Source organism: Dermacentor andersoni, chromosome 7, assembly GCF_023375885.2.
Source record: "Dermacentor andersoni chromosome 7, qqDerAnde1_hic_scaffold, whole genome shotgun sequence".
Lineage (NCBI taxonomy): Eukaryota > Metazoa > Arthropoda > Arachnida > Ixodida > Ixodidae > Dermacentor > Dermacentor andersoni.
The window spans coordinates 69,767,155-69,897,452 of record NC_092820.1 but is presented as its reverse complement, the minus strand read 5'-3'; the positions used below and the strand labels follow the sequence as shown (position 1 = coordinate 69,897,452).

General features: G+C 44.0%; 3 protein-coding genes and 1 long non-coding RNA gene across 4 annotated transcripts; 1 reads left to right on the top strand and 3 right to left on the bottom strand.

The window, feature by feature from the left end:
• Nucleotides 1-14,258: 14,258 nt before the first annotated feature.
• Nucleotides 14,259-16,451, bottom strand: LOC126534835 (thrombin inhibitor hemalin-like). The gene is made up of 3 exons (XM_055072123.1): nt 16,388-16,451; nt 15,519-15,707; nt 14,259-14,671 (listed from the first exon to the last, which is right to left on the bottom strand). The coding sequence occupies exons 1-3, from the start codon at nt 16,428-16,430 to the stop codon at nt 14,472-14,474; spliced, it is 432 nt and encodes a 143-aa protein (XP_054928098.1). The 5' UTR covers nt 16,431-16,451; the 3' UTR covers nt 14,259-14,471.
• Nucleotides 16,452-46,086: 29,635 nt separating this feature from the next.
• On the bottom strand, nt 46,087-94,355 carry LOC126534331 (actinia tenebrosa protease inhibitors-like). The gene is made up of 8 exons (XM_050181611.3): nt 94,269-94,355; nt 93,194-93,382; nt 91,235-91,297; nt 89,266-89,471; nt 62,871-62,928; nt 49,703-49,891; nt 48,331-48,393; nt 46,087-46,565 (listed from the first exon to the last, which is right to left on the bottom strand). The coding sequence occupies exons 1-8, from the start codon at nt 94,309-94,311 to the stop codon at nt 46,354-46,356; spliced, it is 1,023 nt and encodes a 340-aa protein (XP_050037568.2). The 5' UTR covers nt 94,312-94,355; the 3' UTR covers nt 46,087-46,353.
• Nucleotides 51,041-55,868, bottom strand: LOC140219421 (uncharacterized). The gene is made up of 2 exons (XR_011895706.1): nt 55,604-55,868; nt 51,041-53,850 (listed from the first exon to the last, which is right to left on the bottom strand). It is a non-coding gene; the product is annotated as an uncharacterized lncRNA (long non-coding RNA).
• Nucleotides 94,356-111,623: 17,268 nt separating the features above from the next.
• Nucleotides 111,624-116,834, top strand: LOC126534836 (thrombin inhibitor hemalin-like). Its single transcript, XM_055073019.2, has 4 exons — nt 111,624-111,680; nt 113,424-113,612; nt 114,611-114,673; nt 116,374-116,834. Exons 1-4 carry the CDS (start codon nt 111,638-111,640, stop codon nt 116,583-116,585), a joined length of 507 nt encoding a protein of 168 aa, XP_054928994.2. The 5' UTR covers nt 111,624-111,637; the 3' UTR covers nt 116,586-116,834.
• Nucleotides 116,835-130,298: the final 13,464 nt, after the last annotated feature.

Genomic DNA, 130,298 nt, shown 5'->3' with positions numbered 1-130,298 from the left:
TGGGAACCACGGCTGCGGGCCGCAGACAAATGGGCACCCAGTGGAAAAAGACAACAGGAATTCTTGTCGCAAGTACAGACATTTCTGTCGCGACTACAATAATTTCTCTTGTACGACAGAGGTTCCTGATGTTTCTGTAGTTGCGACAGACATTTCGCACGTTACGACAGAAATTCGGATGTCGCAACAGAAACATTCTGTCGCGAACACCAAGACTTCTGAAGTCGCAACAGAAACGTTCTGTCGCGTCAACAAGAGTTCTGAAGTCGTTACAACAGCTTTCTATCGTGACAGCGATTCTGACGTTACGACAGAAATTCTGTCGACGCAATAGAAAGATTCTGTCGCGACGACGAAGAGTTCTGAAGTCGCAACAGAAACTTTCGGTCACGACAACAAGAGTTCTGTAGTTACAGCAGCTTTCTATCGTTACAGCGATTTTGATGTTACGACAGAAATTCTGTCGTCGCAACGGAATTATTCTGTCGTGATGACGAAGAGTTCTGCAGTCGCAGCAGAAACGTTGTGTCGTGACAAGAATTCTGCAGTCACAACAACAGCTGACGTCGGAACAGAATTCTGACGTCGCAACAGAAACACTCGGTCGCGACGGCCAAGAGTTCTGTAGTCGCAAAACAAACATTCTATCACGACCACAATAGTGTGTGAAGTCGCAACAACAACTTTTTATCGCAAGAGCGATTCTGACGTCGCCACAGGAACTCTCTGTCGGGACTACACGGAAATGAGCTACTTTCTGTCGCAGCGACATAAGTTCTGACGCCTCGACAGAAGCGCTTTCCGTCACGACGCTTTAAACTTGTATATCCGTTTCGCATTGGTGGTGTACACTGTACTTTTCTGTGGCACGGCATTCAATCGTGCTTCTCTGAAGCCGGCAATTCTGATAGCACCGACACCGGCATAAAAGTCGACGTGGCCAATTGTTATAATTGTGCCTTACCACGAGGCACTAGCAACGCCACAACGGCCTCATCAAAATCATACCATCTGCGGGAATGGCTGCGTATCCGTTTTACTTTATTTGGTAAGATGTGGCACACAGGCCTGTGGACTTACATGTGCAGTTACACTGACGCATTAGTTAATTTCCCAGAAATATTGCATAAGCTTTTGCGAAGAGAAATGGAAGTCTTGGGTTGTTCCTCAAAGTTTCGTTAAAAGCTGTCTCGCTCTGGTCTCATTATTCTGGTACAGCGCTGGCGTGAGAAACCAGTATGCTGTCAGAAAGAACACTCATCCACGAATGTTTATGTAGCCATTTTGCATTGAACACACGAATTATATGCGCGCTCAAAAGCGTAAAGAGCCAGAGACAACTGTCGAAATTAGTAGTAACAACCCTAACAGTCACCGGTGTCTATTTCTGAATTTCTTATTTAATATGGATATCGTACATCAAAATCGATGTTCTAGCACTCCACGATGTAGCTGTCGATATTAACAACACTTTCGCTTTTCTAGAGATGCGGCAGTTGACGCGGTGGAGTGAATAGCGGATCTTGGCTCTTAAAATGCAAGTGTAAGCATCAGCGCATGTACACTCGAAAGACATGTGAGGGGTGGTGTACGGAGCGAGACAGCGAAAGAAGAAGACGGTGTTCCGAACGGTCGCTTTTTTCAAGTTCTCCGCTCCAAAGGATTTATCGGCCCCTGGCCGAGGTGCTGCTCCGGCTTCAGCCAGCAGCAATGACTACCGTGTTGTGCTACCTCATCTTCCTACCGGTAAGCTGGTTGTGGACTCCGTTTTCCTGCATACTGACTTAAGTGGCCGACCGTACAGAGCCGAAGACTTCAGAGACGCCTTTCGGAACGTTATTGACCTGAAGGAAATAAGTTCCATCGGTCAATTTCATATGTCGCACGTGTGGATGGTGACGTGCAAATCATTATTTATAATATCAAAGCTAGTCACGTGCGGAGAATTATCCGTAAAAGGTAGACGCTGCCTCGTTATTGACACTGACCCCACGGAAGTAAAAACAAGCTTTTATGGCTTCCTGAGCGTTTGGAAGACGATTACATTCGAGATGCGCTCCAGGCTTACGGGAAAGCGAAGTCTATATCAGCAGAAAGCGGGAGATTATCGGAAATGGAGCAAATGTTTGCCCTAAATCGTGACGTGGTATTAACTGTTGCCGATGGAGTCGGCGTGGGCGTCGCTCCACATCTGCTACACGTTTGTGGAGTGCAGAGCCTTGTATTGATTCCAGGCCTGCAACCACTTTGTCTCCACTGTAACAAGGTTGGGCACATTCGTCGAAACTGCAGAACCCCACGTTGTGAAGCCTGCCGACGCTTTGGCCACACAGATGAAGAATGTGTTGTGACATATACGCCGACAAGTTACGACACAGGACAAGGCCTCCGGATGAAAGCTTGCAGGATCACATAATGGATGTTACTGAGGTTCTCGAGGCAACGGGAGACGTTCCCTCTTCCGCGGATACGAGCTGTGCCAGAAGGCCCCTATACATGTTAAAGACAATGGCATCGCAGAACTGCCCGTGGAAAAGGAAAGTAGCGAAGAGGAAGAAGCGCCCACTACCACGCAGCCAGTTGCCGGCCAGCCAGCGAATGAGACAGCCGCTGATGACTCATCTGCTGCACCGAAGCATCTCAACACGTGCGCTATGCTGGCAGAGGACAGACGAAGTAGCGCGGATACGTCAATTCCGAAGCGCCGTGCGACTAACAGATCAGAATCAAGCACGGACAGCGAGACAGCCAGTACCACAAGAAAAGCACGTCGCCGCCAAACATCGATACATTCAGGAAAGTGCCGACGATCACGGTCCAGAAGGCCTGTTGAGGGTTCGGAGGGAGCCTCACCGTTACCCTCTAGGTCCGATCGCATAGAGAATTAAGTCTAAATAGTGGGTAGTCACCATGGCCCTGTCCCAGCAACTTCTCTTTGCGACTTTGAACGTGGGAGGCCTTAGGACTTCGCAGAAACAGGCGCAGCTTCGCCGGCTTTTGCCCAGGAAGCGCTTCGACTTCGTCGCCGTGCAGGAGACGAAGATTGAGAGTGATGACGAGACAGAAAGGGCTTTGCGTCCTTTTCTGTCTGAATATACTGTCTGCGTTTCACACACTCTTGGTTTATCCGCGGGCTGTTTCCTGTTTCTGAAGAAGAGCCTACTTTCTACAGCATTTAGTTACCATGTAGACAATGAAGGTCGATATATTTGTTGTGATGTTGTGTTGCAGGGTGTGCCATGGCGATTAGTCAACGTCAATGCATTTAATGACGCTGCAAAGCGAATTGTATTACTTGATGCTGTGCGTAGTTTAATGGACTGTTATCGTTGCAATGTGTTAATAGGAGATTTCAATTGTGTATGTGATCTGTGCGATCGAAGCGGCATTAACACTCAGCGGGACAGGAGTGGTGAAGTTTTATCTAACCTAACAGAAAATGCAGGGCTCATTGATATAGGAGTGTCGGGACAGGGAGCTCGCTCTTACACACGAATTCAAGGTTGCTCTTACGCCCCCCTTGATCGGATTTATGTTTCTTCATCACTCCTCTCCCGGGAACTGTCCTGCACTACTGTCCCAGTTTAGTTCTCTGATCATTGCATGGTTATCGCAAAGATTGGTGAGAAATGTGTAACCAATTTCCGACCATAGTGGGCACTCTGGAAGCTTAACTGTGAGCTCCTAAATGATCAGGAATTTATTAATTGCGTGCGCATGACCCTACGAAATTCTATTTCTAGTGACTTGCCGTTATTTGCAGCTTGGTAACTCTTTAAACAAGAGGTTCGTACAGTGGCTATAGAAATTGAATTCGCAGAAAGCATTCTATAGAAAGAATGAAGAAACAATACTTCTTAAGAGCCTACACAACCTTTATCAGACGGAATGCGAAAGGCCAGGCACTTACATTGTTGACATAGAAAATCTTAAATGTGAGTTGCAAAAGTATGATGCACTGCGTTACAGAGGTGCGCGAGTTCGATCTCGAAATAGGCGTGCTCTGCAGTCTGAGCAACCAACGCGTCAAGCTTTACATGACGAGCGACGTCACGCTGTTTCCAAAGTAATTCCGGAAATATACTCCGCAGGTAGTCTTCTGACAAATACGAATGACATAATTTCTAAGTTCGAAACTTATTACAATCTGTCGTTTAGTGGCCGGCCCGATGATCACGGTGCAAAGTTTTAGAGAGTTTTGTGTCTCTTGTAAAACCTTTACAGGATGATGACTGTGCATTCATTAGTGATACCCTTACGATTTAAGAAATTGAGCTAGCTATTGATCAGCCGCCTCTACCGAAAACACCCGGCCCTGATGGACTTTCCTGTGAATATTACAAAGCTTTCAAATCAATTATCAGTCCCATATTATTGGACATTTTTATTACAAGTTTAGAGGTAGACGCCCTTCCGCAATCTTTTTGCGAAACCCACGCAGTTTTAATTCTAAAAAGTTCAGATAAAGAGAAACTGCGTTCTGTTGAAAGCTACCGACCAATCACATTGTCAATCGTGGATTATAAAATTTTTGCAAAAGTTTTATCGAATAGATTGCAATTTCCGATGTCAGTTCTCATTGGTTCCCATCAGACGTGTGGAATTAGGGGCCGATCCATTCAAACCAACATACACATCGCCCGTACACTCCTTCAATACTGTTACGGTTCCACTGATTAGCTTGCAATGCTCCAGGTAGACCTTGCTAAAGCTTTTGATCGTGTCAGTCAGTCCTATTTATTTACTCTCCTGGAGCATGCCAATGTTGGCTCCGTTGTGCTTAAAGGCGTTAAGCTGTGCTATACGTGTTGTACTACTCGTTTAGTTATTAATGGTCAACTCTCTAAACCCGTTTCCATTTGCTCTTCGGTAAAACAAGGATGCCCTATGTCCCCATTACTATTCGCACTTTATCTGGAACCGCTATGCTTAAGCGTAATAAAGTCGACTTACATGTATGGCTTCAATATACTGGGTAATGAAGTAAATGTCTTAGCTTGTGCAGATGATTTAGCGTTCTTCTGCGCGGATAAGTCCAGTGTTGCAAAGGTAGTATCAACAATAGAGAAATTCGGCAGTGTATCAGGAGCACGAATGAACTGCGCAAGAAGCTTAGGCTTATGGTTTGGCTCATGGTGCTATACACCAAAACAGTTTGCAGGCGTTAATTGGACCGGTGTGCCGCCAAAGTATATCGGCGTGCCGCTAGACGCATATAAATTAGTCGCACACTATTGGAAAGAACGGGTTTCGGCCATGCAAAGTTACGCCCAGACATTCGTTCCACACCGACTTTCTATTTTCGGAAAAGCCAAGGCCTGCAATAAGTTCTTGGCAACAAAAATTTACTATGTATTGCAAGTTATACATTGTGCCAGGCTCCACGTCCAACGCTTTCACCGAATCTTTGCAACCTTCGTATGGTCTTCAACTTTTGAGCCCATGAGGCGAGAAAACATTTTCAGGGCCATTAGTGAAGGTGGGCTGGGTTTCGTACATCTTTATGTGCGGCAAATAGTGTCTCCTTTCTTCTTTTTTCGCGATACATCGCATCCTCTAATTCGGTCATTCATGGAAGTCATACTTGTTAATGCGTTACCTGATTTAATCGTTTCTTCCAATTTTTCTTCGCGTTTATGCTTGTGGGGTTTCATGCAAGAAGTTTACTTGGCGGTTCGTTTCCTGACAGTGGTTTTCCACTTAATATTCGTACTCTGTGTCGCGTAAAACGTTATACAAAGATTTATTTTCCATGATTTTCTGCCTCCATTTTACCGATCACTATACATTCAATGGCAAGGTCACGATGTACTAAAGCGAGTTCGTAAAATGTATATATCCCCTTGCTGCAAAACATTCTTTTATAAACTTCATAGTGAAACCCTACCGGTTAAAACATGGCTACAGAAAAAGGGTATCTTTGTCTCTTCCGTTAACTATCGCCTTTGTGACGTGCCAGAGACAATTGAACATTGTTTTATTATCTGCACCGACGCCATACTATTTTGGAAGGCCCTCCAACGGAGTTTAAAAAAATACTTTGACTTTAACGCTCATACTGTGCGATGCCTGCTGCCGACCTCTGATAATAGTGCACCTTTCGATATGTTTTCTCTCATCGGAATGCACAGTTTGTGGAAAACGCGAATGATGGACCGAAACGCCGAAACGGTTGTACCTACAAGGGTGCATTTCATCCAAATGACCCTACACGTAAAGCAGCTTCATGATGGACTTGATACCCAACTGGACTGGTACCCCATTTTGGTGAGGTGCCTATCCTTACCACCCTTCTAAAGTGGAGCCACATTTCTACCCAGAGTATGAAAGACGCGTTTTCTCTGAGTGACTATCATTGTGCTCTCCATTCTCTGATTATGCACAACTGGAGAATATCGGGTTGTTGCTGCTATAATCAATACCATGAAAGAAAATAAAAAACACGTAAGGAGTGGTGCAGTGGTAAGATGCCGGGCTCGGAATCGAAAGGTCGGAAGTTGGAATCCTCGGCGGGAACCTTTCATTCTTAATTTTTTTTTACTTCTGTATTTTTCTTTTTTGTACTTACAAATTTACATAGCCTTAAGGAGGTCTCGGTCAATTTTTAATTACATCAAGAACTACAGAACTGTCTACTACAGGACGTCACACTACAGACAACAGAACTACAGAGACAACGTCCCAAAATACGACAGTCAAATTTCCTGTTGTGTTTTTCAACTGGGCAACAATAGCTTATGGCTAAGGGCCACGGGTCATCAATGTAGGCTGATTACTACGCGGCTAAATTTGAGGGGATATAGAACTGACCTTGCTTGCGACAATTTTCTCTTGCACGTCGGGACGCAGGTAATGCATGAGGTGCCACAACCGATCATCTTCCGTCATAAGCGGATAGACACTGATGCACAGATGTAGAACTTTGCAAATATTGATCCGGAGATTCTGATGGCCGCTGGGCCCAATTAGGTAGCCGGAAAAGGTCTATTCAGAGTCGTTGCAGACTTTAAAGACGTTTTTATTAGTGTTGTGCCCTTTTCCCTCGAATTAGGGGCACCCGTTGATATTTAGGTGGTGTATCACTTTTCTGCATCCCCGTCCAATGCCAGATACAAATATTTATCATTTGTCGCTTGATTGCAGTTGTTAGGTGAGCCTACATATTTGTAGGAAAGCAGCCACTCGGAGATTTCTTTTACTGGCATGCCTCTAAAGACTCGCGGCAAGCCAAAATGTATAGTTTGAGTGATGGTAGCGACTACTGCAGAGGGTTCGCTCATAGTGGAGCTGTCAGAAGAAGGTTCCAGAGTTTTTTTACCACGGCTCATTATGTTAGAGCAGGGTCTTCGCTAACGAGTACGTTGCACCGCATTGTAGAGAAGTAGCGCAACAGTTTGCATTTAGATGCATCAACTCACAAGGGAGACGACGATGAAAGGGGATGAGCTCCTGCAAAGGCAAGTGCAGATCGACAGGTATGCCGAAGATGAAGAGCAGCATTTTGCAAATTATGTTTATTGAAGTAGATAATACTTTAAAGCAACACTCTACACTGCTAAAGGAAACACCATGCAGATCAATGTTATGCCAGTCGTCGGCGGCCTGCCTGAGCGGCTTTGACTGGCCTGGCCTCGTCGCCCAAGGGGAACTGTCGATTTTTGTCTCCTTGCTTTCCACAAGAAGAATGGCATCGCTTCCTTAAACGTTTTTTCAGCATCCAATCAAAACATGGCCTTGTGGATACGAAGGCCCCTTCGCCAATCGCCAACTCAGAAAAATCAGGCATGCCGACGTGGTTGACTATCGGCGAGAGTTTAGGCGACCAAACAAGGTCTCTAAACACTACGTAGAGGACAACAGTAAGCATAACTGACGCATAGCCAGTGTAAGGTATCGCGCGATGTGTCGTGAAAGCACGCCGAGCGAAACTACATTGCAAAGTATGTGTGTCTTTGATGCTAGCCCGTGGACAGAGCCCCCTCTCCAAGGCGGTCAACTTGTCACCCCGCGAAATCTTTTTTACGAAATGGCGTGCCTTTCTGTTTGAAGTCAACATGGTCGCTGCAGAAATGTGTAAGGTGCCAACTACAATAGAAGGAGACTTTCGGTTTTATTCAATGATGTAGCTAACCTGTGTACGGCAAATTGTGATAGGTCCTCAAGGGCTAAACTAAAGTCGGCAACGCAAACGCCTATTTGAGGTGGCACATTGGAGTTTCATTGCCATTAGCAAAAACGTGTGACTACATTGCCACCTCTTGTGTAAATAAATACCTTAATGCGCTGCTTAATGTTCACTGGTGCGGGCTAGGCGCTTTCCTCGTGATCTTTCTTTCCCCGAATGACTGGAGCTTTTATCTTTCTGATTCGTCCACGGTATTTCACTGTAAAGGATGTCTCATAACTTTCTCATTTAACCTATCACGTTCCTGTCCTGTTCTCATCTAACCTATCACGTTCCTGCTAACCATCTTTATAGCGTACACAGGCCCCTGTATACGGAGGCCGCATGATGACAACTTCGCGGTGTCTATGAGACGACCATTGTGAAATTATTACGATTGTATAACAACGAGGGCGTGATGACGGTGGAATAAGGTCATTGGGATTACTACGAATGTGTGATAAAGATGGCATGACGACGTCTCTATGAAATCGATTATATGAAAATGATGTGAGATGACACGAGGACTGCTGCATGACGATGCTACAACAGCGACAGCGTAACGAGGGCATGAGAACAATGGGATGATGACCATAGCGTTACAGCGACGGCACGACGAAAACTGAGCAACGTGGCCTCGCGTGCTATACTCTCCCACCTGTCTTCCTCACCACTGTCACTGCGGACATGACCATGACGCAAAACTAAGCAAGAAGCTGAAAAAACGCTAGCGTTTTCGAGCGCTTCAACAAGAATTTCGTGGAGCTACAAGGGAAAATATGTGCTTATAAGCACAAAGGTCAAAAGGAGGCTGTTTGTAGACGATCTAAAGAAAGTGCACAATCCCTTGTTAACCCATAATTCCTGGTAGTAGACGAGAAGCATGAGGCCCTTACCAGCGGGATGAAATAGGCCGTTGCCTAAAATTCGGTCTCTGGTGATCCCACGATAGCACAAATATTACACAGCTTTAGTTCGGCGTCGACAACCACCAACGTAAGCAAAGCCATCGAAGCGACTACGCACAAAGCAGCTTTAGTTAGACAAACGCCAAAGTTGAGAAGGGGACTGCCGACTTGGACGCGCTGGAGCAGGTAGCGTGCTTCTCAGCGCAACCATATGCGAGATTTTCGAACTATGTAGCCAATATCTGCCGCCACGAAGTCAAACCACAAGCCGCATTCATTCTTATTTCGGATTCATGAAAAAAACATTGTGCTCTCGTGCACAATCGAGAACACACGAAAGCATCCCACAAAGCCGGCAGAGCCCGCCGTGGATGCTACACAGCTTGTGAAAAGCAGCGGGCACACTCAATATACCTTGCGTGCTCCTGCGTATTGCGCATGCGTGCTGGGTCCTCCGCGGGTTCCCTGCGTGCGCATAGCTGTTGCGGACGCCCAACTAAAAGTGTAGATAAACGCGATAGCGTTCTGTGGCCCGCGACGCTTGTTTATAAAAAAGTTTATTTCAACAAAAGACAACAAGAGCATTAAGTCTCCATGACGGCACAATTTCATTAGGGCGATAAAATGTACAAAGTACGAATTATTTTATACACGGCACGTATTTAATGAAGGGCGCGAGTTTACGCTTCCTAGCATATAAGCACATAGACATACGAAAACCACAGTTATACAATAGCTAAATGTAACATTATAAAAATGATGTTCAGTATAACGGTGTACAGAAAGTTTATGTAAAATGGTGATGTGAAAGAGGCACTTTGCACAGTTTTGTAGTTACGCTATGGGATGTGTGTACACAAAAATGATCATGCATACGAAAGCACGCACACAGAGAAATTTTTGGCACATACGTATTATGCACTGTGCTCAGCGATTGAAACGGCATACTCAGACAGCATGGTGGCCGTCAGTTCTTTTGCGCCACCGTTGGACGCTGAAAACATTGAGCTGATGCACTAATGCCTATATGAAAACGAGAGTCATTTCAATGCATCTTAATGCAATTGGACCACGTAAACAATCACCCCGCACACACCGATGGCGCAGGAACCAGCGACCGCCATAGTGTCCGAGTGCTACGTTTCAATCGCTGAGCACTGTGCATTTAATTAATACATTTGATGGCCTGACTACAAGAACCGCGCTGGTCGAAAATTAAGCCGTACGCGTCTATCAGCCACCGACAAAAGCCAACTTTCGTTCTGTGTGCCTGTAAATAGGTATATTCGCTTGTATCTCCAAGACATACTTATTGAAGCACTCCAGAGCACCAGGTCTGCTTAGCTCATTGCTCCGTTTCGCGCCATGGGCACCGTCCGCACTGAACGTGGTGAGCCAGATGGTTGGGAGAGAATCGCACGCTCCGTCAACGTTCTCAGGTTCTCGTGGTTGACTCTGTTGGCCTTGTTCGCAGGTGCAGAGCTTCGCAGCGAGCCAGAAGTTACTTCCATTGGTTGGAACGCTTGAGATGACGTGCCCGCTTCTACCAATGAAACGTTAAGTTCGTCAGGGTGAGCAAGCTTTTCGCTTGCTTCACTTGTTTACTGAAACACCTCCAGAAGGTGTTCCGCTCCGCGCATCACTGCTGGAGATACCTACCGTTTCCACACGTCGTTCCTCCCCCAACCCCATTCCTGCTTCGTGGTTTGATCGCAATCATGCTGCCATAAGTTAATCGAGAATATGGCGCAGATTTTATGCCATCGTCGTCCACAGGTTGCCGGTATTTGTTGCCATGGGGTTGAAATGTTGTCGCGGTCCTTTCATCGTTACTATTCCTGCTTCGTCATCCCATTCTCTTCATGCCGTCATCGTCACACCAACATCATCCCATTCGCTTTCATCCTATTGTAATCATGCCGTTGTTACGCTGTCACCATAGCGAGCATCGTCATACAGCAGTCGCCATGCCACGTCACCACATCGTTGTCATATAGTCGGGGTCATACAGACGACGTCACGCCATTTTGTCATATAGGCGTAGTTATCTCATTAACCTCATGCCATCGTAATTACGCTCTCGTTCCGATACCAACGTAATAATTTCCCAATATCCTCTCATAGACGCCTGGATGGTGTCGTCATACGGCCTGTCCTTGCAGAGGCACCACCCCTGTGTATGACTTCAGAGTCGGTGAGCACTCAAGCAGGGAAGAGGCACGTAATACGGTAAATTAGAAACTTGCAAAACACCATTTACACTGCAATGCCATTGACGCATCAGGAACTTCATATACCCAAGCGATTCGGCTAGCTCGAGATCAGCAGGAAACCCCTTGACCGCGCCACAGAGAATTAAGCAACGCATGAAGGTAATTCTTGACATAAGAACTGGCAGTGTAGTCATATGTGTTTGTTAATGGCAAGGTAACTGCAATGCGACAAAGAGAATAAGCGTTTGCGTTCCCAATGTTAGTTTAACTTTTGAGGGCTTATCACAAAGATGTCATCCATCAGGTAATCGATCAACCGGCAGAGTACAATCAGCCTCGCTATATCGCTTTCATAGATTACCAAAAGGCCTTTTATTCTGTAGAGATACCAACAATCAGAGAGGAATTACGTTATCAAAGTGGATATTATGCTTACGTAAATATCTTTGAAAATATCTAGACAGATTCCCCTGCTACCTTACTTATTAAAAAGAATAGGAAGATGCCTTTAATAAAGGGGTCAGACAACGAGGCACAATATCTCCATTGTTATTCACTGAGCCATTGGTAGAAGTATTCAAGCTATTGAACTAGGGAGGCTTAGTTGTGAGAGATCAACAGCAATATCTCAGCAACCTTAGATTTGCAGGTGACATTGGCCTCTTCAGCAACACTGTAGACCAGTTTTGTCAAGTGATTGAAGACCTTAACAGAGAAAGTGTAAGAGCTGCGTTGAAGATTAACATGCAGAAGACAAAGAAAATGATCAATAGGCAGGTAAGAGAACAAGCGTCCAGGATCACCAGTCAACCCCCCAAGTCGATTCCCTAGGTCAATAACTCACAAGCGACCGTGACCATGAGAAGAATTAGCATGGATTGTAGAGTATACGGCAGGCATTGTCAGATCCTGAATGGAACAATACCATTATCATTGAAAAAAAAGCGTACAATCAGTTCATTTTACCGGTATATATTTAAGGGGTAGAAACTTGAGGACATGTTAAGGACCGCGCAAAATAGGGATGGAACGGAGAACGTTATTCGTATAGTTAAGAGAAAGGAAGAGAGCTGTGTGGATCAGAGAGCAAACGGGTATAGCCGATATTCTAATTGACATTAACAGAAAGAAATGGAGCTTGGCAGGTCATGTAAAGTGTAGCTTAGATAACCAGTGAACCATTAGGGTTACCGAATGGGTGCCAAGAGAAGGGAAACGCAGTTGGCGACGGCAAAAGATTTGGTGTGGTGACGAAATTAAGAAATTCGCAAGCGGTAGTTGTAATCGGTTGGCACAGGACATGGGTAATTGCAGATCGCAGGCAGATGCCTTCGTCCTGCAGTGGTTATAATAATATAGGGTAATGATAATGATGAAAAAAATTCAAACATTCACGGCCAGCGACAACATAGTTTGACATCGCTGCCATTTACGATTGTGGCAACAATTCCTTTTTTTTTAATGTTTTCCCTCAGTTAGTTCTTCCCGCGATAAAGAGATGGCGACGGTTGCAACGAGCCGCAATTTTTTTTGCATGTGGGCTCCTACGGAAACTTGGCTACCTGTTTACATATGCCTTGGATACGTCGGCGCTTTACCGCTGTGAAGTACTTTGGGCGGAGCGTGACTCTCTCTTTATCTTGAACTTCACTGGGAGCTAGAAGGACCAAGATGATACGTAAACGTCATCTTGAACGCGGGGAATCTGCCAATCCCGCGCTCATCGTTAAACGCCAAGCCCGGGCCAAACGTACTTCGAAACAGATTCCGGACAGACGTGCCCAGGAGACCGGCGAAGTGCTAGCAGCTCGACCAGCCACCAGGCGAACTTCGCGTCCGGTTCAGTACCATGCCCTAGTAAACGCGGAGTTGGCGAGGCAACGAGAACAAACAATTAGATAAACAATACGAAAACATTCACTAAAGCAGTGACGGAAGCAGTGAGAGAGGGTATGCTCATGAAATACCACTTCAGTTCATTGAACAGTGCTAGATTCTTTCTTTGCCCAATGCAGAAAAGATGTTATGCCTTTGTCGTACTACGTCCCCCCGCGCTGTCCTAGGTCTTATAACGCTGTATTCGAAGGAAATGGTATAATACGGTATTATAAGTTTAATATAGTTTAATGTTCACGTAACATAAATTATATTGTTGCACTATATTTTGTTCCACTGTGTATTACTACATATTTCCTGTCTCGAAATGTCTGCGACAAGTTTTGATAATAATTAACGCTTTTACTTCAGGATTTTATATATTTGTTGCCTCAAAAGATGCATTCCTTCTTATTAAGGGAGTGTACAAAAGCAGGACCCTATTTTTACTTGTATATGGCCAGGATAGCACCTGCAGCTTACGAACGTGAAAACGAGAAATAAACCAAATTAAAAAGAAAAAGAAACATACTTCAAGGCAAAATGTCGCGCTGGTGTACAACAGCGTTTTCAATGTATATCAACGACCCAATCTTAATATACTTATCGGTCCTCACAGTGCTCAACTTGAAGAAAGCACTGCAGAAGCTGTGATCCGGGATAAGCAGCGGGAGCGGACGACATCCAACCGTCATTTTAAGTGGATTTGTTGGTCTGATATTAGAGTTCTCTTTGCTTACGCAAATAGAGCCAACACAAAAGCATGAAATAATGTCGTACGTTAGACATCATGGTCATAATGAATGATCCAGATTACGGCAGCTCACTATACCTAATATTATTTACCAAACTTTGAAACGAAGCACTTGGCGATATTGAAAAATTGTGGCCATAATTCAATAATTTGACAGGAACATGTATTCCATACCTCCTTATTTCTTCAACATGCAAATTATGCTAGTCATCCTATAGATAACGAATGTGGAAATTTGTTTGAATATCATAACCGCATTTTGCACATTTCTTCTCACCCGCCTGACTTTGGTTGTATTTGAAATGCTTGGTATTTATTTCTTCGAACAAATATTGAGGGAGCCATTATTCAATGAGCTTGGGAACATTTATTGAGTCCAGGATCACGTCGATCAGAAGTAAACAATCGAATATGATACATAATAAACACCTGACAACGCCTTTTTCAATGTCCCTTGCTGATTTTCTTTGATAATTTCTCTACCATTCATTTCTGGTCTGGTTCTATGCCCTGACCCTTAATGGAGCAATATTATTAGGGAACTGATTTCTAATACACTATGCGACTCGCAGCATGGGCTCTCCAGGCTTCTTGTACCCGCAGGATTGCATGCAGTCCACGGGTGACTCGAAATTGTTGCCGTTGCTGTTGCATCCTCCATAAACGAAGGGACGGCAAGAGTTGGTCTCCTGGTCGTAGTAGAACCGATGGAAGGAGCCCAGGCAAGGACCAGGATACGGTGGTTTTCGGCACACGGCTGTAAAAATAACCACATTGTGCAAAATCTTTGCAGAGCATAGCAGCAGACTGCAGTAATAAGAATGAAGTAGACTAAAATAGTTTAGATCATCGCAGTGCAAAACACGTTTCGACTAAACGAAGTCCTGTGCTTCAGGAATTGCTGTAAGTATATACAATGACGAGGTGCAAGATATAGTTGGCTTATGTTGTTTAAAAAATGAAAGTTAAAACGTGCAGCGATGTAATCTTACTGAAAGTAGTATCATTCTGCACTCACCCAATACCCGATCAGTGCTAGCTATATTATTACAAGAGCGAAGTAGCTGTACGCTTACAGATATGTTTGGAAAGTAAGCCTTTTGTTTGGAAGTCAAGTATTGTGTTCCTACAATCCTTTCTCCCTCATTTCGCTATATTCAGATATTTCATCGCGTGATTAATTGAGTACTTCGGAGAAAAAAAGCAGTAGGGGACAAAGAGAACAAAAGCTGCCTGAATTTGCCAACCTTGAGTTCATCCGTGTTACCAAAGTAGGCGTCATCAGCAACGCGGAACTTTTGGGTGGCTAGGGGGCAAATTAAATGGAAAGAAACTTCTTTTTAATGCATGCCAAAATCTACTACCTTGTGGTGGCAGTGGTGAACATACCCCTAAATACACTAATTACCGCGAAGCCTATGAAGAAATTTGACAACTATGGTACATCATATCTCCTCTGAAGGAGTCATGCTAAAGCACCTTGCCTATTTCAAAGCATAACTTTGACGTGTGCGCCTTAAAACTGCACAACATTCATTAGTGCCGATTTGATTAACAGAGATATAATCAGTCAACTCATTTACGAAAATAAAACGGTGGCTCACGTTCGCCTGTTAAGCATGCCTCTTCGCACTTCTCTTGCGTCAGGTATTGGTTCTCATTATCGGCGCTGCCTCCGTAATAGAACCTTTCGCATTTTCCAGTCTCCTTGTTGAACCACCACCACGGCGTCCCAGCTTTGATAGTTGTGGCCACGGGCTTCTGCCCGCATTGCTTCTCAAAGTTTGTCGCCGCTGCAGAAAAAACAATAGTTCTGTTGTTCAGCTACTCGGCGCGTCGAGGTGATTTATTTCACACACTTTCCAGGACTGAGCATTCAGAACGCATTGTTAAGCGCAGACCATCTACGGCTCATCAAGGTACCTCCAGGTCATCTGTGTATCATTTTAATGACACGTGAAGCAAATATGCATTATCTCTACTACTATAATAAAATATTTGATGCGCACTGTTTTGGCTAATTTATATTAAGCTACTTGGGCTCGCAATCTGTCATACACATTAGAAAGGCTGACTCCATATACGCGCCCTTTCAGGAAATTAACTAGGAAGTGTAGTGAAGTAGAAGCTCTGCCTGATTTTGTTGAGGATTTTGGCATATCATGAAAATATAATAGTATCATGCTCCTTTACAGATCTTGTTATGCACAATATTGCGTAAGTAATATTATATCAACGTATATATTGTTCTAACATTTTTCTCTATTGAATTGGTCTGTACCAATACGCCTACTGCTGTGTACATGAGTGTCTTTGCTGTCCTCAACGCAAACACAAAATGGAAGGTTTTAGTTCCAGAGTTGTCTGCTTAACATAACACATGACACATGGGAACGGTCACACACTTGTCCATATTGCAGCAAACTTAAACAGTAAATGCCCCAGAGATATACGGGGCTTGTCGTAAACTTACCAAGTGCTGTGCAAAGGAGCGCTAGGAAAACGTACAGCTTCATTTTGAGCAAGGCCGTCTTCGTTGTGATGATAATTTGCGGACTGGATCTCGCTTATATGCAACGCCGAACAATGGGACGCGACGGTTGTTCTAGAATAATTTTATCTGTCATTCCGAGACGGACATGATAACGAATACACCTCCTTCGTGCCTTTGCGATCGGCAGGAATGAATAGAGATAATAAGCGAGAACAATGGTGTTTGGTAAAGTCACTGATTTTTCAATTACATCGTTTTGTTCATGGAATCACATGTGTTGCACCTGGTTATAAAAAAAAGAGAGTGCTCTTTTTAACTCACAACGTTGGGAACGCAAGCATTAAGCATGTGGACTAAGACACCACAGTCGCATGTCAAACCTTCCACCCTTTACAAATTTCGGTTCTTTGCTCATAGGGTCCCGGTCACCATAACTACAACGCACCACAACAATCATAAGGTGCCTCAAGGCGGACGAGGCCTACATGTATATTGTATCCGCTCAATGTATGACAGCTTAGACAACTTTGAACTGAATAGCGGTGTGGGTATCAAGCAGCGTGGGTATCAAAACACACCTAGCTGTAGAGAAATTAAGAAAGTCATCAGGTCGCATGTATATGAATTATCCATCCGACAACAACTGAACGCGAATGAGAGGCCTCTGAAATAGATACACATTCCACGGAGATGTGCAGTTACGTTGACTCCGTCCAAAACTTACACGAGCGGAAGGTCAACTCAGCAAAATCCTTTCCTTAGTCCTGCGTTGATTTATTTCATGTGCTAGGCATTCGCCGAATATCTCCTGTACATGATAGGGGAGGCGTTATTCCAATAGTGCGAGCCAAAGATCGTCTAGGTATGCCTACTAGCTCATTTCTATTACACCAATCACTGTGCTTGCTCACCATGACGTCACTCCGCTCCGCACGGCCCACCCCCCTTACTCCATCCTTGAAGAGTGGGTTAATGCATATGCGGATTAACGATAAGTTTTGTTACCTTGTTCTTATCTACTAGGGCGTATGGCCTGATTGCGCACTATGTTAACTAAGAATTTAGAATCCTGAGTCATACCTCGAGTTCAGTGCTTATATACTGTCTAATATGTGAACTTTCTGATGGAGCTCGTGAAATCAATTTTTCGCCACTCTGAATCCCACTTCCCTCTCCCCAGTGCAGGGTAGCAACCGGGTGCCACCTCGTGTGACGTCGTTTCTTTCCTGTTTTCTTTTTCTCTGTCTCCGGCAATAACGCAGCAATAACGGCACTCGTCGGTGCGCGTTTCGCTAGATGAAGTTTTGATAGGAACAAACAACTCCTCCATGCGAGCTATCAGCATGGTAGTGAGAGAGAGAGACAGAGAGAGAGAGAGAGAATGAAACCTTTATTTGAAGCAGTGACTTGTCAGTCGAGGTGGGAGGGTCCCTTATTCCAGGAACCCTCTGTCTTGGATCGCCCTCCGGGCCCGGGCGACGGGTTCGCGCTGGTCGACCAGGTCAAGCTTGGAGATGGCAGCCTCCCAAGTTTCAGCGAGGATGTTTTGGTCTGCGTCTTCTGGGGCTACTTGTCGTGCCGCTGTGATGGTTTCTCGGGTTTTCTTGCATTGCAGTAGGAGGTGCGCCAGGCTGTCTGGCACGTTGCAGTGTGGACAGGTGTAGCTGTATAGCGTCGGGTGGAAATGATGCAGTAAGCTTCCATGGTTAAGGTAATGCTCTGGAGTCGCCTGTATTCAGTGCCTTCGTTTCTCGTTAGTTTTGGATGTGGTGGAGGGTATACCCTGCGTCCAAGGCGATAGTGCTGCAGTAGTGCTTGATAAGTTAGCGGTATTGTTTCTGTTTCCTCCGCTGATTTGGGTGGGTGGGACATGCCTAGAATCTCGTGCGTAGTGAGAGAAAAAAATTCACCAACGAATACGACACTCTCTAATGCGAATTTTGAGTGCAAATGATTCGTCAACCCCCTCAATAAGGTGTTTATAGCCATGAATATTGCTAGTAAATGCATAAAACAATAAAATATAGCCCCTCGCTTCGCTTGGGCAACAATTCTGGTGTATTACATAAGAGCACGTGCAGCCTACAAATGTATGATTCAGAACGCGAAACTCATGGCGATGTTTCTTAAGGCAAAATTTGTATTTTCCTGTATATCCTGGCTGAAGGGTGCTGTCCAGTCAATTACAACATCGGGGGATATATTTGTGCATCTATTTGTGAAGGATACAGGAACTACTAGGCAAGTGCCTTATACAAACCTTGTACAGGCGTCTCTTAACACGCCGATCTTACGTGCATGGTTAAATATATTTACGGATTAATTGATTTCCGTTATTTTCTTTCATTTTGCCACTCAGTATTTGATATTCCGTATGTGCACATTCTTGAACAATGCTCCCTAATGGGCATGATAACGCTGGAGTTCCTACTAAACCTGAACATTCAGTATGGACTCGGAGATGTACCTAAAACAAAGATTTGTTAATGCAATGGTGGCGCATGTTTCACGGATTCTTCGATATTTTTATTTAGGCATTAGGTATCTGCCACTGACGGTGTGCCCATTCTTGACAATGCTTTCAATATGGGTATGACCCACTGCGACACAAGAAGTACAGCAACACTGGATATTCCTTGATAAGTGTCGTACTTTTTCTTGCCCACAGCTGTGATCAATATCCTTGCCTCGACAAGCATCACACATCGCGTTCGTCCTTGTGGCACCGCTGCGTAGACTTCTCAAACTGCGCATCTGCCTGGATCAGAGTTAGTGTGGCAGCATAGCTTAATAACGAAGTTGTGCATGAGCAAAAAATTAGATGACATTAAAGTTGAGACCACAGTGGTAGATACACATAATTATTTCAGGAGATTGGGCGGTGCGTAGGATAGCAGTGCACAGAATTGCACGCTCAGAGTAATGGAAAAATATTTGTTTCACCGCATTACTAAAGCTTCGCCTTGCCTAACGTACTCAAAGCACGTTGGTTTTGCATTTCTTTTTGCTGGTTTGTAGCACAAGTACCGAGAAAAATTGATTTAGTAAAGCTGTGAGTACATTTCCGTTCCTGCGAAAATAAAAAAGACATACCAAACTGCATATGTTTTCTGACAAACAGCACGAACAGAGCTTGTACTTAAGTTTTCACAAACAAGTGCTATGCAGGCTTAGTAGGCTGAAATGGTGCCGTAACCTTTTTTTTTTTCTTCAAGTGGTGTTACACCATGGCGTCATTACTCAGCATGCATTGTACGGTTGTCACAAGGAGAATTGACGACGCACGAATAGACGGAGCAACTATTTATTTGGCAAACTTGTGTCATGTGCTCAAGAACAAGCTCGATGCCGGTGTTGGTGCAAGCAAAGTCAAAATCATTGACTCGAAATCGCTCGGCTCTGCGCAGGCTGGCATTTCGTAGAGTCCACTCAGGCCAAATAGAACTTTCGAAGTGTGTTTAGAATGTTCACACAGAAAGAAATATAAGGCACATTGCGAGCGCAGAAAATAAGACAACACGTTGCAAGCCTACGCTCCAAGAACATAAAAGAGAGGATCGCTGTGGATAACCGTTCGTACTTCTTAGACAAAAAAACTGCCAGTGGACAATAGCAGGTGCACGACACAGAAAGATACAAGACTTCGAGCGCTACGCATCCTGTTGTGAATATCAGAAATGCCACTGAACGGAGACAAAAGCCTTGATTCAGAGCGGAAACGCAACGTGGCTTTATCACGTGAATAGCATGCAATAGCCGTTTATGAAGACTGGGCTACTAGAGGATGTATCGCTGAGACACACCGACAGGATACTGGGAATGTAGATAATGTCGTCCATTCTTATTCTGTGCATTATTATATGAATATACAAAGCATCGTAACATAAGTATGCTGCTCTGTATTTCAGAGCGAGATAAAGAGTAAAAAAGCGCGAAAGCCACACCATCGCCGATCGTTTCATTGTGCATGGTTGCTGACCGAATGTGATGTTACGGTGGAAATGGTTCCATATTAGTAAAATAAGAAACCCGTCGGCGTTACACAACAGCTCAAAATATTACCATCTATGTAATTGCGATGAAGGGCTGTCAATAGCATTCTTGGTGATAATACGTAGGCGAATAAATATCCTGAGCAATCGCGAAGTGCGAAAAAAGAAACACGTTTAGACAGAGAAACTGAAATCTGCTCGAGCCTAATTAGCTAATGGCCAGGAACTGGACTGCAGTCTTATGCTTTCTTGAGCGGGACTTAGAGCATTTTTCACAGGACTGTTGGATCACTGGAAAGAAATCAATTTCTTGGTGGTGCAGCTAAAAAATAGATAACATTATTTTCTTGAAGGTGCCATACAACTGAACATCACTTTGTTAATTTCACGGCGTTCACTGCTAATTATTTTCGAACTTTTCTGCCAGTAGATGCGTGTTCTTTTTTCTTTCCTTTGTGTTTTGTCGTCCTTTGCTATCTTGTCAAAAACAAGCGTGTAGTCATAGGGCAAGGCATGCTCACCTAACCTTTCCACCTATCAACAAAAATTGTCTCACCAGGGGGTATATGTTCTGACTTTTGGTTGACAAAAAATTTCGGGAGCACTCATCTCATGACGGTAGTTGACGGATCATCCCATCCCACCCCATATTCTGTCCTTGATTCCCAACCTGTTTTTTTTAATTAGCGCAATGCACTGCTTAACGTTCTGTGGTGTGGGCTAGACACTTTCCTCCTGATCTCGAGTTCCCCTAATGGCTGGGGGTTTCATCTTCCTGATTCGTTCCTTTCACGTTCGTGAGTGCTGACTGGCTTTCTAGGCGTACATAGGCAAGGCGCCTCTGCATGCACAGGCTGCATGATGGCAATATCGCGGCGTCTATGAGAGGACCATTGTGAAATTATTACGATAGTATAACAACGAGAGCGTCATGACGGCGGCACGAGGTCTCTGGTATGACTACAAATGTATGACAAAGTTAGCGTGACGACGTCTGCATGACTCCGACGATATGACAATGATGTGAGATGGCACGAGGACTGCTGTATGACGATGCTACAACGGTGAGAGCGTAACGACGGCATGAGAACAATGGGATGACAGCGAGTGCATGATGACGATAGTGTTACGACGGCATAACGAGAACTGAGCAATGTGGCATCGCGTGCGATTCTCTCCCACCTGTCTTCCTCACCACTCTCACTGCGGACAGTGCCCATGGCGCCAAACTGAGCAAGGAGCTGAAAAAAAATCTAGCGCTTTGAAGCGCTTCAACGAGAATTTCATGGAGCTACAAGAGAAAATACTTGTTTATAAGCACAAAAATCAAAAATAGGCGTTAAATTGACGTTCTAAAGGAAGTGCTAAATTTCTTATCAACCCAAAATTTATGGTGAGACGCATGAGAAGCAATGAGGCCCATACAATCGGGACGAAATAGACAGTTGCCTATAATACGGTCTCTGGTGATGATACGATGACATGAATATTACACAGTTTTATTTGGCTGCCCTCAACCAAAAAGGTAAGCGAAGGTAGCGGAGCGCCCACGCACAATACGGCTATAGTTGACTCAACTCAAAGTCCAGAAGGGGACTGCCGGCTTGGACGCGCAAGAGCCGGTAGTGTGCTACTCAGCGCCGTCATGTGCCAGCTTGTAGAACTGTGTAGCCAATACAAGCCGGATTCATCTATTTGGCTGGAGACAAAACAAGCTCTCTTGCGGACACACGATAATACAAGAAAACGTCCCGCAAAGCCGGCAGAGCCCGGAGTGGATGCTACGCAGCTTCTGAATAGCAGCGGGCGCACGCAAGCTACTTTGCGAGCTCCTGCGTATTGCGCATGCGCACTGTCTCGTCCGTGGGTTCCCTGCGTACGCAGACCTGTTGCGCATGCCCAGCTATAGTGTACATTAACACGATAGTGCTAAAGTGACCGTGACGAGTGTTAAAAAATCATTTCAACAAAAGATGACACGAGCACTAAGTCACTATGACCGCACAACTCCAACAGGACGATAACATGTACAAAGTACGAAGTATATTATAGACAGCGCGTTTTGGAAGTGTGAGATTCCACATTCTCTACCATATAACCACGAAGACCCTAGGAAACCACAGCAACACATAAGTTAATTGACAGATTATATCAAATGATGTTGAATATAAACGGTGTACATAATGGTTATGTAAAATATTGATGTGACAGAGGGACTTTGCACAATTTCGTTGTGATGGTATGGGATGTTTATAGCCAAACATTATCATGCATATGAGAGCACGCACACAGAAATCATGGGTACATACGTACAATGTACAGTGCTCAGCGATTGCAAGTGAATACTCCAACAGCATGGCGGCCAGCACTTTTCTTCTGCCACCGTTGGACGCTGGGGACATTGAATTGACGAACTGATGCGTACATTAAAACGAGAGTCGTTTCGATACATCGTGATGCAATCGGACCCCCTAAACAACCACCCAGCACTCACCGGTTGCGCAGGAATCAACGGCCGCCATACTGTCCGAGTGTGGCATTTCAATCGCTAAGCACTGTGCATTCAATGAATACTACTGAAGGCCTTACTGCAAGGCCTTACTACCCAATGATAAATACTCTTTTGAGAACTGCAAATTTTTCTCACTAAGGGCAACAGATAACTTGGTTATGCATTTGTTTCGTTTGTGATCAATGAATATTGCTTCTGGAACTCCTCCGGTGTTGCGGTATAGAGCAGAAAGAACGATTCTTTCATCACAAAGACCAGAACACAAGAGGACTTTGGAAGCATTATTTATTAATCACGAAGAAAAATTCATAAGCAAGATTTCTGTGACTCTTAGTGGGAAAGCGTTGCTGCAGTACTTCTCGTTAATATCACTTACAGGACAAACCTTTCAGTTTTCATGTTTTTGTTAGCTTTTGACGCACATGTTTATTCTGCAGGACGTCTTTCGGTCCTTCTTTGTTGTGCCGGACTGTTTGTGCTGCGCATCCATGGCTTTTCTTTGTGAAGTTGGCCAGTGTGTCTAAAATCTTTGTCTTCACGAATAAACTTCTACTTGAGTCAGCGTTCATGTGTGCTCCTACCTTAATTCATCCTTCTCGTCTCTGTTTGAGTGATTGTCAAATATAAATGTACACTGAATTGGCGAAGTGTCCATAGAATTGATACATGAATTTATTTGCGCTGTTTATTTCAGGAAGAACGCTATAGGGTCTTATCTTCTCTTTGTTTTTAACACTGATGTACATTTTTATAGTTCAACTTCAAGGAGTCCTCTGAGGAAGCCAATAAGAGTGATGGTAACTTCCTTTGTGTCGAAGATTTATGCATTTCATCCATTCAAGACATGACATGTCACATGCCTGTTTGTAGGAGTGCAAGCATTCGTAGTTTTGAAAATACTAAGCTCTACTTTTTGGTTCTCATGACGCTGCTTTGTACTGTACTGCATTCTCCAGGCGCAGGAACCTTTCTTATGCGGTAAGTGCATGTGTTAGTTTTGTATATATTGGAGAAAAAATTGTTGTGAGCCTAAATATGCATGTATATCTCTTGTAATTTTTTTTCAACACGGGTGCTGTGTCTCCCTCCGTCTTTGCTAGTGGTTTGTCCCAATTTTTGTGCAACTTTTATATATATTATGCAATAAAATTTTGGTAGCATTTTAATAACATTTTACCTGCGCAATTGAGGTCATTGGTGTTTCGTATACGCATTTATTTGCGTTTTTCACTGTCTCACCAATCTGGCTGTCCAGTCATTGGAACCTTTTCTCATCCTTTATGATTATTTCTGGGGTACTTGATACTGCAAGTGCAGGTGACCATTTATTTGGCTGTTTGGAATTGTGTTGGCTGTGTGTTATTGCCAATTTTCTGTGCTAAATATTTTTTCTGTTATCGTTCAAGGTATTAGCCTTGCCTTATCTTTTTATTGACTGAGGTACCACTTAGTTGCTGGGTATAGCGAAAAAGGCCCCAAAAAGTGCTCTAATTATATTTGTGCAAGTCCAGAAAAATTACTTGAAAATGAGCTGAATTAAATTGATGAAATGCCACCAACAAACTCTTCTGTACCCCAAATTAACTTAATCAAATACTGTACTATTCGTTCTTGACTTGTGCCAGGGAGATAAGCTGCATTCATTACACAAAAGTTTTACAAGTTTATTTCTGACGAAAGCAAACCTGGCTCTTCAGAAACATGATTCTCGTGTTCACCATGCCCGACAACTTTCTAAATGATGTCTCGTCAATTATTAGCTAAGTTGAGTGATGTTATATTATGAAATAATTGAGCAACATGAAATTATATACATCTCGCAGACAAAAAGCTCGGGCAAGTCTACTTTGGTACTTCATTAAATTTTAATCGCGGTGAAAGACGTGTAATAAAGCTTGTATATACTTACGTGAAGTCATTTGTTTCAAGTCTCTTATTTTGCCTTCTCACAGTCAGCCGTAGCCCTTCCTGTAATGTGTTAGTGTGCGAAACATTTTAATGTAACATATTCACATGTCTTTTGTGTATTCACACGAAAGCAGCTTCAAGTGTTCATGTGTTCAAAGGTGGTTGTTACAAGGGTATGCTTAAGCCCTGCCTTTTGAGTCGCTTTGCCTTCTAGTCATAAACTTAAGTCGTAAGTGAAGACCACAATCATCGTTTTGATTGGATTCGTATGTGTAGGTTCTTTCAGATGTATTTGCGCTGCTAAGAGTGCTGTAGGTACCAGCCTATGTCTCCATGTTCGATGTAGTGGTGCCTTATGTACTGTAATAATGTTTCATGTACACGCATCTTTAGTGTGAATAAAGGTACTTCAAATTGATCAGTCTCTCCTTTGCTTTTGTTTGTGTTTGGGAAAGTTATGAGCAGGCACCGGGGCATGCAAGTGTGAACCGCAAAGCAATTTCAATACATGAATAAACGTCCACTAGCCCAACGAAACGTCAATTTTATTTATTTATTTAGTTATTTATTTATTTTCAAACACTGCAGCCCTATTCAGGGCTGTTGCAGGAGTGGAGTACAGTAAACATAAGAAACAGAAACAAAGGCAGCTGAACATAATAGATAATAGAAAAAAGAACAACAAGGAGAAGCAATCTTATCGCACTAGTGCTTCTATATAATCACGTAGTGTCAATTCACGAACAGAACCGGGTAATTCATTCCAGCACTTGACAACTCTCGGGAAATAACTGTGTTGGAACATATTAGTACGTGCAAAGAAAGGCTTTATGTTGAGGGTGTGGCAACGTCTGGTTGGAAGAGCACTGGCATATCTGATGTAATCATCACCAGATAGTTGACAGCATGAGTGAATAATTGAATGTAACAGCTTCATGGAATCTATATGTCGCCTTGTGCATGGAAGAGATATATTCAAGGAATTCATTGCAGATGAGGGCGAAAAATTACAATCATAGCGATGACAAATGAAGCGAACAGCCTTCCTTTGTACCGATTCGACTTTGTTGATGTCGCACACTTTATACGGGTTCCAGACGCATGAAGCGTACTCTAATACAGGACGAATGAGCCTTTTATACATTAGCAATTTGGTGTCTTTTGGCGATTTAGATAATGTTCGTCTCAAGTAGCCTAATTTTCTTAGTGCTGTAGATGTGATGTGATCAATATGCTGGGACCACTGCATGTTGTAAGAGAGCTGACATAAGAAAGTATAATATGGATAGAATTGAACAAGCTCTCAGGAACGGAGCAAGCCTAAAAGCAGTGAAAAGGAAACTAGGAATTGGCAAGAATCAGATGTATGCGTTAAGAGACAAAGCCGGCAATGTCATTACTAATATGGATGAGATAGTTCATGTGGCTGAGGAGTTCCATAGAGATTTATACAGCACGAGTGGCACCCACGATGATAATGGAAGAGAGAATAGTCTAGAGGAATTCGAAATCCCACAAGTAACGCCGGAAGAAGTAAGGAAAGCCTTGGGAGCTATGCAAAGGGGGAAGGCAGCTGGGGAGGATCAGGTAACAGCAGATTTGTTGAAGGATGGTGGGCAGATCGTTCCAGAAAAACTGGCCACCCTGTATACACAATGCCTCATGACCTCGAGCGAAGTGGAATCTTGGAAGAACGCTAACATAGTCCTAATCCATAAGAAAGGGGACGCCAATGACTTGAAAAATTATAGACCGATCAGCTTACTGTCCGTTGCCTACAAAGTATTTACTAAGGTAATTGCAAATAGAATCAGGAACACCTTAGACTTCCGTCAACCAAAGAACCAGGCAGGATTCCGTAAAGGCTACTCAACAATAGATCATATTCACACTATCAATCAGGTGATAAAGAAATGTGCGGAATATAACCAACCGTTATATATAGCTTTCATTGATTACGAGAAAGCGTTTGATTCAGTCGAAACCTCAGCAGTCATGGAGACATTGCGGAATCAGGGTGCAGACGAGCCGTATGTAAAAATACTGAAAGATATTTATAGCGGCTCCACAGCTACTGTAGTCCTCCATAAAGAAAGAAACAAAATCCCAATAAAGAAAGGCGTCAGGCAGAGAGATATGATCTCTCCAATGCTATTCACCGCGTGTTTACAGGAGGTATTCAGAGACCTGGATTGGGAAGTTTTGGGGATAAGAGTAAATGGAGAATACCTTAGAAACTTGCGCTTCGCTGATGAAATTGCCTTGCTTAGTAACTCAGGGGACCAACTGCAATGCATGCTCACTGACCTGGAGAGGCAGAGCAGAAGGGTGGGACTAAAAATTAATCTGCAGAAAACTAAACTAATGTTTAACAGTCTCGGAAGGGAACAGCAGCTTACGATAGGTAGCGAGGCACTGGAAGTGGTAAGGGAATACATCTACTTAGGACAGGTAGTGACTGCTGATCCTTATCATGAGAGTGAAATAATCAGAAGAATAAAAATGGGATGGGCTGCGTTTGGCCGGCATTCGCAGATCATGAACAGCAGGTTGCCATTATCCCTCAAGAGAAAATTGTATAACAGCTGTGTCTTACCAGTACTCACGTACGGGGCAGAAACCTGGAGGCTTACGAAAAGGGTTCTACTTAAATTGAGGACGACGCAACGAGTTATGGAAAGAAGAATGATAGGTGTAACGTTAAGGGATAAGAAAAGAGCAGATTGGGTGAGGGAACAAACGCGCGTTAATGACATCTTAGTTGAAATCAAGAAAAAGAAATGGGCATGGGCAGGACATGTAATGAGGAGGGAAAATAAACCGATGGTTATTAAGGGTTACGGAGTGGATTCCGAGGGAAGGGAAGCGTAGCAGGGGGCGACAGAAAGTTAGGTGGGCAGATGAGATTAGGAAGTTTGGAGGGTCAACATGGCCACAATTAGTACATGACTGGGGTAGTTGGAGAAGTATGGGCGAGGCCGTTGCCCTGCAGTGGGCGTAACCAGGCTGATGATGATGATGATGATGACTGCATGTTGTGCGTGAAAATAACCCCAAAGTATTTGTACACCCGAGCCCGTGGAACTATTTTGTTATTGAAAGCGTACACATGCTGTGATCGAAAATGGCTGTTTGTGAATGACACTACTACGGTTTTTTGAAAGTGATGCGCATCCGCCAGTCCGTACACCAGGTGCAAAATCTGTTGAAGGAATTTCGAAGTAAGGCGTGATCACTCGGAGAAGAAATTACCTAGTATAGGGCACAGTCGTCGGCATAAAGACGAATTTTTGACTTAATATTGTTCGGAAGGTCATCTATGAAGATTAAAAATAACAAAGGTCCCAGAACAGAGCCTTGTGGAACACCTGATGTTACATATACAGTGGAGGACGAAGTGGAATTAAATCAAACGAATTAAGAGCGAGAGTTAAGAAAGCTAGCTATCCAGTCGATCGATCGAGGATTACTTAAAATTCGGTTTAGTTTACTTAGTAGCTTGTTGTGTATTACCGGGTCAAAAGCTTTGGAAAAATCTACAAATAACGCATCAATTTGATTGCCAATATTAAGATTTCTAGTAATGTCATGTGAAAATTCCACCAGTTGTGTTGTGCTGAAACCACGACGAAATCCATGTTTTATGTTAGAGAGAATTTTATTCGATTCAAGGTGTTCTGTTATATGCTTGTGTATGATATGTTCTAGTAGCTTTCTGGAATTGGAGGTAAGCGATATTGGTCTATAGTTAAAAAATATTGCTTTTCACCAGATTTATGGAGAGGAAGGACTTTGGCTAGCTTTCAAGAATGGGGGACGATGCCTGAATTCAAGGATTTGTGAAAGATAACCGCCAAATAACGGGAACACCAGAGAGAGTATCTTGCTAAAAAGCTGTTTGGAATGTTATCAGGACCAGTGCACTTCTTTGTGTTTAAATTGAGAAATCAAGTTTAGGATGCCGTTCTCACTGATTACCACATCACCGATAGAAAGCTCAGGATTAGTATTTGTGAACGGTGGGAGAGAGTTGTTGTCATGCGTGAACACTGATTGGAAATAGACATTAAAAGCATTAGCTATATCGGAGGGGTCCGAAATAGCCGTGCCTTCTAATATAAAGGAAACTGCAGCAGTTTTAGTTGGTATGATGGAAGTCCAGAATTTGCGTGGTTTAGAGTGAAATAATCCTGGCAGTTCAACTTGAAAATAAAAGTTTTAGCTGTTTTCATTTTGATACGTAGCTCTTCCTTAGCGGTTTTAAAGCGAATTATACTGTCAAGATTACATGACTTTTTCAGTCTGCGCAGACGACGAACACGACGTGATATATGCAGTATGCTGCTATTCATCGATAGAATTTTAGGATTTCTCCTTGTAGTCTTGAGAGGAACAAAATTGTAAAGGCGTAGTTTTACGATGCACTCAAATGCATCAACTAATGTGAGGACGTAATCACGTAGACCAAGTGCTTGGAAGGAATCAAAGTTAGAAGCTAAAGTGTCTGTTATTCATGTATCATCAGCATGAGTGAAGTCGAAAAACTGTGTAATATTAGACTGAAGTCTAGGGTTTGACGAAAACTCGTCTGGCGAGAAAATAACATGGCTGAATAAACTTACACTCGCCAACTGAAAAAATTCAAAACACGGATTGACGTTTCGGCGCCCAATATGGCTGCCTTGTTCACAATGAGCGAATGCATGGTGGTCTTTATTTTCAAGTTTGTGCGTTTGGACGTTTTCAAGTTTGTGCCTCCCGAAAAGAAGCATCTGTATAACCAGCTGCTGTGCCACAACGGCCCAGCTCCTGCAATATACGGCCTGCCTAAGGTTCACAAACCTAATGTCCCGCTGCGGCCTATAGTAGACTACACTCGCTCTCCGTTGCACCGTCTCTTGTGCTCCGACCCCTCGTTGGACGAACGCCGACATACGTAAAGGACTCCGCTGATTTTGTCGACAAGGTCAGGAACGTGACTTTAGGGAGCGAAGAGGTCATGGTTTCCTTTGACGTCAAGTCTATGTTCACACGCATACCTGTGGATTATGCTGTTGACTGCTGCCGAACAGCATTACAAAACGACACACCTCTGCCTTTGCGCACCCCATTCGAAGTCGACGACGTGTGCCGCCTTTTGGATTTTTGCTTACGCAACACATATTTTTCATTTAATGGATCATTCTACAGGCAGTGTCATGTGCCAACATTGCTTTGGAAGCCGTCGAAGATAAAGCCCTCACGACGTTTCAGCCCACCCCAAAATTGTTCCTGCGGTATGTCGACAACTGTTTTTCTATTATCCGCCGCGAAGACGTCGTACCTTTCCTGCAGCACCTGAACTCTTTCCGAAGCACAATAGAATTCACCGTTGAAGAAGAAGTTAATGGTCGCTTGGCCTTCCTTGACGTTGAAGTTATGCGCACTGCATCCGGCCTTTCCACGAGTGTTTACCGAAAGCCTACACACACAGGGAAATATCTCCACTTTGATTCGGCCCACCCCCTTGGACAAAAACGATCTGTTGCCTCCACATTGTTCACCCGTGCATTCCGATTATGCTCGACTACTGACGCACGCCGAGCTGAGTTGAAGAGAGTGACGCAGGATTTGGTCAGCAATGGCTACCCCGGCCAGTTTATAAAGACTGAAGAAAAGCGTGCAGCTGAACCCCCTGTAAGGCCGATGAGAACAAGAAAACGGGCGTCTCTCCCTTATGCACGAGGCGTGAGCGAGTCATTATCAAGAATTTTCAAAGATTATGATGTACAAATCTGACACGTCCCTTCAAGCAAGCTAAAACAACAACTCGTCCGAGTGAAAGACCGCCTCGAAAAAGGAAAATTTCCGGGCGTCATCTACAAAATTCCTTGCCAGGACTGCTATGCGTGCTACGTAGGCGAGACGGGGAACTTTAAACGAAGGCTACAGCAGCATTGTAATGATGTAGCCAAAGGACACATGGTCTCCAGCGTCCTGGCAGAGCACCACGAAAAGACTGGTCACAGTTTTAACTGGAATTCAGCTTCTATCATCGAAAGAGAGAAAAAATTATCATCTCGATTGCTCCTTGAATCGTTCTGCATACAATCTACTACTAACACGATAAACCGGACACGGGGACCCCTCCCTGAGTTGTACGCAAGCGCATCACGTCTTCCGACGCATATATAATAAAGACCACCGTGCATTCGCTCATTGTGAACAAGGCACCCGTATTGGGCGCCGAAACGTCAATCCGTGTTTTGAATTTTTTCAGTTGGCGAGTGTACGTTTATTCAGCCCGTATTATTAGACTGAAGCTTAATAAGCTTCAGTCTAATATAAGACTAAGATAAGAAGCTCAGAAATGCCACTGATCACATCGCACTGAAAGCCAGTTTGAACGAGCTGAGAACTGAGAAAAAGTAAGTCCAAGAGAGAATTATGGCGGGTTGGAGCTTGTACGATTTGAGTAAGACCAAGGGATAATGAAAGAGAAAGAAGTTCCTTAGAAATCGAAAGGTCACGACCTGTGCAACTCAGGGTTTGCCTCAACAACAATTATATTTCAATGGTGACTTCTGAAATCTCAATGCCATCTCAACTGGGCCACAATGTACTTTTCAGTGCTGTGGCAATAATACCTCAACAACAGGTCAACAGAACTATCACGTCAGTTCAATGTAGAATCAATGGTAACCCAACAACCATTCAACAAAACGAACAGAACGGGCCGTCTAAGCACAATGAACTTTCAATGGTAACTTAACAATTGTTCAACATTGAGATACAAATTGGTGTTTCAATTAAATTTCAGTGGCCAGTGTTCGAGAGCTCTCAACACTCAACCCAACAATTCTCCAACAAAGTCTCAATAATTCCTCAATAAAAAACTCAACTTTGATCAATGATATTTCAATGCCTTCTCAATAATTTTTTGCAAGGGTGGGCCAATCAGGATTTGGGAATGATATTGGGGTGGGCCAACCTAAATTTGGGGGTGAAATGGGGACGGGCTAACCTAACCATGGGCGTGATGTGCGGCTGGGCCAAGCTGAACTGGGGGGGGGTGATATATCGGTGGACTAACCTTAATTCAGGGGTGATTTGCGGTAGGCCATCCTAAATTTGATGTGATCGAGGGGTGGGCCAGCATTAGTTTACGGCTGATATGGGGCTGGGCCAACCTAGATTTGCAGGTGGTATTAGGGTGCGCCAATCTAAATTTGGTGGTTTGTGGAGGCGGGAGAATCCGTATTTGGGGGTGATATGGAGTTGGTCCTGCCTAAATGTGGGGGCAATCTCGGGGTCGGCCAATCTGAATTTGGAGGTGATATGGGGGTGGGCCAACCTAAATTGTGGGGTGCGTCGACTCGAAATTTAGGGGCAATTTATCGAAATTCGTGGGTTGACCAACTTCAAAATTAGGGGTGACCCAATTGAAATTTGGGATTGTTCCAACTTGAAGTTTAGGGTTGGGTGAAATGAAAATCGGGCGTGGCTGACTTTAAATTTGGGGGTCGGCTAATTTAAATTTGAGGATGTGCCAACTTGAAATTTGGGGATGGGCCTAATTAATGTTTCGGGTTGGGCTAATTGAAATTTGGGGGCCTGTTTACGAATAGTTAGACAATACCAGTGGTGTTTCTGCATCCTTTTCATAATCGCAAAGTACATATATTATTAATTGTTAGCCAATACCCCTCAAGGTGAGCTACCACTCGAGCCTTCCCAGCCCACTGGGCTAATAATGTCGCAGGAGTGCTCTCATCTTGACGACTGCGACGTTCAATGTGGAGATCCACAAGAACTTTCGCAGACCGAGCTAACCATTTTCACACCAATGTCATCGCTAACACTACTCGCTCGTGCTAGACGCAACACAAGCTTACAACAATCATAATTCAACTTTCAATCGCACGCTAGTCGACATGCTCTCAGTGCACAATTTCGCCAATCATCTGCATAGGAACCTTGCTGGATGTTTTACTGTTATGTTGCGTCGTTTTTTCACAAAGGCTTCTTGCGCAAAGAGAAAACATCTTTGAGATTGACTAGGCAAGCTAGTATATAAATCATACGAAGCAAATGTATAAACGGTTATAGTGATTTTTCAAAGAGATATATATAAGTACAATCAAGTACCATGTGTCTTGACCCTTTCCTGGAGGACGTACCACGACACAATTCAGCATACCCGGGCCTGCACTTCGGCCAAGTCATCTTACCTGGCCCACCGGAGATACTGCTGCGCCTGCGCCTAGCATACACCAGGAGTACACAAGGAACCACGACGACAGCGGGTGCTCATTCTGGCAGCGGTTGCGACAGCAAGCACGCGCAATAACCAAGCTACTTTGCATCTGCAGGATAGCAGCATCGGCCACCCCTCTGGTTTCCTGCACTCCCGGTTTCGTGCAATCAAGTACCACGTGTCTTGACCCTTTCCTGGAGGACGTACCAAGACAGAAGTCAGCATACCCGGGCCTGCACTTCGGCCAAGTCATCTTACCTGGCCCACCGGAGATACTGCTGCGCCTGCGCCTAGCATACACCAGGAGTACATAAGGAACCACGACGATAGCGGGTGCTCATTCTGGCAGCGGTTGCGACAGCAAGCACGCGCTATAACCAAGCTACTTTGCATCTGCAGGTTTGTCATAAGCTCATTATCTCTTAGTACTATTGCCTGTATCACCGCAGCTGCTGCCAGAATTCTGCGGATCGTATTTATCTGCGCAAGAACCCATTCAGTTTAGTTGTATTATTTACTCCAACTTTTTTCTTGTGGCGCCTAAACCTTGGTCTGTTGTCCCGAACGCAATATCCTCAAACGCAGAACTCGCAAAACGAGTGGAGCAACTTGAATCCAAGCTTGAAAATTTGAGTTTCAAGTTTCTTCATGACGTGTATGGTAAATTATTACTAAAAATGAGCACTTCGGGATTGGACGTTGTTGAAATGAAAAAACAAATGGATAATTTGGTGGGCAGTGTGGAATTCCTCAACAATCTGGTAGAGGAAATGAAGGATGAAAAGGCTACTTTGGTAGCTGAAAATAACACTCTAAAAGCTAGCAACAGTATGCTCACAAAAAAAGTAAGCCATCTAGAACAGCACTCGAGGGTAAACAACGTCGAGGTAAAAGGTGTTCCTTGTACACAAGAAGAAGACTGCCTGGCGGTAATGCAAAGCATTGGCGACAAAATTGGTTGCCCAGTATCGCCAGATGATCTCGACGTGGTTCACCGTGTGCCTACCAAATCTAACAACAACAAAAGCATCATTGCCCGTTTTATCTCGCGAACGAAAAAGTTCGACTTCGTGACAAAAGCAAAGAAAGCGCGGCTAACTCTAGGTGACACTGGCTTATCGGCAAGCAAGGAAACGCCGCTGTATGTAAATGACCACCTAACACCTGAAAATAAGGCCCTCTTTTCTAAGGCCTTAACCCTAAAGAGATCTAAGAAATGGCAATTCCTATGGACTGACAACTGCCAAATAAAGGCTCGCAAAACAACTGGCAGCCGCGTTTTTCGGATCGTCACGGAGGCAGACCTTCGTGTGATCACTTAGCTACCTTCGCCTTTGACAAATCGCATCACCACACAAATTCACAATGTCATCATATTTTACAACTAACGAGCTAACTAATTATATGTCCAATAATCAAAAATCCATCATTCATTTTAACGCACGAAGCATACGCAGACACTATAATGACTTTTCAAATCTGATTGCAACACTTCAATTCTCATGCTCAATAATTGGAATCTCGGAAACTTGGCTAAGTGACCACGACAAGAACCTGTTTTGCTTTCCTAACTATGAAGCAGAATACTGAAATCGTCCGTATAGCTGTCATGGCGGTGCCGCTCTCTATATTTTAAGTACTGTTACGTACAAAAGAAGGCACGACCTTCTTCTCGGCTTACGTGACTGTGAATCAGTGTGGGTCGAACTTAAAAGTGACTTTATTAATGCGGACAACAAAAATCTAATAATAGCTTGTGTATATCGCTCGCCTTCATCGTCTATGAATGATTTCTGCGCCGCGCTTCATGACGTGCTAAATATCCTTGCAGACGAGAATAAAAACGTTATAATTATAGGCGATATTAACATTAACCTCGCAGACAGCTCGTCTGCATACGCCTTACAATATTCAAATTGTTTCAATAGCTTCGGTTACGAATGCTTAATAAAAGTAGCTACGCGGTGCACTTACTATACAGATGGTACAATAATCGATCATGCGCTTTCCAATTTGCTGTCTCCACCAGACGCAGGCGTTCTATCACAATATCTAACTGATCACTACCCGATATTTTACGCTTTCAGAATAATGAAGACTCTGTCAAAGTCACTTGCACAAAGATGATACTTAACAAAGAAGATTTCATTGATTCACTAAGCCAAGCTGATTGGTCTTCTATAACAGATATGAAAGATCCACAAACGGCCTTCTCGTTCTTTATATCGGTACTAAAATCCTATTTTGACTGCCACACCCACAAAGTGAAATACAAAAAGAAGTTTGCGTCACCACAGAATCCTTGGCTGTCAGATAAGCTTCTAGCCTTGATGCGGAAAAAAGACAAACTGTACAAGAAAGCAACATTACGGCCATTTAACAGCAATTTGACCAAGATGTACAAAAAATTTTCCAACTTTCTTGCTATCGAACTAAAAAAAAGCTAAAAGCTTTATTACCAGAAAAGATTATTAGGATGCGGAAGCGACAGTAGTAAGAAATGGAAGATAGTAAATGATTTTTTAAATAGGCGAAACAATCGCGACGATTTCAAGGAAATTATTCATAACGACACAGCTTACACCTCCTCACAAGATATTGCTGATGCTTTTGCAGAATTTTTCTTTAGCAGCGATTCGCATACACCAACGCAATATAACAATTTATTGCGACGCCTAGCAAACACTATAAGAAATGTAAAAATGTAATGTATAGCAAACACTATAAGAAATGTAAAAACAAGTGCAGGTCTTGATAATATGCATTCAAATCACATCAAGCTAATTGCCCACCTAATCTCAGATGTTCTCGCAAGTATTATTAACCTATTATTTAAGACTGGAACCTTCCCACAAGAACTAAAACAAGGTAGAATTACTCCTGTATTCCAAAAGGGTGACCGTGCCTTGATTACTAATTATAGGCCCATTTGCATTCTACCATTGTTTAGCAAAGTTATTGAACGGCTGGTAGAAAAGCGCCTAACTAATTACATATCTAAATTTAGTATTCTTTCACCACTCCAATTCGGCTTCCGCAAGGGCTATTCAACCGAACTTGCCCTTATCGCCCTAACTGAACAATTAAAGATGGCAATCGACAAGGGCATGTATGCTGGATCAGTGTTCGTGGATCTAACTAAAGCATTTGATAAAAATTCACCACCACATTTTATCCTTTAAACTTGAATCTAGCGGAATAACAGGTCCTGCATTAACTTTGATACAAGATTACTTAAAAGATAGAACACAGAAGGTTAGAGTTAATGGTGTTCTTTCTAAATCAATGACAACAAACATGGGTGTACCTCAGGGATCCATACTTGGCCCACTTTTGTTTTAATATATGTTAACGACCTGCCTAATTGCCTGCTTTCTTCTAACTGCATTCTTTATACAGACGACACAAATATCATTAACTCTGACATTTGTGTACGGAACCTAGTTTCTAAACTTAATACCGACTTAAACAACGTGTTAAATTGGTGCAATATTAACCAGCTCAATATGAACTCGTCTAAAACTAAATTTGTTTTATTCACGTCCCACCAACGCTCATCCGCATTCATTCCTTCGCTCTACCTTGGTAATAATCTTATCCCACGTAGTACTTCCTGTAACTACTTGGGTGTAGAACTTGATTCTAACCTTAAATTTCATCAACACATAGCCAACGTTAGGCGGAGGGCAACATATGAAATAAGGACACTTTTAAAAGCTCGGTATGTGTTTAACCAGGAAACACTACTCTCTTTATACTACTTATTTATCCATTCACATATAAAATATTGCATTGCATGCTGGGGCAATACGTATCGTACCCACTTACAATCATTACAAGTACTACAAAACCAGGCTGTTAGAATAATTACATTTAGTCCTAACCATTTCAATTCCAAATACTTATTACACAACTATAATATTCTTACTGTGGACCAGCTTATTAACTTTAGTCTTGGTACGTTTTTATATCGACAACTAAATAACGCTTACCGCAACAGTCTGATACCTCAGTCTTGTCTAATGAATACTAATCTCACGCGATTTGCACTAAACAATAACTTTATTCTTCCCATAGTTCGCACAAATTATCGTAGGCAGAGTGTCCATTTTTTGTCCGTTTCCTTCTGGAACACACTACCTCCTACTATCAAGTCATGCAAATCATATCAATTTAAACAACTAAAAGACCACATTTTATCATCTGCAACCACTTAGATAAGTATATTTTCCGCTCCAAATGTCCAATTGGCTACGCAACACAAATTAAAGTTCATTTGGTTAGGTCTTATTATCCATTTGCTTTCAAAATGATGTTATAGTTCTGTAATTAGTCTAATGTAACAATTATTATACTTTTTTGCTAGCATGTCTGCTGCTGATTTGTTTAGTACTGCCAAACCTAAAGCAATATTAAGTTTGTTATCTTTTGAATATTTTACGCTATTTGTTGCAACTGTTGTTGTTTACATTCCTACTTATACGCTGTACAGGAGGTCCCATTACAGTCTTTGACCTCGGGACCTCCTCCTGTATAAGACTGCCTTGTACTATATCTTGTCTATTAATAATAAAACCTCATTCAAAAAAACCTCATTCATTCAAATAAGACTTCAGATGGTATTGTTTCGACTGGGCATAACAACGATTTCTTCCCGCCTGTCACAGTGCTTTGACCGAAAACCTAATCATTTTGCTCAAATGTGTTGCCCCAATACTACATGGGCTAAATGTACAAAGGTGCGGTGCGTGGTCACAGCTTCAAAGCCAGTCTATTTTGTGTACTGTTGTAGATATTTTAGTAATGTGGAGTTTTCCTCTTCATAAGAGCACGCAAAGAAAAATATTACAGTTGGTAGCTAAGCGCGAAGTACATTGGAAGATCTGAAACCAGCGATTTTTTTTAATTAGTGGGTTGGTCTTCTCGGCTGGTCGATTGCTGTCCGATCACTTCAACGAATTTTGTTTGTGTGCAATTGCAGCAAAAACGTCGATACTACCGTTTCATTACCAGGACCTTTATGCCCTCCACACACACAAAAAGTACGCCAGGTAATTGGCACACAAACTTTTATAAACTGATATTGTTTTGCTAATTTCAGTGTAGCGAGGTGTCTGCGAACGGAGCATTTTCTTAGTATCAGTCCAGTGTTAGCATTGAGAAGCAGTTCGGTTGACCATACCAATGAGGGCATACTAGCCATTGTAGCACTTTACTGTACGACAAGTGAAGTGCTAAAAACTTGGTGTGCCTTGCCCTTTCCGCAGGTCGTCCATCCATTCTGTTATGGTGACGATAAACGTTGTGTCCATCAGGCCTCCTCCTCATCTTTAGCTTCACCATCGCGAGAGCGGACAGAGAAAGGAAGCTTTCTTCACAATCAGCCCCAGAGGGATTCCACCACTCGTAACTGCTGCAATTTGCATTCAGTGGCTGGGCATGCTAATCACATCCTTAGTTTTACAATCGCTAGAGCGCGCAGAAAAAGGAGAGCTTTGGTCGCTCTCACTACCACGAACCCACGTCAATGCAGATATAAGTACGTGCAGGGGCCGAGCATGCTAACTTCTGCGCTCCCACCTGCCGCCGCCACCTTAGATATTCCATGCCTACCTGCTTCTTGTTTTCATCGCAGACGCATGCAGGACAAACGCGGATAAGAAAAAAATGAGCAGCAAAGCTGTGTATGTGGGCCCCGTAATGGCGAACTGCACCTCTGCCGCGGGTCGGCCCACCATTGCACTATCTTCGGGATCGGCCAACGTATGGGGAGTGCTTAACGCCTACTTTGCCGCCGCGGCTTAGTCCGGCATTGTACTATCTTCGGGATGTTGTTCTACACGCGGACACGATAGTGGAGAAAGTAGCCCTTAAGTGGAAGCTTTAAAAAATTAAATTATGGGGTTTTACGTGCCAAAACCACTTTCTGATTATGAGGCACGCCGTAGTGGAGGACTCCGGAAATTTCGACCACCTGGGGTTCTTTAACGTGCACCTAAATCTAAGTACACGGGTGTTTTCGCATTTCGCCTCCATCGAAATGCGGCCGCCGTGGCTGGGATTCGTTCCCGCGACCTCGTGCAAGTGGAAGCTTTAGCTCGGGTGATTTTATCTAAACATATGTAAAAGGAGAATTTGTTTTTCTCGGCAACCACTGCACCAAATTCGACAAGGTTTGTTGCACTTGAAAGAAAAACGTAAAATCTAGTGACCGTTGGTTTCGTATTTTTGATTTAGGTCATAATTTGTTTATTGAAAATTGACAAAAGTCGCAAATTTTCGCAAAACGAAATCATTAAGTTTACAACTATTTCTTTCGGCACTGAAAAATAAAAATGTGGGGTTTTACGTGCCAAAACCACTTTCTGATTATGAGGCACGCCGTAGTGGAGGACTCCGGAAATTTCGACCACCTGGGTTTCTTTAACGTGCACCTAAATCTAAGCACACGGGTGTTTTCGCATTTCGCCCCCATCGAAATGCGGCCGCCGTGGCCGGGATTCGATCCCGCGACCTCGTGCTCAGCAGCCCAACACCATAGCCACTGAGCAACCACGGCGGGTGGCACTGAAAAATGATATCACAATTCTGTGCATTGCATCTTACAGCACATCTAAAGCGGACAAAATTAATATATTACACATGAATCTCAAAAGAAAATTTGATATATGGAAATACAGCTTTTACAGAACCCTTGTACACAACGTAACGAATTCAAGTAAGATATAAAGCGACATATCGAATTTGTCCGCTTTGAAGGATCTAATGGATGCCATTTACAGAAGAGTGATATCTATTCCTGATACGGAGCTATTAACTTGTAAACTTCGCGCTTCTATCTTTTTCGCACTTTCGTATCTCTAAAATTCTTCTAGCACCATTCTGGCTCTACATGGAAAGTCCGCTTCCAAAAGTCACTAGAATTTACCTTTCTGTTTAGTATCCAGCAAATTTCAGTACAAGCGTTCCAGGGGTTATCTGAGAAAAGCGTTTCGGCGTTTTACATCTACTTGAATAGGCCGCGCCGGAGTTGGGCCCGAGTTAGAACTTCCTCTTAACGGCTTCGCTATATATATAAAAAAATAATTAAAGAAAATAAATGCCTCAGCCGTCAATACCGCCGTCCCAGATTTCGTCACGATGGCACCGTCACTATCGGCACGGCTCTGTGAGCACCTACCAAGCTGTTCACTTTTGTTATCTTCCTTTCTTCAGCGACAGCGCAGTGTCTTGACGCCAGCGGCGCGCTATATCTGCACCATCATTGCGTCATGCATTGCATCTGCGACCAAGCAAGCTTTCGGCGGCACACATTCGCTGCTATATTGACAGTAAGAATTTAAGCTGCTTGCCTTCGAAACAACAGCGTGAATCAAAATCGAAAGCGGACTGCCCAGCCACAAAGAACATGCTCACGGGGCCGTACTATTGATGACAGCATCACAAAAGGCTAGGTGCGGTCAGGTTCACTTTACTGGTGTACAAGTAATGACTGACGGGCTAGTTGCTTCATTATCACAGAAAGAAAAGCGCTTCAAGTTGTTAGTGCAGTATGTGTGTGGTTCCTCCTCTGTATCCCGTCTTGAAGTGCTGTTCTGTGACTTTACAAATGTTCTTTTTCTGCGTCAGTTAGGCCTTCCAAGGGCGTTTACTTAGACAATTTTTGTTCGCATGCCCCGTACGGAGGCATGTTTAAGGCAAATTTTTTCGCTTGGCTGCATAATCTCGAGGACGAGCTCCAAGCTGCTCAAGCCATGAAAGATCAATAACTGAAAAGGTAATTAACGTAGCTTTGTTAATTATGCACACAATTTCTCAACTTACTCCGCATCCAAAGGTTACAAATCTGAACACTCGCATGATAAAAGGATGTCACCATTGCTTGTATTGGTTTAATAGTTTTGTTTGGTGCAGTTAGAAGCAGCCGGCATATTGGTGGTGTGGTAGGCTTCTTATAAAGTAATTATGAAAGTATGGGCAGGTCATCTTGGTGCAAATCAACTTCATGAGCTTAAGAGGAAGCTTTAGCTCGGGCCCAACTTCGACGCGGCCTATACATATACATGTAAAACGCAAATAACTTTTTCTGAGATTACCCCTGGACCAATTATAATGAAATGTGTTGCATTTGAGAGAGTAAGTTAAATTCTAGCAACGGTTCAAAGCGGAATTTTGATTTAGGGTCTGAATGTCCTGAAAAGAATTTTTTTAATTCGAAATTTCGGAAATGATAGACGCGCGAAGTTTATAAATTAATAGCGCTGCATCAAGAACAGATATCGCGGTTCTGTAAACAGCATCCATTAGATCATTCAAAGCGGACAAGTTCTCGATGTCAACTTACGCGAATTTGTTACGTTGTGTATGAGGGTTCTGCAAGATCTGTATTTCCGTATTACTGAATTTGTTTTAGATTCATGTGTAACATATCAATTTTGTCCACATTAGTTCTACTATTAGATGGAGTTCACAGAATTGTGATATCGCGTTTCATTGCTGAGTTATGAAGTTGTAAATTGAAGCCTCGTTTTATGAAAATTCTCAATTTTCGCCAATTTTTAATAAAAATTGGCGTCTTCAACCAAACATTTGAAACGACCAGTCTTTAGATATGATGTTTTTTTTTTAGATGCAACAGACCTCGTCAAATTTGGCGCCGTGCTTACCGAGAAAAACGAATTCTGCTTTTACATGTATTTAGATGGGAGCATCCCAGCTAAAGCTTCCTCTTAAGCACCCTGCACTTCTGCCTTTACAATGGACTATTTTCAGCGCTACGGTACATCACACAGTGTGTGCGAGAACATTGTCCACGCTCCCGTTTAGATTTCTGAGCGCTGGTGGCATCAGGCTCGGTTTCGTGCCATCATCAGGAATAAAAACAGCTGCCAGGTGGAAAGCATTGGAAACACTTTCAGCACTTTGCAGCATATGGATCAGTGTTAGAACAAAAAGTACGGAAGTATTAGGATGACGGTTTCGCTGCGTGTATTTTGGCTGTCTAATGTTAAGATCTAAAGAAAACATTCTGTGATTTTTTGACAATTAATGCTGACATGAGATATGAGCTCCGACACAGTACCGTGGTGGAACTGGCCCCTGCACTACATGGCTATATTGAACCACGATATGCTGGTTTGATAAATACCAGTAATTGGAAAGTGTTTAGCTCTTGCATTTTCTGCATGTCGGCGCCGCTGTGCAGTCCTTGGGGGCCCTTTTTACCACGAGCACTATGTTTAAGCTAATATTAAAAGCAACTGTATTTTCTTCTGTTTTGTTTGGGGGGAGCTATTTTTAGCGTCCTATCACTGTTCCAAACTTATAGGTTAGCTCAAGACGCACCTGCATGTGTTTCTAATATCCAGTATGTTGTCGCGGATTCAATAGCGAAGGAGCGTTATCATATCAGATTGCGCGCGTGAAGCGAATACTGGCGCACATCCTCCATCACATTTGAGGACCCGAGATTGCGCTGCAATGTACGGGCATTCCAATCTGATGAACCGATGTCTTGATCCGTAGATCAGATCAAGAGGAAGCACTACTATGCGCGCAGCCATCGTTGTGCTTTGAGTGTTTTCCAGCGCAAGCTCACATGAGGTCTTCATAACACCTAAAATTTAAAGTCGGCTTTCAGCTCATGTTAAGGCATTTCAATAAAGATATCCTTATGATAATTAAAAGCCTATCCGCTTGTCAACGTTTCATCTGAGTTCCCCTTTGCAAGCTGATACCGACTTGCAGGTGGTTCATATCGGGGGCCCTTGACTCCAACCGTCAAACAGAGAGTTATTCCGAATGTTTCATTTCAGGAAGGCGTGTAACCCTCCTGTCTTTCGTTCCCGTTCGCAAACACGCATAAGACGAAAGTGCTGCATGAAGAACGTCGTTAGTCCAAACCAACCAGCTACCGTAACTCACCTCGCCTATATCGCTGTCATTTAGGCTTAGGTAAGAAATATATATTTTAAAGTGACGCATCACGAATCTGAAATCAGCTTCCCCCGACCAGCCCAGATAGGTTTCTTTCATTTCGCACTGCGTGCTAGCGGCTAATACTAGCTCAATGAGCAGAGCGCAAAGTGTGGATGTGGCAGAGAAGGCGCTTTTTATACTGTCTCGATACCCCCCCGAAATTTTTTCGTGCTGTCCATGCACCGCCGACCAAAGCAACCACCGGTGACGGAAATCATTCTAGATTTTGTCTAAAACATCTTTTTCAGGCTCGAAAAGCCATTTCACCGCGAAAATTGCGAACTCGGGCTCATTTCGCGGCAACGCCCATGCACCGGAAGTCGCATAACGCAAGCAGCCCCATCTGAGCACGAAGTTTCAAGGACCTTTTGATGGCGAACGGGTTCGCCGCGGCGTCTCGCGGAGGCCACGGAATCTACACTCTATCACGGAATTGACTGAGCGCGTGGATGTCAATTCCGAAACTTTATGGGTGTAAAGTTCTCATAAACTTTTGATGTGAAAGGTGCATTAACATTTCCAAACGTGTGCTTTAGATTTTCAATTGCAGAAGTTTGTAAGTTTAATACCCCCATAAATATTTGACGGCAAAGGTGCATTGACTTTTCCAAAGTCGTACATCAGGCCATACAACGAGACAGGCCAAATCAACACACTATCAGACAAGTTGACAAAGCCAGCAGCGAGGCCCGATGAGCCGAAGCGTTCTGGTGGTTCATTCGTGCCGTCATGTCGCATAAAAAAATATAGACATTTTTTCACCTGCTCCAAAGCATCCAGTGAAGACACTAAAGCCAGCGAAGGTAACTACGTTCTTATTTATTTCTCTACTCTGACTTTTAATCTCGAGGACCCATTGAGCCCCTTCAATTTCTTTGTTCTCGCTCGCCTGCCCACGGGCTGCCGGAGCCAACCAGTGCGCATGCGTTTTTCTCGTGTTGCCCCGGCCACCGCGCGGCGCACTTCGGTGCGCGTTCGGTTTTCTCTGGCCGAGTGCATTTTCGCCTGGCAGAGCTTTGGACGCTTTCTAGCTAGCAGACGAGAAAAAGATACAATGATCGCTAGCCGCCATCACTGTGGGGACTCGACGGATTGCACCGCGTTCGCTTGAGCGCAACCTCTCCAGAAAGTCTTGTCTCACCGGTATAGGATACCGAGCAATATGCGCATGGTTCTTGGTGGACCAAGGGTCTCGTGTTTTCTGCGATATTCCTTTAATAGCCACATTAGTTGCCCAAAGTATGCATTCGATTGTGACCAACATACTGTGTGTGTTTTTTTTTTCATTACGGTGCCCCGCGCCCCACAAAAGGAAAAAAAAAGGCGTTGTTGCGGTGCAGCGAATTGTCGCATGGTGAAAGTCCTATGTTGTTACTTCTCTTGCGGAAAGTAATGGGCCATGCGACGCTTCAGTTGCCAGATACTCTTATTATATTATTACGACAGCAATTATATCGACACTCTAGGCACATTCCTGCCGTCGCCGTCGCCGTCATGTTCCGCATAAAGTCCAAGGGCGATAACATCGTGACCTCGCGCTGCATGCTGTATGTGCGACTGAAAGCGTGTGGGGAGTGGGGGGGACTGCGTGAGCCGACGATGATTGCTCAGTCTTGTGTGCGCAAGGGAGATATCTGAGGACCAAACACGCCGCCTTCCGTCGCGCGCTATACATCGGGGGGAGTGGATGGAATGGGGGCGGAATCTAGGACTCTGTGAATCTGTGATTGCGCAACATGTTTATTTGCCATCTTTGACGCATTATATACCGTTCTATTATATTCGTTCTTTTTTAAAACAGCACGCCTTGACTTAGTGCCACGTCTTTCACCGCGATTCTTGATGTGAAGGGAAATTGTCCAGCCAGTGTATTTTCTACCATCTATCGTATGCCGTTAAATTGTTCACTTCTGCAGCACTTCTGCATTTTATTATTTCTTCAATTATGATTTCTTTTTTATAGTAAACCTCTTTACAAAAATGCCCCTAGAGGGCGCTATAGGTACATCTATAAATAAATAAATAAATAAATAAATAAATAAATAAATAAGTGCCGAGAGTGCAGCCTTACAGCTGCATTATCTTCCTGCGCATAGCAGCAAGCAATCGATCACATTTTAAGATTTCCGCTCTAACCAATTGCTCAACAGATTCCGCACAAAGCGGGCTTAAAGTATAGCGGCTTAAAGTGGTGGAACCAGGGAAACTGCAACACTCCTCTTGCAGAAGACATTGTGCAAAATTTAGAGAGCTAATTATAAGGAGCAGGTTAGCAATACATACCGACTTCGTTAGCCTCGTCATTTACCGTCGTCAGTTTCTAGATCGACAACACTTACGCCCGGCAGATGCCGTGTTCTGTGTCATCCATGTCGAGTCATATTGTAAACAGCAGCGAAAATTCTCGGAGAGCAAATGCGGCCAGGCTAATAGTAGTAGCAAGTCAGAGCTTAGCAACAATGATGAACACATGCATATGTAAGAAACATTAAGATGCCTGAAGGATGCCGGTTTTTTCGAAAATCCATAACTTATGAAAAGGCTGCAAGGAATTTCGGGCCCGCGCATTCGACAGAACGTAACTTTTGATGGCGTGATCATCTGGGAGTTCAAGAAAGCTGCGTTCGGTAATGTACCCAACAATAATCCTAGGCCACATTCATGGGGCCCCAGATGTCAAGGTGAATAGATGCACCTACTGATTATACCTAAAGCCAAACCAACACCCAGATGTAATGTTTATAATAGTAAGCGCCTTATCGAGTGTCTGATAATTAACGAAGATGAAAGCCACATTGGAGTAAATGAAGCACGACGCGGCAGCCTCTAGATAGCTTTGTAAAGGTCGCTGAAAGTCGCCCAAGAATTGATATTCAGGCCCTTAACAATTCGTCAGCCTGAGGAATCCTCTGGCGTTACTTCACAGTACAATAGAAAACAGCTGCAAGCTGTCAGCGTTTCGCTCTCTGTTTACTCTCTTCTTCTTGCAAGCCTAGTAGTAGATTATGCTACTACTTGCTGATTACTTTTCCGGCGAAGAATTATGTTGGGCAGATTTACAAAAAAGCGTTTTATTTTTCCAAGAACACTGCAAGAAACATGACTCATCTGCGAGTTAGTTAACAAGCACTTCTCCCGCACTAGTTGCCTGGGTTTAGAGAAAAGTTATTTTGCAGAGTCCCAGAATAATTGTTTTCTTCGGCATCTGAGTACATTATTTGTGGCTTCGTAGTTGCTGCATTTCGGGCATTCTTCTCAGCCAGCAGCGTCTTCTCAGCGCGCAGCCTCTGTCGGCAATGACTCATAGCGAGCGCTTTGCTTATGCCGTGCGCGGCTCGGGCTGCAGGGGCACTGGAGATGCGCAGAAGAACATGCAGTCGCGGTGAGACTCAAAGTTGTTGCCGTTGCCATGGCAGCCACCGTACACAAAGGGGCGGCAGGTTTTAGCGCTGGCATCGTAGTAGAAACGGGGGATGGCAGCTTGGCAAGGTCCCGCACGCGGTGGCATGTGACAAACGGATGCAACGGACGCTGCAGGAAAAAAACAATATTGAAATCAGCCACCGATTACCATCACTCGACAAGGCCTTCTCCAGTACAAGATGCACCTCTGCGTAATGATTAACAGATCTAGTTAATGCCTTCCGAGATTAATATTAAAACTTCTAGCGCAATGCGTTTAGTGAAACGCAATAATAAGAAAAAGTTGGTGCGAGCGTGTCCAAAAGCATTTAGAAAGTCGTAACACAGACGTGGTTTCTAAATGCACAAGAGAGCCGATTAGTTTGGAGTCAAGCCCTTAGCACGGTATTTGTTTTATTTATTGTTTTCATTTATTTTTTTCTAGTCTTTTCTCTTTTCGTTTTGTATCCAGTGCACGTTTGAGAGAATTTACAATATATTTTCCGAGAATTGAGCCAGCTTCTCTTGCTTCTGTAGAGAAATGTACTCGTGCGCTTCTGTAGTAAAGGGCCTATAGTATATTTCCATGGATGAATTACTCAATAATATAACTGCAATGATGGAGTCATACCGCCCAAAACCAGCTTGTCAGTTTAGTTATATTCGTCGTAGAAAACTACCGCGCTTTGCTATCCGAGGTACACAAAGACAGCCAATACGTGCTCACTTCAACCGCTACGGTAGTTCCACTGACATGGAAAATATATGAGCTGGTTAAAAAATAAAAAGAAAGCTTTCAAACTATCAAAGCTGCTTGAGTCGGTTTTGATTTAGAACCTTCTCATGGAAGGGCGCAGGGCAAGTATACAGATTTCCAGAGGACACAGGAACTTAGCCACATACATTTTACGACTCTTGAGCCTACCAGCAAGAGAACTGGCTGCGTAAGCAACCTGCCGGCTTTGTGGAGGTTATGCCTGCACAACACGTAGCGTCGAAAATAGGCCGCGAAATATATGTTTTTTACAGATGTACGGGAATCAATTCTGGCCATGCAAGCGAAATATGTATGTCACATCTGCAATATCTACCAATCTGTTCTTCTCTAGACATCTGGTCTTCTTTGTGTCGCAATGCTTTTTCCTAATGGAATGAGTCTATGAAAACGAAAGAAAAACCTCACCACGAATATGTCCCTAATCTTATTTACAAAATGTCAGGGTGTTAGCCAACTCAGGCATACGCAAGCACACTGCTCATGAAGATCTAATTGCGCTGTAATATCGCTCGCATGATATGCCGTATGGGATATTTTGGATCTTGAGCAAAAATAAGGTGTTGCGTTTGAACATGTATTCTTTTATCCTACTTTAAGAAATACTTAAATACATTCTCTAATGTAGTGGTTGAAATATATTACAGACCTATAAGAAGTGTGTTGATTTGTGTATATTATCTCCGTCTAAAGGCAGACGCACTTATCTGATGTTTCATTTGAGTAGTAGGCATTTACATAGCATTACATATATATGTGGCTATCTTCATATTCGACCTTTGTTGATGCTTAGATGTTCACTGACTTATCGTGTGTGGCGCCGCGTAGCCTGCGTCTAAGTGGCGCTGCAGTGTGGAGCAGCAGAGAAGTGTCCACCTTCTGGGTTGGTTTGTTGTAGGCGGGTGTCAAAACCCCCTCGTGGTGTTGCCTTACGTGAGCCATGTCAGTGCCACTGTGATAACAACTGATAACACTTGGTGAGAACTACAACGCTGTAAGGATTGAGACGCTCTGCCGACTGCGGATTCTTTCGTGGATTGTAATTTGATGCCCGACTTAATCTCCTCCTGACAACAGAGGTATACCTTCACAGCTCCAGAAGCACATATGAAGGCTTACCAGAAACGATGTCCTGCGTCATTCCCGATAAGGGCGCATCATGTGGGTATGGTCTGAGGATCGCTGAAAATGAAAAATAACGTAATCGATCACTTTTATTGTGGTCTGTAAGCATATCTTGGAAAACTCTCACGTTAATATGACGTCGCTGCTCCTGGGCTTCAAATGTGCAATCGTTACGTTTGATCTGACAGCTACGGCGTTGTTTCAGTTGTAATTTTTATTAATAAGCTGGACAGACATTGTGGCTCATCATTGAACTAATGCGCATTCTTCATGCAATCCATGCAATTGATCAACTTCAGGTGGAAGCGCGAAATTCTCGTTTATATTTTCATTAATTCCTAACCATAAACTCAGACTCTAGACTTCACCGTACCTTTCCCCAATGTCATCAATAAACGATTCTATCGCAAATATTTGTTATCACCGCTTTTGTACGGACCAATGTGTACAAATTTTCCTTTTTTCCAAGCACGATAAGTGACTGGAATTCGTTAACCGTAGTTAACCTACCCCAACGAATCTAACCTTTGTTTTTTAACAATCTTTCCATGTTGCTATATTGTATAGTTGCCGGTTACATTACTGTATTGCTATTATTTTAGACTCAAGAGGCGCAGTGGGAAATAGGAAGCACGTGAAGCCAAGTTTGTCGTTTAATTAGCTTACCTATATATCAAGGAACAACAGTAACAAGAATGCAGGTCAGTTAAGTGAACGACACATTTGGCTGAACGTGATTCCTATTTTCTAATGCGCCTCTTGATTCTTCATGCAGATTACATATAAATTGCGTGATGTTTGGTAACCATGATGCCTTGATGTAGCATAGCAGGCTTTCCTGGACAATTTCCTTCTGTTGTGGCAGCCGTGCACATGGTGCGTTCTGTATACTACATGCTGTGCAGAAACTGCTACAACCTTGCTATGCGCCAGCCAAGATTATTTGCCAAGGCTATACGTTTTCTGGGAGGGAGAGTTAACAGTCTTCGTCATGCGTCTTCCATCACTTGAGCATCGCACGTATCATGCGCAGCTTCTGCTTTTCAGATTCTACTGATGGCAATTGCTCTCTTCCGTACGGGAACTTATCGTAAATAAATGAAGGTGACATAAACTGGGGCATTACAACGCGGGGCACTCCTTCTGTATTGTTATGTCGTTACCATGATTGTTGTCTAAACATGGTTTCGTATGTACCTAGAGTAAATTCACATGAGACATGGCGTGGATGCCCACAAGCACACACACAGATATATATATATATATATATATATATATGCGGTTTATCCAAGCCCGAAAGCAATTTTTTTAATTTGGGTTTGATAATACCCACTACTCGCAACGTATGTGCTCTAGATATACTCACGTTTTTCAGCCGAACAGTTTTCCTGGCACTGCTCCTTGGTTTCGTACTTGTTCTCGTTACCGCCGCAGCCACCGTAGTAGAACTGCTCGCACCTTCCGCTCTCAACGTTGAACCACCACATCAGCTGCTGTGCTCTGCAGAATCCGCTGTCCGGTTTCTGGCGGCATTCCTTGTCGAAGTTCCTCGCCGCTGTCGGACAGACATAATGTATGGGAGATTTAGAACAATTGTGAGAAGGTGATCTTCCTCTTATAGTATTTCCATTAGACTTGACTCGTACTTTAGGGCATCGCCCTCGAAATATATGTGCCGTATGTGACAGTGAAAATCTTTTCCAATATTTCTGATTAGTAGAATTTTTAGTAGATTACTTTCACGTAAATTTCGTTGTGCATATAAGAAATCATAGGGTTACTAAATTTCTTAGTGATCTTACGTATCTCTTGTTTTAATGTTTACATTCTGGTCAGCCAACTCCTTGCTTCATAAAACATTATTAGGCTAAACTCTTATTGCAGAAAAAAAAATAAAAAAAAAACAGGGGTGCTCCTAAATGCAACTTTGCAACGTAACGTAATACCACTCGACCTTGAACAACACTTGCTCTATGATAATTTTGAAGGCTTCACTTTTCGAACGAGATTGATGACAAATAGCGGGATAACTCGGCATCGATGCGGTAATACATATAGAATCATATCCCATATGCAGATTTCCGTAGACAGAACAAGAATTTCACGTGGGTCATTCTGACGGAAAACGTTTATTTTAATTCAACGTCACATACTACTAGCCAATGATTTAAATTAGGAGTAGCTATAACCCCGTACAAAAAAAATTATTGAGAAGGCATTGAAATATTGTTGGTCAATGTTGAGTTTTTTATTGAGGAATTATTGAGAGTATGTTGGAGAATTGTTGGGCTGAGTGTTGAGCACTCTTGAATATTGGCCACTGAAATCGAATTGAAACACCCTTGGGTACCTCAATGTTGAATAATTGTTAAGTTACCATTGAAAGTCCATTGTGCTTAGACGGCCTGTTGTGTTCGTTTTGTTGAATGGTTGTTGAGTTACCATTGATTCTGCGTTGAACGAACGTTGTGGTAGTTCTGTTGACCTGTTGTTGAGTTATTATTGCCACAGCATTGAAAAGCATATCGTGGCACAGTTGAGATGCCATTGAGATTTCAGAAGCCGCCATTGAAATATGATTGACGTTTCGTTGGGCTAGTGTATTTTTATTCATATATTGAAATTGCTTCGCTGTTCACACTTGCATGCCCCGGTGCCTGCTCATAACTTTCTTAAACACAAACAAAATCAAAGGAGAGACTGATCAACTTGAAGTACCTTTATTTACACTAAAGATGCGTGCACGTGAAACATTATTACAGTACATAAGGCACCACTACATCGAACCTGGAGACACAGGCTAGTACCTACAGCACTCTAGCAGTGTAAATACATCTGAAAAAACCTATACATATGAATCCAATCAAAACGATCATTGTGCTCTTCACTTTCGACTTAAGTTTATGACTAGAAGGCAAAGCGACTCAAAAGGCAGGGCTTAAGCATACCCTTGTAACAACCAACTTTGAACACATGAACACTTGGAGCTGCTTGCATGTGAATACACAAAAGACATCTGAATATGTTACATTAAAATGTTGCGCACACTAACACATCACAGGAAGAGCTACGGCTGACTTTGAGAAGGCAAAATAACCATCTTGAAACAAATGACTTCACGTAAATATATACAACCTTTAGCACACGTCTTTCACCGCGATTAAAATTTAATGAAGTACCAAATAGACTTGCCTGAGCTTTGTCTTCGAGATATATATATTTTCATGTTCCCCAATTATTTTATAAAATAACATCACTCAACTTAGCTATTATTTGACGAGACATCATTTAGAAAGTTGTCGGGCATGATGACCACCTGAATCGTGTTTCTGACAAGCCAGGATTGCTTTCTTCAGAAATAAACTTGTAAAGCTTTTGTGCAATGAAAGCAGCTTATCTCCCTGGCACAAGTCAAGAACAAACAGTACACCTTTTGATTATGTTAATTTGGGGTACAGAGGAGTTCGTTAGTGGCATTTCCTCAATTTAGTGAGCTCATTTTCAGGTAATCTTTCTGGACTTGCACAAAGCTAATTAAAGCACTTTTGGGGGCCTTTTTCCCTATACCCAGCAACTAAGTGGTACCTCAGTCAATAAAGAGATAAGGAAAGGCTAATACCTTGAACGATAAGAGAAAAAATAATTATTTAGCACAGAAAATTGGTAGTAACACATGGCTAACAGAATTCCAAACAGCCAAATAAATGGTCACCTGCACTTTCAGTATCAAGCACCCCAGAAATAGTCATACAGTATGAGAAAAGGTTCCAATGACTCGACAGCCCGATTGCTGAGACAGTGAAAAACGCAAATAAATGCATATACGAAACACCAATTACCTCAATTTCGCAGATAAAATGTTATTAAAATAGCACCAGAATTTTGCTGCATAAAATACATAAACGTTGCATAAAAATTGGGACAAAGCAGTAACTGAAAGACAGAGGGAGCTACAGCGCACCCATGTTGAAAAAAATTACAAGGAAAATGATATATATATGCATATTTAAGCTTACAATTTTCGCTCCGACATATAGAAAAAGAACGCATGCACTTAGAGCATAAAAAAGTTCATGTGCCTGGAGAATGCAGCGAAGTACAAAGAAGCGTCATGAGAACCGAAAAGTAGATCTTACTACGAATGCTTGCAACCTACAATCAGGCATGTGCAATGTCATGCCTTGAATGCATGAAATTCATAAATCTTACACACAAAGGAAGTTACCATCACTCTTATTGGCTCCCTCAGGGGACTCCTTCAAATTGAACTAGAAAAATGTACTCAGTGTCAAAAACAGAGAGAAGATAAGACCCTATAGCGTTCTTCCTGAAATAAACAGCGCAAATAACTTCATGTATCAATTCTATGGACACTTCGCCAATTCAGTGTACATTTATATTTCACAACCACCCAAACAGAGACGAGAAGGATGAATTAAGGTAGAAACACACATGAGCGCTGACTCAAGTAGAAGTTTATTCGTGAAGACGAAGATCTTAAACACACTGGCCAACTTCACAAAGAAAAAGCCATGGATGCGCAGCATACACAGCCCGGCACAACAAAAAAGGACCGAAATACGTCCTGTAGAATAAACATGTGCGTCAAAAACTAACAAAAACATGAAAACTGAAAGGTTTCTCCTGTAAGCGATAGTAACGAGAAGTACTGTAGCAACTCTTTCCCACTAAGGGTCACAGAAATCTTGCTTATGAATATTTCTTCGTGATCAATAAATAATGCTTCCATAAGTCCTTTTGTGTTCTGGTCTTTGTGATGAAACAATCGTTCTTTCTGCTCTATACCGCAACACCAGAGGAGTTCCAGAAGCAATATTTATTGATCACAAACAAAACAATTGCATAACCAAGTTATCTGTTGCCCTTAGTGGGAAAAAGTTGTTCTCAAAAGAGCATTTACTGTTGGGTAGTATCACTTATCGGACAAATCTTTCGCTTTTTCAATAGATTTGACCGATAGTTCTCGTTTTTCACGCACGTTTATTCTACATGGCTTTTTCATATTTTTTTCTTGTCGCACGTGGCTGTTTCTGCCACGCACGCATGGATTTTTACCTTTGCCAAGTTGACCAGTGTGTTTAATACCTTTGTCATCAAAAGCAAACATTTAGTAGAGCTTGCGCTCGTGTGTGCTCCTACCTATTTCGTCGTCCGCCTCTGTTCGTGCTGCTGTTTACAGTACCCACGTATCACTTGGTTAGGCTGGTAAACATTCTTACAAACAAAAGTAAATGCCTCCCCTCAAAAGGTAGCCCATCCTTTACTACTAAACGCCAGAGCAAATAGAAAGTAAGCCTTCACAGCGTCCATGCGGCAGCTAGTACACCACAGAGCAACACAAAAATAGTGGAAAATCCCACTTGATGGAGAGTGGCAACAGAGATGCGAGCTTGCTGGTGAATCAGCCACATATCAACGGGTGTCTCTTGCACGACGCCAAGGTGCTTTTGGCGTAGAACACTTTAGCATCTGGGAATTTACTGCATACGTAACCTGTGAGAAAGGAATGTGGACAGAAAATGAGATTGCGCGGATTAAGAATCTGCCACACACTGCACGTAACTACGCACGAAATAGAAGTACACATTTTACTGGCAAGTAAAAATTTGCGACTCTTTACGAGTGCCGTCGAGAAAACGAAGGAATGGGTTGCTACGGTAAATGTTAGCTAAAACACGCACAGCGATGTTTCACAGTGGGGAAAATATTCCCGGCTCTCTCCAGAACCAAAGACCACGCGACAGTGCATAGCCCATACCAAACAGATATCGAATCTTTGGGTAGAAGTCCAGTAGAAGGAATGACCTAAACATACGCCGAGAGCGATGCGAGCGTGAGCGTGCCTGTACGAGTGAGAACATGTACCGCTTCTTTGAAGCTAGCCGCTCCGGCGTGGCTCCGATCATCCCGCGCGATTTGTGTGCAGAACGTCGCGTACACGCCCTTGCGTTGCGCGGTAGCGTCCGCGCAGTGAGCTAGCTTCATGCACGCGTCATTCTTCACCGCGCAAACGGTGCTCGAGTGCGACGCTTAGCTCGAGGCGACAACGCGCCGATTGGCGCTCCTTTCGCTTCTGGAAACAACGCATATTCGGATCGGTCCAACTCAAAGAGGCAGCAGAGAACGGTGGCATGTTTCGGTTATCGCTTATTAAAACTGTACAGTACGCCTTCAACGGCAAACCGCCGCGCTAGATAAAGATGCTTACTGCGGTAGTTTTGGCGGTGATAGACGATAAGGTGAGCCCGTCGGCGGCTGTGTTCTTTGACCACGTCACCACACCTCTGTTCATTTGCGCTATGTATCCGTGTAGTCACCGCGCGGAAGCTGTGACTAATCGGTTGACCGTTCTCCGCAAATCCCAGAGAGGCGAAATATATTTCGCGGTGCGCCGGCCGCATCATTAGCCGCAACCTAAATTGAGGCGCGCTTAACCGCTACGGCACAAAAGGTGATCACACTAACCGTATGGTATACGATGAGCCACTACGGAAAAAAAATAATTCTGATGTTCCACGTGCCAAACCAACGATCTGATTATGAGGCACGTCGTAGTTCGGGACTCCGTATTAATTTTGACTTCCTCGAAATTTTTACGTGCATACAATGCACAATGCACGAGCGTTTTTGCATTCTGCTCCTTTGGAATGCGGCCGCTGCAGGGATCCTATCCACGACCTCGAGCCCCAAATTGCCACGGAGGCCGCCATAGTTACGAAATGCGTAAGCGTGAAGTGCAACACTGCCTTCCGGTACGAGTGTGGTACAAGCGTAGCACAGCTGCACACCTGCTGCACGATTATTTGTCGCGGTTCTCCTAAACTCGTAGTGCCTGCCTAAATACCTTGAAAGGCAGCACGCCTCTCGCGTATCGGAACGCGATAACAAGCGCTTAGACGGCATACGTGAGCCCCCATGAAAAATGACGTGGCCACTGTACAAAATTATCACTGCGCAGAGAAGCCGATCCTTATGTTCCAATTGTGTTCTCTCATACAAATGAAGGAAACGTTATTAGACAGGAACAAATGAAACAATGCAATTTTACGCACATGGGGCGCCGCTGCCTCTTCCCCTACCATTGTTTCAAACGAAGTGACGGTGGCAGCGAGAGTTAGTATCGCGCGCATTTGCTCCGGGGCATGCGGTTTGCTTCAAGAAAGTGAACGGTGTGCTTAACATGTCACGCTCGTCAATGTCAAAATAGAAAAGAAGGCTACGTTCCCAAGAAAACGAGATTACTTACCTATGTTCAGAAGTGCGGCTGCGACTGTTTCGGGGTGCCTTCTCTCGAACAGGCATCATGGCCTCTGCCGCGCAACTGATCAAAACCGTCAGGCTCGCACATCAGTAGAAGACTAGTTGTTGGGTGAGCCAACCACTTCACCGGATAAACGTCCCACTTATCATCGTTAAAGCATTTCACTGAAATGTGCGTCATGATGTCCGAAAAGAAAATACTTTCATCAAGAAGCACGCGGCGTGAACCACCGCACAACTGCAACCGAATAACTGAGTCATAGAATAAAGAACAACTTTAGAGAAGGGAAACTGTACCTTCCGCAGTGGTTCGAAAATAAGCAGCGGCAGCGCATGGAACTTACCTAGGTGGACGCCAGATGACGCTGCTAAAACAGGAAGCGGAAATGCGCATATTTTTTTTTTTTAGAGCATTATTCAATATGGCCGCTTTTTGCCGGTCGTGTACGCTCGCTTGTATCCGCTCGTACGCGCCGTACTCGCCTCGGCTGCCGCGTAGCCGGTGCGTTCTAATTGCCAGGAGACCAAAGAGCCTCTACTGACGCCCATACAAACAAGCCACAAGTGAGTGAACAGAACGTGCGACTTTATTGGCAGAAGACAAGCAGTGTATGTACATTCTCGTGCAATAGCACAAATAAAATTTGTATGTCGAGATACACTGGAATCTTTGACGCGAGCTCGTAAACGGCTCACCGTCGTCGTCACACATGGCGGTCTAGTAACGAGCGACAACCAGCGGCTCATGCAGATTGGTCAGTGTCCCGCCTGTTTGCAGCGGCAGTCGCCGTCAAAGATGAGCAACTTGCACTGCGAAACAATCGGGTGAACCAGGCATCTGCTGCCGCAGCCAACACAGCGACATGGACTACCCGGCATTTTAGCCTTAACTCCTTTCCAACCTGCACGTTACTTTTCTTTCGGAGGCCGCTAATGTGTGGCTCGCACTTGGTGTCCCACATTGTCTCAATATGGACAAGTCGCTTTCGTGGGCATCACCTCCATCAGCCACTTTTGCGGGCCTTTGCACCCAACTTCACACACGTCGGACCATGTAAGCACGTATGCCGCTCTCCGTTCGTGCTTAATCGCGGCCGAGAAAGGCAACAGGCACAATTTGCCCATGGCTGCAGCAGGAAAGGCTGAACGTGAACGGGGAGCACGAATCACGGTGTGTAAATTGGGAGTCTAAATATGTCGCTGTGCAGATTGCAGGAGCAAATGCTTACTTCGAGAAACTGCTTTCCAGTGCAACTGACCAGGCCGCCACATCCGATAAGCATAACACGGCGACCGTAACCAAGTGAGATAACAGCAAAAATAAACGGCAATCATTCACCACATAGTGTTCAGAGAATACGTTATACATTGGCTACAAACCATATGGCAACAGTGAGCATTCACATACACGGGTCTCTTAGGATACATTCAGCCGCCTACTTACAGGCATAATGCTTGCCTTCGTCGCATGTGGTGGTCTGGTAACGAGCGACAAACAGCAGTACAAACAGATTGGACAGAGCGTCGCACCTGTTTGAACCAACAGTTGCCGTTGAAGATGAGCAACTTCCATTGCGAAGAAATCGGGTGATGCAGGCATCTGCTGCCACAACCAACACAGCGAAATGGACTATCCGGCATTTTAGCGTTAACTCCTTTCCAACCTGCATGTTTCTTTTCTGTCGAGGGCCACTAATGTGTGGCTCACATTTGGCGTCCCACTTTGTCTCAATATGGACAAGTCGCTTTCGTGGGCATCACCTTCGGCAGCCATTTATGCGGGCCTTTCCACCATGTGGCTATGAACTTCAAACACGTTGGACCATGTAAGCACGTATGCTTGCCTCCGTTCGTGCTTAATTGCGACTGAGAAAGGCCACAGGCACAATTTGCACATGGCTGCAGCAGGAAAGGCTGAACGGGGAGCACGAATCATGGTGTGTAAATTGGGAGTCTATGTCGCTGTGCGGACTGCAGGAGCAAATGCTTACCTCGAGAGACTGTTTTCCAATGCAACTGACCAGGCCCCCACATCCAATAAGCATAATACGGCGACCGTAACCAAGTGAGATAACAGCAAAAATAAACGGCAATCATTCACAACATAGTGTTCAGAGAATACATTATACATTGGCTACAAACCATATGGCAACAGTGAGCATTCACATACACGGGTCTCTTAGGATTCATTCAGCCGCCTACTTACAGGCATAATGCTTGCCTTCGTCACATGTGGTGGTCTGGTAACGAGCGACAAACAGCAGTACAAACAGATTGGACAGAGCGTCGCACCTGTTTGAAACGACAGTAGCCGTTGAAGATGAGCAACTTCCATTGCGAAGAAATCAGGTGATGCAGGCATCTGCTGCCACAACCAACACAGCGAAATGGACTATCCGGCATTTTAGCGTTAACTCCTTTCCAACCTGCATGTTTCTTTTCTGTCGAGGGCCACTAATGTGTGCCTCACATTTGGCGTCCCACTTTGTCTCAATATGGACAAGTCGCTTTCGTGGGCATCACCTTTGGCAGCCATTTTTGCAGGCATTTCCCCCAGTACGGCTATCAACTTCATACACTTTGAACCATGTAAGCACATATGCTGGTCTCAGTTTTGAGCAAATCATGGCCAAGGTAGGCCACAAGCACAATTTGCCCATGGCTGCAGCAGGAAAAAATGAACGGGGAGCACCAGTTATGGTGTGTGTACACTGGGAGTCTATGTCGCTGTGCGGACTGCAGGAGCAAATGCTTACCTCGAGAGACTGCTTACCAATGTAACTGAGCAGGCCCCCACATCCGAGAAATGTAACACGGCGACCACAACCAAGTGGGGCAGCAAAACTAGATTCTGCAATCCATCATTCAGTGCAGCTTGCGCAAAGACCCAGGCTATCGAGGAAGAAGAGCAACCATCAACAAGACTAGGAATATGGAAAATGAGAAAGCTTGCATTCAAGAGAGAAGCCACCCTGCTCTGCAAGCATTGAAGGCCAAAAACATGAAGAAAAGTAAAATGGTGCATAGCAAACAGTGCGTAGGTTAATGCAAGAAACATGTCGATGTTGCATCAGCTATTTCAGGAGAGGAATTGTGCATGACAACATGCACTAAAAGGTACTGCTACAGATATGTTATGCTACTAGACAGTGACTGGTATTAAGTATCAGCGAAGAATCGGTTGACCTTTATGTTTGGATGAGGATGAATGATCTCTAACGAGAATGGGCAATGAAAAAGCTTGCATTTATAGAAAAAAAATTACACTTGGCACAAATGGAATTGACATGGCCAGGAAGCTGATTAAGGGCAAACTAATGGAACTCTTTTGGCCAGCATCATCCGTGCTTGATCAGAAGTTGCAGGCGCATCTGAAGACGAAGAATTTCCATAAAGTCCTTTTTGAGTTACCTGGATGACTCAGCCAATTTGTCCGCGCTGGTGGAATGGTGGCTGAAGCTCTTTTCAGTCTTGACACAGTGCTCTGCAGACTTGATATCTCATGTAAATTCTTCTGCATGCGCTTCTTTGTTCGTGGTGTAAAAGCCTTGCAAATTCAGCTCCAGCCCCTTTCTGTTGGTGTGGATAGGAGCTCCTGTGATGACCAAGGTATGCTTGGCATGGACTCTGTTGGGGCAGAACGGTGACACATGAGATACAGCACAGATTAGCCAAACTCATGTGTGTTTTCTTTTATGTTCGAACCAATTAAACTGAACCATAAACATGAGCAAACATTCATTTCTGCTGCAAACAAATGACTTGTATTTCAAGACTAGCAAGACAATGCAGCATATATCAGGCATACTTATTTCTGAACCACATGTTGTTTACCTTGTAGTAGCAGCCAATGTCCACACAATGGCCTTGTTGTAGTAGGTAGCAGCTTCTGTTTAGAGTGTGGAGTGTGTTGCTTTATGCTGGTGCCATCCTCATTACTGCATGTCTGGAACAGAAATTTTGACTGAATCAGAAATTGAAAAAAGCACAATTTTGCAATATGAAATGCAAAAAGGTGTGACATATATATTGTAATGGTTTGCGACTACAGAACACATGCAAATATACCCTGTCTCTTCTAGGGCGCTTAAACAGCACGTTAAATAAATATTGCTATTGTCCATAAATTTATGCCTGCCTAACTATACAATGCATGTAAACAGTTTAAGTATTATTAATATCACAAATGAGAACATTTGTGCGTTCATTTATACACTGGAAGAGATCACACTGCTGGTTCCACAAGCAAATACATGAAAGTCATGAAGCTATTAGAACTGATGCATTATTTTTCTGCACGAACGTGATGCACTGCTGCACTACTGCAAAAATAAATGCCCTACGGTAGACCAAACTGAACAGCAAGAACATTTGGAACCAACAAGTACGAAATATGAGTGAATTATCACGCTTGCAACTGTTTAATACATTAAATTCTGTACTTTCACATCATTTTACCAAAGGATTATTCGATTTTGTGGACGAAAAAAATTGCCGGCGGACTCGAAAATAAGTTTTATATGTATATTGTTAAGGCTACCCAGTCACCTATGGCCACGGCTACAATAAGATGAAAAATGAGGCGCGCGTTCCGATATCGCTCTTTCTTTCCCGATTGTGTGTGTATAACGACAGCCTCGCAAGTAACGGTTTATTTAGAAACAGCAACGGAGGATCCCGACTGCCATATGCTGTGCAGGATCTAGTTCGTTAACTTGTCTCCGCCTGTAAGTTAATGAGACGAATATTATATAACGATTCAAGCAGCGGTGTTAAACGACTCACCGTTATTGCCGTTGTCAGCCGCACCAGAATCCAGCTCCCGTTTCGGTGCAGACGTGTTCCGAATGGCTCACGACCGATACCCAACTTTCGGGCTTACATGTCCGCTTGCAAACACGTCACTTCACCCCAGGTTAAATAACGCGTGACATCGAAGCGCAATAAACTAGTTTTAGCGAAAACGAAGCAACCAACCTGAGCGCACGAACGAATGAATCCGTGCCGCCATGCACTCGAAAATACCGGTAAAAATTTTAAATCCAGGCCAGAGGTCACGTGAAAGATCGATGATGCTGAACGCTATTTGCGTTTATAATGACAAAGAAACAATGAACTTACTTACAAAGAATACAATATCAAATTAGCAATGATAATTTCGCCCTCTTTTTCATGTAATAAACGTGCTTCGGTAATTGTAGGAGAAAATTTGCAGAAAAAAAATTGCTCTTATTACGGCGCCTCCAGCGGAAAATGTTCAAACTAACGTAAGCATCCCGAAGTGATATTACTATGGTGGTTTTGTTAGCAGCAGCGCGCGGTCGATTTTTTCGCCCTCTGTGGCCATTTGTTGAACTTGAGAGTGTGCGGGGCCTGACTGAGTCCGAAAGCCGTTCACAGATTCACGTGGCTTCACTATCGTATTCAGTTACAAAAACCTTTCAAACACAAAATAACGGCACTTAAGAACCACTAATTAATTAGCAATAATTTTTCATCAACTAACCTTCATAAATTTTTAAGAACTACCTAATTTATAGCGTAAACAATAAATACTACGACCAAAAAATGCGACTACGAAACTAGCGGTAACCATCTGTACTGTTGAAAAAGTGTGCTCAAAACGAAGCTCGGTTGCGCCCGTTTGCATGCACACATACACACCCGAACGCTACCTTAACGTTTGTCGCGCCACCTAGAAATAAAAATTACTACTAGTTTTGTTAAGTTTACAAAAATAAAGCTTCTAAAATAGTTTGTAGCGTCTTTGCAGATGACGAGGTGACAAGTAAGGTACAATAAAAGTCCGTTACCTGTATTTCTTTCATTTCCCTTTGGTGTTAACTGAACATACGAGACCTGCAGGCTTGGAACATGACTGGACGACAGTTCGGCGAGGCTCAAATAAATCGCGTGCTTCTTTCAAGGCGAGAAACGGGAGCAGCCGCAGATACAGCGATTAGCTGTGATACTGTTGCGGCTGTTGCTGAATCTGAAGCTCTTTGAAGTCAATGGTTATAGCGGCTGCGCGATGCGATCTCAAAGCGCGTTCATTCTCTAGTACCACGGACATTGGACAAAAAACTATATTTGCTTTACGGACAGAGGGTACGTCGCAGGAAATTCGAAGACCCTACCCGTGTATGTTTGTAGCGTGTGCGCGCTTGCATCCTACGGTTCCCACAGTGCGTCCGATGCTCGAAGGTAGCGTCGTCGCCTGTCGGCACCTGTCTTATCACCGGCCGCGCTGCCGCCGTGTCTACTTTTGGGGAACACCACATGCGCGTAGTCACCGTGTTGGCAAGTGAATTTCGCATTCTTCTGCTCCCTGAAACGTGCTCATTTCGGATCGTACCAATGGTTATGTCATCTAGTGTATGTTAAAACGACGATGGCATTTGTACACCGGCGAAGAAATAAATCGTTATGAACTTGGGCGGTCATGAATCTAGTCTAACGTTGCAGTTCTTACGTAGCGAAAATGGCTACGAAAGTGGGGCGGTCCCGGAGATAGGCGCTTCAAAGCGCCAGCTGTAGCGACAGCACCAGGAAGTGGCACGCGGCGCACACGCCAAGCATTTCAGAGCTTACTGGCTTTCGAATGAGAGGAGTATGCGCGCGCTCGTGGCCTATTGGTTAGAGTACCGGGCTCGACGGCCGACGTTCGATTCCACCCCATCGGTCACACAATTTTCTATTAATGAAAGCGAGGCGAAAGAGGAACCTACCTGCCGCAAAGTGAGAGGAATGAGGTTGGAACGCATCGCAAAACATGTTTGGAAAGTCTTCATATGCGAGGCCTAATTATTGTATACTGGACTCAACTGCTACACAACAAAACAACAACTAGAAAAATCAACACAAATTACCCAATAAATTGTTTATTGAGAACACTCAACGGTAATATTGTTGTGCAAGGGTTGAGTGAACTCAATTGCTCTTGAAAATTTGTTGAAGTCCGTTGTTTCAACAATTCCCCAACAATATATCAATGGTTAATCAACACTCATTTTTGTACGGGACCCTCGTTCAAGGTTGTCTCAGAGGCAATTGCAAGGCATCGTAGTTGTGTGAACAAAACAAAATCGTTATGAATGGCCGGCGTTCAAAACTGCTTGCAGTTTTGCTGGTATTTAATTTTCTCATACTATTGACGTACTGATTTTCTTATGCAGTCATGCATGGGCCCAGAAAGGGCCTTGGTGTTAGCAAATGAAGTAAAATAATTGCAACCTTCTGCAGCTACTACTCACCAAACGCGGCGCCGATGAGAGCCAGGAAGATGTAGAGCTTCATCTTGTGCAGGTCGTTCTAGAACAGCGATGACCACCCTATTGAAAGTATCGCGTATATATACGCTCTAGAACAATAGCGTACACGCAACGTTTCCGGCGAGGTGTATCTATGCTCATTGAGCGGTTCGGATAAACCGTAATCTTCTCGCAATACACGCAGTGAACCCGTTACGAAATCCACTCACCTTCCCACTCTTACGGCTATATCTGTGATAGAAAGAGAACTACAGAAAAAAATAATAAAACGATGACGCCCGCTTTCGACCGACAAATATGGCGGATGTCAGCTTCCGTTCGTTATTGCACCAGCCTAAAGACCGTAACAATCGTGAAATGATGATAATTAAAGCCTCGTATTCTGCTGCATCACTTGCCACCAAAGGGGGATGCAAAGCGAGAATAATAAATCAACTACGGCGATAACAAACCACTGCAGGACAGCATTTCACACCAAAAATTTTAAACCCAAATAAAATATTTCGAGTACCGTGCTCTTGCCTATGCACGTGATGCAAGAATTCAGTGGGATGACGGGTAGCCTTGTTCTCCGTTTTCAGATATCTTGCTTCGTGCTTAGTTTTCAGTTGCGTGTCCTGAAGAAGTTCACTGCAAAAGTAACATATTTCACCCGCAGAGCTGGAGCGTGAACACGTTGTCACCAGGACATCGTAGAGATGTGCGGGGCTCTGGTGTTGTGCCTAGTATATCCCGCGCCATTTCGAGCATTCCCGTCTTTTGAAGAGGAACCGGTACGATTCTGCTCGAGCAGGGAACTAGTGCGGCCGCACATGCTTAAAAACTAAACATCACTGCGTGGAGTGCCTTGATCGGCTTGATTGTTGAAGAACAACCGGCAACATTGGACCAGAGGAACCCTACAGTGCGTAAAACACTCAGGGCGCGGTTATCAGCGGCTTTACCACGAACAACCTACTAGCCGTTACCCACATGGAATAGACAATGATATGTCACCGGCGAACGGAGTGGTGGTTTGTACGACCACACTGTTTACATTTTGTCTTTCGGCTGCGTCTTTTGTGGGCCCTCATAATGTAGCATGCGAATTAATTATAAGGCATTTATTAACCCTTCTTGTATTCTATTCTCTGCAGTCCTATTTCTTTGTGTTTTCCATTATCTATCCCCTGTAGTTCGTTAACCCTAACATAGCTTGTTAGGGTTACTGCAAACCACTGAAGGTGCTTGCCTTCTCGTAGCAGCGATACAAAAAATGTTTATGGTAAGAAGCCGTTGTTTTAACAACCAGTGTTGTTTTCACAAGCAGCATAAGAAAGCTAAAAGGCAGTACACACTGGGAGTATTTGCAGCATAGGGAGAGGATAGAAAGTAATCAATTTCGGGCCTACAGTTTTCTCGAGGTAAATGCATTTTCTGGTGCAATTACGGTTTAATTTGCAACGTTAAAGAAATATACAAATGAGCTTTCAGCACCCTGTGCAGCCTTTCGAGCAGTGGGTCTCGAGGCAATGTCGCTGTTCTGTTGGAACTAAACATTTATATAGCATTCTGGAAATAAAAAAAAATATCTGCGCTTCCATTATTGTGAAGAGGGGTGCAAGCGAAGCTCGGTATGCGCCGCTCTTCGTTGTCATAACGCCTCCGCTTCGCGCTGCGTCACGGCGAGGCTGGCACGTCGACGACGAGACCATTCTCGAACGAGGTCCGGATGGTGTTCATCAAACGCCGCGTGTTCTTCGGGCGGACGCGCGGCCACCTCCCGCTGCCGTTCCTTCAACACAGCCTTCTCTTCAGCAGAACAAACCAAACGCGGCCTCCTGATCTTACTGCCTGGCCTAAAGTCGCGCGGTACGATGCGTGCTTGGTTAGCGAGCATGCGATCGCACCCTTTTCCTTTTATGGAGAGTGGGACGCCTGTGATTGGCTAGTGCCTTGCGCTGCGTCTACTTCTTTGGGCACATAAATCCCTGATTTAAAGGGCGCCTGTGCGGAACCGACAATGGCTGATTCGGCTAGCGTGGTGGTTTCGCAGCCCGACAAGCACTTTTTATTTTCTTGCAGCTTGAGTTTGTTTCGCATGGCAACACCAACGACGGCACGAGTGAGGCAATACTAACTTCGCCATAATACGGAAGTAGATGTAGGCGTGTTTCCTGTGAAGGGATTTCGCTATTTTCGTGAAGAGATTTCGGATTCTGTTGTGATGGAACTCGTTGTAATACATTTGTTGGTATGGGGGGGGGGGGGGGGCTATGATAGTAAAGAGAACAGAGCCTGCGTAACTCTGGTTTCCCAGTTGGTGGGACGGGATGATCAACATCTTTTGCTTATGTCATTGAGGAACATGGAGGTCTTTAAACCTAGAGTCTATCCAGCAAATATCAATACGGAAAACCTCGTTGCATTGCTGTACATTCATCCATATATGTACCATTTGTTTTACTTTCCTTCACTACACTCTGACAAATATGAAACCTGTATCTTATTTATATAAGGTGCCCAAAAACTAGTCCAGCAGCGCGACTGATTCTCGTTGCCCCTTGCCTGCCAAAACACTACCGCATACCTTTGTGAGATTTATTTGCCCTGATATCAAACTATGCAAACTGAAAGAGAACCCACGGTGAACAAAGTAATCGTAATCTTCTATTTTAATGTGTGTGGCCTGCCCTCATGCAGGAAAGAGCACATTTTGGGGGAACCTAAAGATACGGCGTGAAAAAAAATTAATGCCAGGTACACGTACGCTTGTCAAATGTCAGGAAACAGCGTATGTGGGGTTCTCCTGTGTTTGACTTCTCATTTTGCTTTGTGTATCGGTTCTTTTCTTCTGATTATCTGTGTTCTTTTTCTCTTCTGATCTTGGGATTGTATATTCTTTTGGTGTGATCATCTCTTTTGTTGGGACATTCTATTCTCTTATTGAGTAATTATTTAATTAATTAATTATCCTGTCAATTTATTGATAATGTTTGTTACTCTGATCTTTTCATTTATCATCTATATCGTCGCTTCAAGCTAGAATCGGCGGTTCATATTTCTTAGTGAAACACAGGAGAACCACAGCTCCGCTCTGCGCTGGCGTACCGCCTTCGCGGCTTCTCATTCTTGGGGTTCGCTTGTCTCCGCTGGTGTTTCGCTGCTGTTCCCTTAGCGCGAAGCGAGGGAATATTCACTCTTCGACGCCGCTGGCGTTGACAGATGAACGCGCTGACGTTCTGGCCGTTCAGCGTCCGTTATTTCCGGAGTGGGTGTGGGCTGGATTTAAACGGGGGCGCGTGCACCAGGCGCGCGAAACGCCGTCCAATGGGAACGCGTTCTCTTAGGTTTTCTCGCTTATACCCCTTTACGCTCTCGTATACCTCTTTACTTTCCCCTTCTTCTCTTCCGCCACCTGGTGGGCGCTAAGCTTCGCTTAAAGCAGCGCACCTCTTCGCGGATGCTTAGTGTGGCAGTGGCGCCATCTCTCGGCCAAACGTGGAACCTTCGCCTGGCGTGACAGACTCGCGCTGACAACCACGCTCCACTAGAATTGCGGGCCCTAAACAGCTTCGCTGTTAAAATGGAGGTATGGTGCTCGTTCATTCGATGACCATTCTTTTCTTAACACATAGCCCAGCGTGAGGTAGAGATACTATATTGTAGTTGTAAGACATACAATCTTGAGTTCTCGCTCCAAGCAATGTAACCCTTACTTTACCGCCGCATTGTGCAAAGCAGCAGACACTGTTTTCACGGGTACTGCAAATGCCGAATGTTTTAAGCAGTGCTGTTCTCGTGCATACAATGTCCGATTTTGCTCGCGTAGCACATGCGGCGATTTAGTGCCACGTATTCGCCGACAGGGATTGTCAAAGAATGGCACTCAGTAAAGAGCACTTCGCGCAGAGCGCGGCAACTGAGCCCATGTCACATGTGTAGCGCTTTTAAATGCATGAGATGCACAAATAGTAGATGTCACATTTATTGCTTCAGTGTTCAACACAAAGCGTACGCTACTCAAGATGGCATGACAGGCTTGTGGACTTGCGGAAGGGCTTTCAGGATATATTTTTGCGATTTATATCACAAAAACATATGATGTGATGATATATTAATATGATGATGTGATTATATGATGTGATGATATGTAAAATATATGTGATGATATATCAGTGCTTCTTCACGAATTGTGGCGAAATTCTACAATTGTCACGTGCTGTACGATAGGGTGCTCATAATTGCTGTTGCCAGTGATTTATTAAATGATATCAAGAGTCACTGATCTCTCTCTCTCTCTGGGGTCTTTGTTTTACCGAGTTAAGATTGTGCAAATATAAGCTTTCTAATATATCACCTGCATAACAGATAACATGATGGCACAGGGAAATATCCGACGGGTTATACGCACGTATAAAGACGTGATTTGTATCGCTTCAATACTGTTAACAAAGCTCGCTGCCTTACTTTTTGTTAGACACATCGAGAATACAAGCGAACGCAAGATCAAGTCACTCACCAATAGATGAAAGTCACCATTAACGACAATCGACAAAAATTAAAATTGTGAAATTTGAAGGTGGAGTTTGACCACTAATCACTTACTTTACTCAACAAACGTCGTGCAAGAGCATTATTACTGCGCCTTTTCCGTATTCTAAACATAAAACGCGTTTTTACCGAATATGCACAACTGATGCACCACCTTTGAGTTTTCCGATTAGTTATGGTGCTTGCTGTTGAAGAAGGCTCTACATAACTGCTTAAAAGGACACGAGGTAAAAACCAAAATCAAAAAGACAAAAAACGATGCCATGCCCTATCCTTCTGTAATCGTTGAAATGTTCGAGCATTCAAGACGTACCGCATATAAAGTCGCGATTATGCACTGACAGTGACGAATAGATAGAAAACAGTTACTGCAGAAACACCCTATAGGGCGATTTGTCAGATAGCGCATAAGCATTCTTCCTAGTTGCTCATCTTCCATACGTACATCTTTGCCGTATCCGAACACGTCTGGTCCTATTATGACGACCTTTTCTCGGTTTCTATTTTTTTGCATGCAAATAATCTAAATAATCTAAGTGTTAAAGCAAAATGATGCTAGATATTTATTAATTAAAGTAATTAAGTTCAAGCATGTTATATTACCCGTAAGCAATCCTGATAACTCGAAATCAACTGGGTGGAAATCAATCGAAACGAGGCATAAAAAACTTTAGGTAACCTAAACAATGATAAAAAAGGGTAATAATTTCAACCTTTATTACTCTTTATGAGGCTTAATATTTTCCCTAAGCTATACTGCAATGGGTTTCGGTATTCGTAATACCAAGAAATAATTGTCATTCCGCTTAAACAATTTCAGTGCAATTAGTCTCCATTAGGCTTCTGTGCCCTTAATGACTCCTTAGGAGTCTTATTTAGTAGTATTATTGCCATTGTATGTATTGCAACTAGTCTGTTGTCGCCCCAATTGCTCTTAATATCTCTTCAGGGTGGCTTGCGATATATAAAAGCATTTATAAATCTCAGTAGTCATACGGCATACTCAAATGTAACTCCATAGGGTCCCACGCATAAATAAGGAGCGCATTGTGTCACGCGCTCGAGATAGGCGCACGGACGACCCGGCGGACACATTTTCGAGTGAAGTAACCCGACAATGCTGACGCATTAAGCAAGAAGCAGATCCCACACAAAGTGGGAGTCGATGTTATGCGAAGCACTTTCGCGATAGTTGGCTACGCATCCTCGTTAGGGCTTGCAAAAAGCGTTACACGATTCCTTCTCCGTTCCGTTCGGCGCGGGCTGACGACGTGCCGATTGTTGGGTTCTACAAAAGTTCTAGACGAGAGTAAGAGATAGACGGATGATTACCTCATGAGACGCTACATCATATACAACCATGCTTACCTGTTGCTATGTCATGGCGTGTATGTTAAACTAGCGATGGAATTTCCATTCCGCCAAAGAAATTATTACACATTTTCAAACTTGGCCAATTATGAATATGGTACAGCGTCCTAACGTTTCTGCGGAGCGGTAAATGCTACGAGGAAAACACTGGCGAATGTGGGCTGATAGCGAAAGCGGGTGCAGTAGAACAAGCTGCGTCAAAGCGCGAGCTGTCACGAGAAAATTAAGACCGAAACAGGCATGTGAATCACGCGCCAGACGTCTCAGCGTGGCTTTGGCAAGACAGGATTATTTATGCATGCGTTTCTTGCCCCGCAAGTAAAGCTGCTGTGCTTGAAATCAAAGGTTCGATTGCGGTATCGTTGATGCATTCGCTGCTTTACAGATGTTTCAGGTGTGGCGCGATTGAATGCACCAGCTTCCGACAAAGCGTCTGGAATGAGGGTGCAGCGGCAGCGTCATCGGCTCGCATGAGAGTTAAGTAGACGCTGGCGTCCACACGAGGCACGAGCGGCTGGCATGCTCCGCCACGGGCTAGCGTTCCGAAGAAGATTAGTAAATGAATGCTACGCTAAGAGATCGAGCGTCGGTTTTTCCTCTGCAGCGAGAGCCCGATACTTTAACGGTCTACGCGGTCGCTCGTCGCCACAAGGCAAACAATTCTTCTCCCTAAAAGGAAACAGAATCGACGAACAGAATTCTTGGAAAATCCTTTTACATTTAATTGCAGCTTACACTACCTACCCTTTAGTGAAATTTCTCTCACATTCCCTTTAAAGAGGGCTAAATAAAGTTTTTCGTCAGCATCATCTCACAAAAAACAAACACATTTCATTTGTTAGATGAAGTTTCAATGAGTGTCAAATGCAACCACTATTTTACTATAGTAGAAATATTTGTTTATTGGAAAGGGTAAGACGTTTTACTGCACCGTACTTGAGAGCGGCTGCCTCGAGCCATAGAGGCCCAAGGGCGCAAAAATTTTCAATCGACCGATGTGACACATTGTTGTGAAAATTGTACTTCACTGCACGCAAGTACAGTCTCTTGCCTCCAAATAAGATAGGACTTATTATTCTGTTATAGTGTCATTCTAGAACATACATATCTCGTGCCAAATGTTCCCCGTATAGCACTAGGAATGGTCAATGAGCATTCAGATAAGGTTACTCAAATGCTGGCTTTATTCCTTCGAAACGCCCATAGAGTCACTAACATGTACTGTTAGAAATCTGAACAGAACGTCTTTGCGCCAGATGCGCAGCGCACAAGGCACCACATTTCTCCCAGGAGGCCGACTCCGCAGCTGAAGGCGCACAATCAAGTCATAGCCTTCACATGAAGGCACTCCGGATCAAGATCACCAACTGGGCTGAAACCTCTGCTGTTCATTTGTTTGATCTGGCATATTGGGGACGACATTGATAGCATTCACTACGATAAGGCCGTTGGGAACGGCGATGCAACATCCGCTCTCCAGCTAGGTGATCGGAAGGGGCCGATAAGGAAGATGTTTTTGCAGTGCTATTGTTGAAGCTTCTTTGTACGTGATCAAGAAGCAGTTCACATTGATCACCTTAACCTCATGCGTACATCGGAATTAGCATCATGAGTGGAAGCAACACGAAATGCACTCCTCTCCTTTGGATAGAGGCAGTTGGGCGTCTATATTCAGCAGTACAATTACCAATTTTCGGTAGGCTAAGGATCTGGGGCACTATGTTGAGGGTACATCTATGTTATAGTTGTTCAGACCTATTTATACTAACAGCGCGAACGCGTCTTATGCACCAGTGAATACTGTAGCTGTAGCCCCGCGATTGATTGCCCGCCTAAACATGTGGGGTCTAAAACACGCTGGCTCCAGATGCCCATCGAGTATCTCAATGAATACAGGCGTATTCAGGCCCAGCATATGGATTGTTTTGAGATTGAAACGTCCTGTGCAGTTGCACGCACCACAAAAAAAAAAAAAAAAGGCCGAACAGTGTGGGTGTAATCAAATTATAAGAAGAGGGTGGCCGCGCAGATCCCTGAGCCGGAATTTTCTATGAACAGTTCGTTCCAAAGCAACGACTAGCTGCGTACGGCCTTATGTTACAGATAAATAGCGCTTTCCAAGCATTGAAATGATATTATGACACAATAGGTGGCTGGGACCGCGCTAGTACCTAGTTTATGTGGAAATACGCCGTGCCAGAATTAGTCTGCATCCTAAAGCCATGGCAGATGCCCAACGAAAAAGCCATTTGCGGTTGCGCAAGAGCTGCACAGAGACCACGTGTATAAATTTCTACAGCACCCTCTTGCAATATGTTGACCACCACAAGTAGCCCGACACAAACGCGAGATACGGCAACACCCATTAGAAAACCATTAAATAGTTAATCGTACAAAATTGTTTGTTTTAGTGAACCAACTGGAAGTCTTGGCCGTTCTTCATTCTTTAATTTTATTGTATCCAGGTTTGTGTTTCACGCTGTTAGAAGAAATTAGGACTTCTTGATTTCTGAACCAGACTTGGCAGCCTCGTGTAACCCTAAGAAAAGCGCGGTCACATCATTTATCGTTTCATTGGTGCTTGGCCTGTTGCTTTAGCTGAGTGTGCTACCTTTATCTGTCCTTTCATATTTTGACATGGATGCAGCATTTTCGCATAACGGGTGCATGGACGGTTGTTGTGAAACACTGCATAGCAGATGTCGCATTACGTCTTAACGAACGAAAATGAATCTTTAAACTTTCTTCTAACCCTCGCATTGTAATAGTCAATCTCTAGTGGTGGGCTATTACTCGGTCTTGAGACTGAATCAAATAAAAACTGAGAAGTCCGCTGCTCACTCTCCGCTGCAGCAAAAGCCGCACGATTGGCGGCTCTGCTGCCGCGATGTTCGCCTGCTTAGCGCGCGGCATCCTGCTGCCGAGTCCCTTCAACGAAGGTCCAAGCACTTTGGTCCCGCTCCGTTGTTTCTTGGGCTGCCAGCTGACCTGCGACGCGTTCAGCTTGAGGAATGCGAGCGGCAGAGTCCGCAGTGTGCGCATCGTATGCGCGAAGGCGTCCTGCTTCACGACGACGTCGTCTCTCGCCGCATCAAAGCCAGGTTCGACTGTCGACGTCGTTGCCTTTCAGCGCAGTTTAGCGCAGCAGTTTCCTTATTAGTGCCGTCGCAAGCGAAGCACCAGGCAGCGTGTAAGCGCTGCTGACGTATGTGGAAGCTGCACTCCGTTGGCGACGAGGCGTCACAGGCTATTCGGAAGCGATAGACCAACCAAGTGCGAAACATGCGTCGTCACCTCAGCGGAACGCTTACACTGCCTAAACCAGGCCACACCGCGTTGCGGCCTCCGCTGCGCCGTCTTTCTCTATGGCTGGACTATCCAAACGCTCAATGTCGGCACTCGATAGTCTCTTGATTCAGTACTTCGCTAAATGTTGTGTGTTCGCACCGACGTCACATCCTTTACAGGAAGTTGATGATGGACCACGGTATAATAAGCTTTCCTGTTAAAATATCAGGAATCCGCATAGAGACGACTTGATTCGTTATTATAAAATTTTCGATGTTTCCACACCCTTAACATCGTTAATCATGCGCCTTGTTGTCGAGAAGTATTTCGAGAATTATTTCCACATCTTCGTTTAATGTTGACAATGGTAAGCGCTTCCAGCGTTTCAAAATACGAGTTCTAGCGAGCAAATGTGATGTGACGATGTATGACTATCTCGTAGCTGAAGGATTTCTTTAAAAAAACATTGAAGGGCGCTTTACCTTTATCTTTAGGAGTGGAACGCGATAGCATTCAAAGATTCCCGACTGCTTCTCACGCTTCGCGGCAACCGCAGCTTTCTTGCGCATGCGCGGTTGCGAGCGCCATCTGGATGGTGTTGTTTCAAGGAGCCGAGCCGCTTTGTAGATGACAGAAACGCTGGAATAGGGGTTTCAGCGCATAGTTTCAGCGCAACATAGTTATGTTTTCTCGTATATTCAACATACAATTGGACGCTATCCTACCTGTGGGTTGTGTCTAGGTCGTACTTCACAATTTTTTGTGGCATTCTACTTTGAGGAATTCGGCTTGTTCCGTAAGCCCTCTGCGCCACGTGCAGGGCCTCTGTTGTGGTTCGAAATGATCTCTCGCCAAACGACGTCCGATGCCGACACCGGATTTCTTGGAATACAGCGCCCTCAACGCTATCGCGTTAAAACGCGTCTTCGTGCCATGGACGCCATTCTTTTGAAGAGTGCGCTTCCAGCGCGTCATGATCCTTGGATATTTGTCATTTTATTTGCGTTTGTTTTTATGTTTCAAAATAACGAAACAGGGCAAGGTGAGGTGACTAAGCTGAGAAAAATGGCATAACACGCAAACGAAAAAGTTCGGCCCACTCAGAAGGTGAAAACTATGCGAGTTGCATACTTTATTCTTCCAATCTTCAGGTAAAAAAAAATTGATTGAAAGACGCAAAATGACATTTTCGGTAAATCTTATATGCGAAGCTCGAACACAGTGCTCGAATGTAACAATCGGATATTGTTTTAAGCTAACATTTTAAATACAGCAACAACCATTAGCTAGCGAAAAACGCTTACTACAGAAAATCCATCGACGTGCGATTTACGTGGGCTTCGAATTTGTAGTGATTCCTATACCGATTTTACTGTTTTGGTCGTTTTATTGCGTTTTGCCAGTGGTCAGAGCGACGCTTCGCCAGCGTTGCCAATGTAATCAGCCGGTCGTGAACGGTGAGTGATAAGAATAACATAGAGTTGAGCAGGAGGCAGTATTACAACACTGGGCCCTTACTATGAGATGCGAACTGAATAATATATTTCTATGGCATCTCGTAGCTCTATTAGGTCTGGTAAGTTCTCTTTCTATCTACCTGCCCCGTACCTTTGTCAAAACAAGACGAACCGCACACCGTGTAATTATGGACGTTCGTACTAACCTGCAATTATTACGAAGATGCTGTGACATTTTTGCTGTTTCTTTTTTGCTTTGGACGAGGCAAATGAAGTTCTCCTAGCTATCTAAGGAAATACACTTTGAAAAGCGTTGATAATCAGTGATGAGAAAAGGGTAATCGTGGTGCCATAGCTCAAGAGGAATATTCCAAATAACTAAAAGAAAGGAAATGACCGAAGAGTGATATGAAAGAGACGCCTGCGTTCTTACTCCCATTATCATGTTTTCCTTCCCGTGGGAAATGAGGTCGCATTATCAGGCGCCTCTTATTACGCCGTGATATCTGGTGCACATCCGTGTGATTGCACTTACACCACATAAAGTGATTCGAAGGCGGTCACGTTGCTGACCCTATTTGCAATCATACGCTGTCTTGACAAGCCCTTCTTAGCTTTCCATTATTCCGCACACGTGATACCCTTCCCGCTTTATCTTGGTGAACAGCATGCCCTACCCCAGATTTTACACCAGCTTTCGATTGCCACTTCGTTTATGCTAAGATTGTGAGATCTCGCACCAGTGCTGTGTCATTGGGCCAATATTTAAGTCAGAATTTTCGCTAGCTCTTTTGTTCCAGTTCCTTCGATTTTCTATTACTGACTTTGCTGTTTTCTGGGTGTAGTATACTTTGGCTTGGAATAACGATTTATTTTCTCACCTGATGTTCATTTCACGCACAGCCACACTGTTTTTTATCAGAATACGTAGTTTTGATGGCTTCAGAACACTGCTTACACAGCTCCCTCGTATCAACCAAGTGGGCAGACAACCCGTATCATATAGGATATAAATAAAACAATTACCAGCAGTCAACCATGTCGTTATAGTATGGCTCAATCTTTACCAATATCTTTACCAAAACCTTTACCAATAAGTTTCATCTCGCCATCTATTTGGAATCACAAGCAATGTCAACCGGACTGCCACGCTAGCTGTGAAAAAATTACGAATTACGTGTCGTTTGACAAAGCATAATCTTTAATGCACTGGTGAAATCTTGAATACAATAATATGGTTCTGCTTTTATCCTTCCGGTTCGTACTTAGCTAGGTAGAGGCCATCTGCTACAAATTGATGATGTTGATGATGTTTGTAGTTCATTGGCTGAATGGCCAGAAGTGCCCAAAGAGCGCCAAGGCTACGATATTAGACTGACATTGGCAAATGAATAATCATCGTCGAGATGTGGCTGAAACACGGCTGTATAGAGGCCTAAAAATTTTCGTTCAAAAGTGCGTAAATGTATGCGTATTAAAATTAGACAATGATACATGGCATATGCTATGAAGCAATAACGCACAACGTAGCGGTGATGTATGAAAATATATCGTCACAAGTTGGACAACTGCATCACCAATGCCCATAAGTACGAGGGCCCGGAGGTGCAGGTCGCTGCTATCGCAGCATCAGCCTCCCGTAAGAGGATGTGCTACGAATATCCTGGGCTTATAACACGCAATAAATCGTCACCTTGTAAAAACCTTCACAATAAGTTATGCATAAAAATTGGTTCGGCTCCAAGCAACAACAATGAATGAAGGGGAATGCGTCGTCGGTATACTCTAATAAAAAGAAAATATCGTGATCTGAAGGTGGTTTCCCTAAAACGTTGCTATTTAGCCTCGGCTAGTTTCTAGCGAGGAACATCATCATCATCATCAAGTTCATTTTGTTTGCCACATACATGGAGTTTCACATAAGTGGTTTGAACGAGGAAAAAAAAGCTGTATTTAAAACAGCTTGACCGGCCCCACGTCCCCGGTTCACTAAGGCAGCATGGCAATAAAAGAAAAATACATTTCGACATGGTTGTCAAATGAGAAAAACATAATATGCAGAGAAGACATATTTTACAAAAAGTGAAATTTAACTGAAACATATTTAACACAGCATGCTTAAAACAGAAGTGTTAGAGAGTGTGCGAACGTTTTCATAAGAAATCTTGAATTTATTTACTGTCTTCGGCAAGCAATAACTTAATGTTTGAAAGCCATAATTTGTGCGCGGCCGTGGTACATACTATTTTTCCGAGTGTCTGTTTAGGCGCGAAGAAGGATTTAGTTGCAAATTAGCTACACTGTGTATATAACCGCAATTTCTTACGGTATCAGATCTAAAGGGTACTAATAAAGTGTATTCATATAGCATGTTTAATTTAATTACATTATATTTAACAAATAGTCCTGAAATATGTGCATTAATTGGTAGGTTTGCAACAGAACGTAGAGCCTTTTTTTGTAGGATAACAAGAATATTTATGGATTGCGCTTTTCCGTTCCCCAAATTAATTTACAATAGCGCAGATCTGATGAGAAGAGTGCGTTAAAAATCAAAAGCTTTTGAGGAACTGGTAATACACGCTGACATTTTCTCAGTACGCCCAAGACCTTGCAAAGTTTGTTTTGTAAATGTTCCGTATGGTGATCCCATTTCAAATATTCGTGAAAAATTACACCTAAAGATTTTACTGTAGAAGAAAATTCAATTTTATTATTATTCAGCATGAGGTTGTAAGAATGAGAGAGCTCATAAAGTGGAGATTTAGAGCGAAAAAGAATAGCTTTAGTTTTAGAGCAGTTAATTTGTAAAGAATTGCTCAGTGTCCAGCTGCCTATTTTTTCTAATGTCAAGTTAGCTAGATTCACGAGATCATGTATATTTGTTCATGCGGACGGGAGTCAAGTTGTATTACTATGTTTAGAGTTACAGGGAAGTGGTTACTTTGAAATCATATTTTATTACATGCTGCTGTAAATCAGGGAATAGAGAGGCACACTCAATCGACAGGCAAGCTGATTAATATGAGTTATAATAAAGATTGTAATACGTTGCTTCCTTCGTATTTAAAAGGCACGCACGAAATTTCTGAAGAAGGTTTTCTATAAGTCGGCTTCTCGGCTCACATCGCGAGTTTCTCCACAACGTGTTGTCAGCGTTAAAATCACCCCCGTATGGTTAGGGAAGCTGATCAACGTGATTATAAAAGTGAATTATCCAAGATGATAGTTTAGGGGTATGTATATAGAAGTGGGGCACGACACCACTTTCAGAATGGCAGGCTTACGTCCGTAGCCTTTTCAGGTTAGTTACCTGAAAGGTGCTGCTTGCGTTAAATCCAGAAATTATTGCTTGTTGGTGGTGTCGTGTCCACGAGACCTGAATGAGGTGATGAAACAGCTATTGGGTCTTGCGTTTGAAATATGCTATGCCTTGTCTGCAATAACACTGATGCCGTCGGGAGACGTTGAAAGTAATCCTGCACCAATGACTAAGGCTCAAGAAGAAGCTTTTGCTGCTGCACTAGAGGCTATTAGGAAATCAGAAGAAGCGCACTCCCACTTGCTTTCTCAACTAGCTAGTGTCAAAGCCAGTAATACGGCAGTTATAAACAAGTTTCAAAAGCTAGAAAACGAGCAAGTAACACTACTCGCTGAACTAAAAATTTCGTAACAAAGACAGGACGCCGCTGAAGGTGAAATCAAGCTGCTGGACGCCAAGATGGCCGCACTGGCGATACTCCCGCATCGGGAAATTCGGCTGTTACAACAGCAGGCGCTGAAATCCTTCGCGGTGTATCTGATCGATTGGCCACAATTTCTTCACGGTGCGATGACACTGAGAATAGAATGCGACGCTCAAACCTGCTCTTCTTTAATATAGCGCATGACGAAAAAGCGGACTGGGCTGCGTCGGAGCAGAAAATTGTCGATTTCTGTGCCGAAAAACTTGACGTAAGCCTATCAAGCACGCACTTCGAAAGGGCGCATAGATTGGGCAAGCACGCCGATAACAAAAAGAGACCGATCATAGGGAAATTAGCATTTTATAAGAATAAAGAACGCATCTTGTCAGCTGCACGAAAGCTTCAGGGCTCCGGATTTTCGATATGAGAAAACTTCTCCCCAGCAAAAAAAAGTATTTCAAGCTCAGCGTCGACAGAATGCACATAGATGACACAACCTACGTGTACAACGGCGTCACTACCACAGTAGTACAGCTGAGCAGATGGCTGAAGCATAGCACACGAACTCATGACGGCCATCATGCACAAGAACTAATATTCATTTACTAATATTCGAAGCCTGGTGCGCAAGCTCGCTCAAGTCTCTTCTTTCCTAGATGATACAGGTTCTGACATTATCATCTTCACGGAAACTTGGCTCCATCCTGACATTTCAGACAGTGAAATAAGTCCCATACATACCACGTATAATATTTACCGATGTGTTCGCACCAATAAACGAGGTGGAGGCGTACTTATAGGCGTTAGGAAGACGGTAACATCTTATTTAATTGATTCCGACACTAACCTAGAAATTGTCTGGGTTGCTTGCATGGCTCGTTTTGAAAAGTTATTGTTAGGTTGCGGTTATCGTCCTCCTGACTGTCCGCAAATTAGCCTATCTTACATTTGTTTGCCCTAAACTTGAATTTGCTTCTTCAATATGGTCCCCTCATTACATTTATTTAACCACTATGCTAGTCAGTTCAGAATAGAGCCGCTCGGTTCATTTCACAAAATTACAACGGGAACGAAAGTATAACACAAATTAAAAACAGTCTATCAATTCCTTCTTTGAACACTCGTCGTGATGTAGCACTTATATTGCTGTTTCACAACTACGCTCACGGACCGAGGCCATCACCAATAGCTCTGCAAGTTTCCCCATTCACCTCACGAATAATACATAATCATCTTTATTTGACGTGCATCTACGGCAAAACAGACGCTTTTAACTCATCTGCACTTCCACGTGTCATCCGCTTGTGGAACGACCTTCCCGATATCCTGGTAGCTGAAGCTAACAAAGAAAAATTCCGTCACGACATAAACATTCATTTCTTACTTAAAAAAAAAAAAAAAAACTTCTTGTCTGCGTTGCTTCCTGTATGCCTTTTTTCTTTGTATCTTAGAATTTTAGAGTTTGTGTAAACTTGACTCTTCGTTGTATTATTATTAACAAAGCATTGTATACATTGTATAATTTTGTATATTTCTTTGCTCTTTATACTGTGTAAAAATTTCGTTTCCCTTACGCAAAGCCCATTCTTCGGGCCTGTAAGGTATGTTGAATAAATACAGTGATCAACTTATTGAAAAGAATCGCCCGAACTGACACTCACCCAAGCGCCGGATGAAGGGCCACATGCTGAGAACCTACAGGCATTCTTTTTTTTTTAATTATGGGGTTTTACGTGCCAAAACCACTTTCTGATTATGATGCACGCCGTAGTGGAGGACTCCGGAAATTTCGACCACCTGGTGTTCTTTAACGTGCACCTAAATCTAAGTACATGGGTGTTTTCGCATTTCGCCCCCATCGAAATGCGGCCGCCGGGGCCGGGATTCGATCCCGCGACCTCGTGCTCGGCAGCCCAACACCACAGCCACTGAGCAACCACGGCGGGTCAACCTACATGCTTGTCTGCAACTATTGCTACACCTCGGGACGATACGAAAGCGTCGTCTCGGTCTTTTCAAAAAATGGCGTAATGATGGAGAACGTTGTGATCGTGTCTACGACGGAATAGTATCTGATTGGGATGAGAAATAACGCAGGAAGACGTACACCGGACCAAGTAAAACTTATTTAAAAGACGAGACGTTTTGGCCTCGCCATATTCTCGTTATTGTACCAACTAAAGCCTGTCAAAGATGGCGTGTGCCGTCCTCCAGCGCCTTGGTCAATTACAAATTCCCGCGCCGACATCAGGCTTCCACGATGCCAGCTGTGCCACCACATTGGCTAGGTCGTGCACCATTGCTGGAAGTGATGTTGAGATTGCAGTAACGAACACAGGGAACACTATGAGAATCAGGATGGTTGGCCTAACCCTACCAGGAACTTGAACGGTTTGGTCTGTGCAACCAGCTCGGCCTACCAGTGTGTTCTACGTTGGAGAGTCAGTGTTGAGGATAGGCGCTAACGTTGCGGAACTCAACTTTGTTCTATTCTTGCACTGATGATTAAATACGTGTATTCATGTACAGTGAAGCTAAAGCAGCTAGTGATTATGATTCTACTTCACCAGATGAACCCATAGATAAATACTTTTGACTTCTTTTTCGATTATCTGTCAATTTCAAGGTAGTAAGTAATGTTAGTTAAACAAGCTACCGCACTATCAGTGAAAGCGCAGTGGCAGCATATCTGTATGGTGTCACAGGCGTCTTCTTTTTTCCCGCGGTAACTGCAATAACAGCATTTTATCAGAACCATGACTTGCATGATTACGTCGAAGCATTTTCCCGCGGTAACTGCAATAACAACATTTTATCAGAACCATGACTTGCATGATTACGTCGAAGCATGGTGGTGAAGAAGACGAAGTGCCTTTCAGGCAGAACGCCGAGTCTTCCAGCTCTACTCATTTTGTGAATTTCTTGGACTCTGCCTTGAACTGCTGTTTCCTCCTTAACTGCGACGGAGATGGAGTCTCACGCGCGTCCGCCGGACTCGGCAGTGCCCGCGACGGCTGCCTCCAGGAAGCGCAACGGCACCGAGAGCGACACTGACAGCGACGACACGATGCAGTACTATGTCAGCGGTGAAGATTCTTGTGACGACACCTTCGAGCTGGTGCGGAGTCGTAAAGCAAAGCGAAGATTTCTCAGCGCATCATCGAATTCGAGTGAGTCCACCGTGAGATCTTCGCGCAATACCGAGGAGCTCACCATCCTGTTCGCGCCAGTTCTCGCCACTGACAACCTGAGACGCCTGAACAGGCAAGCCGTGTCTTCACATCTAGAGGCGCTAGTTCCGAATGAAATCAAAGACATCAAAGTGAACACCCCTAAGAACGTCCTTGCGATTGACGTAGAACACGCAGCTGCGTTGGATTCTTTGCGCAATGTCACGGAACTTGACGGGATGAAAGTCCGCCCTCATATTCCGCTGGGCAAACAAGTCAGTACTGGCGTAATTTACGATGTTGACGACACCATTGTAGACTCCGATCTGTCGATCTTAATCAAGCCGGCTACCGAAAACACCGTCATCACAAACGCGTTTCGTCTCGGCACGTCACGGTGTGTGAAGATCATATTTAAGGGCGAATCCCTCCCATCGCATGTAAAAGTGGGCCACTTTCGACACGCAGTTCGCCCATTTATACCAAAACCGCTGCAGTGTTGGAAATGCATGAAGTTTGGACAAGTGAGTAGTGTGTGCAAGAACACTACCGTCTGTTTTCGCTGCACTGGGCCCCACACCACTAACACGTGCAAGGCCAATGTGCTGAAGTGCACAAACTGTAGCGGCCCTCACGATGCATCCTCGAAGGAATGCCCTTTGATACGAAAGGAAATGGCAATATTGAAAAAAAATGGTTAGAGACCACTCGTCTCACCGAGAAGCAGCAGCATCTATTAAGCGACGACGATCACGTCGCCGACGTCGATCAAGAACCTCCAAAGCCTCTGCCGAACGCCAGCCGCGGACATTACCACCCGCTCTTCCGCCCCGGCCAAACGCAGTCAGCTCAAAGGACACAGGTGCATCGAACAGCACGGCTGCTGACGCTTGGCCTGCACTCCCGCGGCTACATGCCCCTACTGAGCGAAATCAGAGCTCTACAGCAAGGGATACCTCATCTGTTCCTGATAAATTGTCAGACCAGGATCAACAAGTTGTTGTCATGATAAGCTCTCTGATGAGTGCTATTCGTGTTCTCCTGGACAAGCTACAGACACCAACAGCTCGAAGTGCGTTGCAAGTGCTGGATGCCATCAATCCGGTTCTTGAGAGCCTTCAGAAGTCCAGTGCTTGAGGGCTTCTACAGCGGAACGACGGCTCATCGACAACAACAGCGATCGTTCCGGGATTATGTCAGAAGTGCCTCCATATTCCAATGGAATGCGAGAGGCTTGAGGTCACGTATTTCGGAGTTGCGGCAGTTCGTGTTTGACAACCACTTCCCTATACTGGTTATCTGTGAACCGAACTTATCAGCCTCCATAAGACTATCAGGGTATGAACCTTTTGTTTCAACCACGTGTGTCCGAAGTAGTAAGGTTTTGGTTTACATCCGCAAAGACCTTACGTATTTTTCCCAACCCGTAGCGCCACACGACGGTAACCAATATGTCTGTGTTACTGTGAAAAAGAAGAGGCTGTCTTTTACTCTTATTGGCGTCTACCTATCCCCAACCAGTCAGTTTGATAGCAAAAGACTAGAAGATATCATGACTGCTACTCCCGGTCCTTGGATAATAACAGGGGATTTCAACGCTCACCACCATATATGGGGAAGCTCCAGGATAAACTCGAGGGGCAGGTCACTAATATCTTTTGCATCTGGCCACAACCTATGTCTTCTAAACGACGGAAGCCCGACATTTCTGCGAGGAACAACGTACAGCAGCTGCCTTGACTTGACTTTTGTGTCACGTTGCCTGACTTCGAGCGTGCAGTGGTTCACCGATATTGAAACCCATGGAAGTGATCACATTCCGACCTATGTGAGAATCGATGGATTAGACGCCGCATTACCGGTTGTATCTCGCCAAATCGACTGGTCAGTCTTTCAAGCTCGTGTAGAAGACACATGCAAGAAACGTATTGCACGGAAATTAGAAGAAATAATTGCAGACGCAATGCAAGATTGCACGCGTTGCTTCACACATTCATCAAAGCGTACAGAGAATGACATTGAGTTGGAAAGGCTTCGTGCACTACGTCGCCGAGCTGAAAGGAGGTACAGGCGCACGAAGTCAATTCTTGACCTCAGAGAAGCTCGGCGCATGCAAAAGAAGATCAAACGCCGAATGGATAAGCTAGCGGATCAAAGATGGAAATGCTTTTGCGAGTCACTGGACCCCCGCAAGCCATTATCCCGTGTGTGGCGTACCCTACGGGGTCTTAGCTCAAGCCCCCAGCAACGACGCCCTTTCAACGCCCTTGCTCTCTATGAAAACCGCCGCGAGATAGAAGTTGCGGAGGATTTTTGTGCGAAAGTCGCCGGCGGCACAAATTTAGTCTTTGACATGACTTTAGGTGACATCCCCGGTCCACGAGATAGAAGTATGGACGTTCCATTCTCTATGGAAGAGTTAGAAGCTGCTATGGCGCTCTGTAGGTGTTCATCTTCACCAGGGCCCGATGGGATAACATATAGTGCTTTGCGCCACCTAGGTCAAGAAGCACGAAGAGAACTCCTCAGCCTTTTTAACAGCTCATGGCGAGATGGTGTCGTCCCACAGGAATGGAAACGAAGCCGCCTGGTACCGCTACTAAAAACTGGAAAGTCACCGCTCGAACTGGCATCGTATCGGCCGATAGCACTTGCCAGCTGCGTCGGGAAACTCATGGAACGTATGATCCTCATGCGTCTCGAATGGTACCTTGAACACAACAAAATTTACCCTGACTCAATGGCGGGATTTCGACGAGGCCGTTCATCGATTGATAGTGTCATCGATCTGGTATCATCTGTAGAACAACAAAAATCTCGGAAGCGATTATCAGCAGCACTCTTTCTTGACGTGAAAGGCGCCTACGACAATGTTTCCCATCAAACCATTCTAGACGCACTTCTGACAGTTGAACTAGGAGGGCGAGTATATCGATGGATCAGAAACTACTTGACACAAAGGTCCTTGTTCGTGCGTACGGAAGATGGTCCGACTACTGACCACTACACATGCCGAGGCGTTCCCCAAGGCGGTGTTCTAAGCCCTGTTCTTTTCAACCTCGCGCTTCTTGGGCTGGCTGAATCCCTACCGGAAACAGTGAGTGTTTCAATATACGCCGACGACATCTGCATCTGGACATCAGCGGTCACTCGCCTGCAGGTTCGCGCAAGGCTACAGCAAGCAGCAACACAGGCATCTGACTATCTTCGGACACAAGGGCTTACCATCTCAACAGAAAAATTTGCGTTAGTGGCTTTTACGCGAAAAGCGATGTCTGGTTATTCAGTGTACATCAATGGCCAGCCTATCTGCTACAAGAAACATCATCGGTTTTTGGGTGTCATTGTTGACCGGGACCTCTCTTGGAGCCCTCAGGTTGCCCACTTGAAGAAGAGGCTCACATCTATTGTTCACATCTTCAAGTTCATCGCCGGCAAAACATGGGGATCGTCAGTGGGCTCCATGCTACAGTTATATCGAGCACTCTTTATCGGATTTCTACGCTATAGTTCTCCCGTGCTTGCGAAAACATGCAAGTCAAATCTTCGAGAACTTCAGAGCGTGCAAGCACAGGCACTACGTGTTTGCCTAGGCCTTCCGCGGAGCACCTCAACAGCAGGAACCATTATAATGGCTCAAGACCATCCGATCACGACTTACATCAGCACCGACTCGCTTAGGGCCCATGTTCGTCATATTTCACGGATTCAATCAAGCTTTCTTGCCTGTCTGCCAGAACGACGACCACAGGCATCCTTCTCCAACGAGGTCAGCAAGCATCGTGCCTCCCTACCATCGGGCTTCACACCATCAGCACGTTCAACCTCAGCTTTGTGGTGTTTAAAACAACCTCAAGTGCGTCTTACGGTTCCAGGGATAAGAAAGAAGACCGACCTGCCTACCTTGGCTTTGAAGCAAGCAGCTCTGGATTGTTTGCACACTTTCTACTTTGACCGCGTCCACATATATACGGATGGCTCTTCCACCCAGACCAGCTCCACCGGGGCAGTGGTTATACCATCACGATCACTAAGCATCCGATACAAGATTTCTCACTTGACTACATCGACCGGTTCGGAGCTTGTTGCCCTCCGAGGTGCCGTAGATTATATTAACAACCAACCGGCGAATCGGTGGGCTATTCTGTGATTCAAAGGCGGGCTTACAAAGTCTTCTGTCATCTCTTCGTCGCGGGTCCTGTGAACAACTCGTATCGCAGATACGAGAAATGTACCATCACATGATTGCGAAAGGGCACGACGTCGTGTTTCAGTGGCTGCCTGGCCATTGCGGTATCTCCGGCAACGACGTCGCTGACGAAGCTGCTAAGAAAGCACATGAAGGAGCAACCCTTGTTTCTATACCTTTATCGCGGACTGACGCAGCCCAACACTTAGGCAAGCTAGCGCACCGTATGACATTGGAGAAGTGGCACACACCTGATTTCACTCAACATCGATTGCATTCCCTCGATCCATCTATGCAACTGCGGCTGTTACCAGGGCTTCCGCGTAATGAGGAAACAATGCTGTGCCGCTTACGCTTGGGCGTCGCATTCACGAATGCATATACGTTTTTAATTGGAATGGCTGATAGCGCCGAGTGCAATGCCTGCGGTGTCGAAGAAACTATAGACCATCTACTGTGCTACTGCCCATCATTTGAATATGAAAGACAAGAACTCTGCACAGCTCTCAACCAGTTAGATAGAAAACCGTTTACCTTGAACAAGATCTTGGGACCATGGCCTCGCATATCGCAGGTACAAAAGGCGACAAAAGCGCTGCTGCGATATTTGAAAGATACAGGGTTGAGTCAGCGTCTGTGATCCGGACTGAGTGACTGAACGATATCCCCGGTGGACTTTCTCTTCTTTCTTTAATCTTTCCGTCCCCGTTTCCCTTTCCCCAGTGTAGGGTAACCAACCGGGCTCAGTCCTGGTTAACCTCCCTACCTTTCATTTATCATTTGCTCTCTCTCTCTCTCGAAGCATGATAATGGTGCGTGTGCACCATTCACGTACCCTCACATTCATGAGAACAGTGCGAATAAATTTATATTATATTAGGAGCCAACCATATTGCGTTGTTTTCTTTTTTTGTGTAAAAATGATGGCTGCTACCTCACGTCAAGCTAACAACAGCACGCTAACGAGCGCATTATACTAGCCGCCAGCAACTGTGAGTGGTCTGTGTCTAATGACTGGAATGTTACACATGATCACCTTGCAATACTTCCTTCTCGCTTCTCTTTAGCAGCAGATACTGAACGTACGTAAGCGCGAAAATTGACTGCCGAGGCAAAATTATGTCTCCGTAGTGGCATATCGACATATTTAAGGGGCGCCTCAGAAACAACTTGGAATAGTTGCGTAACCGCTACTCACAATCACAGAGGTGCTATCTTACGCCTAAGGTCAATTGCATCCTGCGTCACCATATGAGCCTTTGAGATTTCTTTTGCCACTGCTGAGTGGGCTAGCGCAACCACGTTGATATTTCGTGGTATCACAAAGATTGCGGAATATCAACTCATATGTGCAAGAAATTCCTAAAGCGCTGCGTTCAGTTATCGCAGCGACCCCTTCATCCTTTTAAAACAACGCTAAATGCCCTTTGTGAAAAGCTTGAATCACAATGCAAGCACAGAATTTTATTCACTCTGACTAACGCTGGCCCCCGCGATTACGCATCGCGAGCTCGACGAGCGTTGTCACCGATATTATTGCAGCGAACATACTACAGCGCAACACCAAGTGAGTTTCTACATTGTCAAAAAAATATGCATACCGCCATTTATGACATCGCTACAACAATGGAAGAAAAATCAAGATATGTGCGCGGCACGTGCACATGTAAACAAGTAGCGGCTAGCAGACGACGCGACGCTTCATCCCCACAGTCGGGCTTCAGCCAGTTTCCGCCAGGCGGCGACTCCGCTTGATCTCGCCGCCAAAAGCGGCAGCTGCCTAAATTCCTTCAAGCCGGAAGCGAATACGTCTAAAGCATTTGAACTGGTGAAAAGCTAAAAAATGGACGAGTTGACGTGGAAGCATCCCTAATTAGGAGCACGAACTAGTGGGACAATAGCTTATTCACTGGAAGAGACAATACACAGCGCTGAGGCGCTGTGCCTTGTTCCTCTTCGTGCCTTACATATCGTGCTAGGAGTTTGGGCACCGTAAAACTTATTTTCACTGATTCAAGCACTTTATCTTGAATTCATGCACTATATAGAGTAAATTGTGGCCTTCCCCACTTTAATATGGAAGGCAACTGACCTTGTGTTTACAATTCTTCAGACAAGCACTCAGTTTTCCACAGAAAATTACTTTTGTAATTTGGGAATGTAAGCCTGAAGCAGTGTTAAATACTTTAAGTTCCAAACCATGTCACAGGAAACGCTGGCCTTGCCTGTGGACTTCACGAACGTTCTTTCATGTAGGTAGGGCGAAGCATATTTAGAGCCGTCAGAACATTCTTCTGCACAAGAAAATCCTTGATTGTGGTTCTCTATTAGCCATAGGAACGCACTACATTTTTAGGTGTACATTTGGTGGAGGGCTTCAGATTATTTCAAAGGATCTGCGATCCTTAAGGATTTTTGTGTCTGTTCTCGCATTGTAACCCATCTGAGTGCAATTGGTGACAATAGCATTGTTACAAGCCTATCTTTCATGCCAAAAATAATGCACCATCCCTGATGGCGAATCATCAGCATATGTATCCGTTTTATCTGACATGCCACAAGGCTCCCTTCTATGGCCACTTTTTTTGTTTAGTTCCCATCGATGATCTTGTTGCATGTGCGTGCTGTTATGTGAGGTTGTACGCAGATGAGCGCTGCATATATATTAGGTGCACGAAAGATTCCGAACAATTGGAAAAATACTCGACTCAATATTAGATTGGTGTAGCAAATGGAAAATGAAGCTCAACGTGTCGAAGTGCAGCGTCGTTAGGTTTACAAAACAAAGCAAACAAAGAAACGCAGCCTCTACTTACAGATTACTGCATGGAACAGACACACCTACGTGTTCTTACGCAATATATGCACTTACAACTTCACCAAATGATCAACCGGAATTCTCGGCGCATAGGGATGGCTATTACTTTCATCAAGGTGTAAATATCTCGGTATATGTCTCTTCTATATCATACTAAACGAAAAAAGAGGGGTCGATGAAGAGAACTACATACAGTCACCTAGCTGCATCTCATCACGAAGGAACCATGTTTTGAAAGTATGCGAGTATATGTGTCGAAAATATGAGTTCTTAAATGCATTTTTCCTAAAAGATACATTATTGGAACATCATCCTGGTGAGGATTGTTACCGTCCCGCACACAATCTTGTTCTTTTTTTAAACAGCACGTCTTGATTTAGTGCCACTTCTTTCACCACGATTCTTGATGCGAAGGGAAATTGTCCTGTCAGTGAATTTTGTACCACCTATCGTATGCCGTTAAATTGTTCACTTCTGCAGCATACCGCATTTTATTATTTCTTGAATTATGATTTCTTTTTTTATAGTAAACCCCTTTACAAAAATGCCCCTACAGGGCGCTATAGGTACATCTACGAATAAATAAATAAATAAATAAATAAGTGCCGAGAGTGCAGCCTTACAGCTGCATCATCTTCCTGCGCATAGCAGCAAGCAACCGATCACATTTTAAGATTTCCGCTCCAACCAATTGCTCTACAGATTTCGCACAAAGCGGGCTTAAAGCATAACGACTTAAAGTGGTGAAACCAGGGAAACTGCACACTCCTCTTGCAGAAGACATTGTGCAATATTTAGAGACCTAATTATAAGGAACAGGTTAGCAATACATACCGACTTCGTTAGCCTCGTCATTTACCGTCGTCAGTTTCTAGATCGACAAAACTTACGCCCGGCAGATGCCGTGTTCTGTGTCGTCCATGTCGAGTCATATTGTAAACAGCAGCGAAAATTCTCAGAGAGCAAATGCGGCCAGGCTAATAGTAGTAGCAAGTCAGAGCTTAGCAACAATGATGAACACATGCCTATGTAAGATACATTAAGATGCCTGAAGGATGCCGGTTTTTTAGAAAATCCATCTTATGAAAAGGCTGCAAGGAATTTCGGGCCGGCGCAAGCGACAGAACGTAACTTTTGAAGGCGTGATCATCTGGGAGTTGCGTTCGGTAATGTACTCAACAATAATCCTAGGCCACATTCATGGGGCCCCAGATGTCAAGGTGAATAGATGCACCTACTGATTATACCTAAAGTCAAACCAACACCCAGATGTAATATTTATAATAGTAAGCGCCTTATCGAGTGTCTGATAATTAACGAAGATGAAAGGCACATTGGAGTAAATGATGGACAACACGGCAGCCTCTAGATAGCTTTGTGAAGGTCGCTGAAAGTCGCCCAAAAATTGATATTCAGGCCCTTAACAATTCGTCAGCCTGAGAAATCCTCTGGCGTTACTTCACAGCACAATAGGAAACAGCCGCAAACTGTCAGCGTTTCACTCTCTGTTTAACCTCTTCTTCTTGCAAGCCTAGTAGGAGATTATACTACTACTTGCTGATTACTTTTCCGGCGAAGAATTATGTTGGGTAGATGTACAAAAAAAGCATTTTATTTTTCCAGGAACACTGCAAGAAACATGACTCATCTGCGAGTTAGTTAACAAGCACTTCTCCCGCACTAGTTGCGTGGGTTTAGAGAAAAGTTATTTTGCAGAGTCCCAGAATTATAGTTTATTTCGGCATCTCAGTACATTATTTGTCGCTTCGTGGTTAATGCATTTCGGGCATTCTTCTCAGCCAGCAGCGTCTTCTCAGCGCGCAGCCTCTGTCGGCAATGACTCATAGCGAGCGCTTTGCTTATGCCGTGCGTGGCTCGGGCTGCAATGGCACTGGAGATGCGCAGAAGAACATGCAGTCGCGATGAGACTCAAAGTTGTTGCCGTTGCCATGGCAGCCACCGTACACAAAGGGGCGGCAGGTTTTAGCGTTGGCATCGTAGTAGAAACGGGGGATGGCAGCTTGGCAAGGTCCCGCATGTGGTGGCATGTGACAAACGGATGCAACGGACGCTGCAGGAAAAAAACAATATTGAAATCAGCCACGGATTACCATCACTCGACAAGGGCTTCTGCAGTACAAGCTGCACCTCTGTATAATGATTAACAGATGTAGTTAATGCCTTCCGAGATTAATATTAAAACTTCTAGCGCAATGCGTTTAGTGAAACGCAATATTAGAAAAAGTTGGTGCGAGCGTGTCCAAAAGCATTTAGAAAGTCGTAACGCAGACGTGGTTTCTAAATGCACCAGAGAGCTGATTAGTTTAGAGTCAAGCCCTTAGCACGGTATTTGTTTTCTTTATCGTTTTCTTTTATTTTTTTCTAATCTTTTCTCTTTTCGTTTTGTATCCAGTGCGCGTTTGAGAGAATTTACAATATATTTTCCGAGAATTGAGCCAGCTTCTCTTGCTTCTGTAGAGAAATGTACCCGTGCGCTTCTGTAGCCAAAGGCCTATAGTATATTTCCATGGATGAATTACTCAATAAGATAGCTGCAATGATGGAGTCATACCGCCGAAAACCAGCTTGTCAGTTTAGTTATATTCGTCGTAGAAAACTGCCGCGCTTTGCTATCCGAGGTACACAAAGACAGCCAATACGTGCTCACTTCAACCGCTACGGTAGTTCCACTGACATGGAAAATATATGAGCTGGTTAAAGAATAAAAAGAAAGCTTCCAAACTATTAAAGCTGCTTCAGTCGATTTGAGTTAGAACCTTCTCATGGAAGGGGGGACGGCAAGTATACAGATTTCCAGAGGACACAGGAACTTAACCACATACATTTTACGACTCTTGAGCCTACCAACAAGAGAACTGGCTGCGTAAACAACCTGCCGGCTTTGTGGAGGTTATGCCTGCACATCACGTAGCGTCAAAAATAGGCCGTGAAATATGTGTTTTTTGCAGATGTACGGGAATCAATTCTGGCCATGCAAGCGAAATGTCTATTTAACATCTACAATATAAAGCAATCTGTTCTTCTCTAGACATTTGGTCTTCTTTGTGTCGCAAAGCTGTTTCCTAATGGAATGAGTCTATGAAAACGAAGGAAAAACCTCACCACGAATATGTCCCTAATCTTATTTTCAAAATGTCATGGTGTTAGCCAACTCAGGCATACGCAAGCACACTGCTCATGAAGATCTATTTGCGCTGTAATATCGCTCGCATGATATGCCGTATGAGATATTTTGGATCTTGAGCAAAAATAAAATGTTTCGTTTGAACATGTATTCTTTTATCCTACTTTAAGAAATGCTTAAATACATTTTCTAATGTAGCGGTTGAAATATATTACAGACCTATAAGAAGTGTGTTGATTTGTGTATATTATCTCTGTCTAAAGGAAGACGCACATATCTGATGTTTCATTTGAGTAGTGAGCATTTACATAGCATTAGATATAACTGCGACTATCTTCATATTCGACCTTTGTTGATGCTTAGATGTTCACTGATTGATCGTTTGTGGCGCCACGTAGCCTGCGTCTAAATGGTGCTGCAGTGTGGAGCAGTAGATAAGTGTCCTCCTTCTGGGTTTCTTTGGTGTAGGCGGCGATCAAAACTCCCTCGTGGTGTTGCCTTACGTGAGCCATGTCTATGCCACTCTGATAAATACTGATAATACTTGCTGAGAATTACAACGCTGTAAGAATTGAGACGCTCTGCTGACTGTGGATTCGTTCGTGGATTGTAATTTGATAACCGACTTAACCTGCTCCTGACAGCAGAGGTGTACCTTCACAGCTCCAGAAGCAGATATGAATGCTTACCAGAAACAAGGTCCTCCGTCATTCCCGATAAGGGCGCATCATGTGGGTATGGTCTGAGGATCGCTGAAAACGAAAAATAACGCAATCGATCATTTTTGTTCTTGTCTGTAAGCATATCTTGGCAATATTGAGGACATCTCTATTACCGTCCAATCTCACTTCAGGGCGGTTTTCTAGTTCTCTTGCATTTATAACTTTAGCCACATCCAGAAAGCTCAAGTTGATTGAGTAGTCATGTTGAAACAAGCAATAAAGTACCATGATTGCATATAAATCAGTCTCACCAGAGAGAGAGAGAGAGAAGGGAAGACGGAAAAATTTCATACACACACTGGTATGTCAATGCTGAATGTTCTGTAGTTGCAACCTACATTCCCACAAATTGCGTGGTTCGACAGCTACCCAGAAAAGGTGTAACTTGTGGGTGGTGGATAAAAAGAAATCTACGTATGCTTTCAATTGTTAAACTCAGGGCTCGTGATTTCATTATAAGTCAGACGCTGGGAAGTAGTGAATGCGTCTCTGCTTATAAGAAATGAAGAACACAGTGCATCCCTGAAGATCCTTGTGGATTCATGTTGCAGTAAATACTTCTCGAATGTTGAACTAGTGTTAAGATGTCTCTCACGTTAATATGACGTCGCTGCTCCTGGGCTTCAAATGTGCAATCGCTACGTTTGATTTGAAAGCTACGGCGTTGTTTCAGTTGTAATTTTTATTAATAAGCTGGACAGACATTGTGGTTCATCGTTGAACTAATGCGCATTCTTCATGCAATCTATGCAATTGATCAACTTCAGGTGGGAGCGCGAAATTCTTGTTTATATTTTCATTAATTCCTAACCATAGACTTCACCGTACCTTTCCCCAATGTCATCAATAAACGATTCTATCGCAAATATTTATTATCACCGTTTTTGTACGGACCAATGTGTACAAATTTTCCTTTTTTCCAAGCACGATAAATTACTGGAATTCGTTAACCGTAGTTAACCTACCCCAACGAATCTAACCTTTGTTTTTTAACAATCTTTCCTTGTTGCTATATCGTATACTTCCCGGTTATAGTACTGTATTGTTCTTATTTTAGACTCAAGAGGCGCAGTGGAAAACAGCAAGCACGTGAAGCCAAGTTTGTCGTTCAATTAGCTGACCTATATATATACGAAGAACAGTAACAAGAATGCAGGTCAGTTAAGTAAACGACACATTTGTCTGAACGTGATTCCTATTTTCTACTGCGCCTCTTGATTCTTCATGCAGATTGCATATAAATGGCGTGATGTTTGGTAACCATGATGCCTTGATGTAGCATAGCAGGCTGTCCTGGACAATTTCCTTCTGTTGTGGCAGCCGTGCACATGGTGCTTTCTGTATACTACATGCTCTGCAGAAACTGCTACAACCTTGCTATGCGCCAAATAAGCTTATTTGCGAAGGCCATACGTTTTCTCGGAGGGTGAGTTAACAGTTTTCGTCATGCGTCTTCCATCACTTGAGCATCGCACGTATGCTGCGCAGCTTGTGGGTTTCAGATTCTACTTATGGCAATTGCTTTCTTCCGTACGGGAATTTATCGTAAATAACTGAAGCTGAAATAAACTGGGGCATTACAACCCGGGGCACTCCATCTGTATTGTTTTGTCGATACCATGGTGTTTGTCTAAATATGGTTGCGTATGTAGGTAGAGTAAATTCATATGAGACATGGAGTGTACGCGCACAAGCACACACACACACACACACACACACACACACACACACACACACACACACACACACACATATATATATATATATATATATATATATATATATATATATATATATATATATATATATATATATATATATATATATATATCTAAACGCGGTTTATCCAAGCGCGGGAAGCAATTCTTTTAATTTGGCTTTTATAATACCCACTACTCGCAACGTAGGTGCTGTAGATATACTCACGTTTTTCAGCCGAACAGTTTTCCTGGCACTGCTCCTTGGTCTCGTACTTGTTCTCGTTACCGCCGCAGCCACCGTAGTAGAACTGCTCGCACTTTCCGCTCTCAGCGTTGAACCACCACATCAGCTGCTGAGCTCTGCAGAATCCGCGGTCCCGTGCCTGGCGACACTCCTTGTCGAAGTTCCTCGCCGCTTTCCGGCAGACAGAATTTGTGGGAGATTTAGGACAATTGTGAGAAGGTGATCTTCCTCTTCTAGCATTTCCATGAAACTTGACTCGTACTTTAGGGCATCGCCCTCGAAAATTATGTGTCGTATGTGACAGTGAAAATCTTTTCCAATATTTCTGATTAGTACAATTTTAGTGGATTAGTTTCACGTAAATTTCGTTGTGCACTTCATAAATCATAGAGTTACTAAATTTCTTAGTGATCTCACGTATCTCTTGTTTGAAAGTTTACATTTTATGTAGATATATACATATTCTGGTCAGCCAACTCTTTGCTTCATAAAAATTTATTAGGCTAAACTCTTATTGCAGAAAAACAAAAATCAGAAAGAAAATGGGTGCTCCTAAATGCAACTTTGCATCGTAACGCAACTACCACTCGACCTTGAACAACACTTGCTCTATGATAAATTTGAAAGCTTCACTTTTCGAGCGAGATTGATGACAAATAGCGCGATAACACGGCATCGATGCGGTAATACATATAGAGTCATATCCCATATGCAGGTTTCTGTAGGCAGAACAAGAATTTCACGCGGGTCGTTCTGACGGAAAACGTTTATTTGAATTCAACATCACATACTACTAGCCAATAATTTAAATTAGGAGTAGCTACAACCTTCGTTCAAGGTTGTCCCAGAGACAATTGCAAGGCATCCTAGTTGTGTCAACAAAACAAAATCGTTATGAATGGCCGGCGTTCAAAACTGCTTGCAGTGTTGCTGGTATTTAATTTTCTGGGACAATTGACGTACTGATTTTCTTATGCAGTGATGCATGGGCCCAGAAAGGGCCTTGCTGTTAGCAATTGAAATGAAATAATTGCAACCTTCTGCAGCTACTACTCACCAAACGCGGTGCCAATGAGAGCCAGGAAGATGTAGAGCTTCATCTTGTGCAGGTCGTTCTAGAACAGCGATGACCACCCTATTGAAAGTATCGCGTATATATATATGGTGCAGAACAATAGTGTACATGCAACGTTTCCGGCGAGGGGTATCTATGCTCATTGAGCTGTTCGGATAAAGCGCAATCTTCTTGCAATATACGCAGTGAACCCGTTACGAAATCCACTCACCTTCCCACTCTTACGGCTATATCTGTGATACAAAGAGAACTACAGAAAAAATATAATAAAACCATGACGCCAGGTTTCGGCCGACAAATGTGGCGGGTGTCAGCTTCCGTTCGTTATTGCACCAGCCTAAATACCGTAGCAATCGTGAATTGTGATCAATTAAAGACTCGTATTCTGCTGCATAACTTATCAGCAAGAGGGATGCAAAGGCAGAATAATAAATCAAATACGGCGATAACAAGCCACGGCAGGACAGCATTTCACAGCTAAAATTTTAAACCCAAATAAAATATTGCGAGTGCCCTGCTCTTGCCTGTGCAAATGACGCAAGAATTCAGTGGGAAGACGGGTACCTTTGTTCTCCGTTTTCAGATATCTTGCTTCGTGCTTAGATTTCAGTTGGGTGTCCTGAAGAAGTGCACTGCAAAAGTGACATATTTCACCCGCACTGGTAGAAGTTGACCACACTGGTGTCGGCACATCGCGTATATCTGCAAGGCTCACGTGTTGTGGCTAGACAATATCCGGCGCGATTTCGAGGATTCCCGTCTTTTGAAGTGGAACCGGTATGATTCTGCTCGAGCAGAGAACTAGACTAAAGATCGCTGTGTGGAGGACGTTGATCGGCCTGATTGTTGAACAATAACTGACAACATTGGACCAGAGGAACACTACAGTGCCTGAGACTGAGACTCACTCAGAAAACACTCAGCGCGCGGATAACAGTGGCTTGACCACCATCAATCTACTAGTCGTTACCAACACGGAATAGACAACGTTATATCACCGATGAACGGGAGTGGTGGTTGCTACGGCCACACTGTTATTACTCTGTCTTTCTGCTGCGTCTGTTGTGGGTCCTTGTAATGTAGCGTGCTAATAAATTATAAAGCAATTTATTTACCTTTATTGTAATCAATTTTCTGCAGTCCTATTTCTTTGTGTTTTCCATAATGTTTCGGGTGTAGTACGTTACTTCCTGCCACTATTTCGCCCGTATTCACAACACACAGAACCTGTTAGGGTTACTGCAGACCCCTGATGGTACTTGGCCTCTCGTACCAGCGATAGCAAAAATGTTTATGGTTAGAAGGCATTGTTTTAGCAACAACAAGAGCGTTGTTTTCACAAGCAACATAAGAATTCTAAAAAGCAGTACACATTGGGAGCATTTGCAGCATTGGCAGAAGATAGAAACAAATAAATTCTGGACAATAGTTCTGTCTAGTCAAATGCGTTTTATGATGGAATTACGGTTTAAATTGCAACGTTAGAGGAAATATAATAAGCTGTCAGCCCCCTGTGCATCCTTTGCAACAGTGCTTCTCGAGGCAATATCGCTGTTCTTCTGGAACTAACCGTTTATAGAACATTCTCGAAATAAAAAAAAAAGAATTTTGTATGAAGAGGGGTGCAGGCTAAGCTCGGCATGCACCGCTCTTCGTTGTCGTAACGCCTCGTCTTCACGCTCCATTACGGCAACGCTGGCACGTGGACGACAAGCCCATTCTCGAACGAGCTCCCGGCGGGGTTCATCAAACGCCGCGTGTTCTACGGCCTAACGCGTGGCCCCCTCCCTCTACCGTTCCTTCAACACAGCCTTCTCTTCGGCAGAACAAACCAAACGCGGCCTCCCCATCTGAGAGCCTGGCCGAAACTCGCGCGGTACGGTGCGTGCTTGGCAAGCGAACATGCGATCGCACTCTTTCTCTCCTCAGGAGAGTGGGAAGCCTGTGATTGGCTAGTGCCTTGCGCTGCGTCTACTTCTTCGTGCAGATGAAACTCCGCTTGAAAGGCCGCCTATGATGAACCGACAATGGCTGATTCGGTTAGCGTGGGGGTCTCGCAGCCTGACAAGCACTTTTTATTTTCATGCGGCTTGAGTTTGTTTCGCATGGCAACACCAACGCCGACACGTGTGACGCAATACAATCTTCGCCAGAAAACGGAAGTAGATGTAGGCGTGTTCCTTGTGAAGGGATTTCGCTAATTTCTCTACTTTCGATTTCGCTACTAAACGGATTCAGCAGCCTCCTTTTGCGTGGAGCTTGCGCATCAAGTGGCGCGATTGGACTAGCGTGTAATCACTGTCTGATTCGATCTCTTCCACTGTTGAGCTGTCAGATGAATCGGGAAGCCTATAGTCGGTCATGTCGCGGTTTCGCACGGATAGGGCTACCGCCCCGGGAATCAACTTGTCAGGAGGGCGCGGAGGTCCTCCGTCCCCCATTCCGGAGGACGACGTCTTCGGGGAAGCTCCTGAAAGGGAAAGTAAGTTAACTGACGGGTACCTGAGTGGACTGTTAGCCGCTCGCGTCTGCTGGGCGGGATATGCTCCAGGCGCTAAGGCGGACCGGTAGTTGTGTGGATCGCCACTGGAGCACGTCGCACCACACATTATGTGGGCACGTCCATTTCCCAACCGCAGCGCGAGCTCTCCTCAGTGCCTGGACACCGCGAACCATCATGCACATTTCCTCTTCGTCCACGATGTTAACCAGCAGACTCTTCTCCACTCGTCACAGCTCAACATAAAAAAGTGGCGCACAAAGAGGGTTTCGTAGCTTCTTTGTAGGAATAAACTGTCACAACGTCGTTGATAGTGCTGAGAAAGTAAAAACAAAGCGTTATAAAGTCCGGTCATCCGTGCATATAGCGCATACGGTAACCATGGAACCTGGGCACGCTCGCTAACTAGGTGCAATATGTGAGATGTTGTCAGTGAGAATGTTACTAAATTGCAAGCGCTTAAACACGGACAAAAAATTCTGGGGTTTAACATGCCAAAATGACGACCTGTTTGTAAGGCACGCCATAGTTGGTCGGTTTGTGTTATTTGGCAATCTGTGGTTTCTTTATTGTGCACTCAATGCACAATACACGGGCGTTTTTGCGTTTCACTTCCGTGGAAATGCGGCAGACGCGGCAGTGATTTTATCCCTCGCCGTTTAGCTAGGTGGCAAGGACACAAGAGGAACGAAAATGACAAGGAAAACCCCTGCTATCAACTGAAAGTCACCAAAGTGGCGGAAAATAGAAAACGCAAAATATATCTACGTATGCTCTAACGAAGGCGTGGCCAATCCATGAAACGAGTACGCGGGCGCTCACTGACGAAGCATAATTTTTTAGACATGGATAATATTCGGTCGTGGTGGAGTGGTGGGACTTTTCTGACAGCATGCATAAGTATATTTTCGTATTCCTGTTTATGCTATGGTGAGATCTTTCACTATATTCGCTTTTGTATTACTATGTTCATTGTTATTTGTGTCCGGAATAGCGGGCCTGCATTTCAGAACAAAGAATCCCTGGAACCTTGCTTAACTTGCAGGCATGTTCAGGGATAGTGCGGCGCTGCTCGTGTTATTTGGCGGTGAAAGTAACAGATCTCGGTGTGGCGACACGTTCTGCCAACTCCAAAAGGACGGTGGGGTTTAAAGTGTAGGCAGTCATTTGGCGCAAACATATTACAATGGGGTTGCACTGAAAGATAAACGAAGATTTACGTAGGTGAGTAAGAATAAGCAGGACAGGTCTCAAATAGGTCGACGGCTTGCTGCAACTGGGGCAACAAAGCTCAGTCATGGTGCACTGTAGCAGGAATCACAGCTAGTGAAGTATTTTATTTATAGCTGGAGCTGTTAGCTAACGCTAACCTGCAACCACAAACTTTGTGCTTGCATGTTTATGTCCACAATAAAGCTATGCAAAAGCTAACATCACTACACAAATGCCGGTCAGGCTAGCAGGAGATATCTACTTTATCTCACCGGCGCAGAAGATGTGGTGCATTGTCCTTTGTGTTAATATGTTGGCCAACGTGTCACTGGCCTATTACGTCGAAGCACATAAAGTATACATCTGTTCACTCCCCCCCCCCCCTTCAAAAAAGGAGCGTGTAGCTGTCGCATGAAGGAGGATAGGAATTAAAGAGGGATGTTCATTATCTTCATGAGCTGTCTTCTAACATGTAGCCAGTTTCGACGTCAACAGTGAGCATTAACGACAGTCGCCAAAGGTTAAAATGGAAAAATTTAAAGGGGAAGTTGGACCACTAATAATTTACTTTACTAAACAAACGTCGTCCAAGAGCATTATTACTGCGCTTTTTCACTATTCTAGAGATCAAACGCGTCATTGGCGAATATAGACAACATATGCACCGCCTGCGAGTTTTCCGAGCGGTGATGATGCTCGCTGCTCAAAAAGGCTCTATATAACTCTCTAAAAGGGCACGAGGTAAGGACCGAAAGCAAAAACAAAAGGAAAACACAATGCCAGGCCCTATCCTTCTATGATCGTTGAAATTTTCGAGCATTTAAGCCGTACCAGAGATGAAGTCGTGATTCTGCACCCACAGTGACAAATGGTAATAAAATAATTACTGCGGAAACCCCCCAGCGGGATTTATCAGATGGTGCATAAGCGTTCTTTCTGGTTGCTCATCTTACATACATACGTCTTCGCCGTACATGAATACGTCTGGTCCTATTATAGCTACCTTTTCTCGGTTTCTTTATTTGCATGCTGAATATTCTGAATAATTTGAGCGTTAGAAGAAAGGAGTCCTAGATACGTATTAACTAAACTTATAAATTAATTAAGCTTAAGGCATGGCATATTACCCTTAAATATTCCTTATAACTCGTTATCAACTGGGTGGAAATCAATCGACCTGAGGCATAAATATCTGTAAGTAACATTAAAAATAATAATACAGGTAAATATTTCAACATTCATTACTCTTGACGAGGCTTAATATTTTCCCTAAATTATACTTCAATTTGTTTTGCTATTCTTAATGCCATCAAATAATTGCCATTGCGCTTAACTAATCTAGTTGTAATTTTTCTCCATTAGGCTTGCGTTACCCTAATTACTCCTTAGGATTCTTTTTTAGCATTATTATTTACATCGTATGTATTGCAACAAGTCTGTTGTCGCCCTAAATTACTCCTAATATTTCTGCATGGCTCGCGATATGTAACAACATTCATAAATCTCAGTAGTCATACGCCGTTCTCATATGTAACTCCATAGGATCCCGAGAAGAAAGGGGTTAACCGAGGAGCCCGATTTTTATTAGTCATATCATGAGCGGCCAACAAACACTGACACCAAGGACAATATAGGGGAAATTACTTGTGCTTAATAAATGAAATACAGAAACGATAAAATAATGGAAATTAAAGTGGATGGGGTTTATGGTTAATCCACTTAGGGTTTATAAACCCCTAAGTGGATTAGAGGTTTAGGGACGGTTGTTGTGAAACACGGCATAGCAGAGGTCTCATTACGTCTTAACGAACGAAAATGAGACTAACCCTTCATCTAACCCTCACATTGTAATATTCGCTCTCTAGTAGTGGGCGGTTGGTTTGTCTTGAGACGCAATCAAATAAAAACTCAAAAGTGCACAAGGCGAATTCAATGGCTTGATGAAGGTCGTTTTCTCGCGGTCCATTTCATCAAATGAAATGTGCCAGTAGCCGGATCGAAGATCGATGGACGAGAAATATGCAGCTCCGTGCAAGCAGTCCAAGGCGTCATCGATGCGTGGTAGTGGGCAGACGTATTTCTGCGTGATCTTGTTTAAGTGGCAATATTGGACGCATAAGCGCGAGTTACCACCTTTTGTTTTCCACAAGGACGACAGCCGAAGCCCAAGGGCTCACTGATGGTTCATTGACCCCTTTGCGGATTCTTTTGTCCACTTCTGGTTGGATCCCTTTACGTTAAGGATGCGATGCACGATCGGGACGCCGACGAATAGGATTCGTGTATCCAGTGCTTATACGATGGTGAACAACAGATGTTTGGCCTAAAGGCCCCTCGGCGAAATGAAAGATGTCACTGTACGATTGGAGCAGCAGGCGTATGTCCGGTGCCTGTCCAGAGGTGAGGTCAGGTGCAATTAATTTTGGGGAGTCATTCGTTAAGGAACCACAGCTGTGAACTGCAATTGCCGCTAATAAACCACTCTCGGCATTCAGGCTCTCACTTTCGAATTTGGAAGTACTAGAAACACTGTCCAAGAATATGCCAGCCGGAAGGACTTGAGGGCACAGATTGAAATTCAGAAGCGGTGGAACGACGGTGTTATCATTAACCGTGACCAGCGTATGTAGAGCGGCAATGTTCCGGTTCAAAAGCACGTGGGCGATGGGGCGAAGCGCATATGCACCGTCAGGAACCGGTGGCTGGATGGTCAAAGTGACGTTATTACCTCGGGTGACAGATGCACATCGTGACGCTAGCACAAGTGCGGTGGGGCGGTGCTCGGAGCATCGGCGAGATGAGGCACCTATAACTGAAGAACGCCGGTTGCGCAATCGATGAGTGCAGAATGAGTGGATAAAAAGTCAAATCCAAGGATAAGGTCGTGAGGGAAGTTGTCGATCACAACAAAGAGAACAGAAATAGGGCGCCTGGCTGTACTGAAACACACAGTACACAGTCCAAGAACAGCCAGCACTCAGGCAGCTTCTGGGGTGAGGACGTCCTTTAAACGTCTAGGTAGGCTAGCACTCATCACAGATACATTTGTTCCAGTGTCGACAAGTGTTTGGACAGGTACGCCATCTATCATGCATTATCGAACTCAGTCTTTGAAGTTTATTTGTGGGTCAAATAAAATATCTGTTACCTTCGCGAACAAAACAGAAATTCGTTCTCTACACATATCTAAATATATTCAAATTCTTTGGGCAAAAGTGCATCATCTATGAATTGTACAGAACAATATCTACTGCCGAGTGCAAAAAAAAAAAATGTTACATTGAGAGGTATTGTGTTCAGCTGAAAAAGTCTGGCTTACTGAACGACGCATTACGATCAAATACGTTAGATCCACTGTGAATGGGATTAAATTTATCCCATTGTCGCTTGAATTTCATGCTTCATAGTGTGCAGTCGATGACGTAACGTAGTAGAAAAATATATGGTTGATCTCTTTTTCATAGGAATCGGTAGACCACAAAAGAGCAAAGGGTGTTCACTGAAGATGTAGCATGTTGGCTTCGCGAACTCACGGTGCACTGCAAAAAAACCCGCACAACTGGCGGCTCGGCTGCCATGCTGTCCTGTTTCCGAGTCGTTTCTACGGAGGTACAGGCATTCCTGTCCCGCTCCGTTGTTTGTTTGGCTGCCAGTCGAGTTGCGACGCCCTCGGCTTTAGGAATGCGAGTGGTAGAGTACGCAGTGTGCGGTTAGGAAGTGCGAAGGCGATCGGGGGGGGGGGGGGGGGGGGGGCTTCACGATGACGTGTCTCTCGCAGCATCAAAGCGACATTCGCCCGTCAACATCGTTGCCTTTCAGCGCAGCAGTTTTCTTAATTCGGGCCGTCGCAAGAAAAGCACCAGGCTCCGTGTGAGCACTGCTGATGCACGTGGAAGCTGCACACCGCTGGCGACCAGGCGTCACAAGCTAACCGGAAGCGAAAGACAAACCATGTGCGGAAAGCGTGTCGTCACCTCAACAGAACGCTTACACTGCCTAGGCCAGGACGGACCGCACTGAGGCCTCCGCTGCGCCATATTTCTCGATGGCTGGACTATTTAAACGCCCAATGTCGGCACTCAAAAGTGTTATGATGCGCTTTATAGCTATATTTTACGTGTTCGCACCGACGTCACATTCTTTACAGGAAGTTGATGGTGGACCTAGGCATAGTAAGCTTTTCTGTTAAAATATTAGGGTTCCGTGTAGAGACGACTTGAATCTGTATTCTAAAATTTTCAGTGTTTCCACGCCCTTAACAGCGTTAATCATGAGCCTTGTTGTCGAGAAATATTTGGGGAATCATTTCCACACGTTCTCTTAATGTTAACATCGGTGAGCGTTTCCAGCGTTTCAAGGTACGAGTTCCAGCGAGCAGATGTGATGCGACAATGTATGACTATCTCGTAGCTGAAGGCTTTCTTTAAAAAAAAAAATTGAAGCACGCTTTAGCTTTACCTTTAGGTGTGGAACGCGATGGCATTTAAAAATTACCGACTTCTTTTCACGCTTCCCGGCAACCGCAGCTTTCTTACGCATGCGCGGTTCCGAGCGCCATCTGGATGGTGTTGTTTTAAGGAACCGAGCTGCCGCGCCGCTCTATAGATGGTAGAAACGCTGGAATAGGGTTTGTGTTTGAGTTTCAGCACAACATGGTTATGTTTTCCGCTATATTCAAATAACAATCGCACGCCATCCAACCTGTTGGTTGTGTCTAGGTCGTACTTCACAATTTTTTGTGGCATTCTACTTTGAGGAATTCAGTTTGTTCCGTAACCCCTCTGCGCCACGTGGAGGGCCTCTGTTGTTGTGGTTCGAAATGATGACTCGCCGGAAGACGTCCGACGCCGACACCGGATTTCTTGGGATGCGGCGCCTTTCACGCTATTGCGTTAAAGCGCGAATGCGTGCTATGTGCTGTGTACATAACTCTTTTCACGAATGCGCTTCCAGCGCGTCATGATCCTTGCATATTTAACATTTTCTTTGCGTTTGTTTTACGTCTCAAAGTAACGGAACAGGGCAACGTGAGACGACTAGGCTGATAAAACTGGCACAATACGAAAAATGAAAATTTCGGGCAACTCAGGAGGTAAAAACTATGCGAGTTGCATACATTAGTCTTCAAACCTTCAGCTAAAAAAGATAGATTGAAACACGCCAAATGATATTTTTGGTTAAATCTGATATGTGAAGTTCGAGGACATTGTTCAGATGCAACGATCGGATTGTTTTAACCTCTGTAATACAGCAACAACCTTTAGCTAGCCAAAACTACTTACTACAGAAAATCCATCGACATGTGATTTACATGGGCTGCAAATTTGCAGAGATTCCTATACCGATTTTACTCTTTTGGTCGTTTTATTGCATTTTGCCAGTGGTCAGAGCAACGCTTACCTAGCGTTGTCAATGTAATGAGCCGGTTGTGAACGGTCAATGATAAGAATAACATACAGTTGAGCAGGAGGCTGTATTACAACATTGGGCCCTTACTGTGCGATGCGAACTGATTAATATATTTCTATGGGATTTAGAAGCAATACAAGGTCTGGTAAGCTCTCTTTCTCTCTATACCTGCCCCATACTTTTGACCAAATACTTCGAACCGCACACCATGTAATCATGGCCGTTCGTATTAACGTGCAATTATTACGGACATGATTTGACATTTTTTCTGTTTGTTGCTTTGGACGAGGTAAACGAAGTGCTCCGAGTTATCTTAAGAAATAAACTTTGAAAGCGCTCATAATCAATGATGGGAAAAGGTAAATCGTGCAAATAACTGGAAGAAAGGAAATGACCGAACAGTGATATGAAAGAGACGCCTGCAATCTTACTCCCATTATCATGTTTTTCTTCCCGTGGGAAATGAGGTCGCGTTATCAGACGCCTCTTATTACGCCGTGATGTCTGGTGCACATCCGTGTGATTGCATTTACACCACATAAAGTGATTCGAAGGCGGTCACGTTGCTGACCCTATTTGCAATCATACGATCGCGTCACAAGCCCTTCTTAGCTTTTCATTATTCCGCACGCATGACAGCCTTCCCGCTTTATCTTGGTGAACAGCATGCCCTACCCCAGATTTTACACCAGCTTTCGATTGCCACTTCGTTTATTCTAAGATTGTGAGATCTCGCTCTAGTGATGTGTCATTGGGCCAATATTTTAGTCAGAATTTTCGCTAGCGCTTTTGTTCCAGTTCGTCAGATTTTCTATTACTATGTATTTCTGTTTTCTAGGTGCAGTATACTTTCGCTTGGAATAACGATTTATTTTCTCATCTGATGTTAATTTCACGCACAAGCACAGTTTTTTTATCAAAATACGTAGTTGTGATGGCTTCAGAACTCTGCATACCCAGCTTCCTCGTATCAACCAAGGGGGCAGACAAACCGTAACATATAGGAGATAGATAAAGCAATTACTGCCAGTCAACCATGTCGTTATTGTATGACTCAATCTATTTCATCTTAAAAAACTTTACCAATGAGTTTCATGTTGCCAACTATTAGGAATCACAAGCGATGTCAACCATAGTGCCACGATAGCTCCGAAAAAATTTCAGATTACGTGTCGTTTGCCAAAGCATAATCTCTAATACACTGGTGAAATCTTAAATACAATAATAGGGTTCTGCTTTTATCCTTACGGTTCGTAGTTAGCTAGTTGGAGGCCATCTGCTAAAAATTGATGATGATGATGATATTTGGAGTTCATTGGCGGAAGGGCCTGAAGTGCCCAAAGAGCGCCTAGGCTACGATATTAGACTGACATTGGTAAACGAAAATTCATCGTCGAGATGTGGATGAAACACGGCTGTATAGAGGCCTAAAAATGTTCGTTGAAAAGTGCGTAAATGTATGCGTAATAAAACTAGACAATCATGCATGGCATATGCTCTGAATTAACAACGCACAACGTAGCGGTGATGTACGAAAATATGTCGTCAGAAGTTGCACTGATGCATCACATATGTCCATTAGCACCAGGGCCCGGAGGTGCAGGTCGCTGCAATCGCAGCATCAGCCTCCCGTGAGAGGATGTGCTACGAATATCCTGGGCTTATAATGCGCAATGAATCGTCACCTTGTAAAAAACTTAAGACCGGTTTATGAATAAAAATTGGTTCTGCTCCAAGAAACAACAATGAATGAAGGAGAATGCGTCATCGGTATACTAGAAGAAAGTGAAAATCTCGTGATATCAAGGTGGTTTCCATAAAACATCGCCAATTAGCCTCAGCTAGTTTCCAGCGAGGAACATTCGGACGGGAGTCACGTGTATTACTATGTTTAGAGTTACAGGGAAGTGGTTACTTTCAAATGAATTTTTCATTACATGCTACTTTAAATTAGGGAATACAGAGGCACACTCAATCGACAGGTAAGCTGATTAATGTGAGTTATAGTAAAGATTGTAATACGTTGCTTCCTTCGTACTGAAAAGGCACGCACCAAATTTCTGAAGAAAGTTTTCTATAAGTCGATCTCTCGGGTCACATCGCGAGTTCCCCCACAACGTGTTGTCAGCTTTAAAATGAACCACGCAGGATTAGGGCAGCTGATCAACGTGATTATAAAAGTTAATTTTCCGAGATGATAGTTTGGGGGCATGTATAAAGAAGATACAGTGACGAACCCATTAAAAAGAAACGCCGAACTGACGGTCACCCAAGCGCCGGCTGGAAGGCCACATGTTGAAAACCTACAGGCTTGTCTGCAGCTATTGCTACCCCATGGGACGGCGCGAAAGCGTCGTCTCGGTCCGCTCAAAAATGTCGTAATGATGGAGAAGGCTGTGATCGTGTGTACGATGGATGACTATCGGGTCGGGATGAGAAATGATGAATAAAGACGTACACCAGACCACGTAAAACATATTTAAAAGACGAGACGTTTCGGCTACAATAAGGAAGCCTTCGCCACAATTGAGCGTAAAAGGTTGAAGTGCTTACTTACATAGGGTATAGCCTATGGCGCAAGCACCATGCGTAAGACGGGGGAGGGTTGCTTCGTTTCCTTTGAGCGTGTGTTCTGTAGATTGTATCTCGAGGGACTCGAGGTACAGACGCGATTTGCAGTTTCTTACTTTGCCGATGAGACTAGATTTCATCCAGCCAACATTGTGCGTAGACGTTGCTGCTGGCGCTGGCAAAGCATTTGAAGTCACTTATCTGTTATCGGCATCGTTTTGATGTTGGCGCAGCCGCTGTTTAAAGTTGCCTGCTTCTCCATGTAGGCGCAATCGCAATCTGCACAGGGGACCTGTTAAACAACACCAGGAAAGGCTTCCTTCGGTACCTTGTCCTTCCCACTAACGAGTGCGTGCCTCAGTTTGCGCACAGGAACTTGAGCCACTTCAGCGCCATATTTACGCCACGCGTGCGGTAAGGTCTCGCTTATCCCGGGCACGTAAGCAGTGGAAGCGCGTTTCTTCGGACGGTCACTGCCAGCTTGAAAAGGATGGAACAAACGGTGCTCCACAGGATTCACGAAAGCAGCGGGGTAACCGGTCGTCAAACGATCTTTCCGAATTGTTTTTTATGTGTGAATTTAAGTCTTCAGGTTTCATGCAAATGCGCCTCACACGGCCCAACAGGCACGCAGCTACTGACCTCTTGTGAGCGTCAGGGTGCACAGACGAGAAATTCAGGTACCGGCCAGTCTGTACTCTTTCTGAAAACGTCGAAAGAAAGGGCACTGTTGCTTCTTTTCACCAATACGTCCAAAAAAGGCAGTTTCAGCAAAAAGGCAGATCTCGAGCGTGAAGTGTAGGGAAAGCGCTTCATTGTTTAGATGCGTGGTGAAAGCTGCCATAGCACAGCCATTTAATACGGAAAAACGATCGTCAACGTGGAAAAGAAAAATTTTTGGTGATGGGCTAAAAGAAACGAGCGTGCGACTTTCTAGCCATTACAATGTCAGGTTCGCAGTGGTCACCGGGACAGAGGCGCCCATTGGTGTGCCGTGGACTTGCGTGTAGATGGCCTTATCGAAACAGAAGTAGGTGTTGCCCAGAAAAATGCTGATAGGACTATTCAAGTCATGGACATCAAACGGCGACCGTTCCGGTAGAGCAGGATCGGTGTCGAGAGCAGCAAAACACTCTTCCACGGCCACGTAAGTGGGAACGGAAGTAAACAGAGATACATTGTGAAACGATATCGTAACCTTGTCGCCGTCGAGGACGAGGTCGGAAATTTTTGCAACGAAATACGTGGAGTTGCGCACATGCGTTATGCCTTTAGCAACGAGAGGGGGCAAAATGCTGTGCAGAAAGCGGATAGCTTGAACAGGGGGGAAAACGTAAAGTCCATTACGGGTCGCGAAGCAATATCCGGTTTGTAAACCTTCGGTAACCCAGAAAGCGCAGGGGGCGTACCATTATGGCATAGAAACGAGTACTAGAGGGACTTGTGCTCGAGAGCGACAAAGTGCAACTCCTCCGCTAGGAGTTTCTGTATTTCTTTCTGTACCTGTTCCAGGTGAGCCGGACCTAAGTGTCCTGGTCGTTAAGCAGATCCAGCATTTTTTTTTTTGGTACCCTGCCATATCCAGGAGAACTGTGGCATTCCCCTTGTCATCAGAGCAAATACCGATATCATAGTTGTCACGAAGCCGCTTGACAGCACTGCGTTCGTCAGCATAAAGTGGTGAACCGAATTTCCGCTGATGCCACCGAGAGAGGACACCGATAATGTGGAATCGTGCCTCATCCCGGTGGGACAGACGAATTTGGCTGATGGCGTGCTCCACAGCGAAAACCATCTTCCTCACGTGCAGAGCAGCACCAACCTTGAAGTTCAGGCCTAGCTCGAGAATAGAGGCCTCCTCAGGATCAAGTCTTTGTATAGAGAGATTATGTACCACCGCAGTCGCGCCGCGTGAACAAGTGGAAGTTAGCGAATTCCAACGCATTTTATGCTTTTTTTAGGAATTCTGAGCAACCGAGATGGCAACAGTGCTGACAGCCCTCTAACGTTGGCAGGAGCCAGGGGAGCTTAGCGCCAGCGTGCTTGTCCCGCTCCTCGTGCCCAGAGTGGAGGGCATCTTCGCCTTCTCCCCCAGTGCTGGGACGAGGCAGCTCCACTAGACTAGGCGGCCGCGGTCATTCTTAGTACCGTGACAACACCACCGTTGTACAGCGCGTGGGTTAGTGGCCTCTAGCGGGAGAGCGGGTTCTTGAAGAGAGCGAACTTTTATGCATAGGTACGGACGTTAAGAACAGAACCGCGAAGCCTGCTATGGACTTGTTTTAGTTTTGTATACATTATTTCGTTTTTGTTCATGTAATTGCCGTACGCGCACGGATCTACAACTGATAAAGACTATGTCAGTTTGCCATGTCTTTCTCACTGTGCTCTGAGCTCCTGGGCCCCCGAACATCTCCAACAGTAGCAATGCGTACCGTTAACTGAAAGGTTTATATACACTATTCAGGGGCGGTGCGATTTTCTGGTTATTACAGCCTCTACACAAACTGCATTTCTATTTAGTCACGTGCTCGCCTACGGATTAGTCCGCGTGATCCAGCCACGGACAGCAGTACGTTTGCATTATCATGTATTATTATGTATAAGCACTGTCGACACTAAAAACAACGCCAATATGCAGGAAGCCAAGGGTCGCTTGCGGTGACATACCCGGCTGTGTTCAATAAAGGTTCCGTTGTTCGAAGGCTATCGCGCCCTATAGCACGGTGTCTTTATTTTATGAAATATTCAAATTCAAAGACATGCTTTCAGTTACGACTGCAATGGTAGACAACGTGTAAGACGCCATCGTTGATCATTGTGTTCTTGATGAAAATACCTGTATGCTACAAGATGACCAAAATCTACGGATGCATGCATTTTACGCCAACAAAATGAGGCCATGGCTGCATCTATAGTGGATCCTAGATTATATCTCTTGTACAAGGTATAGAAATCATTAGAAAAAAACTGGAGCTGTTCCAGCCATGTAATGCGTAGGGTACATAACCTGTGAACCATTACAGTTGCACAATGGGTGCCGAGGGAAAGGAATCGCAGTCGACGATGGCTGAAAAGTAGTTGGGGTGTGGAAATGAGAAAATTTGCGATCGCAACCTGCAATCGACTAGCGCCAGCGGTAACTGGAGAACGCCGGCAGAGGTCTCCGTCGTGCAGTGCACGTAAACATAGGTTGATGATGGCGATGCTGCGATGATGATAATGGTGGTGATGGCGATGAAACTCCACAGTGAATGCTACTCGCTCGAACTCAGACTTTAGTCTTTAGGTTTCGCAATTAGTCGTTTCTGGGAAAAACATACTACCAAAATAAGTATTTAAATTTGCCCAAAAACTACAAGGCTATTTTATATGTATAAATTAGGCTAAGGACTTGGATTATGCAAGATTAGGCAAAATTATGGGCAAAGTGCATTGATTTTGAGTCCGCTTGTATTTTCGAAGTGTGTAACAAAACGAAAGGGTATGAGATGTGTATTATTGAAGCGATACAAATCACCTCCTTCATAAATGTCTATAAGACGCCGGAGATTTCGCTCCGTCATTGCGTTATCTGGCATGCAGATGAGATATTATCAAGCTTGTCTTTTGCACTTTGTTAATCCAGTAAAACCGTAAAGCATAGAGAAAAATCAGTGACTTTTGGATTCTTTTAATCGATTGGCGCGCAACAGCAATAATGAGCACCTCATACAATACCACCCCGCGAACTGATTCAGCCACTGTTGGTTCATCATACACGCCCTTTAAAGCGGGATTTTATATGCGCAAAGAAGTACACGCAGTACAAGGCGCGAGCCAATCACAGGCATCCTCAAACTCCGGAGGAGGTAAAGAGTACGAGCGCGTGTTCGATTACCTCGGGGGGGGGGCGCACTCTGTTTCCCGCCAGTTCAGTGCCGGAAGTCGGATGGGGAGGCCGTGTTTGGTTCGTGCTGCCGAGGAGCAGCGTGCGTTGAACGAACGGCAGTGTGAGCAGGCCGTGTGCCATGCGTTCCGCCGCAGAACAGGCACGTTTGATGAGCGCCGCCGGGATCTCGCTTGAGAATGGGCTTGCCGTCGACGTGCCGACCTCGCCATGAGGGAGCGCGAAACCGAGGCCTTACGACAGCGAAGAGCCGTGCATGGCGAGCTTTGCTTGCACCCCTGTTCACAGTAGTATAAGGGCGGAATTTTTTTCCTATTTACGGAGTGTTATATAAATGATTAGTTTCAGAAGAACAGCATCATAGCCTTAAGACGCAATGTTGCAAATACCACAAAAGGAGCCTGAAAGCTTAATATAGTTCTGGTAACGTTATAATTTAAACGGTTATTCTATCAGACAACTCATTTGGTTCGACAGAAGTGTTGACCCAACATAAAACTGTTTAGATCTTCTCCCAATACTGCAAATGCTCCCAGTGTATTCTGCTTTACAGTTTTCTTATGTTTCATGCGAAAACGACACTCTAGTCTAACCCTAAACATTTTTGCTTTCGCTGCTTCGAGAGGACCAGTTCTTTTAACGGTATCCAGTAACTCTAAGGGGTTATGTGTTATTGAAACGGGAGAAATAGTGGCAAGAAGTGAGGAAGTACACCCGAAAGATTACGGAAAAGACAAAGGAAGGGGACTGCGGAAATTAGATTACAACTACTACTCTGCTGAACTTCGACATACATTGTTTAGTCAATGCGGGTAGCGACTAGCAGGTTGAAGGCTAGAAAGCCGCTGCTATCGGCGCCCTGAGTATTTGACGCACTGTTGTCTTCATCTGGTACAATGTTGCCGATTGTTCTTCAACAATAAATGCGAGTAAGCTGGTCTCCACAGCCATCTTTAGTCTTTAAGCACGTGTGGCCGCATTCGTTCCCTGCTCGACCAGTATGGCACCGGTTCCTCTTCGAAAGATGGGATTGCTCGAAATGGTGCGGGACATTTTCTAGCTACGGCACGTGAACACCGCCGATGTTCAGGATATGTCCCGGCGTCAATATCTTCAAACTTCACCAGTGCGGATGAAATATTTTACTTTTGCAGTACACTCCTCCGGAACACCGAACTGATAACTAAGCACGAAGCAAGATATCTCAAAACGCAGAACAAGGGTATCGTTCTTCTTACTGAATTCTGGAATGGAGTGCATAGGAAATAGAACGTTGTTCAAAGTATTGTAAATAGCTTTTAAATTTTAAGTGTGAAATGCTGTGCTGCAGTGACCTTTTGTCACCATATTTGATTGATTATCCTGCTTTTCTATTCACCTGTGGTGTTCAGTGCGCAGCAGAATACGAGCCTTCAATTTTTCGCAATTCACGATTGCTATGGTCTCTATTTCCTGAAGCAAGGCTGGTGCAATATGGAACGGAAGCTGATACACGCCCTATTTGTCGGTCGGATGCTGGCTTCATGGATTTAGTAATATCTTTTGTAGTGCTCTTTGTATCACAGATATCGCCTTAAGAGTTGGAACACGAGTGGAATTGGCGACGGTCCACTGCGTATATTGTAAAGAGATGTCGCTTTATCTGAACCGCTCGATGAGCATAGATATACCACACCGGAAACATTACGTGTGCAGCATTGTTCTAGAGCATATAAATACGAGATATTGTCAATGGGTTTGTCATCCCTGTTCTAGAACGACCTGCTCAAGATGAAGCTTTACATCTTCCTGGCTCTCATTGGGACCGCAATCGGTGAGCAGTAGCTGTATAATGTTTCAATTAATTTATTTTATTGGCCCACACACAGGCGCCTTCTGGGCCCATGTATCACTACATAGGAAAATCAGTACGTGAAAAGTAACAGAAAATTGAATGCCAGCAAAGCTGGTAAGCAATTTTGAACGCCGGCCATTCGCAACGATTTTTGTTTTGCTGGCATAACTAGGATGTCTTACAATAGCCTCTGGGGCAGTCTTGAACGAAGGTTCTAGCTACCTCTAATTTAAATATTTGGGGGACAGTCTGCAAGGTTGACTTCAAATAAGCATTTTCCGCCAGAATAACGCGTGCAATTTCTGTCCTGCCTATTGAAACTTGTATATGGGATAGGATTTCATGTGTATTAGCGCATTGATGCGGACTTATAACGCTGTCTGCTAAAAAACTCGTTCGAGAAGTGGTGCTTTAAATATGATCATAGAACAAGTGTTGTTCAAGATCGAGTGATAGTTGCTTTACAATGCAAAAATGCACTTGGCAGTGGCCGTTTATTTAGCTTCTTTTCGGTTTCGCAAGAATAATAGTTTACCTTAATAAATTATTACGAAGCAAAGCGTTCACTGACCACAATGCGTATATACCTGTATTCTTAGAAAAGCCAGCTCAATAGCACCATATACCAACAGACTATAACAAAATACAGATTTTAAAACAAGATATGCGTGAGATGACTAAAAAGTGTAGCTGTTCTATGATTTCCAAAACAGTTAACAAAATTGATGTGAAACTCTAAACGATGCACCTGGGTTCATATTCTTTACCACCGTTACTACTTACCACAATAAACGTTTAACAACAAGGAATCAACCATTCTTGTCCCTATGTGTTTTGCATGTTCTTTACAAATTCTAGAGAGAAAGAGGGAAATGTATTTACAGAAAAGCCGAGAGGTCAGCCTCAGCTATAGCTTGCTTAGGCCTGTTACTATAATGGTGGGAAAGGGACGTGGATGAACAGGGTTGATAAATAATGATGATGACGAGAAAATGAAGAAAGGAACGCGGGCAGATACACATTTCCAACGTTGTGGCATGCCTAAAGCTATGCGCCTAGCCCAGTGGCATGTAGAGTGTAGAGTGGCCCAGTGGCACTTGTAATCAAGGCTGAATAAATTCAATCTATGCAACATACTACTGCGATCAATACAATGAAATCAATGTTCTGCACTATGTCCGAACGTTGCCAGAGCTCCGGTCTGCAGACTGCAGTCTCACAACATTTCAAACCCAGAAACATCACCCTGCGTAGAAATTTAGATCGTTGTTTTCTGAAGCGTATTCCTATATTTACCTATTTATCCATAAACCCACATTGTATGGAGTCTTCGCATTTTCATATTCAGGCAAGTGCACGTAACCTTACCTATTACACCTAATGTGCTAGGCCAATAATGGTAATTGCTGCTAAATTCCAAATATCGTCTTACAGGATTCAAACAAAATAAGAAGGCTCTATGATGTCGCATAAATTTAGAATCTGGCTTGACTTGTGGAATGATATTGCCGAAAGAAAACCGGACTTAAGAGAGAAGTTCTATATTATTTCACAATTTGACTAATTAGAAATATTTGGTAAAGCTATCATTATAACCATACGACACATCATTTTTAAAAGCGATGAGGTAAGCACCAGCCTCGTTTAGCGGAAATATTACAAGTGAGTGCCCACCTTCTCGCAATTGTCCTAAATCTCCCATAAATTCTGTCTGTCCGACAGCGGCGAGGAACTTCGACAAGGAGTGTCGCCAGGCACCGGACCGCGGATTCTGCAGAGCTCAGCAGCTGATGTGGTGGTTCAACGCTGAGAGCGGAAGGTGTGAGCAGTTCTACTACGGTGGCTGCGGCGGTAACGAGAACAAGTACGAGACCAAGGAGCAATGCCAGGAAAACTGTTCGGCTGAAAAATGTGGGTACCTAGATTGCTCAAGCCGTGAGTAATCGGTATTGGAAAAACCAAGTTAGGCGAAGTTTTTTTACGTAGGGATAATACTCACGCACCTAGACAGACACGTATGCTTTATATATATATATATATATATATATATATATATATATATATATATATATATATATATATATATATATATATATATATATGTGTGTGTGTGTGTGTGTGTGTGTGTGTGTGTGTGTGTGTGTGTGTGTGTGTGTGTGTGTGTGTGTGTGTGTGTGTGTGTGTGTGTGTGTGTGTGTGTGTATGAGTGCCTTTCGCGCACACGTATGTATTGCGTGAAGTATGCGCATTACTTGCACGACAATCCGCAATGTCTATTCAGGTTATTCGTGCAAAGCGGCACCACAATATTTAACTAGCTTTCGGGTAACACGTTACAACTGCCAATTTGAACCCGAAGAGAAATGATGTCATATCCTAACACTAGCTCCGCATTCGGTATATATTTAGTGTAATAAGAATGTATAAGGATCTCAAAGGATGAACTGCGCTTTTCATTTCTCCTAAGCAGAAATGTATTCCATACTTCTCAGCTTCTGATTTGTAACGAAATGATGAGACCTGAGATTTAAGTATTGAAAATATACGTAAACTTCATTTTGTCCACCACACACAATTTCCAGCTTTTCTGGGAAGTCGTCGGAACTGCACATTGTTTAAGGAAGCAGCTCGGAACAATAAAACATGCAGTATTGAGATACCAACGGTACGTGTTAAGTCTGGGCCTGGTGAGACTGAGTTATATGCAGTCGTGCTGCTTTATGGTTTATTGCAACATGTGTAGTCAATCAACTTCAGCTTAACGAATGTGGCGAGCTTTATAAGTACGTACAAGAAGAAAACCGCCCTCAAGTAAGAGTGGTCGGTAATCGAGATGTCCTTAATATTTCTATGATGTGCCTACAGGCCACCATAAAGATGATCGATTGCTTTTTTTTTATTATTTTCAGCAATCCTCAGACCATACCCACGTGATGAGCTGTTGTCGGGAACGACAGGTGATATTGTTTCTGGTAAGCATTTATATCGGTTTCTTGAGCTGTGAACGTTTACCTCTGCCGTCAAGAGCAGGTTGAGTCGTGTATCAAATTACAATCCACGAATGAATCCACAGTCGGCGGAGTGTCTCAATACTTAAAGCGTTGTGGTTCTCAGCAAGTATTAGCTGTTTTTATGATAGTGTTCTTTTGAGGTGGCTCATGTAAGGCAACACCAGCGGCGTCTTTAGATCCTCGCCTAGGCCGGAGAAACTCGGAAGGCAGAAATTCATCTGGAGCGGCGCACCGCGGTGCCTATCAGACAACCTACTGTGCTCTAAACACGATCGATAAGTGAACATCGATGCATCAACAAAGGTCGAATAAGGAGATAGTCACAGCTATGTGTAGTGCTATATAAATGCTTACTACTCAAATTGAACATCAAACCAGCGAGTGTTCCTTTCTGCGATGTTTATGACATTTCTGAGATGTTTATGAAATATTTCAACAGCTAGATTAGAAAATATACTTAAGGATCCCTTAATGCACGATAAAAGAACAAATGTTGAAACAACACTTTTCCGCATTGCTCAAGATCCAAAAGATGCGTGTCCCTTGCGACATACCATGTGGGCGATATTCGAGCATGCATAGGCGTTTGTGAGTAGTGTTCTTGCGTATAAGTTATCTAGCTAACGCAAACGATGTTGTAAATAAAATTAGGTGAAGACTAACGGCATTGCTTTTCCTTTTTCGAGAAGCCTATTCTACTACCAGAAAATACTTCGTAACAAAAAAAACAAATGTCTAGAGAAGCACTTGTTCCTATATTTACAAAACAAATAGAGGGTCCCGCCGCAGTCGTTTGACTTTTGGACCCTCGCCTGTATAGTACTAACAACCAGCTACGTACGTATCTGAATCAAACTCAAACTGAAACGTTTAGACTTAATGCCCAGAAACGCATTTCCCGATATCCGTAAAAAATCTCTTTCGCGGCCTAGACTTTACGCTGTGTGATGTGCAGACACAACCTGCACAAAGTCGGGATGTAATCTACACAGCCAATTTCCTTTTTGGTAAGAGGAAGGGTTGTGAACTCTTTTTGGCAGAGTTCTTGAGTCTTCTAGAAATCGGTAAACTTGCACAACCCCTCTTCCCGTCCTCCCACGCTGGAGTGAGAAGTTCTAAATGAACACCGTCTGAAGCAGGTTTGATAGTTTGAAAGCCTTCTTGTTATTCTTTAACTAGCCTATATATATTTTGTTTCACTAGAACTATGGTAGCGGGTGAAGTGCGCACGTATGGGTGCTGTTTGTGTACTTCGGATAGCAAAGCGCGGCTGCATCATTGCAGGCATTTAATTTAGTAATTCCTCTATGAAAATATACTGCACTCTACAGAAAACGAAAAGAGAAATAAAAAGAGGAAAAATAAAAAGACGCCAAAGAAAACAAATGCTGCTCGAAAGGCGCCACTTCAAGCTAACCAGCTCTCTTTCGCATGCAAAACACATCTGTGTTGCGACTTTCTCAATGCTTTTGGAGATGTTTGCAGCAAGTTTTTATTTTTCTGCATTTCGATAAACGCATCGCGCTAGAATTTTTAATATCAGTCTCCAATGACATTAGCCAGATCAGTCAATCATTAGCGCAGAGGTGCAGCTCGTAAAGGAGAAGTTCTTGTCGAATGATATTAACCTGTTGCTGATTTCAATATTATTTTCCCTGCAGCGTCCGTTGCATCCGTTTGTCACATGCCACCACATGCGGGGCCTTGCCAAGCTGCCATCCCCCGTTTCTACTACGACGCCAACGCTAAAACCTGCCGCCCCTTTGTGTACGGTGGCTGCCATGGCAACGGCAACAACTTTGAGTCTCACCGCGACTGCATGTTCTTCTGCGCATCTCCAGTGCCCCTGCAGCCTGAGCCACGCACGGCATAAGCAAAGCGCTCGCTATGAGTCAGGGGCGACAGAGGTTGTGAGCTGAGAAGAAATTGCTAAACAGCAACAACGAAGCGACAACTAATCTAATGAGATGCTCAAGAAAACAATTATTCTTGGACTCTGCAATATATTTTTGTAGAAAACCTGGCAACTGATACTGACGAAGTTCGTATTCACTAATACGCAGATGAGTCACGTCTCTTGAATTGCTGTTGGAAAAATAAAACAATATTGTTATAAATTTGACCCTTATAATTCTATTCTGAAGAAAGTAAAATTCAAAGTAGGCAGTCCTTTGCTACGCCTGCACGAAGAAGAAATTCAGCGGAGAGTGAAAAGCTGAAACTTGCGGCTGTTTTCTAGTGTATTCTTAAGTAATGTCACAGCATTCGCTGATTCTGTCAAAGTGGCAGTGGCCTTAACATTAAACTTGAGCTAATTTCAGTGACATTTCAGCCACAACGTCCACAATCTCGTACAATGTTCCTTCCGTCTTCATTTTTATCAGAAACATGATAAGAATGTAACTAGTATATACATTACATCTGTGTGTCGGTTTCAGTTTATGTGTAATCAGTAGATACATATATTCACTATATGACACGTCGGCATCCGTGCATGTGGCCTATTATTATTGATGATGCATTACGGAACGCAGCCTTCTTGATATCCAAGAGCCGCACATCATAAAGGGTTGCGTTCACTCAAATACGCCAGCCCGCACACCCGAAACGTATTGCAGCCATTTCATAAGTTAAGGCTGATGGATTGGTCAAGCACACTTCAGGCATCCTAATGTTGTGTACGTCATCGTCTGTACATTCTTATGCCCACTGCATGACGAAGGTTTCTTTCTGGGATCTCGAATTACCCCTGTCCTGCTCCAACTGAGTCCGATTTGAGCCTGTAAATTTTCTAAATTTCGTAAACCCGCCAAATTTTCTGCCATATTCGACTGCACTTCCCTTCTCTTGGCACCATGTGTGCAACACTAATTGTCCACAGGTTATACATCCGACGCGTTACATGGCCTGCCCAGCTTCAGTTTTCTCTTTTAATATCCATTACAATATCGGCTATCCACACAACACCCTCTTCCTGTCTCTTAATCTTACACATAAAATTTTTTGTTCCATCGCTTTTGAAGCGCTCCTTATCATTTTGTCGAGCTCCTTTGTCAACCTCAAAATTTCTACCCCATATGTTGGCACCGGCAGAATGCAATGATTGTGCACCGTTCTTGTCGGTGATAGTGGTAAGCTACCACTCATGATCTGGCAAGCCCTGCTGTGTGCAGTCCGACCCATTTTTATTCTTCTGTCAATTTCCTACTACTACTACTACTAATAATAATAATAATAGTAATAATAATAATAATAACCACAACAAGCACTGCCTAGATTTTGCAAATGATAGTGGCTAAATAGAAAGAAAAAAGGCACTGGTAGCGCACAGCAACCACCCTTGTTTAGGGCGAGGTGGCCATGACAGCGCAGGCTGCAGCATGCGGGTGGCCGAAATACGGGTGGTGGTGGTGGTGCAATTTTGACGTTGCGCGGGTCCAACACCAGATCGTTTCTATCACCTACGTTGTCCTTTATCCCACAAGGTTTGCATATTCCGTGTGAGCAAAAGTTTTTAAGGTGGATAACTCCATTAGCCTTTTACCCGTGGTTTTCAGGTGGCCGGTCGCGTAACTCAGGCTTATGACGTTTGTTTAAAGCTGTCATGATGTGCACATGCTACGGTGAAATGAAAAAGCGAAGACAACAACAACGACGACGAAGGCGCGAGCATGACCGTGCGATGTCACTAGAAAAAGATGAAAAAAAAGAAAGAAAAAGAAAGACCCTCCGTAGAGCGCGGTGGCGCGAGCGCGGAATCCGGGATAAGGCCTTGGTGATACAGGAATCGGAGCGAAGAGGACCCACGGCGAAAGAAGCACCCCATTTGCCTATGGGTCTGGGCTCTTGCCTACGTCTGGTTTTCCTGAGCGTCAAGCTCAACGTCTCAAGCTGGCGTTTGTCTGCGAGCCGCCCAGCGGAGAACCAACCACAGCTTCTGTGCTCGCGACCTTCCCTCCTGGCTTATGTTCCTGCCTCGTCGTGTCAGGTCGCCTCGCCTCCCGATTCCAGCTGGGGTACCTCAGCAGCAGCCCACGTGTCGTCTGCACCATTACAACCGTGACCTTGTCCGACGCTCCACACCGAAGAATATGGTGATGTGTGAACTTTTGTGGTTTGATTTTGTTGTCTGAAGACTGTTTAGAGACTCCATAGTATAAGTGATCCATGTTAATCTTTGTCAGCAGTTATACGTCGTCAAATTCATATAAAGCATTGGTTGTGTGTGTGCGACAGAGAGTCTATGCTTCGTATTACCTAAATTGGTCTGTATTGATCACGTTAAAGCACCTAACACGGTGAAAAAATGTACACAGTGACACAATGGTGTCCGCGACAGGACGAAGTTACCCACTGTCGGAGAAGCACCTAATCAAGATGGTGGACACTCGTACATTAATGGAACTTCGGGAGCGCTTATGGACGCAGAAAAGCGTGATCGCGATGAGAGGACAGTGGAGCGGGAGGAGGAGCGTGAACGGCTTGCTGCCGAGCGCGCGACGTCTGTATGAGCTCGAGCAGAAGCGGAAGAACGCAGCCTTCAGCTGCGCATTGAGCTCGGCGAAATGGACGCAGCCCTAGGGGGTAGACCACAGGTGGTAGAATCCCCTGAAACTGCACAAGCGGTTCGTTCACAAATGATAAATCCGCGCATGTTCCTCCCGCAGAGGACGCCCGAGGCGATTTGGACGCTTACCTGCAAAGATTTCAGTGCGTCGCCACGAGCCAAGGCTGGGTCAAATCGCAGTGGGCCATTGCACTGAGCATGAGCCTCACGGAGGAAGCATTGAAGGTGTATGGGAGAACGTCTCCGCAGCACTGTTTAGAGTATGACAAAGCAAAAATAGCTTTTATGCAACGTTTTCGATTCACGGCAAGAGGTTATCGCGAACGTTTGCGCACCGCCAGACCTCAGAACGGAGAGATTGCTACGGAGCATGTACCTATGATTAGGGGCTACTTCGATAGGTGGAGAGAACTATTAGAGGCCCGTCAAACGTTCCAGGGCCTGGCCGAGTTGGTCATGATGGAACAGTTCCTAGGCAACTGCAATACAAAACTTCTAACGTTTCTCCGCGAGCGGGACTGCCGTACCTTGTGTGCTGCTAAAAAAGAAGCTGATACACTTATGGACGCCCATTAACAAAGAAACTTGTGTCACCTTAAAGAAGATTCAGAAATGAATAACACTTCGAGTCAGAAAATTGGCCGGGGTGGTGCGATTACAACAACGAGTTGCTTTTTATGTGTTAAGGCAGGACATACGACTCCAAAATGTCGAGCCAAAAAAAGAAAAAAAACATTTTGCCCCAAATGCCGTCGACACGGTGCTGAGGCCACGCGGTGACCAGAGGAAGGGTCGAGGCAGGGTCAAACATCTCGTTTTGTAGATAACGCCATCCCCAAATGCAAACCTATGCCGGAAATAGCCGGTGTCGAACATGTGCTGGCCGGAGGGATGCCAGGAGAGGAAAGTGATTCACGGACTCCTCCCCAAAATCTGGTCAGCAGAATGCATGACAGATACAAGGAATATAATCATCCCACTAATATGCCTGTGACAGGGCGAGTGTTAAACGGATACAGAGTTTCGGTTCTGCGGGGCACAGGCAGCAATACCATCGTGGCACGCCGTAGCCTGGTTCCCCAGGAAGCTTTCTCCGGCGAGCAACGGTCCGCGGTACTGGTTCATCGAACGACCACTTTCTTACCGAGGCCCACGTCACATTGTCATCACCTTATTTTATGGGACAGACGTTGGCAAGGTGTATGGAATCACCTATTTATGATGTAGTTCTGGGGAACATCACATGAGCTCGTGAACCGGGTGACCGAGATTCTGCGTGGAAGTTTCCCAGTTTCCTGAAATAAAGCTACCACGGTGGCTATATCAAATACAGTTTTGAAAACCATTTTACCGGTAGGAAGAGGGCGTACCCGCCTTTGCTAAAGCATCCCGACCACTAGCCTTGAGAAGAGGGGGGTGACCAAGAAAGACAAAAAAAGGCACAAGGGGATAACGCAGGTCTGCAATGCTGCTTTCAAACGATGATCCCAGAAATCAGCAGCAAAGGGAGAAAATGGAAACTTTACCTCTCGAAGGAAGTTTTATATAGGCGATATAAACTATCGAGTGGTAGGGAATTTGAACAAGAATTCGAACGTTAACAGATGTTAGAGACTGCACATGAAAGTGCACTAGCTACAGATTCTAGAAGCGTTCTATTGGCCTGGAATCCAAGGAAATGTCTATGGATTTGTGAGTTCATGTGACGTATTAGAGCGATCCGTGCCAAAGGGCAAGGTAGAAAAATTGGTGTTGGGCAATATGCCTATAATTAATACGCACATTGAAAGGGTTCCCATCGACATAATCGGCCTCTTGTCACCCCCATCACTTACTGGTAAGCGATATGTCTTCAGAGCGGTACACTTCGCCACAAGGTATCCAGACGCAGTGGCTCTAAATAAAATTGATTCAGCATCAATTGTCGAGGGCCTATTACAGGTTTTCTGACGGGTCGTTTTTTAATGGCAAATATTCTGTAATCGTGTTTCGTCATTCACGTCAGGTTTAATGAAAGAGGTCAATGACTTATTGTCTATCAGAGAAATGCGAAGGACTCCATACCACCCAGTGAGTAATGGGCTGGTCGAACGTTTCAATGGCATCCTGAAGCAGATGGCAAGGAAGATGTGCCAGGAGAACTGTAAATCCTGAGAGAATTATTTGGCTCCTCTACTTCTTCCTTATCGTGAGGTGCAACAGGCCAGCCTGCACTTCTCGCCCTTCGATTTGCTCTACGGGCGTCATGTACCTGGCCCTCTCACGTCGATGAAGGAACTGTGGACGGATGATAACCTAGACAGCGAAGTGAAGACCGCTTACGAATATATTTTAGAGTTGAGAGAAAAGCTGGAGGCGACAACAAGGCTTGCTCATGAGAAGCTCGAGGAGGTGCAAAAGTACCAAAAAACGCAAGAAGCACTATAATTTAGGTGATTCACCCCGACAGCTGAAGGAGGGAGACAATGCACTCATTGTTCTACCAACAAGCCACAACAGATTGCACAACAGTCTGAGCGCCAAAAGATGACAATAACGTATATGGTGCCCTGCATCCGCCTTTTAAATGTCGCTGTTGGAAATGGCAAATAAAGATTCAGAGTACAAGAAGTCGAAACTTGAGTGATATTGTGAACTAACCGCAGGAAGAACACGGAGACAATACATTTTGTTACTTGTTTGGGCAGCAACTTGCTTATGTAATGCAGTCCAGTACCATGAAAGGGTTAGGGCAGAGACCCCATTTTTGAAACTTTGGCTCGCTGCTCGGATGACCTCGTTTTGTTCTCCAAACTTGCCCGGATGGCGGTTCTAGCATCTGGCTCAATGTGACGTGAGATCGCGGACAACGGAAGCTAAAAGCATTTCATTCTTAATAAAAAGAGCCGTTGTACATCATGCTTCCACTTAACAATAGATGTGTGTGCCTCACAAATTCCTATGAGCCGACATTATTTGTACAGAGAAGAGCCGTGATTTAACGTTTGATAAGGTTGGGAGCAGGTGTGCTTACTGGCGCTATTTTTCTGGTAAGAAATGAGTGCCACATAAAATAAGAATTTATTTATCCAATCAGCAATAAAACACGTGACGCCAGAGTTTGTAGTTTAAGAAATAGTCACTTTAAAATACCTTGATGATATATGATGCGCATACTTATTGCAAGAAGGAAACCGCAACAAATGACATTTTGGTTTGCGTTCTGCTTCCATCAGTTTCTATGCAATTCATACACACCTCTTGTATATGACCATATTTGTTGAGGCAACCACAACCACAGTTGTCCACTACCTACTTCAATGACAGTGGGAATAGGTCTCTGCAGTTACAGCGCAGTGCTCGTTGTGCTCGCATGTTAGCCAGGCGACACCGAGCACTCCGGTTATCAATGAATAGTTTTTGAGTGCATATTTTAATTACTAAGTAAGATATAACCCCACTGGCATATCGGGATATGGATGATTGTTTACGCAATTCGGTGTATAGACATATTCTATTACAAAGCAATAAAAGGTCTACATGTTTCTTCGGAAAATTCTCCGTACCTTACATTCCCTAAAAGTACGTAAGATGAGATAGTTAAGAAGCTCATTTCCAAAAGTCCTTCAACCTTATGGGTCTACTCGGAGCGTCATTCCATGTCGCAACTGATCACCGCCGAGAATTCACCAACAGTACATGATCTGTAAAAAAAAAAGTGAAGTTGTTTATTTTCTCTTAGTAACGCTTAGCTGAAACTTTCACTCACTACAACCGAAACGGGAAGGGCAAACGGCTCTAATGCCACTCTTCAAGCAAACGCCTATGAATGTTGTGACTGCTTAAGCTTCATTCTAGTGCGAGCATGAAGTGATTGAGATCACGTCTTAATAAAAACCACGTCATGAGGCTGAATGAAATTTTACTTGTTGCGGTCTACTATGACTACAACAGACAAACCTTATAGATACACTGCCATGCTTAACAGCTGTGACGGACTTTTAGTTAGAGTTTTCAAGATGGAAATTTGAAAGAACCTATTAGTCACCAAAAAACAGCAACCTAAGTATTTTTTTTTTTTGGAAGTCCCATATTACCTATTTTTTGTAGCTTTAGTCGACTAAATGTTCTCTCTCCACATGTACACAACTGCAATGTTTGCCATATAGTTACTTAGTTTTGTTGTTAAAGGCGCTTTTCTAGCCTCTCGCAAACCCTCAACCCAAATTATTTAAAAATTTATGCCGTTCTGGCAAAAACGGCTCCTAGGAAAATGTATATTTGTACCTTTGTTTCTGCCTAGTGTTGCCGCCTACAAAAATGTTTCTTAGTATGAGGATGATACGCTTAATTTTGATGCTTCTGGCCACTTGATACGTAATACATTGTGTAACATAATTTATATTTTCGGTAGAATTATTGGCATTCTCAGACTAGGCCGACAACTACAGTAGGCCAACTACATGAATGAAGTATATACGACACACGGCCTCTAACTAACAAACTCCAAAACGGGAAGAGAACACCAGGACCATATTATTCTACTCAAGCATCCACCAGTGTATTAGGGATTATGCGTTAGCAAAATACACGTAATGGGAAATTTTTTCGGAGCTTGTGTGGCAGTCTATTGGCATTGTTTACGATTCCTAATAGGCGCCAAATGAAATTTATAGTTAAAGATTTTTTTATGATTGGATAAATTTAGACAAACTATAAGGAGATGGTAGACTGGTTTATTCGTCTTCTATAGCGTACGGGATACGTGAGAGATGAGTGTGCAGTGTTGTGACTTGATCACAGCTAGTTATTATGATAAAGAAATAGCATGGTTAGTCTTCCACGCGAAAGAAGGTTGAAATGCAGCACTGAAAAAAACATCTCCCTTATCGGGGCCTTCCGGTCACCCAGCTGGACAGCGGACGTTGCATCGTCGTGTGCAACTGCGTTATTGTTGTAAGTGTTATCAAATGTCGTGCCCAATATACCAAATGAAACAAAAGAACTCGAGAGGCTCCTCCTCAGTTTCAGTTTTTGATCTGGGGTACCCTCATGTGAAGACAACGCAATTTGTGTCTTCAGTAGCAGACTAGGTCTCCTTCGGATGAATAGCGGTGGCTGGTACGTTTTCACGGCGGTGAAAAGCCGGTTGGTTAAGATTCTAAGAATAAGTGACTCTGTCGGCATTTTACAGGAATAAAGGTAGCGTTTGAGCAACTAGATTTCACATGTCACCGATCACTCCTAGTGCTACAGGGAAAAAAAAATTTACGAATCATGTATTTTTATGCCGCTATAATGACTTATTATGTCTTACCTTATTTGGAGGCAAGATAATATTCTAAAATACACCACCATGTATTTAGGTGCCATTTTTACTGTATTGTCTTATGTCGGGTGAATAAAAGAATTCACGTCCTCGGGCACCTGTGACTCGAGGCAGCTAATATAAATAACGGTGCAGTAAAACGTATTTCCCACTCCAATAAACAATATTTTCAATCCAGTAGAAGAGTTGTTCGATTTTAAACCCATTGAAACAGCATCTCACAAAAGTAATATCTCTTTACCCTATGGCACGTTTGAATGCCTTGTGGGTGAGGTGGTCTAGCTTTCTTCGTTCGGTCGCCTGCCACTTCAGGTAGGAGGTGACGTGCCTTAGATAGGTGGTTACGAACGCACGTACCATGCGGACCGTATTGCTTTCCTTCCTTCCGCTATGCCTAGTTGTGATGCGTTTCAGTAACCGGATCCTTTCGTCTACAGCACGATCTAGTTTGTAATCAAATAACGAACCCTGAGTTTAACAATTTAAAATACATGCAAGTCCAATGCATGCATTTATCCAACAAGTACAATTCCCATCTCTTTTGGAAAGCCGTCATAACCACGCAATATTCCAACTATAAAACATGCTGAATTGAAATAGCAGCGCTATGTATGAATTCGGGTGAGACAGAGTTATGCCCAGTCTTGCTGCTTTATTGTTGGTTGTAACATGACTACTCAGTCAACTTCAGCTTTTCGGACGTGGCGAACGTTACAATATAAGTAGAAGAAAACTTGAAAATCACTCACAAGTCAGATTTCTGGTTCATGGGGTTGGCCTCAAGATTTTTGACCATATGTTTACAGGCCAGCCTAAAAAGGCTCGATTGTCTTCGTTGTTTTTTTTTTCATTTTCAGCAATCCTCAGACCATATCCATATTTTCAGCCGATGTGGTGAATGATGGAAGGTTTTATTACTGGTAAGCATTTCTATCCGCTTCTTTAGCTGTGAAGGCTTACCTCTGCTGTCAAGAGAAGGTCCAGTTGGGTATAAAATTACAATCCATGAATGAATCCGCGTTCGCCAGAGTGTCTGAATTCTGGCAGTGCTATAATCCTTGGCTAGTCTAGGCTACCTTTATCGCAGTGGCATTTAGATGAGTCACGTAAACGAAACTGCAAGCCTCTTTAGATCTCCGCCTTCACTGAAGAAACCCAGAATGTAGAAATTTATCTGGAGCAACGCACTGCAACACCGTTCAGAGACAAGCTATGGGGGTTCCTAACAGGATCGATCAGCGAACATCTCTGGATCAACACAGCTCGAATATGAATATAGTAACTGGTATATGTTAGGCTAGGTGAATGCCAACTACTCAAATAAAACATCAGAGGAGCTCATCCTCATCTAGACAGACTAAATATACCCGACACGCTTGCAAGAGGTTTATAAAATATTTAGAGCTGCATTAGAAGATATGTTCAAGCACTTTTTACCGCGCAATAAAATAGTAAATGTTGAACGGGAACTTTTTAATATTTCTCAAGATCCAAAATATCCTTGCCCCTCGAGAACAAACCATGTAGGCGGTATTCAAGAGTGCATAGGCGTTTGTTTGTAGTGTTCTTGCATATGCTTGAGCTGGCTAATACCAAAAGATATTGCAAACAAGATCACGTAAAGATTTACCGCAATGTTTTTCCTCTTTCGTTGAACCAAGTGCAGTACGAAAAAGGCCTTTGTAACACGAAAAATCCCAAATGTCTAGAGAAGCACTGATTATTATATTTAGTTGATGTGAAATAAACGTTTCGAATGCATGCCCAGAAATACGTTATGGTACATCTGTAGCAAAGCGCTTTCACAGCCCCTTTTCGGCGCTGTGTGATGTGCAGACATATCGTGCACGAATGCGGTAGGTAACCTCCGCATTCTGTTTTTGGCTAAGTTCTTGTGTCCTCTGAAAATCTGTAGACTTGCCCTCCGCCTTTCCATGAGAGGGTTTTAAATGAAACACATCGCAAACAGCTTTGGTGGTTTGAAAGCTTTGTTTTTATTCTTTAGCTAGCTTTGATTGCTTTTCGTTTGACTGGAATTACGGTAGCGGGACGAGTGAGCACGTCTTGCTGTTCTATGTGCACCTCCGATGGCAAAGATCACCAGTTTGTCGTAACAAATATAACTGAAGTGGGAAGCTTCTATTCGGTGGTACGACTCCATCATTGTAACTATCTTATTTGGTAATTCATTTATGTGAATATACCATTGGTTCTTGGCAGCAGAAGTGCACGAGTGGATCTTCTGCTGCACAGAATCAAGTGAGGTTGCCTGAAATACACGGAAAATATATAGTAGACGTGGTCAAATGTGTCGTGGTAACATACCAAAAAAACACCGACAGAAACAGAGAAAGAAATGAAAAGATGCAAGAGAAAATAAGAGCCATGCTAAAGTTGTGACTCCAAAATCAGCAGCTCCCCTGCGCATTTAAAAACAGCATGTGTGTTACGTGTTTCTGACTGCTTGTCTAGATGCTCGCAGCGAGTTTTTCTTTTTTGCGTTTCGCTAAGCGCGTTGTGATAGAAGTTTTGATAACCAATATCTGGAGGCATTGGCGAGATCTGTCAATCTTTAGCGCTGACGTGTAGCTCGTAATAGAGAAGGCCTTATTGAATTATAGTAACCTGTGGCTGATTTCAATTTTGGTTTTGTTTTTCCTGCCGCGTTTGAAACAACTGCATCCGTTTGTTAGAAGCTACCGCATGCGGGACCTTGCGAAGCTGCAATACCCCGTTTCTACTACAACCCTAACGCCGAAACCTGCTGCACCTTTGTGTACGCTGGCTGCCAGAGCAACGGCAACAACTTTGAGTCTCACCGCGACTGCATGTTCTTCTGCGTATCTCCAATGCCCGTACGGCCCGAGCCGCGTGTGGCATAAGCAAAGCGCTTGCTATGAGTCAGTGCCAACAGAGGCTGCGTGCTGAGAAGATATTGTTTGCTTAGACGCGTGCCCGGAATACGGCAACCACGAAGCGACAAATAATGTAATGAGATGCCGATCAAAAGAATAATACTGGGCATCTGCAAAATAATTTTTGTAGAAACCCAGGCAACCGGTACTGGAGAAATCCTTATTATACACTCGCAGATGAGTCATGTTCCTCGCAGTGCTATTGTAAAAGTAAAGAACTTTGTTGTAAATCTAGCCAACATAATTCTGTGCAGGAAGAAGTATGATTAGTAAGTAGTAGCATAATCTATTACTAGCCTGCAAGAAAGAGAGTCAGCTGAGAGCGAAACACAGACAGCTTCCGGCTGTTTTCAAGTGTATTGTTAAGTAATGCTAGAAGATTCTCTGAGGCTGTTGCAGTGTTAAGGACCTTAATGTGAATTTTCGGGCGACTTTCAGGTTGCCGCTTCATCCATCATATCCTACAATATGGCTTTCATCTTCTTTAATTACCAGACACTTCATAAGGTGCTAACTGGTATATACATCACATTTGTGTGTTGGTTTCTGGTTAGGTATAATCAATAGCTGCATTTATTCAACTTGACATCTGAGGTCCCACACGTCTGGCCCTGGATTATTGTTGAATGCATTACGAAACGCAGCCTTCTTCAACTCCCAGGGTCTAACGGCATGAAAAGTTCCTTTCTCTCAATTGCACCGGCCTGCGCACCCGAAATGTGTGGCAGTCTTTTCATTATTTATGGCTTTTGGATTGTTGGTTACCCACACTTCAGGCATCTCGTCGTTGCGTACACAGGTTTGTGTTAATCATTTTTGCTACACTTTGATTTGTTACCTCAATTAGCCTGGCCGTGCTCGATCTCCGAAAATTTTCGCTGCAGTTGACACTGAGACTCGCATTGGACCAAACAGGACCGGGTGGTTTCAAGGCGTAAATTTTGTCCTTCCAGAAAGTGAAGACAGGAAATGACGCAGCTAAGGGAAGCAGTATGTATTTCAAACCTGCTTTATACTTTGCACGATGTCTTCAGCAATAAAAGTGCTGTAGTTCGCCTGGTCGCACCACCAACCGCCTTCTTAACCTTTGAGCCCATTTTGTGCGGACTGTGTTGAGCACCTGGTTACAGGGCAAATCCTAAAATGTTATGAAGTGTTTTCTGCTTTGCGCAGGCAGATGCTGTAGGTTGGAGGCATCACCCTAACCGTTGTCACCCATTGCACTGCAGTTGTCACCCATCTCGCATTTCCACCCATTGCACTGCAATGGGTGGAAATGCGAGAACAGTTGCGAAAACTCTTAAGGATCGCGGATGCTTTTAATTAATCTGAAGCCCTCAACGAAATTGATCCTCTAAATGTAGCGTGTTGCTATGAGTCATAGAACCCGACTATCATGGATGTATGTCCTTGTGCACAAGAATGTTGCGACGGGTCCACAAACATGCTTCGCCATCCCTGCGTTAACGGCGATTCGTGAAGTCCACAGGGAAGCCGGCATTTTATGTGACATGGCTTGTTACTAAAGTAGTAAAGTCTGTTTTCTTATGTGACATGGCTTGTTACTAAAGTAGTAAACTCTGTTTTACGCTGACATTACCGGTGGACAAAAATAATTTTCATTGGAAAATTGAACGCAGCAAAAGCTTGCCTCCAAAATTATAAATACAACAGCAGTTTCCTTCCCTAATAAATTCTGGAATGTCACAGTTTATAGGAAATAGGATATCAACTGATGATACGGTGCTACAATCAGTTAAAATGGCTGATCTGGAGCACGAACAACTGGGACTAAAGCTAAGGCACGAGTGCTTTAGTTTTTTCGCCTTAGCTTTTCTCCCAATAGTTCGTGCTCCGAAATAGGCACGCTTCCACATCAACTCCCCTTATTTTAGCTTTTGATCGGTTAAAATGCATGACATGTATTCAATTCTGGTTTGAAGGAATTTCAGCAGCTGCCGCTATGCTACTCTAGCATTGTAGCGTTTACTTATAGTACGCATAAATAAGTTTGTATAAGTGTGAATTCCGTAGTTAGCACAAAGATGCACAGAGTTGCATTCAAATTCTACGAAACATGACGTGATATATCGGAATATCGCCGAAATTGCATATATAAAGGCATTAGAGCAGTATTTGCAAAATGTATAGAAAAGTATACTGAGGATATTTGCGCAGTGGCGTCAGACAGAAACAAATTATTGATCTCTGCATTTCATTAAAGGGTTCTCTCTCTCTCTCTCTTCGTGAGAACGGTTGACGCAATTATATGTGTCCGACTGAGCCTATTATGGATAATAAAAATTATGGTTGATTATTCTTTGTCTGTAAGCAATTGTGTTGTCTATAACGTAGAAGAATATGAGTATCTGAGTGTCTTTTCCTCTGCTAATTTAGGATGAAATCTGCCGCGCCACTAGCCGCCATAGGAATTGGAGGACGAAACACGAGCAGATTACAAAGAAAATGTCAACAGCCATTATATTTAACCCATGTCGCGCCGTATATATACTACCGTATGAGAACGTTTGTGAGAATGAATGCTCACAGTGTTCCGTTTATAGGCCAACTTGAGGTATAGCAGGATTGGGCAGTTTCGTTTGTATGACGGAGACTTTAAATGCAATGTAAGGCACCGAGGAGTCTCAATGGAGCGCCAGAACTAGAGGACCAACGTAGAACGCATTTAGAACAGCGCAGCGCGTTTTGTGCTTGCGTATGGAGCATGCAGCGCCCATCTTTACTCTCCCCGTGTTTCGTAGCCGGCACAAAGGCGGCGGCTGAGTGTGGCGGCCT

Excerpts from the sequence above, each read along its gene's own strand:
- LOC126534836 (XM_055073019.2), top strand. The coding sequence starts at position 111,638 with ATGAAGCTTTACATCTTCCTGGCTCTCATTGGGACCGCAATCG. Across the intron at positions 113,613-114,610 it reads AAACTGTTCGGCTGAAAAAT|CAATCCTCAGACCATACCCA; the intron begins GTGGGTACCTAG and ends TATTATTTTCAG. Across the intron at positions 114,674-116,373 it reads GACAGGTGATATTGTTTCTG|CGTCCGTTGCATCCGTTTGT; the intron begins GTAAGCATTTAT and ends TTTTCCCTGCAG.
- LOC126534835 (XM_055072123.1), bottom strand. The coding sequence starts at position 16,430 with ATGAAGCTGTACGTTTTCCTAGCGCTCCTTTGCACAGCACTTG. Across the intron at positions 15,708-16,387 it reads GCTCCTTTGCACAGCACTTG|CGGCGACAAACTTTGAGAAG; the intron begins GTAAGTTTACGA and ends TTTTTTCTGCAG. Across the intron at positions 14,672-15,518 it reads GGCATGCTTAACAGGCGAAC|CCGTGTGCCGAAAACCACCG; the intron begins GTGAGCCACCGT and ends TTATTTTTACAG.
- LOC126534331 (XM_050181611.3), bottom strand. The coding sequence starts at position 94,311 with ATGAAGCTCTACATCTTCCTGGCTCTCATTGGCACCGCGTTTG. Across the intron at positions 93,383-94,268 it reads TCTCATTGGCACCGCGTTTG|CGGCGAGGAACTTCGACAAG; the intron begins GTGAGTAGTAGC and ends TCTGCCGGAAAG. Across the intron at positions 46,566-48,330 it reads GACGCAGGACATCGTTTCTG|CGTCCGTTGCATCCGTTTGT; the intron begins GTAAGCCTTCAT and ends TTTTTCCTGCAG.